Raw genomic sequence first — 114045 nt, 5'->3', positions numbered from 1 at the left:
CAGGGTCAAATGGGAGTTCCATTTTCAGTTTTTTAAGGAAACTCCATACTGTCTTCCATAGTGGCTGCACCAGTCTGCATTCCCACCAGCAGTGCACGAGTGTTCCTTTTTCTCCACATCCTCTCCAGCACTTGTCGTTTGTTGATTTGTTGATGATAGCCAGTCTGACAGGTGTGAGATGGTACCTCATTGTTGTTTTGATTTGCATCTCTCGGATGATTAGTGACTTTGAGCATGTTTTCATATGTCTCTTGGCTTTCTGAATGTCCTCTTTTGAAAGGTGTCTATTTAGGTCCTTTGCCCATTTTTTGATTGGATTGTTTATCTTCCTTTTGTTAAGTTGTATGAGTTCCCTATAAATTTTGGAGATTAGGCCCTTATCAGATATGACATTGGCAAATATGTTTTCCCACACAGTGGGTTTTCTCGTTGTTTTGTTGATGGTTTCTTTTGCTGTGCAGAAGCTTTTTATTTTGATGTAGTCCCATTTGTTCATTTTCTCTTTCGTTTCAAGTGCCCTAGGAGCTGTATCAGTGAAGAAATTGCTTCGGCATATGTCTGAGATTTTGTTGCCTTTGGATTCTTCTAGAATTTTTATGGTTTCCTGTCGTACATTTAAGTCCTTTATCCATTTTGAGTTTATTTTTGTGTATGGTGTAAGTTGGTGGTCTAGTTTCATTTTCTTGCATATATCTGTCCAATTTTCCCAGCACCATTTATTGAAGAGACTATCTTGGAGAATAGCCAATGTTAACAGAGATGCTAAAGGTACGACAGTACAAAATTGAGGTGATCTAATCATACAAATTGAGAATTAATGAAATTTGGATAACTTTCTATATGAGTCAATATTATTTTTGCTGGATGAATGTCAACACAGGTCATCTCACAGGGTGGGATACTCTACCCTATATCATCTATTAACTTTCCCATAGAAAAGGTTTAAGGCACAATGAGCTGAGCCAGGGCTCGAACCTAGGCCCTTTGACTTTTAGTCCAGTAGTACACTTCTCTTATGATACAGAAGAACGTTCATTTTGAAATAATCTCATCTGGTCCTTAGGTATTGGACCAGAAAACAAACTGGGCCCAGCAGCCTTGTTGGGGGATGGTCAGCAGTGAGGTATTTTGAGGTGAATAATAGAGAAAGAAGAACCTGTTGGATTTCTGAGTTTCCAGGGGTCAGGTATGGAGATTTGGAACAGAAATAAAGTGCCAAAGAGAGAGATAGTGATCAGGACATCTCTATTGTATCATTACAATGTGACTGAGGAGGAAATGTGAAGATCCATACTTGAGCCTGGCTGATGTGCTCAGTAGTTGATTATTGACCTATGAACCAGGAGGTCACAGTTTGATTCCTGGTCAGGGCCCAAACCTGGTTTTGGGCTCGATCCTGAGTGTGGGGCATGCAGTAGGCAGCTGATCAGTGATTCTCTCTCTTCATTAATGTTTCTCTCACTCCCTCTCTGAAATCAATAAAAAAAAAAAAAAATTAAAAAAAGTATTAGATTTTAAAGAGCAGCTCCAAACTTAAAAAAAAAAAAAATCCACACTTGAAAGTTGCAAACCATAGGCCTCTTGGGAAATGGAAGTTATTTGATAGTTGTCTATGTTATTCCTACTTTATTTGATTATTCTGGGGGCCTTGGAGCATGAGCAGTTAGTTACTCAGTGATAGCTGGAGACAGATGCTTAGAGGCATTTAATCTAGGTTAGAAGCAAGAAAGGTTGGGGGTAGTTTTGGTAAGTGTGAATGAGAATAGTTTTCTAAACCAAATATTATTTGAAACACTATGTTTGTTTATGCTTGGACTAGAAGACACATTTCATTATTTTTATTTATTTTTTTTAGAAGACACATTTTAAATATGGGTTTAAAATTAATTTGGGAATTGTCTTTAAGCAGAAATTGTATAATTTATTTGAAAGCTGGGCCTGATTAAAAATGCATTAGGAACAATCAGAGCCTGTGAGCTGCTAATGTGAATGAAGCATGAGGCCCAAAGCACCACATAGGAGCTTTTCGCCAGCAAAGGGGAGCTGGAATCCAAACAGGCCCCCAGAGGTAACGCCTATTTACAGGAAGTGGGGGTGAGAGGAGGGAACAAGAGGTTAAATGATAACATTTGAGCTGATATTTGCTTTAAAATATTTCAGCAAGAAAAAAGAAGTGAAAAGAATATGCATTAGTTTCCTGTGGCTGCCAAAACAAATTACAACAAATTTGGTGGCTTAAAACAGCAAAAATATATTCTCTTTTAGTTGTGAAGGCCGAAAGTCCAAAATCAACATGTTGGTAAAGCTACACTTCCTCCAAAGACTCTAGGGGGGAATTCATTCCTTGCTCCTTCCAGCTTCCATGGACTCGAGGCATCCTTGACTTGTGGCTGTGTCACTCCAGTCTCTGCCTCCGTGGTCACACTGCCTCTTCCTCTTCTGTGTCAAAACTCTCTGCCTCTTTCTAACAAGGATACATAGGATTGCATTTACAGTCCGTCTGGGTAATTTAGAGTAAGTGCCTCCTCTCAATCTCTTTAACTTAATCACATTTTTTGCCATATAAGATAATAGTCTGTTTTGTCATATATCACAGGTTCTAGGAATTAGGGGGTGGACATATCTTTCGGACCACCATTCAGTCCACTACAAAATGAAATGCAAAATCTTGATAACTGATTAATTCAATTAATTAATTAATCTTTCCAACTTTATTAAGGATTATTTGACAAATATAATTGTATGTATTTAAAGTGTGGAACATGTATTTAAAGAGTTGATATAAATATACATCGTGGAATGATTAACAAGATCAAGATAATTCACTCATCTCTCATCTCACATAGTTAACTCTGTGAGTGTGTGAGGGAGGCTAAGAATGCTTAAGATCTACTCTCAGCAACTTTTAAGTATACAATATTGTATTATTAACTATTAGATTCTCAGAACTTATTTGCCATGATAATTGATAAACTTATGTAATGGGCCTATACAGGTTTCAATTTGGATAAATTTGTAAATTTTCAAAAAAAGAAAAAAAGGATTTCTATGTTAGGCAATGATGGAGTAACTGAAACCAGATTTAACCTTCTACTGTAAACAGGTAGAAAACTGGATGAATAGATGAAATAACTGTCTTCTAAAACTGGACAGAAAACAATGCAGATCTGTGGTCACTGACAGAAGGAACATAGATGAGATGAGCCCTATCGCCTTAGCTCTCTGCATTAAGGTTATCTCCGACCACTTCACAGGGAAGGAAGACTCAAAGAGGGAGCAGCAGTGCCACTGAACTGAGAAGACTGAGGTTGGAGTTTGGGAAAGCTGCACTGATTGAAGTTAGTCATAGAGCAACATGTGTGCATCTCCAAAAACATTTCACTGAACAAAAGAAGCCAGACCCAAAGGATTAATTCTGCATGATTCCATTTATATGAAATTCAAGGAACAAGAAATCTAAAGTGTTAAAAAAGCAGACAAAGGTTAGAATGGGAGGGACTAGAGATCCAAGAAACCTATGAAAATTTGTGGAAGAGTAGGCCGTCTTTGCCCCTGCTGCCGGCACTGGCTTCCCTCCGGCCGCAGGTAGGCACCCAGGACCTGGGCTTTGCTCCAGCCTTGGCTTCATCCAGAAGGACATCCTGAATGACATCTGGAAGGACATCTGGTCTAATTAGCATATTACCCTTTTATTATTATAGACTACAGGCCCGGTGCATGAATTTGTGCAGGAGTGGGGTCCCTTGGGGTGGCCTGTGGGGATCGAGCCGAAACACGCAGTTCAACGCTGCATACCGCTCCTGCCTGCTGCTCCCCTTCATCCTGGCCCTGCTGTGCCTGCTGTGGGCTCATGCCACTGCAGCATCATTTGCCAGCCATGAGCCCTGTGTCTGGCACCTCTCCTGAAGGTGGGTGGGTCCCTGGACACAATCGGCCCTCTGGGTGGGTGGTGGGACACCCTTTCTGGCCAGGGATCCGGATCCATCCCACTGTCTTCACACCAGTTGTCGGGAGCCACCTGGTGGCTGCTTTTATATTATTTCTTCCTTGCCCAGCGTCTAGGGAGGGGAAGTGGCCGTGGTGCCTGAGGCCGACTTCCAGGAGGCTGGTGGCACTGTCAGGATCATACCGGTGGCACTGGTCCGTCAGTGCCTGGCCTGTTCTCCAGAGATTGGACCTGCAGGACTACTGAGGGAGTGAGTGGCTGCCGCTGGGCTGGTGGGCCACTGGGACAGGTCAGTCAGCTGAGCGGCGCTCCCACTATGGGAGTGCACTGACCACCAGGGGGCAGCTCCTGCGTTGAGAGTCTGTGCCCTGGTGGTCGGTGTGCTATCAACTGAGCCAAACTGGCTAGGGGTTATATATACTATTTTGATGTGTAATTTTTTGCAGTAACATAATTACCACATGAATCCTTTTTTTGATTAATTTCCTTTCAATGTGCATGAATACGTGCACTGAGCCACTAGTCTTATATAATAAAAAGGCTAATAAGCAAATCAACCAAACGGAGGAACGACTGGTCTCTGTGACATGCACTGACCACCAGGGGGCAGATGCTCAACGCAGGAGCTACCCCCTGGTGGTCAGTGCACTCCCACAGGGGGAGAACCGCTCAGCCAGAAACCGGGCTCATGGCTGACAAGCGCAGTGACGCAGTGATGGTGGCAGAAGCCTCTCCCGCCTCCACGGCAGCACTAAGGATGTCTGACTGGCGGCTTAGGCCTGCTCCCTGTCAATCGGACATCTCCCAAGGGCTCCTGGACTACAAGAGGGCGGCGGCCATGCTGAGGGACCCACCCGAGTGCATGATTTTTATGCACCGAGCCTCTAGTATTACAATAAGAGGCTATTTTAAATTGTGTTTCAATGAGTCTTCTGGGAGTACCATTTTTGCTTTTTTATTCACTCAGTTTTTCTTGGATGCAAGCATTTGTGTAGCTAAGAGGGAAGAAGGGGGACAAGGGGTTCAAGTAACATGCTTTTTGACATGTTATCATTAGAATATCAATTTATTTGGAGGACAAAGGGAAACTGAGTTTGGAACTAGGGAACTGATTACTTATCTGCTCTAATTAGTTATCAAAAAACTATGGCTTGACCCTTTATGAGCCTTAGTTCCTTACTGTTTTACAGTGAAATGATCTTATACCCATGGCTCAGCCATCCTCTTGTCTTTTAACATTTTTTTTATTCATTTAACTTTAATAAAATTAAAGTAAGGGGAATAAGAGGTATAAACCTCCACTATAAAAAAAAGTAAGTCATGGGGATGTAATCTACAGCCATCTGTTTGTCTTATGAACATGATATAAAGGCAAAGGATTCAAGAAATGTTGGCTAATGCTATTATTGTGAAAAAATTCTCATGCAACTGGACAAAGATATGTAGGGAAACAATTCTGGTTATAGAAAAATGAGTGCCATCTAAGTGTCCATTAGTAGGGTTATGCAGGCCCTAGCTAGTTTGGCTCAGTGGATAGAGCGTTGGCCCATGAACTAAAGGATCCTGGGTTTGATTCCAGTCAAGGGCACATACCTGGATTGCAGGCTCCATCCCCAGCCCTGGTTGGGCATGTACAGGGTGCAGGAGGTAACCAATTGATGTGTTTCTGTCACATCAATGTTTCTCTCTCTCTGTCTCTCCCCCTCCTTTCCACTCTCTCTAAAAGTCAATAGGAAAAATATCCTCAGATGAGGATTAACTACTACAATAAAAAAAGTAGGGGCATGCATGCCATCATATGGCTTATTATACAATACTATGCAAACATTTAAAAGAATAAAGATGATCTCTGTGCTGTTATGGAAGGATGTCCATTACTGTTGACTTGTAGAAAGCAAATTGAAGAAAAATATATTTACTATAATCCCATTCATGTTAAAAAACACACACGTATATGTGTGTGTATCTCAATTATATGCAGAGAAAACTCTGACTGCAGAGTGGGGTTGAAGATGAGTAGGAAGGAGATGTTTTGCCTTTAAAAAAAACTTAGAATGTTTCAGCAAGCATGTGCTACTTATTAAGAAAATACACATTTCTAACAAATAAACAGTTAGTACTCCTCTCTTGCACTGAGGCTGCAGATCTTGGAGCTATCAGTAAACTGATTACAATCTGTTTGGTATTCTGTGGATAGAAACTTACCTTTCTTTATTCCAAAGAGGATATATTTTCATATATTGTTCTTATTTTGTCTATCCCAGTTACCTTTTGAATCATTGAGCTGCCTCAATGAAATCAAATAGATGAATCAATGATTAGGAATAATTTGTGTACAGTTTCATTATAATTTGTTCCAGAAATGGAGTTATTTTTCCCTGTGACCTCTAACCCATTTGAATATAACAGGGAGAAAAACATAGGCTGTGGTGTCCAACAGCCTGGAATCTAGTTCTATCGCTAACCAGGTCTGGATCTCGGGCAGGTTATAGTACATGCTTCTGGATTCCATGGACCTGTCTGTCAAATGAGTAAAATGCTTGCTTTCCTGAGACTAACTATGGCAGTTGTGAGGATCTAATGAGATAAAGAGGGGAAAAAGATTTTGAAGAAGGTGATTTAACTTATTTAGGTCACCTGAATTATCATAGGTGCCATTCCCAGGACCTAAAAATCACCCAGTCTTTCCCTAGAGCAGTGGTTTTCAATAGTTCCTGTGTGACATAAATGTGAACCCTCATCCATCCATCCATCCATCCATCCATCCATCCATCCATCCATCCATCCACTTAATAATAGTACTAGGTATCAGGAATGCAACTGTGAATAAAAAAGTAGATGTTCCTGCTCTCACAGATCTTACTTTCAAGGCAACCTGGTTTGAGGTTTCCCAGCTATCAAAGGGCAAAGGGGAATCTCATTCAGTTTTACGCCACTCAGCTTCTGGCTTTAGCACTGGCACCCTCCCACCCCACGCTTCCTACACTGTTCACTTTAAGTCCCTCGTGTAGCTCCCAGAACTCTGATGCCCTTTCTCCTCCTCCCCTGAGACTCATCACTCTGTGTCAACACGCGTGAATATTCAGGAGTAAAAGACTGTATTAACCAGTTTTTCCTCACAGGGTGGTTATCTGAGCAAAGGAAACTTCCAGGAAAGCTGCATTTCTGTGTGAGTCAGCTGTCATCACAGCCATTACCTAATACTGAACCCGGCGAGTTCGGGAAGCTGACGTCAGTGAAAAAGCAAAGCCTCACAGGTTTGGAACTCAGCTTGCAGCCACTGGCCTTGTCTCTGCAGCCACGCCAAGTCTTTGCTTGTTCTTTCTTTCTGGAGAGAGGATAGTGTAGCTTTTAAGAATCCCATTTTAAAAAGAGAGTGATGTTCCTGGGAAGGGAGGGCTCCTTTTTAATCTCTCTCAATGAGTGTTTAACAAGGACAGTCAACTGGGGCAGGATGGGCTGGGGAGAAGAAAGGGAGAGAATGTGGGCTGGAGAAAGGTGGGTTTGAGAGGTGGCTATTGTAAGGTCCACAGAGACTGAGGTTCTTGCGCAAGACATCTGGGTTTAAAGCGGATGTCCCAGTACTGAAACCTCTTCTTGTGTCCAGGGCAAGACCATAGGAAGAAACCCATCCTCACAGAGTCAAGGCCTGACTAACAAAGGCAGTAGTAGTACACATGCTAACTGTGCTGCTGGTCTTTATGACCTTGCTTAGAAGTAAAGCTGCATAAGCCAAATTGTTACCCATGCCCTGCTGGCTTCTTAGAAAACTTCCTGGCTTGTCAGCTTGTAAGGAGAATATCTCATCTCCATTTGACAGAAATTAAGCACACAAAAAGGATGCTCATTTGTATAACTCTTCACTACCTGGATACTCAGGGCATCCTGGCCTGCTTTTTGGGGGCTGCTTCTGAACTAGCCTCCACTTTGCCCAGATGTGGATTTCCTACCCTCAAGGTACTCTTGACTCAGAAGTTACTCCCAGACTCAGCACTAAACACAAGTCTTCATGATGCCATCTCCTGTCATTAACTTTTTAGGAGTTATAATTTCCTGGCATCTTTCCAATAACATCTGAAATATAGCATCCTAAATCAACTTGCTTTATTCTCTTTCTCATTCTCAGAATAAAATATTAAAGTTTTCTTCAATTGCTCCTTATTTATTTTTATTCCATTTTAGCTACTTAACTCAGAAATAAATTAAAAATAAAAGGAAAGGATTAAGACTTGCCTTCCTTATAGGAACTGTAGCTCAAGGTAACTGAGCAGTTGATAAAGGCAAGTTTCTCTTTAGAGAAGTATTTCACTAGTGACTAAGAAGGAATGATAGAATTAATAGGCTAATGTGTCTAGGCAATGATTATGAATGCTGCCAAAATCACAAAATTGAGATAATTGGACATTATGTGATGGAAGCATACACCATTACTTATGAATTAATATTGACAAAATATAAACCCAAATCTGATTAAGCTTCTAGATCTAAGTAATTTACAGAAAATACAGCCCAGCTGATGTGGCTCAGTGGTTAAATATTTATCTATGAACCAGGAGGTCAGGGTTCGATTCCCAGTCAGGGCACATGACCAGGTTTCAGGCTCGATCCCCAGGAGGCAGCCTATCAGTGATTCTCTCTCATCATTGATGTTTCTGCCTCTCTATCCCTCTCTCTTCCTCTCTCTCTCTCTAAAAAAAAAAATCAATAAAAATGTATTAAAAAAGTAAAGATGATGATCATCCTTTAAAAAATAAAAATAAAGAGGCTTTAAAAAATAAAAGAATATCTTTTAGAGGTATATACTGAAATATAATATAGTATATATATGGATGGAATATTATGATATCTTGAATTACTTTTGAAATAATCCAGAGGATAGTGAGGTAAAATGGGTATGAGTGTAAATAATACAAGACTGGCCATGACTAGGTAATCATTTTTGTTTGTTTTTTTAATATATAAATACTAGAGGCCTGGTGCACAAAAATTTGTGCACTCGGGGGAGGGGGTCCCACAGCCCGGCCTGTGCCCTCTCTCAGTCTGGGACCCCTCGGGGGATGACCACCTGCTGGCTGAGGCCTGCTCCCCGGGGGATTGGGCCTAAGATGGTAATCAGACACCCCTCTGGCAGCCTGGCAGCCCTTGGGGGATGTCCACTTGCCAGCGGGGAGCAGACCTTAGCTGCAGTCGAACATCCTTAGCGCTGCTGAGGAGGCAGGAGAGGCTCCCACCACCACCGCTGTACTGGCAGCCATCAGCCTGGCTTGTGGCTGAGCAGAGCTCCCCCATGTGGGAGCACACTGACCACCAGAGGGCAGCTCCTGCATTGAGCATCTGCCCTCTGGTGGTCAATGTGTGTCATAGTGACCAGTCATTCCCAGTCTTTCTGCTGTAAGGGTCAGTTTGCATATTACCCTTTTACTATATAGGATAGAGGCCTGGTGCACGGGTGGGGGCTGGCTGGTTTGCCCTGAATGGTGTCCCGGATCAGGGTGGGAGTCCCACTTGGGTGCCTGGCCAGCCTGGGTGAAGGGCTGATGGCTGTTTTCAGGCTGCTCACACCCCCTTTAGGGTGGGGGTTCCCACCGGGGTGCCTGGCCAGCCTGGATGAGGGGCTGATGGCTGTTTTCAGGCTGCTCACACCCCCTTCAGGGTGGGGGTCCCCACTGGGGTGCCTGGCCAGCCTGGGTGAGGGGCTGATGGCTGTTTTCAGGCTGCTCACACCCCCTTCAGGGTGTGGGTCCCCACTGGGGTGCCTGGCCAGCCTGGATGAGGGGCTGAGGGCTGTTTTCAGGCGGGCCAAGCCTGCAACTGAAGCTCCCAGTCTCTCCTTTTTTTCTTTTTCTTTTTTTTTAATTCTAGGATTTATTTACCTTCTGTAATTGCAACTTTGTTGCAGCTCCAGCTCTGAGGCTGGCTGGCTGAAAGCAGGTATCTGGGGTCTGTTTAGCTTCTATAATTGCAACATTGTTGCTTAGACTGGAGCTCAGAGCCCGGCTGCAGCAGGCGGGGAACCTTGGCTTCCTCCATCACTGGAGCAAGCAAGCCTCATGTTCGCTTCAGCTGCCTGGCTGCCGGCCGCCATCTTTGTTGGCAGTTAATTTGCATATCGCCCTGATTAGCCAATGGGAAGTGTAGCGGAGGTATGGTTAATTACCGTTTGTCTATTATTAGACAGGATATGTATTTATATAAAAATATATATATATATACATACATACACATATACACACACACATAGATACATACATACACTAGAGGCCCAGTGAACAAAAATTTGTGCACTCGGGGGAGTCCCTCAGCCTGGTCTGTGCCCTCTCACAGTCTGGGACCCCTCGGGGGAAGTCCACCTGCTGGCTTAGGCCCGCTCCCCGGGGGATCAGGCCTAAGCTGGCAGTCAGACATCCATCTGGCAGCCCAGGAGCTCTCGGGGGATGTCCACTTGCCAGAAGGGAGAAGGCCTAAGCTGCAGTTGGACTGCTGAGGAGGCGGGAGAGGCTCCCGCCACCACCACTGTGCTGGCAGCTGGCAGCCTGGCTTGTGGCTAAGCAGAGGTCCCCCTGTGGGAGCGCACTGACCACCAGGGGGAAGCTCCTGCATCGAGTGCCTGCCTCCTGGTGGTCAGTGTGTGTCATAGTGACCAGTTATTCCCAGTTGTTCTGCTGTTAGGGTCAATTTGCATAATACCCTTTTATTATATAGGATATATATATATTGATTTCAGAGAGGAAGGGAAAGGGAGAAATAGAAACATCAATGATGAAAGAGAATCACCCATTGGCTGCTTCCTGCATGCCCTCTACTGGAGGCTGAACCTGAAACCTGGGCATGTGCCCTGACTAGGAACAGAACTGTGACCTCCTAGTTCATTGATCAACAATCAACTGCTGAGCTACACTGGCTGGGCTAGGTAATCAGTCAAGCTGGTTTATAGGTACATAGGAGTTTATTATACTACTAGGGGCCCAGTGCATGAATTCGTGGACCTTGAAAGGAACTGTGGGCCCCAAGGCTGCAGTGGGCACAGGGGCGGGTTTCAGCCCATCCTCCACGCCCCCTCATGGCCCTTCCTGTCCTCTGTCTGCTGGCAGTACCGCTCCTGCCGCTGCTGCTCCCACACGCTGATGGCGCTGGCCCACTCGTACCCGCTGAAGACACATTGTGATTGGGGCCAGCGCTGTCAGTGGACACGAGTGGCAGCTGCTGCCCTGATCGCCCCTCAGGAGCAGGGAGAGGTGGAGAAGCCCTCAGGGGCGATCGGAGCCAGCAGCTGCTATTCACACCCGCTGAGGGCGCTGAGTGATCAGGACCGGTGCCGGGCACTGGCAGCAGGTGTGAGCTGCCCCTCTGGTGACGGCTGTGGGTGCAAACGGGGCTGGTGCTGATAGTGGGTGTGAGCGGTGGCTCCAGCACTGGCAGCAGGTGCAAGCGGGGCCGTTGCCAGCATGAATCACCCCTCAGGAGCAGGGGGAGGTGGAGAAACCCTGAGGGGTGATTGGGGCCAGCAGCCACGGCTAGCACTCGCTGACGGCGCTGGCAGCAGGTGCAAGCACCAGGTGGGACTGCAGCACACGGGAGCAAAGAATTTTCAGTAACCACCAGAGGCTCGCCCTGATGACAGCGACTGGTGCCCTGCCTTGATCTGGCACTTCTGCTCACCTGCTCCACCATCCTGCCATGGCCAACGCCTGCCATGTTTTGTGCATGCCCCCTGGTGGTCAGTGCACATCATAGTGACTGGTTGTTCAGTTCGGTTGTCCTGCCGTTTGGTCTATTTGCATATTAGCCTTTTATTATATAGGATTTACTTTTGTATATGATTGAAAATTTCCACAAAATGATACATCGTAAGATTAAACCACTGGGAGAATGGACATGGAATGTATAATTCCCCAACCATTAGAGGGGTAAAAAAGTGAATAAGGAAACAAATTGAATAAAAGCCAAGAAAAAGGGAAAAAATATCACAGCATTTTGAGGAGAAAACACAAAATAAAATGACAAAAATACATCCAAATATGCCAGTAATGTTAATAAATGGGAACAGATTAATCTATTAAAAGACAGTTTGGGTTGAAAATTTCAGCTATATATATTTATTTTTTTTACAAAAGAAAACGCTAAAAAATGAAAAGGAGGAATATGAGAGAAAAAAATGATTAGACTAAACAAATGATAAATAGAAATTAGGTAAAACAGTAAATACGATAAGAATGGAAACATATCAGATGAAATTAGCACAAGGTTTGGTGGCATAGTGGGAGCCCAACCAGAATGTGCGTGACAAGCAGAGTGGAAGCAGAAGTGGAAGGGAAGAAACGGTAACAGAAAAAGCAAGCAGAGGGAGCACATTCTCAGTTAGGAGAGGAGGGTTATTTATTTGTCTTTATGTACTTATTGAGGCTGTATAAATGCCAATGTGGTGAAGCCAAAGGAGGTGGCAAAGTAGAAGAAACAGGAGAAAGGGGAAAATATCTTGGGGAATGGAGAGGGCTGAAGATGACGAGGCCCAGAGCACCAGGGGAAACATCAGCGCATATAAGAAGAAAACATCTTCTATTTTATTTTATTTCTAATTTATTAATTTTGTCATTACACAAACAATACATGAATGCATATTCAAACACATCAATGTTACAGTTAAAGCTAATGCACTCCATCAAACTACTGTTAGCTGTTTGGGTTTATCCTTCCAGACCTTCTCTATACATTTTGATAATACACAAATAGGTACTGAAGAAGTATACTCTACAGTATCTGTGTGTGTGAATATGTGCAGTATGTGTTTTAACATCAACGGTGTGATAAATAGTACATGTATTGCCCTTCAATTTTCCCCCCAAACTTAAAAAAAAAATTAACATTGTATCTTAGGGATCTTTCCATGTTAGTACAAGTAGGATCTCATTCTTTTTTATTGATGTCTAGTATTTTATAATGTATACCATGCTCCCTCTTCTTGGTGAGTATTTTGGTTTTTCCAATTTTATACTATTACAAAGATGTAATTGACATCATTGTACAAGCTACCTTGTGAACACAAGTGAGTAAAGTGTGTTTCATTAAAAATTGGAATTGTTGAGTCAAAGGGAATGTGAATTTAAAATTTTAATGGATACCACTTAATTGCATTTAAAAGTGGTTGTGCCAATTTATACACTCACCAGCAATGTCAGACCCTATGTTTCCACAACCTGACCAGCTCTTGATTTATACATATTTGAAATATTTTCCAATTGGGGTTTGAGATAGTTTTTTTTTTTTATTGCGTTTTAATGTGAAGATCCTTTATTTTGCTGAGATTGGACATCTCTTCATAACTTCTTTGTAAAACATTTTTGCCCGACGGGCATGGCTCAGTGATTGAGGGACCTTGAACCGGGAGGTCATGGTTCGATTCCGGTCAGGGTACTTGCCTAGGTTTCAGGCTCGATTCCCAGTGGGGGGCATGGAGGTAGCCAATCAATGACTCTCTCTCATCATTGATGTTTCTATCTCTCTCTCCTTCTCTCTTCCTCTCTGAAATTAATTGAAAGAAAAGAAAAATGAATGAGCTTCTTAAAAAAGCCCCACAAACTTTTTATGTGCATTTCACAGGGAGATTTCTAAAAGGGATATGTGACTGAAAAGCATAAGACACACTGCTAATCTAGCTGGAATTAATTTTTATGAGTTAGAGAACTAAATTCATTTTCCTCCCAAGTGGTTGTTTCAATACTATTTGTCAAATATATTATTCTTCTGCCATTGCTTTGACATGTCACTTTTATCATTTACTCAATGTATATTTGTTATTATTTCCAGATTTCTAGCTCTATCAGATTTATTTTTGGCATCAGGCACCTGAGTTTTTCTTAACTTGGTTCATTGAATGGTAACTGATTTTGTCAGCCAAGAAAATGTGTTGCTTATGAGACAATAGATGATATAATTCATGACACAAATTCTGTTCTAGTTAAGTTTGATTTAAATCAGTTCCATTCTCTACAAACTTGGAGTATTAAAAAAATGTGTAAACTTTTCTCTGATTGGTTCCTTTTTTTTTTTTTAGAGGACACCTCATAGGTTCAAAGCAGAGATGGGGGAGGCTTTTCACCAGGAACCCTCTTTTAAAAGCATCTTTTAAAAAATATATATTTTTTATTGATTTTTTACAGAGAGGAAGGGAGAAGGATAGAGAGTTAGAGACATCGATGAGAGAGAAACATCGATCAGCTGCCTCCTGCACACTCCCCACTGGGGATGTGCCCGCAACCAAGGTACATGCCCTTGACTGGAATCGAATCTGGGACCCTTGAGTCTGCAGGCCAATGCTCTATCCACTGAGCCAAACCGGTTAGGGCAAAAGCATCTTTTGATATTAAAGCTTTTTGGTGAGTTAAAGTTACTTCCTCACAATGTCAGAGTTTCACTTGGCATGTTGAACCTTCCATTCAATGAGTGATATGAAGTTCACAAACTATGACTTAGACTTTGAATAAACAATATGGCACTTTAACTTTTACTTTCATATTGGACTGCAAGCTCCTGAAGTGCACAAATCATGTCCCGTTCATCTTTCTGTCCCCAAATATGAACAGAAATAGGATTCTATTGCATTTCAACAGTGTTTCTACAAAGTAAAATATAAAACTCAAATTTCTAAAAAACAAACCCTGCATTTTTTTTTAGTAGGAACACTAGAATTATACACTGACCTGATATTTCATGGCCAAATGTGGGGAAATGTCCCTTTGCTGTCCGTGAACTTCTCAGGTACAATTTATCGATAGATGTGTCACATGCTTGTGAAATGACAGCAACAACTGATCTGGAAAACATTTTAGATTTCAGGGGGCAAGAATGCTTTACATATGTTATGTAGAAATATCTCAGGCATGCAAAAGAATGAAATGAATAGGGAAACTGAGCTTTTTTTATGGGAAAGAAGTGTGGCATTTGCCTCAGTTATTTTTATGGATTCACTTGGCACACCTTTTCCTTCCCTTTTGCAAAGGGATACCTTTGGCTTCTGTGGTCTTAGTCCATAAACTTAGTTGCTGTGTTTTATGACATCAGACTATGGGAAAATTCCTCAAACTGCCTTACCTATCAGTTTCCTCAGTGAGGAGAAGGAAAAATAAAGCTAATTTACCATCTAAGCATGTTGAACAAATGCTATAACCAAATAGACTATGCCAGTGCAGAATACCAGCTTCTTACTTTACCATTGTCAGTTTTGAAAGGCTATCTTTATGATGATTCTGTTAAGAAAAAAAATGTCTGTGACCTTTAGCTTGCTGTGTAGCCTCACTTAGCCTTTTTCATATGTGACACAGCATGTCATACCAACTATAGCCCACTAAGAAAATTATAAAATAGCTCTTTCTCCACTTACAAAGGAAATACACACACACACACACACACACACACACACACACACACTCAGAGAGCAGATCTTGCTATAGAAATTCTGTGACCTGGTATAGAAATATATGGAACAGGTGTATTCTGGAATGTTGAAAAGGAGAAAATAGTATTCAAATATACGTGGCTAAATAATAAACTATTAGTATTGTTAGAAAATAGAAACATGGATTACTAGGCTTGAGGTAGGAGGAGGTGGGAAAAAAGGTCCAGTCTCACATCGGTGAGGGAATTGAAGGAAAGAAAGCAGCTTTCTGAATCAAACTATGGCAAAGGAGGAGAGGTTGGAGCCTAGCAAAACCGAGTTGGACTTGGCTGCCAATACCTGCAATGGGGCCAGAGCCCATATTATCCTTTCTGGGGAGGAAGGGATAGCTCTGAGGGACAAGCTTTGGACTAATGCTTCTGGGCCACTCTAACGCCAGTCACCGTAAAAGTACTACATTTGGTTTACCTTTATGGCTGAATTTATGCAGAGGCATAAAGTGACAGCCAAGACTCATCTAGTCCTCACCCCCACTCCCCTTTTGCTAAATTCTGGAAATTTATTTAATAGGAAACAAAGATTTTCATTTCCTAGAGATATATGACTGTTGGAAGGAAAAATCTGACACAAACTTTCTAAGACTTACAGCTCTCTGATTTTTCCTTGGAGCAATAAAGAACAGGAACCTGATGCTGGGAATGGAATGTTCATTGTGGAGGAAAAAATGGTACTGAAAGACCCAAGACAGACTTCCTTCATGAGCATCATGAGATTGCCTATGTAATTTCACTTAACTCATCATTTTTGGATCATTGTCCCTCCTCAATTAGTTCTCAGCTTCCAGTTTCAGCCTTCAATCTACCTTCCATTTGTCACTGGAGTGATTAATTTTTCTAAAATGCAAATCTGATCACAATCCCACTTCTTAAAATCATTCTTACTTTCTGAATGACTAGAAGCCAAACTACTGAGGTGGGGAGGCAGTCATTGCCAGTCTGCCTCCAGTGAAACAAATCTGTGGCCAACCAGGGAGCTCTATGTTCTCCAGTAAAACTTTGAGCAGTTTTCTTACTCTTGTGATCTTCAAGTGTCAATCAGGTGTCACCTCTTGAGGAAACCTTTCCTGACAGCCATCTTTGACTGTGTATGTCTTTATTATTATTGCATTGTATCTGATGATTTGCCTATATTCCCGATTAAACTGTGAATCTTGAGGGCCAGGTTTTGTCCTTTTAGCAGGATTATTTAAGAAAATGGAGTCATCAAAGTACCTGCCATTCAACTACAAAGCTGCCATTAAAAAAAATCCACAAAAACATGACTTCAGATCTCGACAATTTGTTTCCAGAAAATTAGCTATTTCTGGGTCCACAGATATATTTCCATGAAGAACAGGTATTTTGATTATTCTAATCTTAAGGCATCTCCTCCCCCCCCCCCCCCAACACCCCCACGCCCCTCCCCCAGCTTAAAGGTCCAGGAGTGACTAGAGTTTGGAGGTTGGAGAAATACCACAATCTCTGACCTGTGACAATTCTTAAATGATGACATCTGTGATTATCCATCACTGGGGCTAGATGATAAAGCATTCTTGTCTTAATACTTCTACTTAGCTTAGAACTTTGGAAAATATCCAGCTATTTGGGAGATATGAGTTAAAACAACTGCATACTTAATACCTAAAGGGGGGAAGGGGTGTGGCAAGCTGTAATATCATTGTAACTAGCTGAAACGAATTTTCTTTGGGGAAAGTTAGGTTTGTATTACAGACACACTGCCATATCAGAAACAAAATTTTCTACCTATGATTTTCTGGTTGGCTAAAGTAATAGCAATATATGGCACCCTGGCCTATGCACCCTACACAAAGAATTATTTAAGAGATGGCACTCCTGTAAGAATATGCCCCCCAAACTGGCATCTCAATAAATTAATATTCCAGCTATATGGAGCAGAAGACCCTAAACCTCTCAAGTAAAACTAAAATTTACTTCAGATCCTAAACAAACTAATCAATTGGGAGAATGCCTGATATTTCCAAATACACTATATCTGATGCTGAAAAGTACAATAGTTTTCCCATCCTTAAGTTTGGCTCTGACTTTGGAGTGGGGACGTGCCTTATGACTAGGTTTGGATGTAAAGGCTTCCTTTCAGTTACTTTCGGTGGTGTATGTGGGAGAAGGTTGGATTCAAAGGGAAGGGAGGGATAAGAGTAGAGGACTATCATAGTTTTGCAATTTTTGAACAATGAACCATGAGTTGAGAAACTTTTCATGTCATTAAACTGAAAAGTGTATTAATATTTAAGACTCTTGATACATGTTGCCAAATTACTTTCTACAAGTACACAGGAAAATCTGTCTTTCTACAATGGGTCCTGCTATCTAACAATTTGCTAAATATTAATTTGCATGTCTTAGGTTATTAGAAACTGCCATTTCTTCTGTGAACTATCCATGTTTGTTTCTTTTCTATTGTTATTTTTTAAAATGTAAAAGTGGTAATAATTGCTTCTAATTACCATTTTAAACTAACATTAATCATTTCCTTTGTGACTATTACTTTTATGTTTATAAAGTGTTTTTCTATCCCCTGAATCAAAAGCTGTATTTTCACAAATTCCTACCTTTCTAATACTAGTTTTCCTCCACCTGTATTAAATATCACACTGTTTGCACTCGAGGGGCACAACTAGTGAGCCTTTTGGTTAACATTACAACATGGAAGTTCCACTTTCTATCTCACCGTATTCCACTCACATCTTCAAGGCTGCTTTTTCAAGCCTGTGTACTTAGTTCCTTTAGTTATTTTTAATGTTATCCATTAACTTTAAAATTTGTTTATACTGAATATATCCTGCAACACAACTAGAATATAAAATATTTGGTAACCCGATGTATACCCAATTTTATGCATTTAGTTTGTGGCTAACCTGATTAAGTTTTTATTCTGAATAGATAAAGAACATTAACTCCTGATTAGCTAGCTGGCTATAGATACAGAGCATGTTAATTTTTATAGGCACCTTTCTGAATTCAAGTAAAAGTTTTGGTAGACAAGGATTTCCTATTTAAAGTCATTGACATAATATGAATATTAAGTACAAATATTGCTCAACATTCTTGCATTCTTTAAACTATTTTACTTTGAAAACTTAAAAACTATCATGAAGTCATTAATAACATAGATTTTCATTTAAGGAATATTTTGAACTGTGAAAATACAAATTGAATCAAATTAAATTTTGAACACATATAGAGCCAAATATTTCAACAAAACTGCAGTTTAATTTCAGAAAATGTGTTAAAATATATATTTATACATCAATTTCTGACATACACTTAATGTGTTAGTATACACAAAATGATGTTTTCTCTTGAAACTGTATTTATGAAATGTACATTTTAATTTAAATACTCAGTATACACTGCACTTTATCTGCATGTTGCATTTATTAAATACATTAAAATCTGCAATGTAACAAAACGTCTTCTGCATACGAAATTCAAAACACCATTTTAAATGAACAAAAGATGGCTCACTTCATTTTATTTTGTACTTTACAACTAGTGTATAATACACTAGCTCAGCTCCACCATACTACCTGTTCTTTCTTTTTTATTTGACATTGTTCACAGACTAGTACATATTACAATAAGAGTGCTGAATAAAAACATGAGGTACGAAAGTGGTTCAAAGAGTATAGGTCATGCAGATCATGCTAGACAGCAAAGAAAATTGTGACCAAGAAAACACTAAATAAAAATACATAAAGAATGTGCATTATAAAAAAAAAACAAAAACAACCCCCTCCCCCCCCCAAACTCCATTACACAGCTTTGCTTCTTTGGTTACAAAGTAGGTTGAACAATTTCACAGCTTTTTTTTCCCACCCCCCACCCCCAAAAAAGTCATACGAAATGTTGAAAAGCAGAGGAATCGTGGCAATTTCTCTATTAGAAAGTAGAAACAAATGAACAAAGTTTTCTTCATCAAAATAGCCCAATTATTTATTATATCACAATAATTGGTTACTACCTGTACAGTTGCACTATGTTCTTCATACTTACACTATACAAAATTTACATTCAAGCTGGGTCTTTACTACTAAAAATAAATACCGAAGGTAAATTGCCATTAGTGTTAGAAATATGCCAGGATTCTTTTGTTCAATTATTGCCTAAACGTTTAATCTGCTAAATGCAATCCTGTCTTTCAATTCCTTTACTGATACTTATAATTATTCAAAAATTAAAAAAGTTCTGTGACATTGTTCATGTACATTATGAAAATAGCAGCCCTGTAATAAATAAAACACAAATAAATGAAAACTTATGTAGGCAAATGTTACTGATACTGAAAGAAAAGTGGCTCTTTAGGTGAACTGTTATTTATAATATGATAGGAAGGCTCAGGGTAAATCCATGGATGACAGACACATGGAAGAGCCACTAAAGCTCTTAAAGGACCTCATACGCACCAGGTAAAATGCAGACTTTGCTTGCTTTAATAAACCCCATCTATTATTCTCCTTGTGTATTGATGACATAAAACTGGACATCAACAGCACTGCATGACATCTCAAAGAGAGGAAAAGCTCTTGTAGAATGATTGTCTAATACTGAAAAGGCCAAACACATAACCGAAGCATGGCTACTTGCTTTCATATAAAGTGGAAAGAACACCAGTGGCACACAGGATAGATTGCTTTCAGTTTTTTTTCTTAATGAGGCAAGAAAGCTTTATGCTGAGGAGACATTCGGCTGCTGTGGAGGTTGCGTTGGCTGCGGAGGCTGTGCTATCACTGCTTGCTGTTGAGAAGTGCTACCAGGATTGGCCTGTTGGGCTGGGAGTTGGGATAATTGATCATTGTTTGAAAGAGACTTTAACAGTGCATTTTCTCGTTCAAGTAAAGAGTTTCTTTCAACTAATTCTTTTATTTGTTCCTTTAGAACTTCCACTTCTTCTCTTACTGCATACATCAAATGGCTTTTCACCAGATCCTGTGAAAAACAAAATTAGGAATGTCAAAAAGAGAGAAAGGAAAAGGTGTTGCTATTTGATTCTAGCCTACCTGGTGCCTTATAAATGTAAGGTGTTTTTATATTAGTTTTCCTGCTCTTGTTTTTAATGTTTCTACTATATCATGACTGGCCCTAAGGAAGATGGGGTAGAAAAAATCCCAGTTTCCAAGTAGGGCAGCAAGCCCAGGATTTTTTCCCCAAAGTTTGGAGAGATTTCCAAAGATACTAGCTCCTTAAATTGTCAATTACAAGCTTAGAATTAACAAAACAAAAAAGTTTGAAAACCACATGCTTAGATGTTGGGCTAACAGTGGTCAGCAAACTGCGGCTCGCGAGCCACATGCGGCTCTTTGGCCCCTTGAGTGTTGCTCTTCCTAAGCCTTAGGAGTACCCTAATTAAGTTAATAACAATGTACCTACCTATATAGTTTAAGTTTAAAAAATTTGGCTCTCAAAAGAAATTTCAATTGTTGTACTATTGATATTTGGCTCTGTTGACTAATGAGTTTGCCGACCACTGGGCTAAGAGAACAAAAGATATTAAACTGTCTGTTATTAAACTGGTATACAGTACTACTTTAAGAGATATAGTGGTCTGCAATTTCCAACTTTAAAACCCTGTTTTTTTAAAAAAGTTTGAGACTAATGGTCCTTATTTTAGCTTTATATAAAATATGTAAGAATATTTTACATAATATAAACAGACTATCTTTAAGGAAACAAAAAACTTTAATAGTAATAGAAATCAGAACCAGAATCAATAGAAACAAGTCTATCTATTAAGACAGTGGTTCTCAACCTTCCTAATGCCACGACCCTTTAATACAGTTCCTCATGTTGTGGTGTCCCCCAATTTCATTGTTACAAATTGAACATATTTAAAGCATAGTGATTAATCACAAAAACAATATGTAATTATATATGTGTTTTCCGATGGTCTTAGGCGACCCCTGTGAAAGGGTTGTTCGACCCCCAAAGGGGTCGCGACCCACAGGTTGAGAACCGCTGTATTAAGAGTACAAACAATGCCTGTAAATGACCAAAGGATGCCAAAACTTTCCAGCTGAAGTTTTCATTTTAATGCTCTTTTGTCTCTAAACTATTTTTGATGCTGAAATATTTTGGGGGAACATAATGCATTTTGATTATGTATACCCCCCAAGATGGTCTTTTATCAATGGTAATGCATGAAATGTGAGATGTTGAAATGGGGAAAATATTTACTTCATTGGTATTTTTAGGCTAAAAATTTTCAATATTCTAACAACTTCAACTAAATCTCATTATAAAAAAAATATACTTTGGTCATCTTGGTTTAAATAAATTAGGTGTTTGTTTGTTAGAATTGATAACCAAGTGCTTCAATAGAACCAACAATCTATAAAATGAGAGGACTATAAACTTCTACTTACCATTGCTTGTTCTATTTTGTTGTCAATGGCTACACCACCTGCCCCAGATGCACTGGAAAAAATTACAATATTTCATTAAATTATTCTAAAAAATGCAATTTCCCTTCCACCTCTTAAAAACATCTATCTGTGTTTTACTTAAAATAAAAAATAGTAATTTAAGTCTATTCTCAAATTTCAGTACTCAGAGCTCTCATTTTGAAAATGAGGATCTCAGTAAATAGATGACTTCTAAAAATCCTTTGTAGTTCCAACTTTTCTAATTTGCCTATGACAATATATGCTACTTTAAAAGTAACTCCCAATTTTATTCAGTTCTCAATTCAGTGAATTTAAAAAGATAAATTTTGAATGAATTGTACCCTCTCCACACCTCTTAAACTTCATTTACCAAGTATATATCTTAAATTGCCTTTCAGGTGGAAATCCCAGTAGTTGCTTATTGCATTAAACATCAGATGATGACTTTTCTTCTATATATTTGATATTTTAACGTCTGGTTTAAAAATTTTTTAAACTGACTTATAGAAATGATTCAAAGGGCTTTAGGGCAAACAGTACTTGCAGTGTTGATTAACAAGGAACTCAACATTCTGGCAGATCTACAAGCTTTGATTGCAGGTTACTAGCTGGCAAAATCACCTACTAAGGTATGTGGTTTGGACTAGTTTTTTCTGGAAATAATTGGAAATAGTCTAGCAGGTAAGTACATCTCAAGTTCAAATATCGGCATGTATGACAGTGACAAAGAAGGCTGAATAACTGTCATCTTTGGCAGTAGTGAGGATCTATATCCTTTCTTAGGTGTTTTTGTAAATTTTGAAGAACAGTGATTAGGTTTTCTTATAAAGACAAACATGATATTTTAGCCCACTGTATCAATAAAAAAAAGACCTTTAAACAACTTTTATATAAAACCTCACTAAATATTCTTTATAAAGTATACCCCACCCAAGAAAATCTAAATGGTAACATATCTTAAGACTACTATACTTTAGATCAGCGGTTCTCCACCCGTGGGTTGCGACCCCTTTGGGGGTCGCCTAAGACCATCGGAAAACACGTATACAATTACATATTGTTTTTATGATTAATCACTATGTTTTAATTATGTTCAATTTGTAACAATGAAATTGGGGGTCACCACAACATGAGGAACTGTATTAAAGGGTCGTGGCATTAGGAAGGTTGAGAACCACTGCTTTAGATGATAAGGACCCTCAATGTTATAACAAACTGGGGCTCAGAAATATGTCTGATGTAGCAGTGCCTTTTACATTATAATCCAAGTAGATCTGGTCATAATCCTGGTTCTGCTACTCACTACCCACATGACCACTACCAAATCAATATTTAACTTCCCTACACCTCAGTTTCCTCATCTGTAAAATGAAGGGATTGGTGTCAATTCCTCACTAGGAATAATAAAACCTAATTCTATTTTAAAAACTTCTTAGCCTGGTGAGAACTCTGAATCAAAACATGGAAAACACTAAGCTTTTTTTTTTTTTTAATATATTTTATTTATTTTTTACAGAGAGGAAGGGAGAGAGATAGAGAGTTAGAAACATCGATGAGAGAGAAACATCGATCAGCTGCCTCCTGCACACCCCCCACTGGGGATGTGCCCACAACCCAGGTACATGCCCTTGACCGGAATCGAACCTGGGACCCCTCAGTCCGCAGGCCGACGCTCTATCCACTGAGCCAAACCGGTCTCGGCAACACTAAGCTTTTTTATCTGATCATTAACCACATTAATTGCAGCATACTACTTCACCTTTTGCTGCTATTTTTTTCTAAGATGAAAAAAGGCTTCTGTATACCTAAAGTGGTATCTATCTATCTATCTATAGATATAATTAATAAATATTTATATTGGCCACAACTTGGTAAAAAAGATAGTGAGAGACATTTAAAGTTTGCCTGAGAATCTTAGATTATACTTGCTATATTTTTTATTTCTATGTCAAGGGAAAACTGAATTAGTTTTAGTCATTTCATGACTTAAATACATTCAATTCTTTTAACACATGTCTTAATTAATACACCTTAAATGCTAATTTTAACTTCAATTTTATATATTAACAAATCTAAAACAAAAAAAGCTCAAACCCTCAAAAGAAGGGTTCATTGCTCCTCTTTCTTAAATTAAAATCAGTAAGTTTCCAAACCATTCCTTTAGTTAAGGAACAATAATTAGCATGCTATTCTTTGCTGATTTAGTAAACTGTAGTCCTGGCTCAGCCCTCTTTTAACAGATACAGAGGAACAGGTTTTTAAACATAAATAAATCATGCTGAAAATGTGTGTCCCTTAAAAATTATTAATATTTCAATTTTGTTAAGCATTGTACTTTAACAAGAATTAAATCAGTCACAGATACAACTACTATCACTGTAGTGACCTTTAGCTATTTTGACGCCTGTTATTTGTGAATTCTAGAACCTACTGCAGTGGTTTTCAAACTTTAGCAGCAGAATCATCTGGTGGTCTTGTTAAAATCCAGATTGCTGAGCTCCACCTTAGTTTCTGATACAGATTTGGATGGGGCCCAGGATTTTCATTTCTAACAAGTGTCCAGGTGATGCCCCTGCTGCCGGACAGACCATATCACATGCACTTTGAGAACCACTGGCTTACCGAGATGAAAGTGGTAAGAATAATAATAATAAAACCTAATTCTATTTTAAAAACTTCTTAGCCCGGTAAACAAAACTCTTCATGACCCTGAACCCTGCCTTCTATAGTCTCCTTTCCTCTCATACTCCATCTGGCCTATTGTGTTATGGTCTTACATAACTATTTTTGGTCTGTGGAACACATATTCTCTCAGGTTTCCATGCCTTTGCAGAAACTGCTCCCTCAACTGGAAATGCTGACAGTTCTAATTCACCTGGTTCACTTTCACTTGTTCCTTTCAGGGGTGGGGAACCTTTTTACTGACAAGGGCCATTTCGATATTCATAACATCATTCAAGGGCCATACACAAAATTATCAACTTCAAAGTTAGCCTGCTATATTTAGTCAAACATTTAATTACCTCACCCCTAATGCCTTGACAGGGCCAGTCCAAATGATTTCTCAGGCCTTATACGTTCCCCACCCCTGCTTTAGATGCTCCAGTGCCATCTTTTCTGGGCTGCCTTTTCATTTCCTAAGGTAGAACTCATTACTCCATCCCTCCTGTGGTCCACAAGTCTTTACTCACTCTGTGAATTCTGGGAAATTATTAAACCTTTCTAGACCATATTTTTTTTCCATCTAAAATAAGGGATTACATGCCCTAACTCATAAATTCCTGTGACAATGAAGTGGGCTTAAACAATACTACCACTGTTAACTGTGCTCGTGGAGGGATGTTGCTTATCTTCTTCACCTGTGGGAAGAGTGAGCACAGTGCTCGGCACATAGAAGCTTAAATGCATGCTGAAAGAGTCAATATGATAGTAATTTGACTTGAAACAATTACTGACTCATACTAGAGAGCCATTAAAATTTTTTGAGTTTGACTAAATCAGTATTCTCAAAGTACGGTCCCTGGACCAGCAGCACCAGTATTACCTGGACCTTGGAAATGTAAATATTTGGGTCTATCCCAGACCAACTGAATTAGATACTCTTGAGGTAGGACCCAGGAAGTCTAATCATTCCTCCAGGTGATTCTGATAAAAACTAAAGTTTGAGAACCACTGCTTTAAATAGCCTGACTTATAATAAAGATACTATTATGATAGGTAGTCTTAAATAAGCAGATAAGAGGTATTCTAAGATCCCAGAAAGTGGTTTAAGAATATTGTTTCAATGAGGGCAACAAGTTTTCTATTGTGTTCAAAGCCAACACAGTGGTTTGAGCTTCATGTTCTCTAAGATCAACTGAAGCAGAATGATGAATAATCTTCCTTCATTTACTTCTTTGACCTAACACTAAATATTATACTTATTTTATTTTCTCTTGTTGCACTCACTACACTATAACTTGATGGTTAACTAGTTTCTGAACTTAAATTCCTTAAGGGAAGGCGTCCTAAGACTTTATAGCTATTCTCGTAAACTTTAAGTGCTATATAAAGGCAAGGGATAATTTTTTTTTTTAAAGAAGCTTCCTGTTTACTATGGGTCGCTCTTTTAGAATAAAATCATACCTCGATTAGCATTTACTAGGTGAATTAAAAACTGGGTATGGAACCTGGTCAGTGTGGTTCGGTGGTTGAGCGTTGACCCATGAACCAAGAGGTCCCTTAATTGAATGCTGGTGGGGGCACATGCCTGGTTGCTGGCTCAATCTTCGCTAGGGGGCGTGCAGGAGGCATCCCAATAGATGTTTCTCATCCATGTTTCTATCTCTACTAGAGGCCCGGCACATGAAAATTCATGCACTGGAGGGGGGGGTCTCTCAGCTCGGCTTACCCCCTCTCACAGTCTGGGAGCCCTCAGAGGAGGGAGGAGACCTGGCGATGAGGGGAAGGTGATGTCCCCATCACACCTCTGCTGCTGCCATGGCCGGCAGCACAAGCCTCAGCTGGCCCTGGTTATCTGAGCCTTGGGCGGCACTGGGTAGCTGGGCAGCCGCCATTCAAGGCTTGCCTGCGCCTTAGGCTGGCCCTGGGCAGCTGGGGGCTGAGGGGACTGAGGGACTCCAGAGGCAGGTGCCCAGCCTTGCTGCATGCCTGCCGCCCCAGTGGGGCTGAAGGGACTGGGCGCCACCATCTTGTGGCTGTGGGTGCTGCCATCTTTGAGGGTGGGGCAGTCAATTAGCATATTCCCTCCTTATTGGCCATGGGCACCGTCATCTCTGTGACAGCATGAGGGTCAATTAGCATATTCCATCTTTATTAGATAGGATATCCTTCTCCCTTTCTCTCTCACACTGAAATCAATAAAAAACATATAAAAAAATAGTGGCTATGGAGAAAATGGACAGAAATATAGAATTGTGTGTGTGTGTGGGGGGGAAATAAGAATGCTATTTTTTGTATATTGGATTTTTATTTACTGGAAATGCAGCCCCCAAAGAATCAAATGAGCTTGAATTAAGTGTTTTAAAAATGTTAATTACAATCACATTCAAAGGAGAAGTAAAACTCAAAAGAATCAATGCTACTGCAAGATAGCTTGGCTTTCCATACTTCTGTTCATGTTTTAATTCATCCCAACTGGCTCCTGACCACAGCTTGTCTTCCCAAGCTGCCTTACTTTTACCACAACAGATCACTTACAACTTCACTGAGAAGAGGAGGCCAGATATAAACCTCCAGCTTCACAAGTTCCCCATATTTTCATATTTTTTTTTAATCCATTGCTTTTTAGAAAGAGTGGAAGGGGGAGGGAGAGACAAAAACACACTGATTGGTTGCCTTCCGCATGCCCCCGACCAGGGCCGGGCGCCTGTAACCTAGATACATGCCCTTGACCGGAAAACCCGGGACCCTTCAGTGTGCATGCTGAGGCTCTATCCACTAAGCAAACTGGCTAGGGCCATCCTTCTTAATAGGACCAACTGCTTCATTCATACTGTCAGCTCAACAACTTTGTACAAACCATCTCCATTCTTTCCTTTCTAAAAAGTAAAACCAGAGAGTCATGTTAATTTGATCTCACATAAAAAAAAAAAATAAACATGAAAAAAACCACACAGAAAAATTCAAAACAAAACAACTATGAGGAACCCACTTTTTTTCTTTATTAATGTGAACAAAGACATCATGGCTACTTGTTTAAAAATGCTGCAAATTTCTTCTTTTACATTTTGACTACTTTGTCTTTCTTCTATTCTTCCCTGAACACAGAAGCTAATTAACAAAGCAATAAGGTAGAGAAAAAGAACACTTAAATGACTGCCTACTTTATAGCAGGCACACATCACTTTAGTGAGTCCTTCTTACAAACATGAGCAACATTCTCATTTTATAGTTGAGAAAACGGAGGTCAAGTAGTTTACTCAAAGACACAATGCTAGGGATAGGATTCAAACCTAGACCTAACTAATGTCAAAACACAGGCTTTTTCTACCATAACAGTAAGACTGCGGAAGAAAGCAAGTATCTACAATGACCTGAAATAAAGAATTGTGTATGAACAGTGCTTTGACTAAGCACCACATGCTAGTTGTGAAACCATAGCATGGATCCATAGACTAAAACTGTTCATAACTGCCATTTATCTTATCTAGCACATTCCTAGAAGAGGTTCTGCTCTGAGAACAAGGGAGGTAACTTCTTGGAAAAGGCACTTGCTCAGTGATCTTTCGACAGCCAGTATAGTTTACCTAGTCGCTAAGAACTAATGTTCTTTTGGTTTGTTAGAAAGCTGAAGATATCTTCATAATATATGTCTATATGCAGAATATTGCAGAAAAAAATTACCTTGCTTTACCCAAAGACGCTTCTGACTTCCACAATCACAAAATCCACTATAGGAATTTCCCAAATTATAAAATCAAATCTTTTGTATTAAGAACTTCTTACACTGAGCTGGCAAATCTGATATACTTATGGTCAAGCTTCACCCAAACCAGGTAAAAATGATTCATTATAAATTTTCAAGTAGAAGCTACAATCATTCTTGGAGGCCAGGCTCAGGAATCACCTACTGTTACATTTCATGATTTTAAAAACTCACAAAAATGCCCCAGGGAGATTTTTATGATTGGTAACATAAATTGAGTGATTTTTGTGAATGATGAAGGCTAAACATAGCAGGTAAAATGAATACTCACAAAACTAAAGACTATTATTTTCTCCAGTAACCAGTCTTACAATGGTGTGAAAAAAGCTCTTACCAAAGAACTATTAAAAACCCAGGTAAATATTTATATAAAGATTGATACTTATTTTTATTTTGGACAGTTATACAAAAACCTTGTTCACCAATACCTCAACGTATTTTTATATTCATCTAATTAATTTTAGGTCAAAATCCTACCAGAAAAGAATGCTTAGAGAGGAAAAAGGGATCCACATCAATTTTTTGGCTTTGGATGTTATATTTTGGTCATGTAGGACATCATCATTGGGGGGACTTGGTGAAGGGATATATGAGACCTCCCTGTACTTTTATTTTGCAACTTCTTATGACTCTCTAATTATAATTTATAATTATTTCAAAATAAGAGTTAAATAAAGATACATGCACATGGTAAAAAATAATTCAAAGAGTATACACAAGAAGGGTATACAACCAATAAAGTCCCTCTCCTACCTCAGGGTGCCTTTGTATTCTCTATATTAATGACCTTTTAAAAAGCCCATTTATGGCCCTAGCCGGTTGGCTCAATGGATAGAGCATCGGCCTGTGGACCAAAGGGTCCCAGGTTAGATTCCGGTCAAGGGCCCTGGGCCCTGGTTCATGCAGGAGGCAACCAATCGATGTGTTTCTCTCACATCGATGTTTCTCTGTCTTTCCCTCTCTTTTCCAACTCTCCCTAAAAATCAATGGAAAAATATCCTCAGGTGAGGATTAACAACAAGAACAAGAAAAAAGCCCATTAATGCCCTGGCTGGTTTGGCTCAGTGGATAGAGCCTTGGCCTGTGGACTGAAGGGTTCAATTCCAGTTAAGGGCACATGCCTGGGTTGCGGTCTCAATCTCCAGTAGGGGGCGCACAGGAGGCAACTGACCAATGATTCTCTCTCATCATTGATGTTTCTCTCTCTCTCCCTCTACCATCTTTCTCTCTGAAGTCAATACATATATATTAAAAGAAAAAGAGAAAAAAAACCATGTAGGAAAAAGTCTTTAATACTTTGGAGTAGGAGAGATCTTTCTCATTATGTCTCAAAATAAAAAACTTCAATAATTTCCCTAAAATATAAAATACTTCTATAAATCTATGAGAAAAATGGGTAGAATTCACATGTACAGTTCATAAGAAATAATACTCAACATTCCATTCATAATAAAAATACAGAGTAAAACTATAATGTAATACCATTTGCCTACCCAGATTGGCAAATATATTAAAATTTAATACACTGCTAGTGAGGCAATAGGAAAATGGGCCTTCTCATGCAGCACTGTTGCAAGTGTTATAACCTGTATAGAGAGCAATTTGGCTTTATTTAATTTTACACACACACACACACACACACACACACACACACATTTTATTTACTTTTTGAGCCAGCAATCCTACATCTGGGTTTACCCTATAGATATTTATACATACACAGGAGATAATGTATTTAAAAGGCTACTTATTACATCACTGTTTATAACAGCAATGCTCTATTAATAGGGAACTGGTTAAAGAAACCATGGTAGAACATCCATTCAACTGAATACTACCCCATTTATAAAAAAACAAATACCCACAAAAATGCTTTTCTGTGTACTGAAATAGAAACAGTGTGCCTTGGAGATCTTTAAAAGTAAAGATACAGATGTGTGTATATTAGCATTTGTCAAAGGGGGAGATAATATTGTATATTGTATTTGTTGTATATGCATAAAGAAATGGCAAGGATACACACATACACTTTATGGAAGTGGTTATATATTTGGGAAGGCAGGCAGATAGGGGACAAGGACAGAAGTAAGACTATTTTCATTGAATTTTGGAGAATAATGAAAACTATTCCAAAATGAAAATGACTCATGGAGTTATTATCCTGTACAGTGTGAACTCAAGACATGAACAAATGGCAAACAGGAAAAGGGGAAAGGAGGGAAGAGGAGCCAACAACTCCACTTTCTTTAGCAAATGTTTCATTCTAGAAGATAAAGTACTATGGTCAACATAAGAAACAATAATAAATGTTAAATTATATTTGTGATTTGTAAAATTTATTTTCTTGGCTTAGGGTGAATTATAGTCACTTAAAAATATGGTGTAGCCCTAACAGTTTGGCTCAGTGGAAAGAGCGTCAGCCTGCGGACTCAAGGGTCCCAGGTTCAATTCCGGTCAAGGGCATGTACCTTGGTTGCGGGCACATCCCCAGTAGGGATTGTGTAGGAGGCAGCTGATCGTTGTTTCTCTCTCATTGATGTTTCTAACTCTCTATCTCTCTCCCTTCCTCTCTGTAAAAAAAAAAATCAATAAAATATATTTTTTTAAAAATGTTGTAAATAATGTTCATAATTCCCAGTATAGTTATTTCTGTTTATAGTGATTCTGGTAAGTAAACAGTAAAAGTTTATAATAAATGTCTATAATACAACAGGCTACATAAAACTTACATAATAAAAATGTTACATTAAAAATGCATTTCAAAGAAGGTGTAGATAAGATTAATATTAACTTTACCTTCTGTGTGTGTGTGTGTGTGTGTTTTGTTGTTAATCCTCATCCAAGGATATTTTTCTATTGACTTTTAGAGAGAGTGGAAGGGAGGGGGAGAGACACAGACAGAGAAACATAGATGTGAGAGACACATCGATTGGTTGCCTCCTGCTCTTAGCCTGACCAAGGCTGGGAATTGAGGAGCTTGCAACTGAGGCATGTGGCTTCGACCAGAATCAAACCCAGAACTATTTAGTCGGTGGGCCAACACTCTATTCACTGAGCCAAACCGGCTAGGGCATAACTTTACCTTCTTTTTCCAAATCTCTTTAGATTTCTAAGTTATGATCTCTGGGGGAAATTATTTTAATATTTGGTAGTAAAATTCTGATATAATTATAGCTTTTTCTTGTAGAGCCACTCTAAGTAAACAATTAAAAAACAAACTGAACTAAAATTCTATTAAAACATTCAAGATGAGAGATAATAAAAATTTAGTCTGGAAAAACTAGAAACTGACACAAAAGTGAAATACACATAGCAATTTTAGCATTACAACTCAAATATTCCAAATAAATTAATAAAGTTTAACTAATATATTATTTCAAGTTAAATACTAAAATGGTATAAGAACATAAAATCATATCTACTTAAGATTAATGAACATATACACTAGCTAGTTATTTCTTATTAGACTAACATTAAGCAAGGTTTGACTGGATGAAAAATTTATTTCCTTCCTCTGAGTCAGAATGAAATAAGAAAGGGTGTGAGAAAGGGGTGGGAGGAGGGTGGCATTTCCTCAATGTTGGAATGCTTACATTTAGATCAGGCTCTCTCGACAGAGATTTCATTGTACTGTTTACATAACCGCAGCAACAGATAATTTGATGATAGCACAATTCATTACTAGGGAATGAAGGATACATGCTAAGAGGCTTAAGTTCAAATTAAAAATTTGACACTATAGTTCTGGCTACTTTAAATTATTTCCTGGAGACTGGGAAAACAGTATATGACTGATAATTATCTAGACTGAAATGTATACTGGTACCTATGAGTAAAAAATGGGGAGAAGGATTAGAAAGGATTTCCAATTTTGCCAGTTGATGTCTAGCTCAGAATACTGAACTAAAATCTGAATAACCTAGTTATACTGAAAAGGAATGAAGTGGATATAGTTCCATATATTCATTCTAGATATTTTAAAAATATTCCTTTAGTCTTTTGGGATAGAAGTTGATGGCACCCAACTCCTATAAACATCAGAATTTAGCAATTAAAGTACAGCTTAATATAGAAAAAGATCTATGTTTTCCTTTTAAAGATACTTTTATTTTTTAAGAGAGAAACATCGATGTGAGAGCAACACATCAATCAGTCTATCAACTGCTGCCTCCTGCACACTCCCTACTGGGGATTGAGCCCACAACCTGGGTATGTGCCCTCACCAGGAATCTAACCAGCAACCTTTTGGGATGACACCCAACCAACTGAGCCACACATAACAGGGCAAGATCTACATTTTTCAATACTGATATTAGGAACCATCTTTCCTAGAAAATACAAAATTTATGTAGGAAAAAATTCAATAAAAATTCTCAACATAAATTAAGACATTAAAAACCTAAATAGGAATTCAAATTACTTCAGCTGTGTTAGGGAAAAAATAAAGATTTAGAAAAGACTATCCAGGGAAAGGACTATGTTTAATATATATATATATATATATGTATATATATACACATTATGCAAATTAGCCCAGACCCAGTAATGCATCACTACCGAACAGCAGGGACCCAAGCAGCCGCAGGCTCCCAGCACTGCCAGCCCCCGAGCAGCCAGCACACCCTTGGGCCTAGAATAATGATGCATTCACAACGAGCCCAGAGTCACTGCACAGGGGACTGTGGACCAGGGAGCTGCAGATCAGGGGGGCTGTGGATCGGGGGAGAGGGGGGCTGCAGCTTGGAGGGAGCTGCAGATCAGGTGGGCTGCAGATCAGGGGGGTTATGCACCAGGGGGACTGCGGACCAGGGGGTTGTGGCACTGGGGACCCCAGCTCCGAGCCCAGAGCCTGGCCTCAGGGCTGCAGCTGTGACTGGGTTGCCCAGCGGAGAGCCTCACAATCTGCCCCCACAGACTCAGGAGAGCCAACGGGTCCGTGGGGACGGTCTCGCCTGGTGCCCTTTACTCCCTGAGGAGGGCCCTGTGGATGGGGGTTGGGGGCAAGACCGTGACCAGCGATCAGTGTTTGAAGAGGGAACCTTCAGCCCTGTGAACTTTCTCTCTCAACAAAGCTCTGGCTCCTCCCTGCACTTGGGCCCTGCCAGAGGGCCATGCCTGGCCTGCCTGGCCGCTGCTCACACCCACTGGTGTCTGCAGTTCCATGTGGGACCGTGAACCATGTCTGAGCCACTCCGAGGTGGAGCCCACGTCATCTCTTTAAAGTTTTCATTTTTGCTGATCAGACCTTTGCCTTCTGAGGCGGCGTAGAAGCCAGGACAGTGGGAGCAGTGGAGCTTGCAGATGGGCACCCAGGAGCTCCCTGTCTCCGACGGCCTCATTCAGAGAAGGCGCCCCCTGCGCACCGCTCACCTCGGCCTGAGGGGAACAGCACAGTCACCATGACAGGCATGTCCCCAAAGCTGTTCCTGAACCTCGCTCTTCCTCCCTCGTCTCCCAAAGTCCAACGCAGCCTGTGGCCAGACCCGCAGAAGGTTGGCTGGTGCCGCCAGCGCCCTCCCCAGGGCCCTCCACAGTACCAGACAGGACCAGGCAGCAGGGGGGTGAGGCTGGCTTGGGGCAGACTTAGCCCCTGCAAGCTGTGTCACAGCAGATCCTGAGCAGCAAGAACTTACCAATAGGGATGTTTGTGCAGGTATTTTAAACAACTTCCACTTTTAAAACTGAATTGAAAAGCATAGATTGTTGCTCTAGAGAGCAATGCTTCGGCTCACGAGTTCAATTCATTCTGGTCAAGGGCACATGCACAGGTTGCGGGCTCGATCCCCAGTAGGGGGAGTGCAGGAGGCAGCCAATTCATAATTCTCTATTGTTGATGTTTCTCTCTCCCCGCCTCTCTGAAATACACACACACACACACACACACACACACACACACACACACACACACATTAGAGGCCCGGTGCATGAAAATTCATGCACTAGAGGGGGGGGTCCCTCAGCCAAGTCTGTCCCCCTCACAGTCCAGGAGCCCTCAGGGGTGGGAGGTGACCCGGCAATCAGGGGAAGGCGACGCCCCCATCACACCTCTGCTGCTGCCACTGCCGGCAGCACAAGCCTCGGCTGGCCCTGGTCACCTGAGCCTCGGGCGGCCCTGGGTGGCTGGGGGGCTGAGGTGACTGGGGAACTCTGGCGGCAGGCACACGGAGCAGCCAGACCCACCTGCTACCCCGGCGGGGCTAAGGGGACTGGGTGCTGCCATCTTGTGGCTGTGGGTGCTGCCATCTTTGAGGGTGGGGCAGTCAATTAGCATATTTCCTCCTTATTGGCTGTGGGTGCAGCCATCTTTGCAACAGTGTGAGTGGGGGTCAATTAGCATATTCCCTCTTTATTAGATAGGAGATATATATATATATATATATACACACTAATAAAAGGGTAAAATGCTTATTAGACCAGATAGACCTGATGTCTTCCTGACATCATTCTGGACATCCTTCCTGACAAAGCCGGGGCCCAGCCTAGGGGAAGCTGCCCAGGGTCCCGGTGCCTGTGGCTGGCCAGAGAGAGGGAAGCCCTGGTCCTGGGTGCCGGAGGGAAGCCGGTGCCGGCAGCCTGGGGAAGGAAGGCCTACTCTTGCACGAATTTTCATGCAACGGGCCTCCAGTTTTATCATAAAGATTAATTCTCCTTCAAAAGGTTGATAATAGCATTCCCTCTGTCTGACTACAAGCAAATAAACAGCACTTTCACTACTAAAGTAGTGTAAGTATAGAGAAATGAACAAAACTAGAGAAAGGACATGATAGAAAAGAATATCAAGGGAAATAAAAATAAAACTTCTAAGATTTGACTCATTTCAGAGATCAATAAATACTAATAAATATTCACCCAGCAATAGGTATAAAAACTTTTTAATGGAAGCTTAAATCCATCTATCATTTCTAAAAGTAATTCAGAATTCTTCAGCAATGACATAATGGGCCAAGTGGGTAGGGAATCAGAAACTATTTTATTAATTGATGTCTTTCCCCCATTCCAAATGCCAGCTCAACTTTTAACACATTGTATGCGGGAAACATATTTATACGTTTTATGTTGACTGGTAGTAGGGCGTGGGACACGTATTAATACATTTTTTATAGACTAGCGGTAGAATGCGGTAACGTATAAATATGTAAACTAAAGTTATCGTAATTTTACTGAACGTTGCCATTTGCACAAAAAATTAGCAAAAATGGCCCGCACCACCTGTTAGTGCGCGATAAAAACTACCCGCAAACAATGTGTTAAATTGGATATCCTAAACTCATTGAGATCCTCCATGGTTTACTTGCACTCTCTTTGCTCATACTCTTTCTTACTACCTGAATACTTCAGTGGATATTCTATCATTCTTTTATAGCTTTAGCTAAAATATTTTCTGTAAAAGCTTTTCTAACTCCTTCAGAAGTAGTATAGTGAGTCATGTCCCATACTACGTCTAACCATATAAGGCTGTGTTTTATTTTTTTATTTATTTATCATATATATATATATATATATATATTTATTTATTGATTGATTTCAGAAAGGAAGGGAGAGGGAGAGACAGAAACATCAATGATAAGAGAGAATCACTGATTGGCTGCCTCCTGCACACCCCCTTACTGGGTATCAAGCCCGCCCACAACCTGGGCATGTGCCCTTGACTGGAATTGAACCCGGGATCCTGCAGTCCACAGGCTGATGCTCTATCCACTGAGCTAAACCAGCTATGGCAAGGCAGTGTTTCAATAGTTGCTTCTATCTCTTACTAGACAAAGGCCTATGTGCCATATAAAATCCTCCTACCTAATAAAAGAGAAACATGGTAATTAGCCGTACCTCCGCTACCCTTCCCATTGGCTAATCAGGGCGATATGCAAATTAACTACCAGCCAAGATGGCGGCCGACAGCCAGGCAGCTTGAAGCGAACATGAGGCTTGCTTGCTTCAGTGACGGAGGACTCCAACGTTCCCCGCCTGTCGCTGCCGGCCTCTGAGCTTGCAGTCTGAAACATTGTTACAACTATAGAAGCTAAACAAAACCCCAGAAACCTGCTTTCAGCCAGCCGGGATCTCAGAGCTGGAATTGAAACAGTGTTTCGATTACAGAACCCAAACAAAACAGATACCTGCTTTCAGCAGCCGAGGCCTAAGAGCTGGAGCCAAGCCTCAGAGCTAAAGCTGGCCCAGAATAAAAAAAAAAAAAGAAAAAAAGGAGCGGTTGGGAGCTTCAGTCACCTGCCAGCCTGAAAACAGCCCTCAGCCCCCCACCCAGACTGGCCAGGCACCCCAGTGGGGACTCCCACCCTGAAGGGTGTGTGACTAGCTGCAAACAGCCATCATCCCCTCACCGAGGCTGGCCAGGCACCCCAGTGGGGACCCCCACCCTGATCCAGGACACCCTTCAGGGCAAACCAGCCGGCCCCCATCCATGCACCAGGCCTCTATCCTATATAGTAAAAGGGTAATATGCCTCCCAGCACCCGGATCAGCGGAGCCTGTGAGGCCTCCCGGCACCAGGATCAGTGTGACAGGGGGCAGCGCCCAAACCCCCTGATCGCCCTGTGGCTCTGTGTGTGACAGGGGGCGGGGCCACAACCTCCCTATCCTCCCTGCTCTGTTCATGACAGGGGAAGGCACCCCAACCCCCTGATCAGCCCTGCTCTGTGCCTGATAGGTGGGAGCTCCCCAACCCCCTGATTGGCCCTGCTCTGTGTGACAGAGTGCGGCACACCAACCCCCCACCACGGGCCCTGCTCTGTGTGTGACGTGGTAGAGCCATAACCTCCCCATCGGCCCTTCCCTGAGTGTGACAGGGTGCGGCGCCCCAACCCCCTGATCCGCCCTGCTCTGTGGGTGATAGAGGGCGGCGCCCCAACCGCCCCCCATGGGCCCTGCTCTGTGTGTGACGGGGTAGAGCCATAACCTCCCCATTGGCCCTGCCCTGAGTGTGACAGGGTGTGGCGCCCCAACCCCCTGATCTGCCCTGCTCTGTGTGTGACAGGAGGCAGTGCCCCAACTCCCCTATTGGCCCTACTCTGTGAGTGACAGGGGGGAGCTCCTCAACCTCGATTGGCCGTGCTCTGTGTGTGACAGGGGGGAGCTCCCCAACCCCCTGATCGACCCTGCTCTGTGCGTGACGGGGTGGCGCCGCAACCTCCCCATCGACCCTGCCTTGAGTGTGACAGGGGGTGGTGCCCCAACTCCCAATCGACCCTACCCTGAGTGTGACTGAGGGTGGCATCGCAACCTCCCGATCCGCCCTGCTCTGTGCATGACAGGGGGCGGCGCCCCAACTCCCCAATCAGCCCTGCTCTGAGCCCGCCCAGGGGCTGTACCTAGGGATTGGGCCTGCCTTCTGCCACCTGGGAGCAGGCCTAAACCAGCAGGTCGTTATCTCCCGAGGGGTCCCAGACTGCAAGAGGGCACAGGCTGGGCTGAGGGATGCCCCTTCCCCCCCGAGTGCACAAATTTTTGTGCACCGGGCCTCTAGTATATAATAAAAGGCAAATATACAAATTGACTGACCGGTGGAACGACCAGTCACTATGACACATACTGACCACCAGCGGGCAGACACTCAACGCAGGAGCTGCCCCCAGGTAGTAAGCACAGCGGCGGTAGTGGGAGCCTCTCCTTCCTCTGCCGCAGCACTAAGGATGTCTGACTGATGGCTTAGGCCCACTCCCCGCCTAAGCCATCAGTCAGACATCCCCTGAGGGCTCCTGGACTGCGTGAGCATGCAGGCCGGGCTGAGGGACCCCCTTGAGTGCATAAATTTCATGCACCAGCCTCTAGTTTACTATAAGGCTGGCAGCCATCTACTAAAGGATTGATATGCTATAGAAGCCTGGACTCGCAAATCGTATACCTGGAATTTGAATCCTAAATATATTACAACTAGAGGCCCGGTGCACAAAAATTTGTGCACTTGCGGGGGTCCCTCAGCCCGGCCTGTGCCCTCTTGCAGTCTGGGACCCCTTGGGGGATGTCCACCTGCTGGCTTAGGCCCGCTCCCTAGGGGGATTGGGCCTAAGATGGCAGTCAGACATCCCTCTGGCAGCCTGGGAGCCCTTGGGTGATGTCCACTTGCCATTGAGGAGCAGGCCTAAGCTGCAGTCAGACATTCTAAGAGCTGCTGAGGAGTTGGGAGAGGCTCCCGCCACCACCGCTGTGCTGGCAGCCATCAGCCTGGCTTGTGGCTGAGCAGAGGTCCCCCTGTGGGAGCACACTGACCACCAGGGGGCAGCTCCTGCATTGAGCGTCTGCCCACTGGTTGTCAATGTGTTTCATAGTGAACAGTCATTCTCAATCGTTCTGCTATTAGGGTCAATTTGCATATTACCCTTTTATTATATAGGATTAGAGATAGCTGTATTGGATTACCCCCAAAGCTATTTCCTACACTTAACAGCAAAATTATTTTTTCCAAGGAGTTCTTGGATATGAGTAATGTTATCTTTTTTCTTTTTTTTTTAATGTATTTTCCTTGATTTAAGAGAAGAAGGGAGAGGGAGAGAGAGATAGAAACATCAATGATGAAAGGGAATCATTGATTGACTGCCTCCTGCATGCACCTATAGGGGATGAAGCCTGCAACGCGGGCATGTTCCCTTGCCCGGAATTGAACCTGGGACCCTTAAGTCCGCAGGCCGACGCTCTATCCACTGAGCCAAACTGGCTAGGGTGGTAATGCTATCATTTTAACTAAAAACAAATAATTAACAAAAAAGTATTTAATCTCATTCCTCATTTTCAGTCTGAAACGAAACTTGGCACTTATTTTTGCTGCCTAATATGTAATTCATATATCTAGGTAATCTAAATTCCTTTGGAGGCAATGGGTCATAAATGCTGAACTGAACTTTGCCTCCTATTTCCTATAGAGCCAAGTGTCAGTAACACTTTTTTTCTAGATGACACTTCTGTGAAAAATGATAAATCACAGTCTGCCTCCTCTGCACAATGCCCAACATTTGTTGAATATTGGTTAGAATAATATGAAGTTGGACAGTGTCCACCAGTGGGAAGATCACCGGATGTGGAATTCAGGTTACTCTCATTGGGCTTTTTTCCTTCAACATTAGTTTCAAAACTTTTTATAGAATTTAGAGTAACTAACCACTCAAATGTGATCTCTTTTTGTCTTGGGAGGGGGGAGAGTGAAAGATAGTACATTCAAGATAGATATTGAAAAGAAGTTACCTAAGTAAGGGGAAAGAGGTATGACTGCAAAATGCTTGGTCATGGGACTTAAGCAAGGTAAAATGATACAGTTTTTACAACTAAGCACTGAGAATCTGTGAGAGATCAGAGGGATGATAATGGAAAAAAATTAACAAAAACAAAAGCCAAGGATGACTGGAGTGTTTAGCTTAGAGCCACTAGGAGTTGGGGAGATGGCTAATGTGTCACAGGAAGAAAGCTAGATTTTGTTGGGCGTAAAGAGTGAGTAGCAGAGGAACTTGGGAATAAAGATGAGAAAATGAGAAATACAAGTTTCACTTGGGATTGAATTTTGAGACTTCTGAATTATAGATCCTGGAAATATAAAAAGAAGGTTGCTGGAAATAGGTTATCTAGAATTCAGGAGTAATTTCTGACCTAGAAGTCTAGAGTTGAGAGTTGTCCAAATGTGGTGGGTAGCTCAAACTGCGAGAGGTGAGCTTGCTTTAAACAGTGAGAAGTCAAATGGGTTCAAAACACTAACATATAAATAGTTATGGAAGAGTTACGGAAACTAACCTTCGTGGGAAACCTCTTTTTTTATTTCACTGACTGGCTTCATATTTCCCTCTTTTTTCTCAAGCATTCTACTACTTTTTTCAATTAAACAGCTATTCTTAACAAATCCTTTCAATCCCATTTCCACAATGAGGCTTAACCAAATGTGTGGAAATAAGACCATCCCCTGTAATACCAAATGCCAAATATCAGGGAGGAGCACATAGCTAATTTTGCTCACATCATAACTAATCTTTTTTCATTTATGCCCATTTTTTTTGAAGGTGCAAAGGTGTTATTTAAAATAGTGTTATAGAAAAAGCATAATTCTACGGGCAACATATTTGACAAAGTAAAAATTATATTAGGTTAGCCATTAGGATTATCTAATCCAAACCCAGCTTTTGTTCCTAAGTTGTTAACTAATCTTTCTTTGCTTCCTTACATTTCCTTCCTAATTTGTCCCCAAAGTCCAGGGATAGTAATGAATAAAAATAGAGGTTACTGAGGAACTGTTTGAAAACAGATAAACACAGAAGAATAAGAGTACCATGAGGTTTTTAAAGAGATAGTTGTTTCATTCAGATTTAGACCAAAGGGACAGCACCAAGCATGGTCATCACCCCTTAATAAAAAGAAGAAAATTTATATATATATTTTATTGATTTTTTTTACAGAGAGGAAGAGAGAGGGATAGAGAGTTAGAAACATCTACGAGAGAGAAACATCGATCAGCTGCCTCCTGCACACCTCCTACTGGGGATGTGCCTGCAACCAAGGTACATGTCCTTGACCGGAATCGAACCTGGGACCTTTCAGTCCGCAGGCCGATGCTCTATCCAGTGAGCCAAACCGGTTAGGGCTGTTCTACTTTACTTTTAATCAATCAATGAATGTTTTGCATTTGGGATGTTTAAAGATTTAGATTGGCTTGGGTTTGAGCAAAAAAAAAAAAAATACACTGCTTATCTTCAATAAACGTAAAGACAATGCTGGGAATATATGCCCCAAAGAATTAGTTTTCTAGTTTATCAATTTACTACCACTGGCTAAACTCTCTTTTGCACTTTACTTCATTTTGGGGGTAAGAGAGCTTACCTCTTTAGAATCTGTCTAAGCAAAAGGCTGGATTATCAAGGAATAATAAGTGGCTTAAGAAGACAGGCTTTAGCATTATATTTACTAGTGGGGTGATCCTACCAAATTTGAGGTGTACTCAAATAGGTACACATTCAGTGACAAAAAGTTTTTAACAGCTAACAACTTTTTCTCATTTCAATATAGACCCATATCCTTGAATTCTAAGGAATACTGGTAATTCTATAATATGCAGGCTCCACCTCTTGGATTCTTCCACAGATAATTTTGTTTTTGGTGTCTTTATTGAATATTCTTCTCCTTGAATTAAACCTTAAAGGTAGGACTTTGTCTATCTCAAGGGTCTATTAATTACAACACGCTGTATATAACATATTAAACATTTAATTGAAGACAAAGATGGAATAAAACATATAGTACTTAATATATTAGCTAATTATATTTGTAAGTTCAGTATGAACTTATGTTAAGCTTATTATGCTAGTAAAAAGAACTAAGAAACAGGACACATATGTAATACCTTAATCAATAAAGGAAAAAAAAAGGCAAAAAAAAAAAAAAAAAAAAAAAGAAATAACCAGCTCAATAACCAGCTCTTTCAACTATTAGAAACTAATTAGAGGGTATCACTGGAATACAGTAAAAAACAGGTAGATCTCCTGAGTTTTTTTTGTTCCTGACAAAGATAGCATAAATACAAAAGTAATAAACCTTTTTGTGACATTCCCTGCATCTGACTGTTACTGAGGAGGAAGGCAGTGTAGCAATTTCAATATATTACAGGTAATTGTAGTAAGGAGAAAAACTGTTTAGGTTTGAGGAATAGAAAAGCTAAAGCTCTATGGATTTTCAGGTTACCTTCGACAAAATTATGCCAGTGAAATTTAGCAGTCTTACATACTTATAGCAGTGATGACAAAGTCATGGAAGACTTTGTGGAAAATAAAGTGGTCTTTCAAACCTCTTAATGATCTTTTAAATAAAAACCTTGAAAAATATTTTTTTACATTAGAATCATGAATTCAGTGAGAAATCATATTGTAAACTTAGTGAAAGGCTTAAATGTATAATCATACCTCATAAATATCCATCTGTGGGTTTTCTCAATTGCCTAATATCATATTCTATAGACAATTAGAACTGAATCTAAAGGGGAGAAATAGAAGAAACTATCAGCTATCCATGAAGGTGGAAAAAGGAGGCCAAAAGATTGCTGGTTTGATCAGGTCAGATACAGAAGACAATTCAAACTGCCATGTCTTTAAACATGCCTCATGAAAAAACAGAAGTTCTAGATCCCGGACTCTGAAGAAATTCAGATGCACTTTACTCTTTTTACACGAGTGGATCAAAGCACATCTAAAGGAGTCCCATGAAATCCTTGCATCATCAGCATAACCAATAATTACGCAGTGGGAAAACATCCTTGTGATCTCTAATATGTTAAACAATGTCTCCTTATCCATTTTGAAAAAAACCAACAAAACAAAACACCTTTAGAGCTACCTTTGTATTAATACCAATAACTTATGGCCATGAACAGGGACCCATTTTCTTAAATATGGCAGCTATGAAACCAAAGAACGAATTAGAGAATGTTCTCAGCTCAGCGTTTCCACAGATTTTGTAGTGCAGCTTATATTTTCACACAAACCTAATCCCTTTCCTAAATGCTTTTAGTAATGGCAATCATCTGGTTTTTCTGCTTTACATTTTAGATTACCTGTTGTAGAGGAAGGGTTTATAAAAGGTTTGAACATAAAATGGGAAAAGAAAGAAGACCAGGATGCCAAGATAAACATCACTTGAAGTGTTCAAAAGACAACTTTGAAGATGTATTGTAGACATGGTTCAAGTATAAGAAAAGTGGCTGCAATAAATGCTACTAAATTCCCTCCCAAGTCAGATTTATAATCTAGACCCAGAAGATAACCTTAGAGATGGTCCGGACTTTATCACTTTTTTATAAAGTATATTTTATTGATTTTTTACAGAGAGGAAAGGAGAGGGATAGAGAGTTAGAAACATCGATGAGAGAGAAACATGGATCAGCTGCCTCCTGCACACCCCCTACTGGGGATGTGCCCGCAACCAAGGTACATGCCTTTGACCGGAATCGAACCTGGGACCCTTCAGTCCGCAGGCCGACGCTCTATCCAGTGAGCCAAACCGGTTATGGCCGAACTTTATCACTTTTACAATATGACTTCACCAAGTTACTTAGCTTCTCCAAAGGATAATAATAGGGCCAGATACAGGGATTCAGTGAAATAATGCATTAGTTTAGTGTTTGGAACATGGCAAGCACTCAATATGTTAACTATATAATTTGTATTAGTAAAGCTCATGGTAAAACTCTAAATATAATGAAATACACAAAGAATATTGACTTAGGAGTCAGGTGATCTGGCTCATTGCTTTAACTGTATGTAATAATTTCTAACATTCTTTCCAGATACCCCATTGCAAAGGATTTTAATGTACTTAAATGCTGATTACAGGGTTACAATATCAAATAAACAATATCCCAGAGTTCAACTTTACAGTCTAGTGCAGGAGATAGACAAGATAGAGATGTGAGAAATGCTAAGACAGAAAAAGATTTACAGGGTATTTTGGGGCACATATCAAGATTTAGGGTCAGGAAGGAATGTTTAGTAGAGGAAATGCCACAGTTGGGCAGAGATGAAAAGAGTACAAACAAAAATATCCCAAGTAAAAGCAGTAGGTACAGCTGACCATGTTAGAAAATTCAAATAATGAAGACCAGTTAGAAGGCTTTTGAATTTCCTCATAAGAAAGGACTGTGCCCTGAACTGGAATGAGAAAAGTGAAAAGGCTAAAGAAATACTCAGGAGACAAGCATGGCAGTACTACTTGATTAACTGGCTATGAGAAATCAGGGAAGTTTGAATGTAAGGAGAGATGCCTAGGAAGAATGTGAAAAGAAGGTCTAGACAGCATCCTGAGGACACCAAAAATACTGAAAAGGACAAATAGAAAGGAAAAGTCTGCTAAGAGTACTGAGGAGAAATAACCAAAGGTAGGAAAAAAACACACAAAACTGGAAGGGATTTCAAAGATATCAAAATATCAGTCCAAAATTCAAAACCCATGACATACCACTATTACCTGTGTACAAATAGACAAATAGTTGGAACACTAAAAACTACTTAAGAGCTACTTAACCATGACTGCAACTATTAGTGTCCATGCAAATATACTCAAGGTCAGGAAAGGAATATGTGAACATAACAATAATAGTATTGAAAATTTGGATTAGGTTTGATTTTTTTAAAAATTTTCTTTATTGATTAAGGTATTACATGCTAAGCGAAATAAGTCAGTCAGAGAAAGAATTAGGTTTGATTTTATTTCTCAAACCTTCCATAATTTCAATTCTGAAAAGGCAACTATATTGCTACTAAAGAACTGATGCACAAATATCTAAAAGACTTTTAAGATAGAATTCTCATTTTCTGATGACGTATCAAGTTGTATATTTTGAACCATGGACCTGAAGAAATTAAGCTTATACTTGATCTGCAGACTGTTTCAATTTAACTGAAAAATAAACAAATTCTTATGGTTTCACTTTTTTTAAAGCAGTACTATTATTGTGTACTTAACTTTAAGCCATATTTAGACAAAGGAATTTTATTAAAAACACTTAAAAGCAGGCAAATGGTTATATAGTTTGGAGCTCATTTGAGAATAAAATTAAACTAACCTAAAGAATTCACATAAAGTAGGTACTCAATAAAAAATTCCACATATTCAAAAAAATAAATTTTGCTGCATAACTATTTTAAAAGTAGACATAAAAGATGATTTTAATAGAATTATTCACAACTAAGGACAAATGGGAAACTAATTCAGCACTTAGTAAAGGGTTTTACCTGGGATTTATTCCTCTACCAAGAAATATTTGTAGCCTAAAGTAGGTTTTTAAACCCCTCCCCAGTGTTTGCTATTAATAAACCTTAAATATTAAAGGGTGAGTTCCTTAGTGGTTAGTACTACAAAACCATTCTGGTCAGTTCTAAAACTTTTATAATAATACATAATAAATATGCTTAAAATTATAAGCACTAAATAGGTTATTTTCTAATGCAATAGATACTTAATTTTAGATAGTAAGCAACTTACCAAATTTATTTTTGGCAAGTGCTTTAAAAGATGGTTTTACAATAGAGACTGAGCAATCACCACTTAAGTTCAAAGGAAATCAAATTCATGTATTTACATCAACACACACTAAAATTCTCTCTTAGATTATCCTTCAAATTTTCCAGGGTTACTCTGCATACTGCCATACCAACTGAAAGCCCAAGATCCAGTTAGGAAGCTAGATTTGTATCATAGCTAACAGCTATGTGACCTGAGCAAGTTACTTAATTTCTCTAAAACTTTCAATTTCCTTCTCTGTAAATTGAGGATATTGATAGTATCTGTATAACATGGCTATTGTGAAAATTAAATAACATGCCAAAAACACTCAGCTATTTCTGACTGTAGTAACCACTCAGTACCAAAAACAACTACTCTGCGGAGAAATCCAATCCCACACTTGGGCACAGAGATTGACAGTACACTAAAAGCTGGTAGGATCTATTTGTTCCATCAGTCTAATGGTCATTTATAATAAACCAGTCTTGGATAAATATCAGTAACAGTTACAATCAGTGTATTCATTAAAAATATCTTTCATAAGTTACACATTGAGGTGTCTAACAAGGCTTTGGCCGTTAGACACAAACATTCAACAGCAAGTTACTCAACTGTTTTTGAAAATCTGACAAATACTTGGAACCTTTCACTAAAAACTGAACATACATAACATTCAATCCAAGGGGTCGTGATCCCTTGAAGCTCACTCACTGAGTACTAAATATGGACATGCTACACTAAAAGTTAGACATTATTTTCTTAATTACCAAAGTTATGCAATTTATGGTAGAAAGTTAAAAAAAAAGTATATAAAATAAGGGACAACTGTTGTTACTTTATTGTATTTCCTCTAGACTACCATTGACTACAATGACTGGTTTAAGAAATCTAAGTTTATAGAATATGATCCATATAAAGTCATGAAATACCATATCAGAAATCATGTAGAACATTATTTAAAAATAAGGATGGGTGTGAGTGAGTGATTGAGAGCGTGAGCGAGCGAGTGAGTGTGTGTGGGTGTGTGTAAGGGAGAGAATAACCTATCTCTGGTTAAGAATAAAGTCAGAAATAGATAAAGAAGGCTGTTTATATGATAATGTCAAATAATCTTTAAGAGACTTGCAGGATCTGTGCACCGTACTGTAATAAAAATATTAATTCTTCAACAATATAACCGTGACACATAACTTAACCCAAATTTTCACTTCATCTGCAAAATACGATTATCTTCAGATTGCAGATTAAGATTTCCTAATCTAAACTGTATTATTTCAAGAAACCCCCTGTAAAATATAGCTGTGTAAAAAACAAAGCAAAATAAGTAGGCACACAAAACAGTTTAAAAATTTGTTTTCTAAGCTGAATATAATTCTGAAAGGAAATGGTTTAATTTTCAGGGCATACAAAAATGTATACTGACTTCTAACATATTTTCAGTTGATAATAGCATCTTAGGTGTTCTCAATGCAAGAAATGAGAAAATTTTCTTGGCTTTATTTTTAGAGACATCAAGAAGAAAGATGGCTTTTATTAAGAAAAATAAAATCCCCAAAGCAATAAACTAATTTAAATTGGTTTATGAAGAAAATAAATATAAGTTTTAAAAAAATCAATATATTATTTCTCAAATATCTCCTGCGATAACTAGAAAGTATTCGGGGCTCTTACCTATATAGTAAGCATCCATAGCAGATGCAAAAGCAATATTTACATAATCATACTATAATACAGGATGCCATTTTATTTTAAAACCTGATTATTTATTAAACACCACTGCAAACATATGGCCTTTAGCTTCATGAGACTTTGAAAGGATTACATCAAGTATTTAAAATTCTAAGTTTTAACTTATAGTTAATACTATATTCTTAGTTATACAATGTGCTCATTTTGTTCATAAATAGTCATCTCAATACAATAACATCAGGTATAACACATAAAATCTAATCCATATGTCTTACCAATTTATGACCTGATGAGACACTCTTGTGGACAACATTCAGTCCTTAGAAGCTAGAATTACCCTCCAACCATGTGAGGGCATCACAACTTTTAAACTTTCGGCTTTCATCATTATTATGTCACATTCCTCCTCCGATGCTGAATTCTAAAAAAAATTCTAGCAAAGAGTTTAAGTAAATAAATGTTTTAATCAAATAGCCTTTAAAAATCTTTTATAGCAAAGTTTTTTATGTTTTACCATGATTACACAACTGATATTTTGCACTTAAATATTTTTTTTAATGTAAAGTAAGTTCATATTTAATCTGGATACTTCAAACTTTAAATTTCAGCATGGACTTTGAGGCTATCAGGAATCCTTGTTAGTAAAGAGTCAATAGAAATGGAATCAATTATAGGTTTAAGATCATGATCCAGAAATTATGATTTAACACCATAACTTCCTATAGACAGCTTTGTAGTCCTGTAGAATGGCACTGGAATCCTATTGTTTGGCCCACATCCATCTATGAGTCTCTAGACCAGGGGTGGGCAAACTTTTTGACTCGAGGGCCACAATGGGTTCTTAAACTGGACCGGAGGGCCGGAACAAAAGCATGGATGGAGTGTTTGTGTGAACTAATATAAATTCAAAGTAAACATCATTACATAAAGGGGTACGGTCTTTTATTTTTTTAGTTTTATTCATTTCAAATGGGCCGGATCCGGCCCGCGGGCCGTAGTTTGCCCACGGCTGCTCTAGACTTATAGAACAGGTGACTGGATTAGTTATGATTTATATTGATCATTTAAATGCTCAAGACAGCAATTTTTATACTTAAATCCTAGTCTGTCTCTACCACCCCCAATTTAAAATTAGACATGATGGAAAGAATAAAACGTTATATGTTTCATATAATAGCTATAACAATGTGTCCTATTCAGAAGTAGTCCTACTGTTCATCTGTGTATAGCACATTAAGAAAATTGGGAGTAGGGAGAGTTAATAATGGCATCATTAAGAATATAATCTTATTAAATTTTTACAAGAAAGCTTTAAATTGGGCATCTGTTTTAATCACTGAAGGATAATATTAATAAAATTATCTTCCTGATAAGAATGCTAATTTATATTTTCAGTTGCCAGTAATCCACAGAAAAGGCAAACCACATATTTATGGGCATATTTTTGCCTAAATTAACTGCCTAATGACATCATGGGGTTGAGGGGTGGAGGGAGGCCATTGTTAAGGAAGATCAATACGTGCAAAGTTATAGAAGACTCAAAGACAGCATTGTAAAGAAAACTCTGCAGCCATCTCCAGAGATATTTGACCCAAATGTAGGGGTTGGAGTTAGGTTATTATAAGTTTTAAACTTCCAAATTATGAATATCTTTCCAAATGTAATCTCACAACACATTTGACTTCAATAAAATCATACAACTTTACTGTCATTTGTCAAAGCACAGCCTTATAATGTAATCACCTGGTGAAGGCAAAAATCCATGTTTATGAAGATAAATAATAATTTAAAGTTGTGGTCATTTCATCATCATATTACCGAAATGGTTTTTGAAAGTTTAATGCAACTCTTGTCTCCTATCAACCAAAATATTACCATTTAAAGTACTACATTTTAAAAAGTGTTATTTTGATAATTTACTCTTTTGTGAAACAAGTCTCATGAGAAGATACAAAACCTAGCCATATTAAGCAAAGTAAATTTTTCCTGAAATATATGTATGCTAGTAATTTGCTTGTCTGTAAAGCTTTGATGAGCCGGTCACTTAAAGGGCAAACTACCTGACACTTGGTTAAAAGGCCTACCAACAACAAGCATTGTTATGATAAATGCCTGGAAAGCCTTGGAAACCAGAATAGAAACCATCCATAAAAAGCAAATTTAGCTATTTCACTATGCAGCTTACAGAAAATTTTTTTAAAGTGTGTGTGTATTATACAAATGCATGGTAAAATTTGACTTTAAGAGCTACATACATTTAAAAAAAATAAAACTTCTGTATCAAAATTTTCCTGAGCATGCATTTTCACAATTAGTTGCTACTAAGAACAGGGGTCACACTTTGAGTTCTGATCACTAAATTCCAACATGTAAAAAATCCTTATTAAAATCTAAAATAAACTTAGGTAACTGAAGGGCTTGTGGATGAATTAAGATTAACTAGTGATCATCTAAAAATTAATTTGAAATTGAAGTCTCCTAAAAATGAGTATTTACTTAGAAATCTATTCTAATATATCAATAATAATCTTGAATCTGTCTCAAGATTGTGATAAAAAACAAATCCTGATCATTTTGATAGTTATCATTCTCCTTTATTAAAAGTTCTGATACTACAGTCCAGCAAGAACTAGGCTTACATTCACCATTATTTAGATAGTTTTATGGCAAATTGATATTAATAGAACAAAATAGCACAGCGGCAAAAAGGTAGATGATTTTAATTTTCAAGTCATTATGTCAAAACTGTTAAGTGAAATCAAACAAACTTAAAAGTGTTCCTAAAGGAACTTATTATTTGAATAAATATGCTTAGCTTCGTCTGATACAAAATTTCATTTTCAGTATAAACCACATTCTTTGAAAAGTTCACTACACACTGTTTTAAGGAATCCTGGACATAAGTTAATGCTTGCTCTAAAGGTCAGAAATGCTTATTTTTGAATGGAGAAATGGGAAAATGGAGCAACCCTGTATGCCTCCAATAAATTACATACAGTCTTTCCATACATTATATATTAGGGAAATAATGCTAGAAATATCAAAGATAAACTTATGGAAAAAAAACAGTCCAAAGGTACCTATTAGAATGAAAACACTAGAAAGACTGTGTTCTAAGAAATTCACATATAAAAAGACATACACAATTATAGGAAACCTCATGTATCTGTGGTTGAGCTAAGATACTAAATATAAAAAGTAGTTGTTTAGCAAGTTATGCATTATATCAAATGCATCTATTGGTGGAAGATATACAACATAAGGCTTAAAAATTTCAATAATACAGTTTTGAAAAGCTCTAATAATATAAGTTATCAATATTTTTAATAGACCATGTTTATTCGCAAATGACTTCTACTACTCATTCTTTCAAAAGTAAAAAGTTTATAGAGATACAAAAAAAGAAAGAAAATGGGGGTGGGAAAAGAAGATAAAAATGGAAAAGTAAGTGGAAGCCAGTTATATATTACTCAATATATGCAATAAGGACCTGCAGGCTTTGCTAACAGAAAGCTGAACCCTTGACTCTGAGCTTTTATTAGTAACAGCTAACATAACGGAAATATAACTGTTCTTAAAATTTAAGGTATCACCACATATTATGTTTTTAAGAACTGATATCTCATTTCTTAAAACAAAGTATGTTTAGGATTATCCCAGACATACAACTTTTTTTCCCCCGAAAAACTAAGTAATATCTAAAATAGAAACAGTTCTTATTTGACCCAGTAATCCCACCTCTAGGAATATACCCCAAGAAAGCAGAAACACCAAGCAGAAAGGATACATGCACCGCTATGTTCCTAGCAGCACAATTTACAATAGCTAAGATTTGGAAACAGCCTAAGTGCCCATCAGGAGTTGAGTAGATTAAAAAACTGTGGTGTATCTACACAATGGAATACTACACTGCTGTAAAAAAGAAGGAATTTTTACCATTTGCAACAGCATGGATGGACCTGGAGAGCATTATGCTAAGCAAAATAAGCCAGTTGGAGAAAGATAAATACCACATGATCTCACTTAGTTGTGGAATATAATGAACAACATAAACCGATGAACAAAAATAGATCCAGAGACAAAGAAACACTGAACAGACTGTCAAACCTCAGAGGGAAGGCAGGGGAGGGTGAAGGAAGGGGGGTAAGAACTCAACCAAAGGACTTGTATGCATTCATATTAGCATAACCAATGGACATGCACACTGGAGCTTGTCCTGGGGAGTGGGAGTGGCCAGGTAGAGGTCAATGGGGGAAAAAGGGAAGACATGTAATACTTTAAACAATAAAAAAATAAAATAATAAAAATAAAACAGAAGCAGCGGCTCCAAATAAACAGAATTTTCTGAAGCTCAATGGTTAATAGTCATGTGAATAGAAGGAGTGGGATTAGTCAGATCAACTCTTTTCCTTCCTTGTTCCCCTTCTAATAGTGTGTGGATTTTGGGAGAGACTACCTTATTTATCTTGATTCTAGAGACCCTTTGCACGAAATTCGTGCAAAGGGCTTGGACCTCACAGCTGTGGTGGCTTGCCTCAGCCCTTGCAGCCCCAGCTTCGTCCAGAAGGACGTCTGGAAGGTCATTTGGCTGTCCAGTCTAATTAGCATATTATGCTTTTATTGTTTTAGACTGGAGGCCCAGTGCACGAATTCGTGCACTGGTGGAGTCCCTCAGCCTGGCCAGCGATAGGGGCTGGCCAGGGGGAGGGACCGCGGGAAGTTGGCTGTGGGAGCGCACTGACCACCAGGGGGCAGCTCCTGCATTGAGCGTCTGCCCCCTGGTGGTCAGTGTGTGTCATAGCGGCCAATTGGTCGTAATGGTCGCTTAGGCTTTTATATATATAGATTACCAATTAAATACAGTAGGTCATTGGGTTACATCGGAAATCCATTCCTACGGCACGACATAATGCGACTTTCGCCGTAAGTTGGAACCCACCTACATAAGCACCTACATCACTCACATGGAGCACATACACAGCAGTACTGAAGTGAAACAGTAAAAAAAATTAAAAGATAACAATTCCTGACCTTTACTGGAGGTAAATAAATAATAAAAAGCATAAAGCACATATGTACATACGTTGAAATTACAGGACTTTTTTTTTTTTAATAAATACTGTAAATGGGAAATGGCGACGTAACCACGAAATGACGTATGTCTAGTCAGACGTAACCTGAGGACTGCCTGTATGTAGAAAGATATATTTTTGGATTCCAGGACACAGGTTATATATACATTACTATTTCTGGGCCAATTATCACAACTGAAAACTTAAAACAAAGATTACAATGAGCACCTTCTGAATTGTTAAATATTTATAATGATATTCAATATTAGAAACAATCAGGAAACAAAATGGTATAGAAATGCTGGCTCTTAAGGATGTTAATCAATGAATACACATTTAAATTATCACATTTAAATGAATTTGTCAAATATGAAAAATATTTTAGAAGTAGTCAACTGATACCTAAACACAAAGGTAATTTTTGGCAAGCTAACACATTTACATGCTCTAATCAATCACAAGATCTAATTAATATATTTCCTGACTTAAGTGATTTAGAATATTAATGTGTGCATGCACACACACACAAATGTCAGCTAGAATACAGTATCAGCCATTTCTCTTCTAACTGCTATCAACTCAAATTTTAATAAAAAGCGCACAAGTTTCTGTTCTTTTCAAAGCCTTGGTTTACTTAAAACCCATTTGGTGAAAAATAAAAACAAAATAAACAACACCTTACCAACTATTTCCACCTTTTTCAATTGTTTCTCAGATTTCATTCTGAAAATAATTACCATGACCTGTCAAGAGTAGGCTGTGGTGACTTACGTTAAGAAAATTACTAAGTAAAGAGGAAAGTGGTAAACATATGTGCAAAAGCATATAATAATGGATGAGCAATTAATAATTTCTCATCATCAATTCTGAAGTTCTGTCATGTGCTGAAAATAAAGTCAGCATGTCAGGTGTCCCATTTCAGCTAGCCATAGCAAAGCTCAGAGAGAAGAAATGCTATATATAAATATATCAATCAATCTTCAATCTTTTCTAGTCTTAATTTCTCTACCAAGCTGCAGATCTGCATCTCCGGCTATATTCCAAGTATTTCCACCTTGACTTTCCATCAGCCCTTCAAATCATCCAAAAGTAGCTAAAAACAGAATCTCATCACTGTTTTCTTCTTTCCAAACCAATTCTTTCACTAGTGCCATCATTCCCGCGTTCAATTAGGTTTGACATTAAGCAGACAAATTTGACTGCTTCCCCTATCATATCATATCCAATCTGTTGCAAAATTGTGTAATTCCTAACTTCTGATAACCACTCTCCTTATCTTCATTGCCTAATCAACACCTTCATTAGCTTTCTGGTATCTATCCAATCCAAGATCTCTTCTCTGTTGTCTTTAATTATTTTATGCACCAATCAAATCTAACCATCCTTATCACATTAGCCCTGTACTTTCACAGTGGTTCACAGTATTTTCTCTAACTGGAATGAATGCTCCCTCTTTCCCTCAGTTCTTTAACTCTTTCTGACAAAATTCTACTCACCTTTCAGGTTTCAACTCAAAAACCCACCTCCTAATGAACAAGCCTTGACCAATCCCTCCAGCTATACTGAGGTATAAAATGCTTGAATTCTAAAATATAGCTATCACTTTCAATCATATGATGATGTTTTTACCTATTTTTTTCCATCTTAAGACATAGCTCATTGGTTTCCCTATTTGGGACCACCACTTAATTGTCTATGATATGGGATTCTTTCCGAACAGAAAATAGTTTGCTAGCCTTCCATTCCTAAGCAAACATGTAACTTTCTGAGGTTTTCTGACAACCATGGCCAATAATGACAAAAAAGAAGTAAAGAAACTCAATTCTAATGCTTTTCTTGCCTCTTTTCCATTTAGCACTAAGGGAAATAAAACTCTACAGAGTAGGGATTTAAAAAGTAATTGGCGCTAAATCTTGCTCAAAGTTAACATTCCTAATTAACAGCCAGTAAGACAGCTTTATTATTTCTAGTGATGGCAAAACTATTTTCCAGGGGGCCCATCCACTTTCAGAAAGTTAGCTCCAGCCTGCCTGCTGAAACACCCACTTGGTTGTCCAGATAGAGTATGCTAACTAGACTGTCTAGTTAGCTTTGCATTAGAGCTTAATAGGTCTGTCACCATCTTTTCCTGTTTATTCTAGTTACAAAAACACTAGCTAAAATTTCATTAGCTTTTGTGGCAGGCCTGTCACTTGCTAACTAAAACTATAAATGCCATCAACTAATACACTCTACATATTCAACCTTCCCAAATTTATATACAAGTTCTTTCAATTTCTCATGCTTCAGATTATTAAATTTATAAATGCTATCATCCAGTAATAGCTATGACTTCCTGCTTTAATGTCATCTGGACATTTTATAAGCATGTCCGTAGGTTTTCATCGAAATCTGAGATCCAGTACTAAAAGGTGACAGGTTATTTAAATTTTGTCCTCTAATTTTTAGTGTCTTTGATTATCCTCTATTAGATATCCTTAACTGGAATAGGTAAAAATGTAATCAGATAATAAATTATTTAAGTACTAGATACAAATTATTAGGGAATATATTTGGGGTGGTTATAAAACAGCTCAGATTCATTTACTCAAGGGAAAGGAAAGAGAATCTCTAAATACAGCTGAAGCAGATTTGTGAAAAGCTTCTCAACTTGGTAATTCTAATTTAAATAGAGAAGAAAACAGAGGTGCTACAAGAGAACTAATATAACCACTAGGAGAGGACATTAAACAATTAACAATCTCAAACAAGTGATCCACTATTGGTGATTCTTTAAAAGTATGTAGCTCAGACCTACAATTATGCTGAATCATATAGATGACATATAATACTGGATTCAAAGGGCACAAACAAAATATATAGTGAATTATTCCATTTATTAGAATTTAGTTTGAAGTGGGAAGTGATAGGAAGGGGTCATGAAGAAGCTTATACTATTTTGTATCTTGAGCTGGGTGCTGGTTGCACAGGTGTGTTCAGTTTGAACTGTACATTTATGAATGGTGTACTTTTCTGATACAAATTATATTTCCATAAAATGATTTTTACAAAGACATATCACTGAGCATTCAAAATATAGATTAGATTAGCCAAATTCTGAAACCTGAGTTTTACCATTTGGGTTAATAAGTACTGGTGGGTTTTAATAATGAATCAAAGCTTCATGGAGGATGAGTAAAACAACACAAATAGTCTCATACAAGCAGCTTAGTTTTGATTTACTCCTAATTTCAAAAATAAAATCTCATACAGAAAAGTGATAGGAAATACTGGAAGCCTTTTCTACCATAAAATACTTTAAGTTTTTCCTAATCTAATAATTTTAAAAAACTAGCTAAAAATAATTACTGTATAAAATTTAAGCAAAATCATCAAGTATCTAGTAAAAGACATACCAGACATTAACTTTAAGTTAGTAACCCATGTGTACTACTCTCTTTATTTCTCTTAAAATATTGGTGCTATCATAAAGAAGGACAAGCTGATTCAAGGGGACGGTGCAACTAACAACTGTAACTCTCATCTGTTAACCACATTTACGCCTTTTCTTCACTAAGGCAGAAATATTGCAAGTTGTTTATCAATTAGGTTAAATCCTTACAAGTTACCTGATTTCCTGTTTAATCTACCTGAGCTTAAGTTTCTTCCTTCTAGTACTCTCTACCTTACTGACCTGATATTTACAAGAGAATAAAATTGTTTATTGTAAATTCTTACTCTGAGCCTTTGCATTCAAAAGACTCACAATTGGCGCCTGCTCCCTAGTGATCAAGTTTCAAAAACAATTCTATTGATTTAACAAAGCAATGCCAATATTTAGATTTGGAAAGCAGTTCTTTAAAGCAGGAAAATGGAAAGTCAAAATTTAAAGCTACTATAATGAAATGCTAATAGGCTATGCTATCACTAAAAATGAAACTTCTTCATGGTAAAATAATCCCCATAAAGCTAACTATGGAAGCTACATTATTCATTTTAATAAATAGTCCACACAAACATTTGGGCTTCCTAAGAAAGGCCTGTATTATTTTTGACATATCAGTATCTACTGTCCTTATACACATTTAGTGATGGTTTCAGCTGAATGATTATCTGAGGACTCTGCAAATGACAAATGGGGAGCCAGAAAACAATGATGACACCTACAGTAAAAGGGAAAGGAAAGAGAATATCTAAATACAGACAGAAGCAGACTGATTGGTGAAAAGCTTCTCAACTTGCTAATTCTAATTAAAATAGAGAAGAAAACAGAGGGGCTATGAGAGAACTCTAAGTCAATGTGAGAAAGGTATATTAGTTACTTATATATTGATTAAAAGATACTCTATGAAAAGAATCCTAGAAAAAGATTCTAGTCTTTCAAGTAGGCAAAATTAGGGTTCTTCAGATTTCTAGGGCAGGCTTAATGAAAACTGGCACAGGACTTAAAAGCTTCCCCTACCGAAAATGATTTCCAAGACTTTATAAATAGGAGACTTACATAGGCAAATTTATACCTCAAAGCAAGTAGAAGATAAATACTGAATGATTCTATTAAATACTTACTTGCCAAATTAGTTGTAAAATTTTTTAAAATTCAAAATTTATAATAGTAAAAAATGAACAAGACACTTTGGTGAGATCTAATACAAACAAGGTTAGGAAAAGTTATATATAATATTTTTTAAAGCTTAACACATACAAATCTTCAACCCCTGTCTGCAATGAAAAAGAATAAATAGTCCCACAATACTTTTTTAGCTAATTCAAAAGTCTAGATATCTGCCAAGTGAAGTGGTAGATGTTTTGGAACTAATAAAGCTAGCTGCTACTATTCTTCTCAACTGAAAATTTAGTAAGTTGGATAAAAAGTTAAAAGGAAACCACTGGTCAGTTTCTACCAGGTAGGACTTGTAGCCTCAGTACCAACAGGCCAATTTACATTGAATATAGCTGATCTAGAATATGAATTCTGATTATATTTTGGTTTTAACATACTATAGACAAGTATCCGTTAACTTTGTTGGCTCTGGACAACAGGCTCCAAGGAGAAGAGAATATATTTTAACCCATGAGAAACTACAGATATAGTAACTTGCCTCATTTCTGATACCTTAAATGTTTCTGGTATCTAAAATCAAAACTAGATAAGGAGCATTTAGCCATGATAACAAATGAAAAGCAGGCAATTTCTATGGTTGTTTTATAATGAAACAAAAGAAATCTTTTAGTATTACATACAAATTATATTTAAAAAAAGCTCAAACCTTTCTACATTGATTTGATGAAAATAGATATCTTTCATATTGATGTCATGGCAGCTCACAAAAGTCAGTTATTTGAAATAAATTATCATACATGTGAAAACCATTCTTACATTTCTATATAGAGTGCTATTCTTCCTTTTTCTAAGAGAAAAGTATAAAATATACACCAAAGTACTCACCCTGGCTGGCTACATCTTGCAAGCCATTCGAATGATTAAACCTTCATGCTGTTTCATGCCACAATTTACATTTATGCCTTAACTTATTGCTAGAGTGGAACAATTTTACTTATTTATTTTAGCTGAACAATTTAAAAATGAAATTTATAAACATGGTACTATAAATTTTAAAATGTCTTGTTCTACAAGTAACTATTTTAAAAACATTTTTAGTAAAGTAAGGAACACATCACAAAAAAGACAGTTTGTTAGAAAATTTCTCTCAAGTGACACACAAAGCAAATCAAGCCAAATAATTAGAAGACTGTTACCATTTCTAGGCAATGTAGACCATGTCTTAACATGACATGTTAAGCATGACATGCACTTAGCAATACTCTTTTCAAATGAAAGAGATGGAGTTAAGTCCATGAGTGTTATCCAAACTATGCCAGAGGACACAAATGCGTTGCCAGGCAGAATTGAAAGAACTTTACAAAGCTTTGTGAGAATTTTAAAAACATTTGCGCTCAACTTCTTTTAATTAGACACAAAATGATGGAGTGCTAATAAACATTTAGCAAAATAACTCAACAGAGCATATACTACTTAAAATGTGTATTACGCAGAAAGATAAACCAAAGTAACTTTTACCATAAATGAACTTGACTTCATTCAATATTTTTAAAAGTTAAAAGTAAAATGTACACATTTCTGTAAGAAAACCGTTTTAGGGATTTACAAAACAGTAATGCAGATCTAATGAATTCTAGCCAACAAGCTTGATGGTAAAGTTTCTAGCCAAGAGTTAAACAATGACTACTATTTTGATTCCTTGGTTTTGTCCCTCCTCCAATTTCTTAATATAAGATAACATTTTGCTTTGAGTCACTAAGGCTTTTACAGAGAAATAAAAGTAGCACAAAATTAAAATAACTGTAGGCACTTTATTTTATAGAATATATTTTAACATTAAAATACACAAGGGTAAGTAAATATTTCATATAATAAAATTCAATAGAAAATGTAAATCCTTCCAAAAATAAATATAATTAAAAGTTCAGTAAGAAGAAATGTTTATATCCTATATAAAATATAGACTGTCCTTTTGGTTTATTTTGCTGCTTTGTCCCATGCTAAATACATGAGTCGCCCTCTAAAATAACAAAGATCAGTTTTAGTGATGAGAAACCAGTTCAGTGCAAAGCAATTCATGCATACACCTTTGCATGTACACATTCCATATGTGAGTATTCATACCTATCCCAGAGGTTCTTTGATTCCTGAAACGTGTTCAAATGGAACGCTTGGTAGAAAGCAGTTGAAGGATTCCTGTGAGATCCAAGAATTGGAGATGAGGTTGAGAAAATATAGTAAATTCACTACTTTTAAAAAAAAGATGGAAGATTTTAGATTTTTAATACAGTGTAACCGCTTCAAGAGAGAAAGGGAGGGAGAATGAGAGCCACAATAAGGTCGCTTAAAAGCATTCTGAGCCCTAGCTGGTTCAGCCTGTGGACTGAAGGGTCCTGTGTTCAATTCCAGTCAAGGTCACATCCCGGGTTGCAGGATCGATACCCAGTAGGGGCGCGCAGGAGGCAGCTGACCAATGATTCTCTCTCATCACTGATGTTTCTATCTCTCTCTTCCTCTCAAATCAATAAAATTTTTTAAAAAAAGCATTCTGAAAGAAATTAAAACTGCACAAAAATCCAGCAGACCCAGACAATTCAGGATCACAGTTCTAAAAGAAAAGGGTAATAAAAAGTCAAATCAAATATTAGCTAGTGCTCAATTATGTTTGTGGATATATATATAACCAGTTCATTGCCTAATCAACACAACCCTTTATCAGATACCTTCATAAATCTCTATATGTTTAGCAGTTTAATAAAGCTGTTGTGATGTACATGTAAAATAAGTTGTACCTTCATAATACAAAATTCTTCATAGGATCTATTTGATAGGGTTTGATGATGAATGAGTCCTTTTCTAGGTTGGACTTAACAAAATTTTCACCTTCAGAGTCTATTTATTTATGTGTGGTTTCTCTCAGGTAGGGCAAAAAATGGTGCTGAATTGTATGATAGCTTTCTAACTTCTAGCATTTAAGGGGTAATAGTTTGTGCATCTCAATTACCTTCCATCTTTACTATTCCCTAGGGACACTTTCCCTAGCAGTGGTCGGCAAACTCATTAGTCAACAGAGCCAAATATCAACAGTACAACAATTGAAATTTCTTTTGAGAGCCACATATTTTAAACTTAAACTATATAGGTAGGTACATTGTTATTAACTTAATTAGGGTACTCCTAAGGCTTAGGAAGAGCCACACTCAAGGGGCCAAAGAGCCGCATGTGGCTCTCAAGCCGCAGTTTGCCGACCACGGCTAGGGCTATTAACTACAGAGTCTTAACTGATAGGCTCATCTGGGCAAGCTCCCAGCAAGCATGATCCACCTCACATCTCAGGAACGGCTTTTCCAGAGACTAAACTTTAATTTTTATTGATTTCAGAGAAGAAGGGAGAGGGAGAGAAAGATATCGAAATATCAATGAGGAGAATCATTGATCAGCTGCCTCCTGCATGCCCCACACTGGGGATCAAGCCCACAACCTGGGCATGTGCACTGACCAGGAATCAAACCGTGACCTCTTGGTTCATAGGTAGGTACTCAACCACTGAGCCACCGTGGCCTGGCATGAGACTAAACTTTTGACAAAACTGCTCTTACAGTTCCCCCCCAGCTCAGCATATTTCTAAAGTCTCTCCCATCCCCAACCTGTACTTTAGGGAACAAAAACTTGAGACATCACTTCTAAAATTCTTGATCCATGCTGTAGCAGAATAACAGCAGCATGCTAAGAATATGAGTGATTATATACTTGACACTAACTGTTCTACATTTATTAATTCAATTCTACAACAGCCCTAAGAGTAGGTGCTATTACTATTCCCATCTCACAGATAAGAAAACTGGGTCAGATAGAAGTAACTTGTCTTATGTCACAGAGTTAGTTAGGTGGCAATCTGGTTCCAGAGTTCATACTCTTAAATCACTATGCTAAATATATAGCAGAATTAAATTTTAACCTCTCTAGGTCTGTTGCTTTATCAGTTAAATAATGCAGTGATTCATATGTAAAGACTATATAGAAAGCTCCTGGTAGACAGTCAATGCTTAATAAATGACAGCTATTATTTTGTCATAAAAATGAGGTTCAGATACAATATGACATTTCTGAGACCCTAACAATTACCTTAAGAGAGTCTCTGCAGTAGTAGTACAATAAGAAAACTATTTCCAAGTTCTACTAGAATAGCAATCAAATATCAATGATCATCAAACAAAATAATAGAATTCCATGACTTCAAAAATCAGATTAAGACCCATTGTGTTATCTACTGAATTAAAAACACACACCGCACCACCATTTTTAAAAGGCATTTAAAAAAATTTAAACGGTAGGGTACCTCTTAAGATGATCTAAAACTAGGAAAGGTAGACACACACCAGTTGCCAGAGTGTCACCAAAGCAACTATTTGATTAATTAGGAGTCTTCAGTATGTGCACTTCTTTTTGCTTGTCCTACTTCAACTCCTTTCTATCCTTTCAACCTTTTATTTTTCTCTTGACTAGGTCTAAGGCAATCAAAGGCACTGATTAGATATCAAGAAATGATTAAGAGGCTGCTAACTACTGTTTATTTAATAGCTTGTATCCTCTCAAGATATATTTGCCAGGCCTCTTTTTTCCACTGTACTTAGAATTGGTCTGCCAAATTAAATGAAAGCCAACTGAATCAATTGAAAACTCAATTTGGCTTTTTCACAAGGCTTACCCAGGACTTGTGAGCAAGTATACATGGGAGCAAGTATGCTATTCATACAGGTTTGTTTGGGAGACCTTGGGTTTAAAATAAACAGGTTGACTTAAAAAAGGAAAGTAGTAAATACAAGAGAATAACAAAGAGTAAACTTGGAAGTTTATTCTGCAAGTCTGAAATTTAAAATTCATTAAAGAGTATTTACAATATATTTATAAGGATAACATTCTTTAAAAGAAATTCAGATACTGACTTTGGAAAAACATACATGTATTTAATTTAAATAAAATTCACATGCCAAATAAATTGGTTTTAAATAGTCATATGATTTAAGTTATGAAATTCCAGTATTTTTACAACATAAACTAATAATGAAATGTTCTCATAAGTCAAATGTAGAAGTGAAAAAAGATCTTATCTGTCATTAGTCTTGGGGTGAGAAAAGAACCTGTGAAATAAAATACTATAAATCTGGGGTGGGGAATGTCTGGATTGCGGGCTGTATAAGGCCCGAGAAATTACTTGGTCTGGCCCTGCCAAGGCATTAGGGGTGAATTAATTAAATGTTTGGCCAAATATAGCAGGCTAATTTTTTAAAAAATAATTCTTTATTGTTGAAAGTATTACATCTGACCCCCTTCTCCCCCATTAACCCCCTCCAGTCCGCTAGCAAGCTAATTTTTAAGGTGATAATTTTTGTATGGCCTGTGAATAATGTTATAAATATCCAAATGGCCATTGGCAAAAAAAAAAAAAGTTCCCCACCCCTACTATAAATGAACCTAAGTGTCAGAACGAATACAGTGAGGTTGCTAAAGTGTGCAGTTAACAATCACCTTCTACATATATTCAAAATGAAAAAACTATATGAAGTCATACAATCTATGTACACCAGAAAAACTTAGTATATTCCAAGGATAAAGACAGTAGTATAACATGAAATTTTGGGTTTGTGGAATATTTTAGCTGGAGTGTTACCCATTATCTGAGGGATTTTTAGCAAATTTAACAAGAATTAGTCTCAAAACATTGATTAACAGGCACAGATTAAAGGAGTCAAGTTTGTGAAACCTTAGTTGACCAAGAATTTCAAAAGAGCCATTTGTAAATAGACAGGCCTGATCATTTTTCAAAACCAATGAACAAAGTATATTCTTTTCTCTCTTACTTTATATACTAAATAGTCTGTCATGTTAATTTCCAAGTTTACAAAAAGTAATACATCAGAAAGCTGACTCAAATGTGACATTTGTCTACTTGCTTTACTAAGGTACTACCTTTGTAGGGTAATTAATTATAACACAGAGAAAAAAAAATACATATATACTATACCTCAAAACTAAGCTACAAAAATTGTAGAAGTTTAAAGGATGAAGTACATACATGAGCCCAGAACTCAGCAAATTTCTTCTTCTCTTATGTCAAAACTCAACTTTAGAGATCTCTAAATAGAAACCAGGGAAATAAAATAAGCAGAGGACCACCTCCAACATTATCATCTAGGGATTTTAAATGATTAAATACATCCTTCAGGTGAAGGGTTACAATACAACAGATCAGTGGCTACAGGTTTTTCCTTCCTCCTTACAGTCAGCAAAGCAACAACAACAACGACGACAACAACAACAATAATAATAATAAACTAACTCTGGGAATATCCAAGAGCACTGGCTTTGGAGTCAGAGGCCCGAGTCTGAATCTATGCTTTGTCACTTAATATCTATGAGACTCAAATCCTCAGAGCCTCAGTTTTTTTAATTCATAAAAAAAGGGGTAGAAACACTTCCTTAGAGTTGCTTAACAGATCAAATCACATAGGGCCTAAAACAAGCTTGGTTTGTGTTTTAATATAGAGTTAGTTTCCAAGGCATGATGTAATAAAAATACTTTTTTGGTAGACTATCTTAACATATACCAAAATATTTCATCATTAAGGTAATACTGAGGTAAACAAACTACTTAAGGTAAACAGAATACTTAAGCTAGAGCTAGGTATACCAAGCTATTTAGTATTTTCTAATGAATGAGAATCTTGACTTCTGGGACTCAGAGCTCCCCTAGGATTTCCTTATACACAATTTTATTACAAGATTTTAATTAAAAATAGAATACTCACTGAAAAGTGTACTGCAATGGGTTCAAGATACATACTACTTTAATAATAAAAGCTTTAAGAAACATCTTCAACAGCAACCATACACTTATGACAAAAATCTCAATTTCTTACCATGACATTTTAGCCCATCACTCTGGTTCCTGTCAAATTAATCACATCATTTCCCAAATCTGACATAGTCTCACTCGTCCACACTATTATACAAACTGCTTTTTCCCTCTACTTGGAAAATCATCCCCTTCTTTTATCAGTGGCCTAATATAAATGACCCTTTTAAGATTTAGTTCAAGAGTTAGCTTCAGAAGAATGCACAGGTAATAATAGGTTGCTTCTGAGGGCAGAAACTGGGTAGCTAGAGGAGAGAGATGTCGGAGACGCTTTCAATTTATACTCCTGTACATTTTGACTTTTAAACTGTATAAATATATTTATTACCTATGCAGAGAGTAAATTAAACTGTAAGTCAGTCTAATTACTTCCTCCCCACACCAAATTGACATACGGATATCCTAAATTGTTTCTATTAGCACCTTATATTTACTATTTTCAGACAGCCTGATATCTTTAAGAACAGAATAGTCCTATTTCTGTATCCCAGTACGCAGACTCAGAGAGCACAAAGATAGTTGAATGACTGATATATCTATCATTGCTTTAAATGTCTTCTTGGGTATTCAACCTACTTACTATTTGTAAATTTCATTTTTTTAAAAAATTCTCTTTTTAATTCTCACCCAAGGATATGTCTTGATTGATTTTTAGAGAGAGGAAGGGAGAGAAACATTGATGTAAGAAACATCTATCGTGTGCCTCTGGTACACACCCTCACCAGGGGTCAATGCCCTGCCTGGGAATCAAAACCGAGACACTTCCTTATACAGGACGACACTCCAACCAACTGAGCCACAACACCAGGGCTGCAAATGTCATTTTTTGGTCATACAGTAATCTGGTAGTAGGGAAAGGGTTTGACAAGGGGAAGGCTTAAGTAGGCAGCTCTATTATGAAATATGTCTAAATGTATGAACTCACACATAGAGAACTTAAAAAAACCTGACCAAGTCTCAAATTCTAATTTTACCAATGAGGAAAACTGAGAGATATTAAATGACCTGACCAAAGAAACCAGCTAAGTGGTAGAAGAGCCAAGATTACAACATAATTAGCCATACTTCTGGCCTAAAACATTATCTCCTCTTCTGATTACATCCATACCATGCAATTACACTTTCAGATTAAAACAGAAGACTCTTGGTATGATTTGTAGATGTCAGAGGTGATCTGGGAGGGCAGTTAGGACACTGAAATATTGACATTTCTATAATGTATGCTTGCCATGCATACCGACTTAATGTTATGAACAGATTGTTCACAAATTGCATAACTTATTTAATTCTCCCAAACTCTCAAAGGGGGAAACAAGAAGCTTAGAGGGCTATAGCTCAAGGACAGATGCCTCAAGTATGAAGGAAGTTGGATTTTGTCCCAGGCATATCTGACTCCATTTTCTGTAATGGTCAGTCATATAATATGCTAATGCTATAATTAAACACACCATTGATTTTCTTTGAACAACAGCTTCCCTCTCCTTTTTTGTTTTGTTTTCAAAGTCTAGGTAGACCATATACCAAGTAAGGATTTGTTCTGGTTTACACCTTACAAAACCATTAAGTAAAACTCAATTTAAAGTCTACTTTCTAGTTAGCTTTAAACTTTGCTTTGGGTAGCCCTCATTCACAAATTACATAATCTACGTGTGTGATAACGAAGAGGGATAGCCTAAAATATTAAAAATAACATTTAAAATCCACCAACAGCATTTATAATAATCGACATATTAATCAATTTCTCTTCTATCTATCAATAAACAGTCAAATTTTAGTGAAAGATGGGAAAGGAGGCTTTACGCAACTTAACATTCAAACTTCACTTATGTGTCTTGCCTACTCTGATTAATATATATTAGCAAGGCATTTACTAATAATCTGTGTCCTAGGTGATTAAAATTAACTCAATGACCTGCAGAATTTTCACATAACCATCATATGTAAATGTACAAATTAATGGATGAGAGTTCATTTTTTTTTAAAATAGATGTTAGCTTGAGTACAAAGAAAACTAAAAACTTGTATCTGATTCTGGGCATTAAATTTGAAAGGTAAGCAATCCAAGTGGCATAGGTGAAATTTAATTCACCTGACTTAGAAGTAGAAATTATACACATACCTTTTACAGGTAAAGCAGATAATCAATATACCTTTAATATTATCAGTCAAATCTAAAGTGTATACATTACCATATATAATAAAAGTCAGGCAATGATTGGTTACTATTGGTTACTATTCCTAAATCTTTATGAAAGAGTCCCAATTTTTGTCTTAAGAATTAAGATTAAGAATATAACAAATAGGAGTGGATCCAGAAACATGGAAGCATGGAACAGAGTACAGAATCTCAGCAGGAAGGTGGGGGTGGGTGGGTGGGAGGTAATTAACCAAAGACCTTGTATGAATATATGCATAACCCATGGACACAGACAATAGGGTGCTGAAGGCCTTGGGGGGATGGGGGGAGGGAGGAGGTACTGGAGGGGGTCAATGGGGGGAAAAAGAATATAATAAATATTGAGTAATTTGGTATGTTCAAGAATTGCTGTGGAAAGACCTAAATTCTAACAATTCAGGTATGCATATTCTTTGTGGATGTAGTAATTCATATTATACCATCTAATCACAAGTCCACCGGTTTAGTATTTAAAACAAACTTGAATGATTTATTCCAATTCAAGAACTGTGTTACATATACTCCTTTAATACTGTCCCTCAATTACTTAGGGTACATATTCATTCAGGCTACATTTAACCAGACCTGTTAAGCCTCTCTTCCTCATACTCAAGAGTAATGAAATTAGGAAATAAACAGTTTCTGTTCAGAAAAGGAAATGCATACTGGTTAAACAATTATTAGAAGGAATTAGATCATGGTTCCTCAGTAGAAACAAGTGTTCCTATTCCTTCTGAGATCACATTTCATGTCATTTCACTATATTTTCTGTCTTGGTTATCTGCAGTCACTCTCTACCCTCACATCCCCACCCCCCCTCCCCACTGCCACCCTTTCCCCCAAGTTTCCCATTTTAGGAAAGAAAAGTCAAGATCCTTTTATACTTCCCTAGCAACCATTCCTCAAGAAAGAGATTCATTTTGGTTTCTTTACCACAGGTGGGGCTGCTCTTTGCTACTGGAGGGCACTAGAGAGCAGGACTGCTTTCAATCTCCTTTGGTAAGGAGAAAGACTAAACGCCACTCCAAATTAGCAAGTACCATATCCATAAATCCAGTACCATGTTTTACTATTTCCAAATTAGTGCTATCAAAAGATTGGTAGTAAATTTATTTTCAGGAATAAGAGAACATATATACCCCACTTCCAGTACTATAAAAAATGACTTCTCATAAAAGCAATTAAGTTCACGATACACTCCTTCCCCTGCAAGGAAAAAACAGGGGTAACTAAAATAGTTACTTCGAGTATGTCTTATCCTCACACATACAAGCCCATGTTTTCTCAAGAGTTAATCAATGTTCAGCCTATATGATTTAGTCCACACAAACTTTTAAACAATGTATGTATCACTGTGAATTAAAAAGGCCATATTCCTTCTCATACAACTCTTGGTTTTGTGATCATCAGCCTTTCTGGAAATCAATGATAATTTCCTTAATTTTAGTCATCAACATGGCACTCTGATGAAGGCATCATCAGTTCTTAGTAAATAATATGTCACTCATCACATGATTTTACGCTTGGATTACAAAATCCTTGGTAAGAGTACTTCGATACTTAGATAAATATAGATGGCATCTACTATGTGATTTAAATATCAACCGAAAAGCTGGAAGGGCAAAATTACCTCCACAATTTAATATAGATAAAGAAAAATAAGCTCTAAGTATCTATAGAGTTATAGTTCTGCCTCCTAATATACATTTACATATATATGTCTAAAACTGTACAAACAAAATTTCTATTTATAATACATACCAGGACACATCACTAACCAATTACAATTTATAATACTTTACCAGTAATACATAACTAACTACACAAATAAAACCATGAACAAGATATAGAGATATTTGCCACTAAGGAATCCTTACAATCATGTTTTTGTTGTTGTTTTTTTTTTTAAATAAATATGTAGAAGTTTATTGGAAGCATATACAAACTCCGTCTGGGCAGGGGTGCCCCCAAAGGGGACCCCTTGGGGAGGGGCCCCAATGGGAAAAGCCTGTTCTCTCTTTCTAATAGGAAAACCAATCTAAAAAAATGTGTTTTGTGTCCCTTTGTCTCTGGTTTATATATTCTGCAGTTCTTTGTCTGAACCTGACCCTTCTAATTGGACCCTTCCTTGATTGAAGACTTACAATCATGTTTTCAACAGTGTTTTGGTTGCAGGTGACAGTTCACAATTGCAGCCATTCATAAGAGTTCCTGGAATGTGGCCTACAGAGTTCACATTGGTCAGCTATCTATGGAAAATTATCTGTACTGTATTCGTTTTCAAAAAAGGCCAGTAATATTCTGTACCTCCCCCATTTACTAAAAAGGAGCCTGTTAAGTGTACAGGTAGTTTAAACAAATTTTATAACTTTCACTGTAAAAATGGCTACACATTTTTCTATGATTATTTTCAACCATCATTATATCCTCTAGTTTATACAAAATCAATTTGATGCATCTCAACAAATGATCATATGCCTAATGAGAAAAGCTAAAATAATAGATTAACTTTATGGTAATAAGTAATATATGGCCAATGGGCAACGTTAACCAAGAACTTTAAGGTATTTTCTTACTTTGCATAAACAAACATCAGCTCTTTTAAAGGTATGATAATATTATGATGTAATAACATAAGGTCTTTTCTGATTCGTTAAAATAAATAGTCTCAAAATGAGCCAATACGGAGAGCTTTGTATTAGTAATGGAACCAAAATGACAACATAGAGTTTTCAATATATCAACCAAATCACCTCAAACATTTTTGTTAATCTTCCATTTTCCTTCAACATTTTTTTAAAGCAAACACCTTACAAATACTTTCTTATGATTTGAAATTTGTTTCAACCTATTCATAAAATTTAAGTCATAATTACTCAAGACTTCTCACTCCATTTTATTTTACATTTGAATGACTGTAAATAAAATTGTATATAATCTATACAGTTTTATTAACCAGTCACCCCAATAAATTCAACACAACTTTTTAAAAACTGTATGCAGATTTTAATTTAGTAAGGCAACCCAAAATCACCATATTAAATTATGATTGTGCTGGTACTTTATCCTCAAAACATACTCCTAGAAAAACTGTGTTATTTAATTTCAAGCACAGAACTTTAAAATGCCTCTTTTCCAAAGGCTTCCCATTAAAAAACACACAACTATTTCTAGTTAATGGATTTATTCCTTCACCAGGTATGTTGGTTGCAGTGACAAAATAGTCAAATGTGTAACATTACATCTTGGAAACTAGCTTGTTAAACTGAAAACCAATGAAAGACTATAACAAAAATTAGAAATGAACATTTGATAAGCAACAGATTTTAAAAGACTGGGTTGGGGAGGGAAGTGCCATATTTAAAATAGGACTGCACACACATCAAAATTCCTACACTGGATTAACTGTTGCAATTGATTAACACTGATAGAGTAGTATCTGTAGTTCAAACATTCACATGTTTAGAAATGAGATGAGATTATCAACTCTTAATAAGGGGAGGAGAAATAAATGCACCTTAGAGGTATACTCTAAAAATACATCCCAGAGTTTCCATTTGTCAACAGATCTCTCTGCTTCATGCCATATCATCATATTAAAGTTATGAGGAATGTAATTACATATTCTGTAAACTGAAAGAGGTGTGAAGAGAATAGAAAATACATTCTTCATTCACAGGTGTGCAGGTGTTTTGGGAGTGGGTTAGAAAACCAGTCACTATTTCTTGAAGAATACGGGGGCAGTGTAAAACAGGTTCAGGGAGGTAAGCAAATGCTTATTTACTAGCCCACTAGAAAAAAATAGTTTCTGGCAGCTAGAAAAGGGAAGGTCACCTGTTGACTATTACCAAAGGTGAATAATTAAAACTCAATCTGCATTTTAGGTGTGTGCTCCTATGTGTGAAAATATGGGAGCAAAAGAGGGATTTTTCTGAGTGGCTTGTGGAATCAGTTTCTTTACTTGGTAGTTCCATCCACATAAAATTTCTCAATGACTAGCTAGCTGAGCTCACTTATGGACACGTGGAATTCTCTAAGAGTTCTCAAATGGAAGAAAGACTCCCCACAAGCAAGTCACCTACAAAAAAAGATGAACTTTGAATTACAAAAAGCAGAGAAGATGAATTTCAGTAAGCATTTTTCACACCAACCAACAGAAGTATATAAAATACAAGGCTAAACAGAAATGAAAAGTTAAGAATATGAAGGAACCCAGGGGAAACATAAGAAAAAGCTTTAACAGATCTCATTGTATTCTACATACCAATTATTCCATAAAAACAGCTTTGATCTTTTAACACATCTAAAATTAACCTTTCTGAAAACAAAACCTCCAGCAAATAAAGGTCTACTTGTGAAGTACCTGAAACTTTCTCTGTAGTTTTAAAATATAATTTTAAAGCTGTGACAAATCCGTTTTTAAAACTTGCGTTAGGTATATTATGTCAAGTTTTCATGTGAATTTTCTCAAAACCATTTAAAATCCCCATTAAGCAATAACCAAACATCAACTGTTGTAGGATTTATATGGCAAATACACCAATTTTCACTTAAACAATTAAAGAAGCTTCCCTTAAATAGAGGGAGGCAATTGCTGACATTTACCCCTTTACTATAAAATTACTCTAATTTCAAGAACTACAGATTTTTACTACAGCTCATACATATCACCCTTTCCTATAGTACAAAGACTGATGATGGAAGCATTTTCAGATACACTTTTACTTTAAAAAAAAAAAGTATCTAAAGAAGTAAGTCTCTGGGAAGCCTCTTGACTTTCTATTCTCTTTCATTAAAAGGCTGATCGAAGATATGATCTTCAAAGCCGGATTTGACATTTCAAGATTATCTCTCCAGTCTTTCCAGATACACTGGAGGAGATAGAGATCTTACATGGATCTTTCTGTACTAAGGGGCCTTCTGGTTTTCCAGAATGGCAAACTTCTAATTGTTTAATCTCAAAACTCACACTGACAAAAGTCTGCCATAAGTGTTCAAGTGTGATTGACATCTAAAAAAGGGACAATCCTACTAGCTACATCTCTAAATTGAGAGGACTAAGATAAAATCCACCCTTATGAATAAACAATGTTGCATTCCTATCCATTTTAGTATGTTTGAGCAACTGCGACAAGACTAATTCTCTCATTAGCCACCTTTACATGAGCAATCTTTAAAACTAAAGGTTTTTTTAAGAATTGATAAACCAACTTTACTAAACACTAATTGTTATATTTAAAACTGCTAACAGCCTCAAATTGAAAAAGAACTCTTCCAAAGTTGCACCCTAAACTACGTTTGGCCAAACATTCCTATAAAATATTTTATGTAAGATTTTCATACCTGTCTTCATCACCATCAACAGGAATAGCTATGCTGAATACAGAGGTGGCCAGACTGTTCATAGGTGTTAACTGAAGGGGGTTTGCCAGGGCATCGGCAACAGGAGGCTTCACAACAGGCTTATTTTCAGCAATGAGAGAAAGTGGTGGTTGAGGTAGGGGTTCTGATTTTCTTCTAGTATCGTCAGCTCGTCCGACTGAAGGCTGGGTCTGAGTCTGAAACTGGCTTAGGTCAGACTGTGGTAGACTTGTTGGTGCACTGGGTGTGCCTTGCGCTAAAGGCAGCCCGACTTGCTGGATTATGCTACCGCTCCTGCTGACTGGCGCATGGCTGCTCAGCTGCTGCGACTGGACCAGGGCCGTGGGTACATGTGGCATAGTAACAGATGTGGTAGACACACTGGACACGCTTGGAGCGGGCACGGCGGCAGGCACGTTTGGAACTCCGGGCACCATGGTGTGAGGGCCACCAGACGCGGCTGACGGCGCACCGCTGCCTCCCACCTGCGGTGGAGGCGCGGGCTGGGGCTGCCCGGCCCCGGTAGGAACCAGGCCCGGTTGCACCGTGCCTCCCACAGGAGCTGGGGGAACTCCAGCCGGCTGACTAGGCGCGGCCTGTCCGCCTGGCGCGGGTCCCGGCCCCGGAGCCACGGCTTCGTTGGGCAGAGAAGAGGGGCCCATGATCTGCGCGGTTCCCGAGGGGGCATTCTGGCCGGTGCCCACCGGAAGGCTGGCCGCTGCGCCTGTGGCTGAGGGCTGCGCGGGGCACGGCGGCTGCAGGCCGGCCACGTGCTGCTGCAGATACTCACTCGGGCCCGAGGGCTGGACGGGCAGCAAATGCCCCGGCGGAATCTGAGGCTGGGGATATGCGAACTGCTGGGGCTGCTGCGTCGCAGAAGCGCCGGCGGCCGGGCCAGGCTGCTGAGGCAGAGACATGCCGGGCTGTGCCAGGGTTACATTCGTTAGCGGAAGACCCTGTACACTGGGCCCCGGAGGGACGACGCCTGGCCCTGTTCCCTGGGGCTGGATGGGCTGCGGAACCGCCGTCACTTGCTGCGGCCCGGCTGCGGCTCCCGGGAACGACGGCCTCGGAGCCAAGCTTGGAGCCACAGCCCCACCTACGGGCGGCGGCGGCGGCTGGAGCTGCCCAACGCCAAAACTCAGTGGCGGGGCCGGAGCGGGCAGGCTCATTTTCTCCGACGGGGGTAGCTGTGACACAGCAGTCAGGGAGCTGTCAGTTCCCGAGTCGGGCCCGTGTGCCCCCTGCATGGAGGCCACCACCACTACCACCGACCCTCCGGTGGCGCCCAGGCCGCTGTCTCGTTCCGCAGTCTGGTCAAAAGTATTGCTGTGCCTAATGCAATCCCCGGACCTGGTCAGGACGCTGCTGTCCGAATCCCGCTCATAGTATTCCATACACGTCCATCGACCGCGTCTATAGGGCTCCCCGCTCCCGTGGTCCAGCTTGATCACGCGAAAACGGGAACTACAAGTGGTGGGGGGCTGCGATGGAGCTGGCCCCGCAGATGAGCCCGCGGCCGGGGGGGCGCCGGGTGCCCCCGAGGAGGGGGCTGGGGTGGCAGCTGTCGCCAGAGTATTGGCCAGCGCCCCAATCACGCTCCGGGCCGAAGCGGCTCCTCCTCCGTTGGCGGGAGCAGTAGCCGCGGCCGCTAGCTGCCCGTCCAGAAGGAGGTTTGGGGAGACCGTCCCGGGAGTCTCCGCATCCCCAACATTGTTGAGAGTCTCTTCGGAGGAGCTACGCTCGCAGACCTCCTCAGGGCCATAATCCGTGGCCCGAGACACGTCAAATATCTCAGAGGAGACGTCCTCGGTGCGTGACTCGTCCGGGTCGTCCAGGCTCTCGGTGTCCTCGGTGATGCTAGTGGCCACCTGGGCCGTGGTGACACTGGTGATCTGGAAGCAGCTCTTCTTCTTGGCCGGCATCTTGGACATGGTGAGGAAGGCTGGGGGGCAGAGGCACTGCGGCTCCTCTGCGAACTTGCTGGAAACCAGGAAGGGCAGAGCACGGGCCCCCAAAGACAAAGTCCGAGTCCGCGCTGGGGTCTGAGGCCCGCCGCCGAGTCACGGGCTGATCCGGGCGCTCGTTCTGTGAGACATCCTCCTCTCCCTTTCCTTCTCTGTGTCGGTCTCCTGCTCTGCCCCCGTCTCACTTGCGCGGCAGCTGCTCCTCCTCCTTTTTCGCCTCCCGCAGCCGAGGCGCCTCAATTCAATCCCCTCAGTGGTGGCGAGAGCGCGATCCCAGGGGCGGGCCGGCGGCTTCCTCCTCCCGTCTCCGGGCCGCCGTGGTCAGTCCAGCGCCGCGCGGTCCGCAGGCCTTGGCTGGGGGTGGGAGTGGGAGGGCGAAGGGGAGGAGGCGGCGGAGGCGGCGGCGTGAGGGGCGGTGCTGCCCCGCTCGGGCTCCTCAGGCTGGTGCCGGCGTCCGCTCCGGACTCGGGCGCTGAGAGCGGGCGAGGAGCGGCGGGTCCGGAGCCGGGGTTTCTGATTCAGCCAGGAGCCGCGGGCTGGGGCTGGCTGAAGGTCCGCGGGCGGGCGGGCAGCAGAGCTTCGGCGCGGGCGGGCGGCCCTCCCTCCCCGGCACTAGCCGGAGCTCAGCCCCAGGGACATGTCGAGCGTCTCAGGCGGAAACCCTCTCCAGGGGAGGGAGGGGAAAGCCGGCTCGGTCCTCCCCTTACAGGGGAGCCACCCCCGTGGGCGGCGGCGGCGGCGGCAGTCCCGGCCTCCCCTCACAGCTCTTCAGAGTGAGGGGCGGCGGCCGGCTGGCCGATGAGCGGAGGCGCTCCGGTTGTGTGAGGTAGCGGCGGTAGCTTCTTCGGCTGCTCCTCGGTGCGCCCGGTTCGAAGAGCCTTGAGAAACTGAAATTCAAACTGCTGAAGCGGCGGCTGCAGCTCCCTCCCCTCGGCCAAGATGGGGCTGAAATGGCCGCGCCAGGGATGCTGGGAGGAGCAGCAGCCCCGCTGCCGCCGCCGCTGTCGACTAAAATGCCGCCGCTGCCGCAGCCACCGCCAGCGCCGCAGCCGCCGGCGTTCCTTGACGCAAGGGCGTCATGACGTAACCGTCCCGCCCCCTCCGGTTTCCTGCAGTTTCGCGTGGAGGCTGGAGGGAGGCAGTGGGCGTGGCTAAAGGTTAAAAAAAGGGAGCGGTTTTTTATTTAAATTTTTTTAAATTTAAATTTTGCCTTGCAGGTCTTTAAGAATAGAATAGAAGAGCCAATGACTCTTAAATTCCTAGCATAGAGAAGCTTGCAACCGCACCAATCGAATGTTTTTATGTCTGTTCCGAGACAGTGAAAGACTGGATGGAGGTCATGTGCTGTGTCTAATAATGTTTAGCAAAATCTTAGTGAAACGAGGGCGATCGGAATGGGGCCTGGGGGGATTTAGCTAGGATAAAGAGGGAGACCAAATCTGGAAGCACCAAATCACTTAAAAAGTCTTTCCTGAAAGGAAATGTTATAGTCTGCGGAGTGAAATGATAAGAGAAATGGGGATGATTAACCAAGAATAGCAAGTCAGATTGAGTCAGAAAAATGATCTTTCGGCCAGAAATTGTCTCCAACAATGGCATCAGGAGATGGTTACTTGCCCAGGATGAGGTCAGTTTAAAAAAAGACTAGAGGTTACCAACATATTCCTAATTTTCCTGTATTTGCTGTGATTCCAGCATCCAAGAGTTCATTTAAAGTCCTGAGACTGTTTTCACTTTCCCCAGGAAATGAGCTTATAGGCTCCATAAATGTAGAACCTACTGCGTTAAATAGTTACAGTTCTTTCTTTTGTTGATTTTAAAATTCTTAGTTGGAGCCAGAGTATTATATGGTTTGGATTGGGTCATGAAAACCAGAACAATTCAGCAAGCACCCTTTCCTATCCCAGTACAGGGAGCAACTATGAAAGTACTGGCGAATTTATTATCTTTTAGCTACTTTCTGGCAAATGAAAATGGTAAGGCCATTTAAATTGTTTTTTAAAAATGAGAAAGGAGGCTCTTGAACTTTGACATTCTAATGCATCTTTTAGGTAAAGTTTAAGAAGTCTTGCTAGAAATCAAAATGTCATTTCTATTACAGGTTTAACAGTCATATGATCACTTACATAAATCAGTTAGTCATTATACTCAGTTCTTTAATCTTTGAAGAACAGAAATACTTTTTAACCCAAAGGATGTTTTGATAATTAAAATTTACAGAGAATTTTTTAGGTCCTTAGTGTGAATAATATACAGAAATATGCCTTATACCTTAGTAGAAACCATGTCTTCCAAACCCATCCTGAGGTCAGGATGTGAAATAAGACCACATAATATTCCTGTTTCTTAAGAGGGTGGGAGAAAAAAAGGAACAAAGTGTAACATTATGCTGCTTTTGTGGCAGATAGCTAATGGAATGTTTCATTTCTAATTCTGTAATTTCATTAATTATTAGAGACACTTTTCATCAGTAAGTTATATCAACTGGTTAAATCAAATATGAATTTATAAATGCTTAATGTAATTTTGTATTGATTTACCAGATTGTTAAAAGTAGTGATAAATGCATTCAGCTTTTGGAAAAATAAGTATCATTTGCCTGCTTGTCCCATTACCTTCTTATTACATAAACTTCTTGATTTCTTGTTATGGTACTTCTAAATCACAGTTTAAGGAAAAATCTTAATATGAAAGACCATTTCTCCTTGATGAACATGTAAAGGATTTATTATGAAATTAAAGTGATGACAAAGATAATTTAGAAGAGATCATCAGTTAGTGAGCTATATTTCTGGTAAGATGGGGTTAGAAATGTCAAAAGACATCTTAGCAAAAATAAGATTTATAAAGTTAAATGTTTTATTTATATGTTTAAATTAATAAAATAGTTCTCTTAAAGGTAAGTTTTACAAGGGGTTTAAAGGTTCTAGTTTCTTTTATACATTTGCTCTTTAAAAATTTAGAGTATTTATTGCATAAAGCTCCTATGAAGAATGGTAAGAATTTTGGTTGTTGTAAATAGGTTTGAAATCATTTTACAGAGGACAAAAAATTGTATAACTATCAAACTACAAAAAGCTATGTGATTCTTGTTTGACCCACAAAGGATTAAAAGCCTTCACATAAATAATTAAAATGATAGAAAGCAGGATTTATGTGCAGGTATGTATGCTCTGTGTGTGGAGAACTGATAGCAAATAATCATGGTAGCCTAACTCACTGGAAATGGGGAGATCCCTGGAGTCCCAAACCTCAAAACCAGGGGTCTTATGCAATTCTAGCTCCATGCCTGCACCAAGAAATCATAGGTGAAAACTTTGATTACTGATCTAGAGTCCCCAATTTGTCCTATACCTGGTATTTCCCTCAAAGACTTAATTTGAGGCAATGTAAGTACATTTAGGAAGAATAAAATGGGTGGAGATGGGGGTGGGGGAAGGACTTAGAAACTAAGGACTTTCCATCGATGGGAAAAAAACTATTGCAGCAAGATCTTTTCATCAGTTGAGAGTACTATGCCCCCAAATTCTACTAGGTTATCTAACCACTAGAGGCCCAGCACACAAAATTCGTGCACGGGTACAGTCCCTAGGCCTGGCCTGTGATTAGGGCCATCTTCCCCAGCTGCCTGCAGCCAGCCCTGCCCCTGCCCCCTATTGCCCCGTTCACCATCGGGCAATCGGAGCCTGCCTGCCAGGGAGAGGAACCGAGAGGTCAGCCATTCCTGCCCACTCGCCAGCCCTGCCCCCGCCGTGGGTCGCCCTTTGTGTGTGGGGCAACTGGTGGGGTGGGGGCCTTGGCTTAGCACCACTCGCGTACCCCGCCACCCACCCCCAGTTCCCCATTCACCATCGGGTGATGGGAGCCTGCCAGCCGGGGAAAGGAACCGAGAGGTGGTCAGTGTGCCTCATAGTGACTGATTGAATGGTCGTTCTGGTTGTTCCATCATTAGGGTCAATTTGCATATTACCCTTTTATTATATAGGATATTAGTACCAGATGGTAAATTGTTACATAGTCACAAGATCCTGGAATGTGATCTGCTGATACTCAAGAAAAACTGTTTTTAAAAATAAATGCATTAAAGTAGTAATGGTATATTAATTTAAAATAGTAATGGTATATTAACCTAAACATGCTGGGATAGAGAAAAGAAAATCAGACTTTCAGTACAAATTAAGCAACTGCTTGGGTTAAGAGAAGAAAACCTTAAGAAATAATACTATCAGTCAGACAGTAACATTTATTGAGCACTCCCTGTGTGCATTAGGAATTGGATAGCCTGTATCCCAGCCAACAAGTTTTTCTGGGATTTAGACATAGATTATATTTATTTTCTATGTTTTTATCACCAAATTGTTAGAAAAATAAAAAATGAAAGACAGTTTTCAGGTCCCAAAAAGCATTTACTTGAAATAAATATGAGTTGTCTAAACAAGTAGTACTTGATTTATTACTATGATCTGGGTTCCATTTCTGGAATAATATCTTATTAATAACCCCTTGCAGTGAGGCCATTGTGTAATATTATCCAAAAAGGGAAAGAAATGCAATGAAAGAAGGACTAAGGCTAATGAAATTCCATGAATACTTTTATAAAGGAAAACATAATCTGCTTGGCGGGTGTGGTTCAATGGTTGAGTGTCAACTCATGAACCAGGAGATTGCCGGTTCTATTCCTGGTCAGGGCACATGACCTGGTTATGGGCTCAATCCTCATGTGGGGGTGTACAAGACACAGCCCAATGTTTCTATCTTTCTATCCTTATCCTTTCCTCTCTCTCTAAAATCAATAAAATATATATACATATAACTTATTTAAAAATACTTAAAAAGTCAGTTCTTCAAAAAAGAAAACCATCTGATTGAGATGCACAAATTTTACTTGAGAATGAAGTGTGTAAAAATTTCACATTTAAGGTAATTTCTATAAGATACTCTTCTAGAGTTTGCTATACTATGAAATAATGATGTACTCTTTAAATAGTGAAGATGTCCTTGAGTCCCAAAGTCCTTTGAAAGTCAGGCAAATCATAGCAATTTGGGGGGCAGGGGAGTGCATTTTGAACTAATCCTATCTAATAAAGAGGGAATATGCTAATTGACTGCCCTGCACTCAAAGATGGCAGCACCCACAGCCAATAAGGAGGGAATATGCTAATTGACTGCCCCACCCTCAAAGATGGCAGTGCCCACAGCCACAAGATGGCAGCGCCCAGTCCCCTTAGTCCCGCTGGGGCGGCAGGTGCATGGCAAGGCCGGGCCCACCCGCGCGCCTGCTCCAGAATCCCCCAGTCCCCTCAGCCACCCAAGGCCGGCCAAGTCGCAGGCAAGCTTCGGATGGTGGCTGCCCAGCTGCCCAGGGCCGCTAGAGGCTCAGGTAACCAGGGCTGGCTGAGGCTTGTGCTGCCGGCAATGGCAGCAGCAGAGGTGTGATGAGGTGTCACCTTCCCCTGATCGCTGGGTCGCCTCCCGCCCCTGAGGGCTCCCGGACTGTGAGTGGGCAGGCCGGGCTGAGGGACACCCCCTCCAGTGCATGAATTTTCATGCACCGGGCCTCTAGTAATAAATATAATCCTATATAATAAATAGGTAATATGCAAATTGACCATCACTCCACCACAAAGATGGTGGCACCCACAGCGGAGGGGGGGTTGCCGTAACACAAGATGTCTGCACCCACAGCGGAGGCCAAGTTCCCATAACAAGCCTTAACAAGCAATCAGCAGGGACCTGAGGCTGCGCCCCCCCTGTCCCCGTGGGGCTTGACAGGGGACCTCAGGCTGCGCCTCCCACACTGGCGCTAGCTGGGGGACCTCAGGCCATGTCCCTTACCTGGCAGGGCTTGACAGGGTACCTCAGGTCACACTCCCTGCCCAACGGGGCTTGATGGGGGACCTGAGGCTGCGCCCCCCCTCCTGGTGGGGCTTAACAGGGGACCTGAGGATGCGTCCCCCTCCCAGCGCTGGGCCGGGGGACCTGAGGCTGCGTCCCCACCACATGGGGCTTGACGGGGGACCTTAAGGTGTGCCTCCTGCCCAGCAGGGCTTGACGGGGGACCTCAGGCCATGCACCCCAACCAGCGGAGCTTGACAGGGGATCTCAAGCTGCATCTCCCACCAGGCAGGACTTGATGGGGGACCTCAAGGCACGCCCCCCCCCCACCCCGGCACTGGGCAAGGGACCTGAGGCTGCGCCCCCCGCCCAGTGGGGCTTGACAAGGGTGGGACCAGCCGGGTCTGGATCTAGCCCAATGTGTGTGTGTGGGGGGCAGCCAGGTCTGGGTCTTGCGTGATATTGAGGCGCACATGGGTGTGCGGGGACTTAACTCTGGGTCCTATGGTGTGCCCCAGACTCTGACAGGAGGAAGATTTTCATATACATTTTACTAATTTTCTTTCATCTCTGACACTGCTATTATAGAGAAAGGGCAAATAGCAATATTAAAATATTTCCTCTAATTAATCCCCTTTTAATGTGCAAAAATTTTGTGCACCAGGCCACTAGTGTTCCATAAAAGCCTGTTTTCTTTTATTATGGAACTTAATTTTGGATCCAAAATATTAGTTCTGTGGTTCTGAAATCTAGTTTAGTTGCTGTATGGCAACTTCAATAGAAAAATCTGTTAATGACTATATTTCTTCTTTTTTATATTACACTAGAGGCCCGATGCACGAAATTCATACAAGGGGCTCGGTCCTCACAGCCGCAGCAGCTTGCCTCGGCCCTCACAGCCCGGCTTCGTCCGGAAGGTTGTTCAGCTGTCAGGTCTAATTAGCAAATTACTCTTTTATTATTATAGATGTAACCACTTGGGATAAAATTAAAGATATCTACTTTGCCTAATTAGAAAAATACTTGAGATCAAGACTCCACTCCAGTTTTGCTATAAACTTGTTTTGTGACTCCTCATAAGTCTATTAATCATTTAGTTTCCCATTACTAAAATGAAGCAACATGGTGCCAATAAGGTCTTAAACTACCAATCCCATTGAAAGAGTGCATGGGAAAAGATAACACATGTGGTAGTGTTTTGGCATCTTTGGGAGAAAAGAGTACAACTCAATGTGATACTATTGGTAATAATATTTTCAATGTCATTTGTTAGTAAAAAAGGAAACAGTTGCTAGGTGTACATGATTTTATGAAGAAGCCATATTCTATCATAGATGAAGAAATTATTTATAGATATTTATTAGTATATTCTTTGGTAAGGTGGGTCATCACCATCTATTTTGTCTTTCTTGTGTATATGAATTTGGTGTATTAGCAGGCATGATTTTTGTTTCTCTTTACATGGTGGGTAATGTATTTGTAATTTTAAGTTGTAACTTTAACACAAAAGAACATTGAAAGAAATTGCCAATTTCTAGACTTCTGGGTCATAGTTCTTTCTGAATGTGCTATTATCAGCTTAAAAAGATTTTTTTATGGCCTAGCTGGTATAGCTCAGTGGTTGAGCATCAACCTATGTATGAACCAAGAGGTCATTGTGTGATTTCCAGTCAGGACACATGCCTGGGTTGCGGACTCGATCCCCAGTGTGGGGCATGCAGGAGGCAATCGATCAATGATTCTCTCTCATCATTGATTTTTTTCTCTCTCTCTTTCTCTCTCCCTGAAGTCAATAAAAATATATTTTAAAAAGTTTTTTATGGTACATATATATAATGGAATATTACTTGGCCACAAAAAGGAATGAAATTTGATCATTTGTGATAGCATGGATGGACACAGAATAGTGATTTTCAACCTTTTTCATCTTGTGGCACACGTAAACTAATTACTAAAATTCTGTAGCACACCAAAAAAATATTTTTTTTTGCCAGTCTGACAAAAAATAGGTATAATTTTAGTGCTTTACCAAAATAAATAAATAAATAAATAAATAAATAATAGTAATTACCTACCCTTTTTCCTCCAAAGTGACTTTTAAAAAATCAGGTGCTGCCCTAGCCAGTTGGCTCAGTGGTTAGAGTGTCAGCCTACAGACTGAAGGGTCTCAGGTTTGATTCCGGTCAAGGGCATGTACCTTGGTGCAGGGTGGATCCCTGGCCCCAGGTGGGACACGTGCAGGAGGCAACCAATTGATGTCTCTCTCACATTGATGTTTCTCTCTGTGTCTCTCCCTCCCTTCTCTCTCTAAAAATCAATGGAAAAAAAATCCTTGGGTGAGGATTAACAAACAACGACAACAAACAAACAAAAAAATCAGTTGCCTATACTTGTATGTAAGGATTTATGGTACCAAGAATTAACCAATCAGATGCAACCTTATTATGTGACATGACCAATAAGATGTTTATGGTTCAAGACAGGGCATTCACACCAGATGGCTGGCTATGGTTGTGTTGACTGTTGTCATTTTTTAATTTATTTTTATTTTTTTGGCAATCTAAAGAAAAAGAAAGAGGTCAGTGCCCTGACTAAATAGTCAGGAATTGCATGTTTTAAAAATTCTTGTGTCACACTGATTGAAAATTGGTGACCTAAAGGGTATTATGCTAAGTGAAATGAGCCAGAGAGAGAAAGACAAATACTATATGATATCACTTATATGTTGCCAGGGTCCAACCCCAGCAGGTCCAGGGGTTCCCAAAGGCGTAGACGGAGTCGGCGAAGAAGGAAGGACACGGAGACAGTGTTCAGTTGATCAGCAGCCTAGCCAGGATCTCCAGCCAGGATCTCCAACCAAGTTCTGGTCTGGATCTCCAGAGAGGTTCTGCTGTTTATTGTCTTGTTACATCCATATTTATACCAGTTGATTTTAATCCTGTCAATTTCTATTACAAAGGTTAGGGCGTTTCTTATCTCCATTCCAGGGAGTAAAGATTATGTAGCTTAAGCATGATTGTTTGTAGTTAAAGTGATTAACTACCTGCCTGGCACTTAGTTAAGGAGTTTCATCCCCTCCCTAACTTCAGGGAAAAATCCCTACCTGGGAAAACAACCTTTCTCGGAGAGGTGACCTTGGTTAAAACACACAGCGCTAAGGGGAGCAAACATATTAAGAACATATGCTGTGCAGATGTTTCTTTCCTGCAGCGACTGTGTCAAGCAGCAAGGATGGGCCGGCTTCCGGCAATATGTGGAATCTAAAGAACAAAATAAACAATCCAATAGAAATAACTTACAAATACAAAGAACATACTGATGGAGGCCTGAGGGGAGGGGTATTTAGGGATGGGGTAAAAAAAAGGTGAAGGGATTAAGAAGTACTAATTGGTAGTTAAAAAATAGGGGAATGTAAGGTAAAGCATAGGGAATATAGTTAACAATCTATAATAATAAAAGAGCAATATGCTAATTAGACTGGATGTCCTTCCAGATGACCTTCCAGACTACAAGGGAAGCCCGGGTCCCAAGTGCCAGAGGGAAGCCAGTGCCAGCAGCCGGGGAAAGGAAGGCCTATTATTGCACAAATTTCGTGCATCGGGCCTCTAGTACTGTAATAACTATCTTAGGCACTTGAATTAATGGAGGGAACACTTTGTAATTTGAATGTGTACCCGCTGTGCTGTACATCTGAAACTAACACAAAAAAGTTTAATGCAAACTGTAATTAAAAAACAAAATTTAAAAAAGGGAAAATGTATTTTAGTGTAGAAACTTGTATAAACTGATTTTAGGTATGAATAATGGTCTAAGTGTTCTTTTTTGTTATATATATATATATATATATATATATATATATATATATATATACACATAGCGCTCGTATTGTGCAGGAGTGGTTTCAAGAACATGAGGGAGACTTTACCTTGCTTAGGTGGCCCCCATAATCACCAGATCTCAATCCAATTGAGCATGTGTGGGACGAAGTTAAAAGAGCCATCAGGAGCTCATTCCACAACCATCAAATCTCACAGAACTGGACAGTGCTATTCATTAGGCATGGTGTCAGATTCCTCGCATCACCTTTTAACATCTCCTGGAGTCAATGCCAAGAAGAATCGCCGCAGTATTGAATGCAAAAGGTGGCCCAACGAAGTACTGATGGGGTGGTCATAACATCTGGCCACTCATGTTCAAATATATCCCACATTCAAAGGCTGTTAAATCGCGTTGTTTACCCATATCTTCAGAAAAAAATCACTTCTATTGTCGTGGTAAACAACCTGCTTCCCTATTTATAATGGTCTGGCCCTCTAGCAACTTCAGTGTGAAATTATAGTTAATTTGCCTACAAACGTCAGGTGATCATAAAAATCTGGCCACTCAGTATATATATATAACTTATTTAATTTATTAGGGTAACATTGGTTAATACAATTATATAGGTCTCATGTGTACAATTCTATAATACATCATCCATATATTGTACTGTGTGTTCACCACCCCGAGTCAAATTTCTTTCCATCACCATTTATCCCCCTTGTACCTTCTTTTACCTCTCCCATCCCTCCACCCACCTTTCCTTCTGGTAATCACCACACTGTTATCTGTGTCTATGAGGTGTTTTTTTTTTTTTTTTCTTAATCCCTTCACCTTTTTCACCAGCCCCCCAACCTCCCTCCCCTCTAATAGCTGTCTGTCTGTTTTTTTTGTATTTATGAGTCTGTTTCTATTTTGTTTATTTATTTTGTTCATTAGATTCTACATAAAAGTGAAATCATATGGTGTTTTTCTTTCTCTGACTGGCTTATTTCACTTAACATAATAATTTCCAGATCCATCTATGCTGTCCCAAAAGGTAAGATTTCCTTTTTTACAGCAGAGTAGTATTTCATTGTGTAAATGTACCATAGCTTTTTATGTACACTCATTTACTGATGGGCACTTTGGCTGCTTCCAAATAGTGGCTATTATATTCTTTCAAATCAGTGTTTTGAGCTTCTTCTGATATATTCCCAGAACTAGAATTGCTGGATTGTAAGGCAGATCCTTTTTTAATTTTTTGAGGAAACTACATACTGCTTTCCACAGTGACTGCACCAATCTGTATTCCCACCAATAGTGCATGAGGGTTCCCTTTTCTCCACATTCATGTCAACATTTATTGTTTGTTGATTTAGTGATGCTAGCTAGCCATTTTGAAAGGTGATATCTCAATTGTGGCTTTAATTTGCATTTCTCTGATGGTTAGTGACATTGAGCATCTTTTCATATGTCTATTAGCCATTAGTATGTCCTCCTTGGAGAAGTCTATTTAGGTCCTTTGCCCATTTTTTAATTGGATTGTTTTTTTGTGTGTGTGTTGAGTTTTATATGTTCTTTATAAATTTTGGATATTAACCTCTTATCAGGTGTATTATTGGTAAATATGGTTCCCCATTCAGTGGTTTGTCTTTTCATTTTGTTGATAGTTTCCTTTGTTGTGAAAAAACTTTTAGTTTGATATAGGCCCATTTGTCTAGTTTTATTTTTGTTTCCCTTGCAGGAAGGTGATATATATATATATATATATATATATATATATATATATATATATATATATATATAAATATAAATATTGCTATAAGAAATGTCTGAGATTTTACTGTTTATGTTTTATGGTTTCAAGTCTAACGTTTAAGTCTTTAATGCATTTCAAGTTTATTCTTGTGCATTGTGTAAGAAGGTGGTCTAATTTCATTTTTTTTGCGTGCATCTTTCCAATTTTCCCAATACCATTTATTGAATAGATTATTGTTACCCTATTGTATGGTTTTGCTTCCTTTGTTGAATATTACTTGACCATGAAGGCATAGATTTATTTCTGGGCTTTCTATTCGGTTTCATTGATCTTTATGTCTTTTTATATATGCCAGCACAATTTTCTTTTGATTAGTATGGCCTTGTAGTATAGTTTGATATCAGGTAGCATGATTCCTCCAACTTTGTTCTTCTTTCTCAAGATTTCTGTGACTATTTGGGGTCTTTTGTGGTTGCATATATATATTAAAATATTTGTTCTAGTCTGTGAAATACAACATTGTTATCTTGATAGGAATTGCTTGAATATATAGATTGCTTTGGATAGCATGGACATTTTAATGTTAATTCTTCCTATCCATGAATATGATATGCTTTTACTTATTTGTACCTTCTTCAATTTCTTACCATTTTCTGAGAACAGGTCTTTTACATCTTTGGTTAAATTTATTCTAGGTATTTTATTTCTTTTTTTTTTAATGCAATTGAAAATGGAATTGTTTTCTTAGTTTCCCTTTCTGATAGTTCATTATTGATGGATAAAAATGCAACGGGTTCTTGATATTTATTTTATATCCTGCAACATTACTGAATTCATTTATCAGTTCTAGTAGTTTTTTTGTGGAATCTTTAGGGTTTTCTATATACAGTATCATGTCAACTGCAAATAATGATACTTTTATTTCTTCCTTTCCAATTTGCATGTCTTTTATTCCTTCTTTTTGTTTTCTTGCTGTGGCTAGAACTTCTGGTACTATGTTGAATAAGAGTGAAAGCAATATCCCTGTCTTATTTCCTATCTTAAGGGAAACTCTTTTAGTTTTTGCCCATTGAGTATGATGTTGGCTGTGGATTTGTCATATATGGCCTTTATTACATTGAAGTATATTCCCTCTATTCCAATGTTGCTGAGAGTTTTTAATCATAAATGGGTGCTAGATTTTATCAAATGCTTTTCTGTATATATTAAAATGATCATGTGATTTTTATCTTTCATTTTGTATGTGGTATATAACATTTATTGATTTATAGATATTGTACCAACCTTGCATCCCTGGAATAAACCCCACCTGATCATGTTGTATGATCTTTTTTATGTATTGCTAGGTCTGGTTTGCTAACATTTAGCATCTATGTTCATCAGGGATATTGGCCTATAATTTTCTTTCTTTGTAATGCCTTTATCTGATTTTGGAATTAGGATCATGCTGGCCTTGTAAAATGAACCTTTGGAGTCTTCCCTCATCTTGTATTATTTGGAATAGTTTGAGTAGGATTAGTTGTTTTTAAAATGTTTGATAAAATTCACCTGTAAGTCATCCTGTCTATGAATTTTGTTTGTTGGGAGTTTTTTGAGTACTGCTTCAATTTCACAAGTTGTAATCTGCCTATCCAGATTTTCTAACCCTTTCTGATACAGTTTTGGAAGATAGTATGTTTCTAGGAATATCCATTTTGACCAGATAGTCCAATTTATTGGCATATAGTTGTTCATAATATTTTCTTACAGTCCTTTGTATTTCTGTGGAGTCAGTTATTACTCTTTTCTTCCATTTCTAATTTTATTTGTTTTGGTTCTTTCTCTTTTTTTCTCAATTGATAATCTATCTGAAGGTCATTCATAGGAACTAAGGGTTGAAAGGCACAGATAGAATATTGACTAACTTGTATTCCCAGTTATGTTTTAATTCCAAAATAACTAGTTCTTTTGTCACTGGAAGTAAAACACTTAGCATTTAACTTTAGAATAGTTGAAATCCTACTTTGACAGCATTCATATTCACTAAAGGCTCAATACAAGATCTATGTTTGCGCAAGGATTTGCGTGTTACTTAAAATGGCTATATAATAAGCTGCTTCACTGCAAATTAATACTCTGCTTCCCCATCTGTAACATGGGATCTTTGGAGAAGAAGCTAGCTATAAATAGGGAGAAAATGCAAAATTCAGGTAAAATATTAACCATAGGTTCATTCCAGTTGTGGTCATCAAAGTCCTAATGAATAATTAGAACTGCATTACTATGATATCCATATTGTGACACGAATCTATTTTTGAACCAAATTGACTATATAAAAATATATTTTCATCTTCAAATATTTAGAATATTTTTCTATCTTCACCCTATTTTTTCTGGATTTTTATACTAATCTTTCTTTTTTTGCATATTGCGTATATTTATTCAGAAACTGATCTAATTCTAGATTTTTAGTTTATAAATTTTACATCCTTGCCTATTTTATAGGTATGCCATTAACACAATACTTCTCTCTAAGAAAAAAAAATCAACCTATCCCACAAAAATGCATCTTTTCAAGAAAGATAGATTATGTAGTGATGATTCATATTAGTCAAGTACTCTCCACTGATTTTCTTTAAGCGTAACTACTGTGTTTAAAATAACTTTGCTTATTACTGTTTCATTTGAAATATTTTATTTTGGTGTAAGAAAAAATAAGAAAAAATTTCAGTCAACAAACAGCTCCAATTATCTGTGTGTTCATTCATTCAGCATATATTTAGAAAACTCCTATGTGCAGGCCTCTTTGCTAGACTTGGGGAAAATAGTTATGAACTAGACGAGAAAAGGAAAGCCCTTGTTTTAATAGGTCTTATATTTTAATACAGCAACAGATACCAAAGAAATAAACAACTAAATGTGGTAATTTCAAATACTTATAAGTGTTAAGAAGAAACAAAATAACAGTGGAAAGTGAGGGCAAGGGCACCTTAGGCATCTGGCAAGTGGACCTGAGGGGAAAGGCTCTTTGAACCAAGAGCAAGTTCGTTGATAGCCAGTATTTAAGGAAGAGAGAGATGGGGACAGTGGTCATGTGGTAGAAACGAGTGTGCGGTGGGAGGAAGCTCAGGCATCCGAGAGGAAGCAGGGCATTTAAGAGGGTATCTGGAGGGATCAAGAGCCAGACAATATGGACCTTGTGGCCAAATAAAGGAACTTGCATTTTATTTTAAACTAGAGGCCTGTTGCATGAAGAGATTCATGCAATAGGCCTTCCCTTCCCTTGGCTGCTGGCACTGGTTTGCCTCTGGCACCCGGGACCCAGGCCTTCGCTCTGGCCAAGGGGCCGTCCGGCGTTGCTGCTCCGGCCCAGGAACCATCCGGCTTCGCTCTGCTGGCCCTGGGACCGCCTGGCTTTGCTACTCTGGCCCCGAGGCCCTTCGGCATCACTGCTCCGGCCCCTGAACTGTCCGGCTTCACTGCTCTGGCCCCAGGGCCGTCTGGCTTCGCTGCTCCGCTCCGTTGGCCCCCGGGCCCTCCGGCTTCGCTCCGCTGCTTGGAGCCTACATATGCAAATTAACCGCCATCTTTGTTGATGGTTAATTTGCATATCACTCTGATTAGCCAATGGGAGGCATAGCGAAGGTATGGTCAAGTACCATGTTTGTCTATTATTAGATTAGATGTAATGAGAAGCCAAGAGAGAATTTACATTGAAAAAATAACCTTTTTTATTTTCTTTACCTCTCATAGTTTAGAATTTATTGAGTATTATGTTTAGAAAGGTCTAAGAAAAACTTCTCTTACATTGTCAAAGATAAGTTTATCTTTATAGGGCTGTAATATTGTATCATACCAAAATGGTAGAAATATTTAAGAATTTATATGACATTTCTTATACAGAGATTTAATAACTATGCAGCAAAACAACTAATTAAATACCTGTAAGAGAGAAATCTTTTTTCCAATGAAATCCTAAGTAACTTAAGGCAGTGATTTTGATTACTCAAGAAGAACTTGAAATGTACCACTTAAAAAACAACAAGCAACTCTGAACAACAGGTAAAAAGGGAACAATTTTGTTTAAACATAATTAGTAGATAATTACGTGCTAGACCGCCTGATAAGGATAACTTCTAACAAGTAGAGCTAATTTTAGGGAGGCTCAAGGCTGAGCCTCATTTTTCCAATAGATAAACATATACATAGATAAATCTAGGGATGCTTTGAAGCATTCAGCAAATCATAAAAGAGCCACAGAGGAGGTAACTTTATGGAAGAGGTAGGAGGCAAGGTCAAACATTTTGTTATTGGTGGGTTGCCTTTCTTTTAGAGGGATTCACATGTTCTAGTGTTGCATTTTTATTAAATATCATTCTAAAACTTTTAAATTATCTTACAACTAAATTATGATGTTTATGACCATTGATCATATATTACTTTACAATAGCACCTTGTTATGGGTTGAAAAATATTACCCGAGCTTATATAGCCCACCTTATTAATAAACTTTATTTCTAGCTGATTTCTATTTTCAAAAATCAAAACTATTTTGAAGGTGAATGTTTGTTATTATTTGATGATATTTTTAAAAATGGTAGAATATCCAATTTAAAAACATTAAAATTATACCTCATCTTTGAAAAAAGTTGCATGCATAGAAAAGAATTTTGGGGAAAATACATCATAATTTAAATAGTGGCTATCTCTGGGTGATGAAATTATAGACTTTTTTTTGCCTGATTTTTAAATATTTTCCACATTTTCTGCAATAATCACATATGATTTGCATGTAAAAAAATGTACTTACATATATCACCTAAACCAAAAGTAAAGTTATAAAAATAGAGAAGACTACAATTTTAGTTATGTGATAGATGTCACTTCATAATTGCTTTCCAAAGATAAATTGTTCCTCAGGAATAGTATATTTTCAAATGCTATCAAAAGATAATATTTAGGAATAATTAATGCTTTTTTCAGTTGAGTTAAATTAATGCAAAGACACTTTAATTTATGAAATTAAAAAGGAATTAATTTCTTCTTGACCTTTTGGCTAAGATCAAGTATAAAAAGGAATTAATAGGACACAAAGGACAGAAAAATAATTAAGACATGAGAAGGAAAGTTGAAAAAATGGGGTATCAGGAAACTTTGATCTGTTTGTAGGCTTTCCAACATTCCAGCTAGCTATGTGTTTTTGTAGAGGTCATAACCTTTCTGGGCCTCATATCTTTATCTGTAAAATAAAGAGGTTAAGAAGACTATTTTTAGTTCTACAATTTTATGAATCTAGACTATCAAAGGACAAATTTAGAGTCTTAGTTTTGCATGAAACAGCCAGCATACAAACATTTTTTGCTTCAGCTTTGGTAACCCTCACCACATTTGCTAGTTAATAACTGATTCTCCAAAGTACTCTTCTGCCTCAGGACCTTTGCACTCACTGTACTTACTGCCTATTCCCTGAAATATTCTATGCCTAATTCATTCACCTCCTTAAAGTCTTTGCTTAAATGTCACCTTTTCATTGAGACCTACCTTGACTACATTATTTAAAACTGCAAGCCTTGCCCTGGCTGGTGTTGCTCAGTAGTTAGAGCATCAGCCATGTACTGAGGGGTTGCAGGTTCAATTCCCAGTCAAGGTCACGTACCTGGGTTGCAGGTTTGATCCCTGCCCTGGTTGGGGAGGGAACCAATTAATGTGCTTATTTCACATCAATGTTTCTACCTCGCTCTCCTCTGTCCCTCCCTTTCTCCCTTCCTCTCTTCCATGCTCTCTGAAACTCAATGGAAAAAATATCCTCAGGTAAGGATTAACAAAAAATAAACCAAACAAAACTACACGACTCTCATTCCCATTCCTTTTTCCTGATACATTTTTTTCCTATAGCACTTACTACCTTCCAATATATTGTTATTTACTTATTTTGTTTGTTGTCTATCTTCCCACACTAAAATAGATTATTTACTCCAAGGAGGGCAAAGGCTTTCATCTGTTTTGTTCATTTTTATATTCCCAATGCCTATAATAGACCTGGCATATATTAGATTATCAATAAATATTGTATAAATACATTTTCTATTTTTACAACATCCTACATTTTCATTCAATAGTATGAAAACAAAGCAGTAAACATTCCCAAAATCATGTAACATTTGGTACAGTCCAGGAAAAGAGGAAAAAATAATTTTAATTGTTAAACGAAGATTTAAAAATTTATTGAAGCAATTTTATTCTTTGCAGACATTTCAGATAATATGAAAACTGTATATTAGGTCATATGCAAAAGTTTTTGTAGAAAATATCTTTAGTATGCTGAGAATATAGCACTTCGGTATTCTGTAGAAGCATAAGATGGAAATTTTGATCAAGATACACGTTCCTTTGACACAAGCCATTTTTATTCATATGTAATTCATGGTGATTAAAATATTTTTATTTGGTATACTAGTCTAGTTTAAATAAAATTTTTACAATAAAATTTAATAAATAGAGCTACTCTAGATAAAAAGTTCTTATTTAGTTTTTTAAAATGTAAGTCTATAGATATGTCACTATAGTAACAAACTATTGGGAAAAAAGACTCTACTTTGAATTCGGAGTCTAAATGCTGTGGATTAATGAATACCTTGACTAAAAAAATGTCTTTTATAGACTCCTTTGGCTTTGATTTTCATCTGTTTGGTTTGGCTGCTCTCATTTACATACTTGTTCTCATTAGGGTTTGAATTTCAGAGCTGGCCCACTCTGCAATGGAAACAAATATCTTACCATGTGATACTAATTTTCCATTACATCCTGAAGCATTTGAAGTCCCAAAGGCAAAGAATTTATGGTTGGTACATGAGAGATGAAACTATCACATAAAAGAAGCCAAATATGAAAATATTTTTTTTTTCTTGTGGCCAATATAGTTTCAAGAGAATGAGAACTCCAAATAATCAGCTGATGACCAAAAGTGAATCATTGTTAAAACACTGGGTTGTTTTTTTGGGGGGGATAAAATAGCTAATGTTTCTAGTTGGTTGATAATTTTCATAGCAACCATGGCATGTCCTAAACACCTTTGAAGAAGATAATTATACTCTGAAAAGTTCTGAGAATAAAGGAGAATAATACACAAGTCTTGCTGGTATTCTGTAGCTGTGTAGAGAGCATCATGTAGTAAGTACTTAAAAAGCACTACAGGATTTTTCAAGAATTCTCCAACCAAGTAGGAAATTGAGTAGGAGCAGGAGATTCAAAAGTACTGAAAGTCAATCACCAAATTAGAGTTTGACTAGGATTCCAAACTTAATTGTCTTATTCTTAAATACATAAATAAATGAGTTGTGGAGGTTATTTCAATAGCAGGGTCACTATTAATATCCATAAAAAATAACATGGCACCATATTTCCAAGGAGTTCTGTATACATCTCAACTTCTTCTTTCTCATTATGTTCCATGAGATTTTTTTGTGGTGGCAAGTATTATTTTCGTTCTGGCCAGAAGGTCCGGGGGAACAACTATTATGAATAGCAGTCAATAATTATAAGAACTCGCTACAGACATGTTTATATCTCTGATCATATCTTGCATTTCTGAAACACTTTATGGTTGTCATACTTCATATAATTTGATCCTTATAACCCTATATCTGTGTGACCTTGGGCAAGTCGCTCAGCCCATGGGCATGGCTTCCATTTAGTAAGCTGCATTTAATAGATGTCCTCTACAAGGTCTACAGAAATGCTTCAGAATTAATAACAGAGTAGTCCAATGCATTATGAACTCTTTAAAACAAATGTATTATTATAAATGTTAAGATATTATTATTCCTCTAACTTGGGAAATAAAATTAGAGAGCCTATGTGAGTTGACTTTAAGTATTTAACCATATTGATCCCAAGAAACACATAGAACCATGGATTAAAATATTTATACTTAACTAGGGGCCCGGTGCATGAAAATTCATGCTCTGGAGGGGGGTCCCTCAGCTCGGCCTGCCCCTCTCACAGTCCAGGAACTGTCAGGGGTGGGAGGCTAGCCAGTGATCAGGGGAAGGCAATGCTCCCATCACACCTCTGCTGCTGCCACTGCCAGCAGTGCAAGCCTTGGCTGGCCCTGGGCGGCTGGGCAGCCGACATCCGAGGCTTACCTGCATCTTGGGTGTTGGGTGGGCATCTGCCATTCAAGGCTTGCCTGTATCTTGGGCAGGCCCTGGGCGGCTGATGGGCTGAGGGCGGGTGGCAAGTGCAAGGAGCGGCCGGACCCAACTGAGGGCACCTGCCACCCCCCTGGTGGGGCAGAAAGGACTGGGGGACTCCGGCGGGGCTGAGGGGACTGGGCAAAGCCATCTCGTGGCTATGAGTGCCACCATCTCTGTTCTGTTCCATTGATCTATATACCTGTTCTTGTGCCAGTACCAGGCTCTTTTGATTACAGTGGCTTTGTAATATAACTTGATATCTGGTCTTGTGATTCCTCCAGCTTTGTTTTCTTAAGATTGCTGCAGATATTTGGGGTCTTTTTTGGTTCCATATAAATTTTTGGAGCTGTCTTGTAATTCCTTCCCACAGATCTAACACACAGTTCTGTGAATAAAGGAAATAACATATTTATTCTATGAGGCGTTTCCAACACTTTCTCAAATATTAATTGAGCATAATGGCTTGGATTGATTTCTGGAGTCTCTGAAGTGAGAGAGAAAGCTGCTTCCTGCATGATCCCTACCGGGGATTGAGCCCACAACCCAGGCATGTGCCCTGACCGGAATTGAACTGGTAACCTTTCAGTGCACGGAATGATGCCCAACCAATTGAACCACATGAGCCAGGGCAAATTATTGTTTTTTAAAAAATATATTGTTACCCAAATCCACGTGATTGCTAGATTATTTGTACTTACTAAATATTGCTAACATCAGAAATGATCATTTTAAATTATTTTATTAAAAATTTTTTTATAATAGAAATTTCAATACTACATATAGAAATAGAAAGAATTGTATAATAGTGACAATACTTACATATTCAGCTGGGTTCATAGAAAATGGAGAAAAAGGTGAGCAGCAGGGAGAGATAGAAAAGAATGAGTGTTTAGTATGTGCCATTCAGTGTGGAAGACATTTAAATTGTATTCATTTAATCTCTACAACAACTCTCTGGGGTAAGTATTATCATCTCTAGTTTGGAGATAAAGAAATTGAACCTCAAAGATGTTGAGTACTTCCTCAAGAGTTTGGATCAGAGCCATATTTGAACTGGTCTTGAATGCTCCCCAGGTCCATGTTCCCCCATTTACTCCATTTTATAATTTATGAACCACCAGATTAGATGTTCCAAAACTTGTGAATAGGAACTACTTTGCGTGTTTTGTCTTGAAATCTTATGGTCCTGGAAGAAGAGACCAAAAGAAAGGGATTGAAACTCTTACAGATGAATTCAAAGAGATGGGCTGCTGAAGTAGGTTCTTGAGTGGGGAAGGAAGTGGGCAGGAGATAGTTGCTTGCCATGTGAAAGCAGGAATGAACCAGTGCAGTCTTTGGGATGCACCAAGTAATTAGGCTGGTAGTTGGAACTGTTTCTGTGGTTGGATGAGACTCTCTGGAAGACTGTCTGTGCACTTATATTAAGGAGTAGAACTTAATATGAGATAACTTTATTTTTCTAGTTCTAAAAGGACCACAGAACAATTGGAGGTATTGGTCTGCCATTCTCTTTCAAGTAAAATAAAAATGCATCTTTAGCTGGAATGTATGTGTACTTGTCTTGGAATTAGACACTCCAGGGTCAAACTATCTCTACACAGCAGACAAGCAAATTCCCAGGATACCAGGCAAAGTTTTCAGCAGGCTGCTGCTGCTTCTTGTCCCAGAGAAGAGGAATCTTTGGTTCTAGGCCCAGCTCTGCAACTGGCAAATCATCTTACCAATTCCTAGACCTCCTTCCAGGCCTTCCGTTTTGTGATTCCCAGAGAACAGTAATCACAGCTTACCCCTTAGACCAGCGGTTCTCAACCTGTGGGTCGCGACCCCTTTGGGGGTCGAACGACCCTTTCAAAGGGGTCGCCTAAGACCATCGGAAAACACATATATAATTAAATATTGTTTTTGTGATTAACCACTATGCTTTAATTATGTTTAATTTGTAAAAATGAAATTGGGGGTCATCACAACATGAGGAACTGTATTAAAGGGTCGTGGCATTAGGAAGGTTGAGAACAACTGCCTTAGACACTCTAGGGCAGTGGTCGGCAAACTGCGGCTCGCGAGCCACATGCGGCTCTTTGACCCCTTGAGTGTGGCTCTTCCACAAAATACCGACTTCTGGGCATGGGCCATGAAGTTTCAATCGCACTGTACGTGCGCGCCCGCACGTGGTATTTTGTGGAAGAGCCACACTCAAGGGGCCAAAGAGCCGCATGTGGCTCGAGAGCCGCAGTTTGCTGACCACTGCGGGGAATAAAACCAAAACATGTACCTTCCATGGTAAACCTCTCTGTCTGCTATTCAAATTTTAGTGTCCAAAACTTTAAAGTCCATTAATCCTGCAGACCTGCCAGGAAGCAGGTCATTGATATTTCCATACACATATGAATGTATTTTAGCATTGTTAGACAGTTGTTTGTAGGCTGAAACCTTGCTGAAAGTTAATTTAAAAGATATTTTTACATCTCATTTTGAAATTTCAAGTAATTGACTTATTTGTATTATCTTACATTGGTGCTTTTTAAGCTCATATGATTTTGCCAAACACTCCAAAAATTATACTCTGCCCTTGGAAATTATTTTAGGGACAATTGCTTGCTATATGAAAGGGAATAAATGAAAATTTAAATGTTATAATATTTTTGTTATTGAAACATATAGTTTAGTGATGATTACATGCTAAATGGAAATGTTTTACTGTAGTATCAGTTTATGCTTTTCTACTGCATAAGGCTCATTAGTTCACAAATTGCCGGGGTCCAACGCCAGCGGTTCCAGGGGTCCCCAAAGGTGTGGATGGAGTCAACGAAGAAGGAATGACACGGAGACAGCGTTCAGTTGATCAGCAGCCTAGCCAGGATCTCCAGCCAGGATCTCCAGCCAAGTTCTGGTCTGGATCTCCAGCGAAGTTCTGGTTAGGATCTCCAGCCAGGTTCTGTGTCCATGTTCTCTTGCTAGGTTCTCCAGCCAGGTTCTGTAGCCATGTTCCCTTGCTAGGTTCTCCAGCCAGGTTCTGTCCAGGCTCTCCAGCCAGGTTCAGTTACCAGGTTCTAGTCAGGTTCTCTTGCCAATTTCTGTAGTCAGGTTCAGTCCAGGATCTTTTGCCATGTTCTCTCCAGCGAAGTTCTTCTGTCTCTAGGTTCTGTGTAGGTTCTGTCTTCTTAGTTCTGTGTTCTAAGTTCTGAGTCCTGCTGTCTTGTTGCATCTGTATTTATACCAGTTGATTCAATCCTATCAATCTCTATTACAAAGGTTAGGGCGTTTCTTATCTTCATTCCAGGGAGTAAAGATTATGTAGCTTAAGCACGATTGTTCGTAGTTAAAGTGATTAATTACCCGCCTGGCACTTAGTTAAGAGGTTTTATTCCCTCCCTAACTTCAGGGGAAAATCCCTACCTGGGGAAACCACCTTTCTCAGAGAGGAGACCTTGGTTAAAACACATAGTGCCAAGAAGGTGAGCAAACATATTAAGAACAATATGCCATATATGCCAGGTCCCTTGAAACAGCAAGGATGGACCGGCTCCCGGCAACAAATGGGAGGATAATCTTGGTAAGAAAACAAAAAGACTTTTAATTGTGTGAAAATATGGATGTACCTTTTAGAGTTGCATTTGCTCAGCACACCTGTGTTGAGTTCTTGCTAACTTAACGAACACTGCTTACTTGCTGAGGTTACACAGATGAGCTTGATATGTCTCTGCCCCGGGAAACTCAAAGCTAGCAGAAGATGCTTGTTGCTCGTCTGGAAAAAGTTTTTCTACTATATTACCTCATTTGAACCAATGAGGTGATATTATTTTCTTTATTTTACTCATGAGGAAACTGAGTCTCATAGAGGTTAAGGTATTATAATAATCAACTTGTTATTACTTGATCAGTAATTGTCCTATTGAACAAAGTCTGGGACTTTTTCTTGTCTATCCTTTTTAGTCTGTAGGCCCCAGTGCCTACCTAGCACAGTAACTGGAACACAATAGATTCTCAATACACATATGATGGGTTAATAAGTATTGGATTATTAGTAAATCCAACAAATACTGGATTACAGACAAGCATTAGTAGCATTAATCTTCTCACTCTTCAGGCAAGTGCTCTTTCACCATATCTTGCTGCTTCTTTAATTATATCTGTTTAAAAAAGTAACAGAATGGATACTTAAGGTCTTGAAAAAGAATTATGTGCAACCTAATTTTTTAAATAAGGAAAGAGATTGTTTTGAAAACCAGAAACTGAACACCCTTGCAAAAATACTCAGACCTTGAAACTCAGCTGTCAAAGTAGTCTTTTCTTTATGAAGAAACAATTGTCATATGTATCAAGCCTTCCCATTGTTTAATGGTCTGAAATATTGGCCATTAGAAGAGATGGAAGCAAGTTTGAAAGTCTAGAAGTACTTTGTATGCCATATATATATATATATATATATATATATATATATATATATATTTTGATAGGGATCGAGCCCACAACTCAGGCATGGAATAGAACCTGAGACCCTTCAGTCTGCAGGCCAATGCTCTAGCCACTGAGCCAAACCAGTCAGGGCTAAATTGGATTTTTTAAACGATGTGCATGTACTATATTACTTTGATTAAAATAAGTGGGGAAAAAAGAAGTCAAATTATATAACTACATAAAAATATAGTTAAGAGATGACCTAATAATATCCAAATGTGGGGAAATTTGTCTTTTCTCAGGGTGATAACTGCTGGTTATTTGTGAAGTCAGGATTTTGGCTCATGCTGTGTTGTGGTAAGGTTTGTTCTATAGGTGTTTCTGAATAGATGAGGCATTTTCTTTCCTGAAGATGTGTGGACTAATGATCTGTGCTTAACAGGCTGGCAGGCTTCATATGCAGTTATGGGGTAAGGCCTGAGTGCATTGCCCTGGCTCCTCTTCTGGGTTCCGTATAACTCTGTGTGCCACTGGCAGAGATGAGGTGTGAAGGACAGAGCACTGGCTTTGTAGACACACCGACCTAAGGTTAAACTCCAGCTCAATCATATGTTATTTGTGTGACCTCAGAAAAGTTACCTAACTGCTCTGAACCATAATTCCCTTATCTGTAAAATGGGGCTATGTGATACTCTCCTCACAGCAGTGCTGAGCAAATAAAATTATGTTTATACAGTACTTGGCAGAAGCTCAAAAAAATATTAGTTCCTTCCCCTCACAGGTTCAGAGCAGTAATCAGTTGAATCCTATTATGATGGTGTCTATTCAACTCTAATACAATCAGGTAGAGCATTAAGATATACGTTTAAATACATGCTTGTTTTACCTTTTACATGATGCAAAACAACTAGTTCTCCCATGCTAGATGAATATGCTTTAAAAATAATTGATTTGCTCACTCTGGCCTGTTTTTCTCAGTGGTTAGAGCAGTAGCCTGCAGATCGAAGGGTCTTTGGTTCGATTCCTGGTCAAAGGAACGTATCTCGGTTGCAAGATCGGTCCTGGACTCTGGTCAGGGCACAATCTCTCTCTCTCTCTCTCTCTCTCTCCCCCCCCCCCGTTCCTCCCTCCCCCCTCTTCCCCTCCCTCCCCTCCTCCCTCTACCCTCCCTTACACCCTCTCTAAAAAAAAAAGTCATTGGAAAAATATCCTCGGGTAGTGATAAAAAAAATTGATTTGTTCAAATTAAATAACTATTTTGATGTTTGGTAGACACAACCTAAAGACTTCAGAAATGCTCAAGGCATGTAGGTGATGAAATAGTTAAAACATGCTCTATCCAGCCAGTCTCCCAAGTTGCTATATAACCCCTGAGACCTTGTGGATCATGGTTTATAAACAACTATTTATAAATACAGGTATTTCCCTTAGGGTATTATTTATGTGAGGCTGTTAAAGAGCAATTTCTTTCTTTCTTTCTTTTTGCCTTGCTGAGTATTAACTCTAGCACCTGGCTCACAAAGGCAGAGAGGTGGGAGGGTGAAGAAAAATCCACTTAGGGAAAGAAGCTGAAGAGGCCCCTTGCAAGAGAGATGAGCCTTTGAAGAAAAGTCTTTCTAGGGAACAGGAACCATGGTCTTCCGTAGTGCAGATGCCAAGAATAAAAGATCCTGGTTGATGAAGAACAACCTGCCACTTACTCAAGTTTTGTGATTCTGCCCAAAATGGATTTCCAGATGAAAGGTAGAAAAAAAAAATCTCTATGTTCCTGCCTCTCAAATCTGCTCAGATATAAATAGTTCAGTGCCTATTTTCACATTGATTTTTTTCATTCAATAAAAATATCTTCATTTTATATATTTTTATTAAGGCAGACAGTAACCATTTTTATTTTTCCAGAATCAGCTCAGAGTAAAATAGATTTCTCACTTTCGATCTATGTGAAAGAGCATTGAGTTTCTACTTAAAATAAAAGTTTTTATTGATTTTTTAGAGAGAGAGGAAGGGAGAGGGGGAGAGAGAAACATCAATGTGAAAAAGAAACATCAATCAGTTGCCTCCAACACACACTTGACTGAGGATCAAACCTGCAACCTAGATATGTGCCCTGGACCAGAAACCGAACCAGCAACTTTTCGGAGCAGAGGAGGATGCTTAATCCACTGAGCCACAATGGCCAGGGCTGAGTTCCTAGTTTGTATTATTCCCTTTTCTTTATCTAAAACAGAAATGAAAGTCCTTTCAATCAGCTTTTTCAAGATATTGGCAAGCCTGTATACCTATGGATTGATATTTAATTCAGAATCTATTTAGTTTGATTGTCTTTACCTGTCTGCTGATGATATTAATCATTATAATACTTGTTCTTTGAGTTTTTCTATGTAGTCCAAGTGTTTATGGTTACTGAATATGTATAAGATAACTCTTAATACCCTTTTTATTGCTTATGTAAATTTTATCTAACACACCAAACACGAAAAAAAAGACGAATGGCAAAACTTGGATCATGATAGTTCAAAGGATAGAAATGACCTGGAGTGTGTGTGTTTTTTCCTTTTACATTTTTACTCATTGATTTTAGAGAGACAGAAAAAGGGAGAGAGAGGGAGGGAGAGAAATATTGATTTGTTGTTCCACTATTTATGCATTCATTGGTGGATTCTTGTATGTGCTCTGAGTTGGGATTGAACCTGCAGCCTTGGCTTATTGGGACGATGCTCTAACCAATGGAGCTACCCAGCTGGGGCCCAGAGTGTTTTTTCTTGATGAAGGCCAAAAGATATGGCTTCCTTCCATTTACCTGTTCTTCCATTTTTGGGAAAAATTTGGCCTCAACTCAGATCTTATGGTTATGGTATTGCCTCTAACCCAATGGTCATTAAGATGATGTCAATACTGAGACTTCTGAGGAATGAGTCTTCCTAGCCACGAGACCATACCATCTGATTAAAAGGTTGGTTATCAATGTATCTTTCAGAGTGACTTATGATCAAAAGGGGGAACTGTGGACCAAGAAAGGGGGTTCTATGGAAAGTAACCTCACAGGGTGATTTTATTATAAATTCTTAACTGGGCAGGTTATGGTGAGTAGTTATGCTCTAGGTATATAACTTTTTAGTAAAAGATTTATCTTTGACTTAAGCAAGTCCTGTCCACACCTTTGAAATAGTTAACCACCCTCAAGAAAGCACATAATTGTGTTAACTGTTTTATAATCTAATCCCTGCTTTGCTTTCTACCGCCTTTATGTATGTTCCCTCTTTAATGCCAAATGCATAAAAGAAGCTGCATAACTGTTGTTCTCAGGAGCATTTATTTATTTATTTATTTATTTATTTTATTTATTTTTTATTTTTATTTTTTTTTAATTAAATCTTTATTGTTCAGATTATTACATTTGTTCCTCTTTTCCCCCCCCATAACTCCCCTCCTCCCAGTTTCTGCCCCACCCTCCGCCCTCACTCCCCACCCACTGTCCTCATCCATAGGTGCACGATTTTTGTTCAGTCGCTTCCCGCATCTCCCACACCCCTTTCCCCCCCAAGAATAGTCAGTCCATTCCCTTTCTATGTCCCTGATTCTATGATAACCAAGAGTTCATTCTGTTCATCAGATTATTTATTCACTTGATTCTTAGATTCACTTGTTGATAGATGCATATTTGTTGTTCATAATTTGTATCTTTACCTTTTTCTTCCTCTTCCTCTTCTTAAAGGATACCTTTCAGCATTTCATATAATCCTGGTTTGGTGGTGATGAACTCCTTTAGCTTTTCCTTATCTGTGAAGCTCTTTATCTGACCTTCAATTCTGAATGATAGCTTTGCTGGATAAAGTAATCTTGGTTGTAGGTTCTTGGCATTCATCACTTTGAATATTTCTTGCCACTCCCTTCTGGCCTGCAAAGTTTCTGTTGAGAAATCAGCTGACAGTCATATGGGTATTCCCTTGTTGGTAACTGAGCTTCTTTCTCTTGCTGTTTTTAAGATTCTCTCTTTGTCTTTTGCTCTTGGCATTTTAATTATGATGTGTCTTGGTGTGGTCCTCTGTTCTCAGGAGCATTTGAGATCTTGCTCCCCAGCATGTGTCATCAGTTTGGCTCAAATAAATTCATAAAGATAAAAATTATTCTAATTTTTTATCAGTTGAATTCATCAGCTCCCTGAATCGAGCACCTCATGGACTCTGGGGATACCAAATGACTGTGACAGAGTAGTCACTGGCTTGGAGGAACTCATTTTATATTTAGGGATAATAGTGAAGGGAGAGGAACCTAGATTTGGAAATGGACCATGATGATAAAAATGACAATAAAAGTAGGTACAAATGTTAAACTTGCACAAAAAACAGTAAGGCCAACCCTAGGGCTTTCCAGAAAGGCTCCCACAGATGAGGTGAAGTTTTGGCTTGGTCTCAAAAGCCTTGCAAAACAGGGCATTGAGAACCTTTGTGAAGGACAGCAAAGGAACAGCATAAGGTAAGAAATCAAGTTTAGAACCAAGCAGTGTGTTGAGGCAATGGCATGAGAACCCATGTGCTAGGGTAAAGAGTACATAAGGGAAGGTGTGAGAGGTGAGAAACAAGAGGTAGAACATCCCTTAGATAAGTAACAGAAATGGTAGGCTCCAAAATATATTGAGGTGAGAGAGTAGCTAGGAGTAGCCCAAGTGAGATATAGGAAGGTCCTAAAGTATGATAATAAGCATGTCAAGGAGGGGATGATAAGTAATTAAAATTATTTTAAAATGTAAAGTACTATGTAAAATCATAAAAATATGTTTATTATTGGCATTATTATCTGTCCTAACTGGAGTCTGTTGTGGCACCCATCTTCAGTTTAATAAATATTTTGTTTGACCAATCTAATGCACTATGCCATCTACCATAGGTATACGCTACAATCAGTCTCCTCATGACTTCTCAGAATTGATTATGAAGGCTGTTTGTGGGACAAGCTCATTTTAATATCTTTAAACATCATGAAGTAAACTTATATTGACCATTTGGTGTTCTTTAACTGTCCTGCAGAAGCCAATTAACTGCTATTAGCACAAAAGAAAATGTCAATACATCTTTGGTGGAATTGGTAAAATGGTGAAATTTAAAGATGTGGCTAAAGATTCTGTGATTTTACAGGCTTTGACACAACATTTTCAGCATCCAGGCTTGTGATAAAATGGAATCAAGTTTGAGTTTCTTTTAACCTTCATTTTAAGGAACCAATGATTAGATATGAAAACATTTGTAAACAGACATGTTTAGATTTGATAGGGATTTAACAAAATACCTATGCTAAATCCATCAATGACACAGCTGAGGAAATAATTTCTGGAATAATTTTTATTGTTCTTCAGTGTTCCTCAGGCCGGAAGCCTATTGTAGTGCACATTTCCCTGCAGGATTTGGTGTGTCATTCACTGTACAGAATCTTGCTTTCCAGCTGCCTATAATTCACATTTTTGTACTTGCTTTTCCCTCCAGGATAATTTGATGAAATCAGTTCCTCAGAGATGGAAAATGTCTTTTATTTTTTAAGGTCAGTTTTTTTTTTTTTTTTTTTTTTTTTTCCAATTGAGAGGTAAACTGATTAACAGAAAAGATTTAAGTAGCTGGAATTAATTATTTTGACAGAGGAAATAACCATACTTGCAATATGAAATAGTCATTAGATAGTTTTAATAATATAATAGGATCTGTGTTTTTGGTTAAATGAAAATAAGGTCTATCAAAATTGGAACAGTTTAAGATACAGTAAATTGGAATCTGGAATATAAAGTGAAAACCTTCCTTTTTCTGAACCTCACTATTATTAGGTATGGTTTTTACTTTAAAGTTTCTTTGCATTTCTTTCTTCTTACTTCCCAGTATCCCTTATTGGAGAGTGAAACATTTTCCCCAGTCGTTTTTTTGTTTGTTTTTGTTTTGTTAATCCTCAACTAAGGATATTTTCCCATTGATTTTTTAGAGAAAGTGGAAGAGAGGGGAGAGACAGAAACATTGATGTGAGAAAGACAGAAACATTGATATGAGAGAGACAGAAACATTGATGTGAAAGAGACAGAAACATTGATGTGAAAGAGACACATCAATTGCCTCCTGCACGAATCCCAACTAGGGCCGGGGGAATTGAGTCTGCAACTGAGGTATATGCTCTTGACTGGAATAGAACCTGGAACCCTTCAGTCCATGGGCCAACGCTCTATCCATTGAGCAAAACTGGCTAGGCCTCCCCAATCTTAAATGGGAAAGTAGTCGAATGGAATGCTTTCAAGCCACAAATAATATTCTCACGTTAAGCAATTGTGTTTTTAAATACGTATACCAGTGGTTCTTCAACCTCTCCTGTGCTTTATAATCACGTGGAGTACTTTTAAAAACAACAACAATGCAGACTCCACCCCCAGAATGACTGATTTGATTGGTATGGGGTGGGGAATGGGTGTTCACATGTCTTAAAACTTCCCCAGACTGACTCTAATGAGCAGCAGAGTTGAGACCACTGACCTCTATTGTCCTTTGTACAGTTATTCCCAGGGTCATTTTTAACATGCCAAGCTTGATTTCCCTACCATCCACTTAGGACTGCTCAGGATCACTGTGACAATCAAGTGTAGTGGTCTCAAAGGGAGGGACTCAAGATGCTTTATTAAGGTATGGGGAATGTATGAGAATGTCTGTCTCTATTTTTTATTCTCATTCTCTGACACTATCTTTGTTTAGAATACTTTATGGTGCACATACTGTCCTATATAATAAAAGGCTAATATGCAAATTGACCAAATGGTGGAACAACTGGTTGCTATGACGCACTTTGACCACCAGGGGGAAGATGCTCAACTCAGGACCTGCCCCCTGGTCGTCAGTGCACTCCCATAGGGGAACGTTGCTCAGCCAGAAGCTGGGCTCATGGCTGGTGAGCGCAGTGGCTGTGGCAGGAGCTTCCCCCCCCTCCACAACAGTGCTAAGGACCCCTCAGGGGATGTCCGACTGCTGGCTTAGGCTCGCTCCCTAGTTGGCAGTTGGACATCCTGGAGGGGTCTCGGACTGTGAGATGGTGCAGGTCAGGCTGAGGGGACTCCCCACCCCCAACAGTGCACGAATGTCGTGTACTGGGCCTCTAGTATTATTATCATAGCACCCCCTTTTTTTCAGATGAGGATACACCATTAAAATGTTCACAACCTTTGAGATAGGCAGAACATAGAACATACTTGTCCCATCACCTAGATCTCAATTCTTGCCGTCACCAAAGGCAGCTCAAATGTTGGCTTTTGTGCCAACTGATAGTTGCAGTCTTCTATGTATGGAGCCATAAGATGTTTGTTCTTCACTCTGAAGCCCCAGAAGGAGCAGTATTATATGAGACGCTGTAGAATATAGATTCCCTTGCTGGACCTCTGCCCTTCCCCAAGTTTCTGATACAGGTCCCTGTCCTGGCCCCTGCTTGCAGTAACATTTTCTCTCACCCTCTAAGCTACTCTCAAAGCACAAGCACTTTTGGGTACAGCAATGGGAGAAGCTTTAATGTGAAAATTTCTTCAAAATATCTCCTGATATTGAGGAATATAATAATATATAATAACTTTTAAATACAATAATGATATGATGATTTAAAAAGATAAAAGAAATTCTTATTTTTAAAAGAATTTATACTGTAATATTTATGAATGGAATGAAACAGTATATAGAATATGTTTAAACTAATATGAAACTATATTTAACCACAATAATTTAAAGACACTCATATGAGAGGGGGGAAATGGATAGAGGTTGGATGATGCATAACTAACTGGGATTTGACAATTATTGATTCAGTATAATGGGTACATGAAAGTCATTACTATGTTCTGCTTGCTTTTTTGTATGTTCAATTTTCTGTAATAAAAAGTTATTTTTTTTAATCTTTGGATCATTTGTGGCTAATTTACTTAAAAAGAAAACCCTCAGATCAATATAAGGCTATCCCAAACCACAGCTCTTGGGCCTGAACAGTTTCATATGTGGGCCTCAATTATGTACTGCCGTGAATTCTGCTCCTTCTGGGGCTATTTTCCTCATTCCCTCTATCTTACCCACTTCCCCTCCCATGTCTGTCATCTGTCTCTCAACCTACTGACCATCATTTTCTCACAGTTAGTATCCCCTCTTCTATCTTGTCTCCTTCATCTGCCTACATAGTTTTCCTATCAAATCATTTTGTTCTCTGCTTCACCCTCAGACATCAAATACTCAAACCTTGCAGTGCCCTGAGGCTGTTTTCTTACCCCAACCTGGTTTAGCAGGATGGCTAGGCCAGACATAGTCCTCCTCTGCTGTGTTGTGTTGTGGGGCTGGTGTGTCAACAGGGCCAAGAGAGCAACTTCCTTCACTGATTCTTGAGCTCTTGGTTCTGGCCTGGAGTCTCACCTGCATGAGGGGATTTTAGACTTTTGCAGATTTGGGGAGGTGACCTTTCTGCTCCCTCGGCTAGGCTCAGTGTCCTTGTCTCTGTGAAATGGAAAGTCTAGATCAGCCGTGGGCAAACTACGGCCCGCGGGCCGGATCCGGCCCATTTGAAATGAATAAAACTAAAAAAATAAAAGACCGTACCCCTTTTATGTAATGATGTTTACTTTGAATTTATATTAGTTCACACAAACACTCCATCCATGCTTTTGTTCCGGCCCTCCGGTCCAGTTTAAGAACCCATTGTGGCCCTCGAGTCAAAAAGTTTGCCCACCCCTGGTAGATGCAGGTTTCAGAGTTTCTGTTGAGGGAATGTCTAGGATGCCTGTTAATTTTCCTGAGTTTTTATTTATTTATTTATTTATTTATTTATTTATTTATTTATTTATTTATATCTTTTTAAATATATGAGTTGCCCCGAAAGTCCCTAAAGCATTTATCTTCATAGTTGTAATTAATCCCTCATATTTGGAGAATTTCTGGGTTTTCAAATAACTTGCATACATGTAAGCTCATTTGTATCATCATTTATTGTTTCTCTGTAACATGCACAGCACCTGCTTTGCACATTCTATGACTATAGGTGAGAAGGTATCCTCTCTACCCCTCCAGTGTCTTGTTTTTTTCCTAACAATTTTCTGGTCCCCCAGCATGGCTATTAGATATTACATCAGCACTTCCCTTTGCCCTACTGCTCTGTAACCTACCATGTGAAAAGCATTAGTCAGTGTGAACAAGCTAGCATCACAGTGTTGGCAGCTGCCTTCATTTTGACCTATAGCTGGGCCTGGGTTGGGGAACTGAGCGGGAGGTGCTCAAGCAGGGATGGAGAGAAGAAACTGATCGCTAGGTATTGTTCACTTTCTCTTCTCTGCACTTCCAATTTTAGAGTGACTAGAGGCAAATCTCCCTCTGTAAGTGAAGGCTCCACTTCAACTTGTGTTTCAAGGACAGTAGGAGAACTAAGCTTAGGACCTTCTAGCCCCACCTGCACCCCCAGGACAGAGACCAAATAAAGAAAGGAAGGAAAAAGAAGAGGCATCAGGGAAGTGCAAGGCAGTCGTAGGAAGAGGGGTAAGAAGGAGAGAGGTGAGAGAAGAGATAAGCAAAGAGTGAGAGGAGGAGGAAAACATTTACTCTTTCATCTATTTCTCATGTTAGAAGAATGCTGGATTATCCTGTGCCTTACTTCATTCAAATTCATTCACAGACTTCTGATGAGATATTTAAAATGTCCAAATGATAGGTAACCTATTGATATGCTAGGATTTTATGGGTTAAATGAGGCAATTTTTCAGGTACGTGCTAAGCAAGAAGTACCTGAAGAAATAGTCATTTGTTGACCATAGTTATCCAAGTTTACTTCACAGCTCTTCAATAATATATTTCATGTAATATGTATTTCACACCAGGTTGATGTTTTGACTCAATTTTCCAGGCCATTGAAGGTAATTGCTTGAAGCTCTTTCTTTTGCCTATACAGACAACGCCTATGTATTGATACATTTGATTTATTCTTTTTGCATGAATCCTGGCAGGGCCATATAGATGACATTTATCTTTCTTATTGCAATGGTGATACATTCACTTACAGAAATCCAGGAAACACAGAAAAAGTACAAAAGATAAAAATAAAAGGGCTGACCCTCAGAGAAAACTGCTATTAATATTTGGTAGGTATCCATTCCAGACAGCCTTCTATATACACTTCCATTTCTCCCTTTCTCTCTCCAATAGGAATCATGGTGTTCCACTCTGCACCCTTCCTTGTATTTAACACCATAGACTTGTTCCTATGGATACAACATTTTTAAAGTATAAATTTGATTGCAGTATAACATATGGAAAATTGTACAAATTGTAAATGTGCAGCTTAATGACTCTTCACACATTGAACATACCCATGTAACCAATGGAATACAATAGATACCCCAGAACAAAATATACCAGCACCCTAAAGCTTCCCTCACCCCCTTTCAGGTACAGTGGGGCCTTGACTTACGAGTGTCCCGACTAACGAGTTTTTCGAGATACGAGCTGTCTCTCGGCCAATTTTTTGCTTTGAGTTGTGAGCTAAAATTCGGGTTACGAGCCAACTTCAGATACCCCACCGCTAGTTGGTGCAGCGAACGTCACAGTGAACGCCACAACATCAGCCCAGCATCACATGTCTCACTCATTCACTTTAAGCGGTTAGCTCTTAGTTGAAGCATCAGTGTTGTGCTCGCATTTGTGCTTGCAGTTATTTTGCAAAACTTCGTTTTTTCAACCATGGATCTGAAGAAAGTAAGTGCGAAGGACAGTGCTGAGAAGAAGAAGCGGATGATGTGCATTGAATTAAAGAAAGAAATTATCGAAAAACATGACCAAGTTGTGCGTATAATTGACTTGGCGAAGCAGTACGAGCATAGCACTTCTACGATCTGCACCATACTGAAGCAGAAAGAGTCGATACAGGCTACAACTCCAGCCAAGGGTGTTAAAATAATTTCTAAACAGCGGACATCTATCCATGAAAATATGGAGAAGCTGCTAATGGTGTGGTTAACGGAGAAGCAGCTCGCAGGAGATACCGTGACGAAGGCTACAATCTGCGAGAAGGCACGAGCTATGTACGCTGATTTGCTGCAGCAGACCCTAGGCACTTCAATGGACGAGGCATCGGGCGAGCCGTTTAAAGCCAGTCGGGCCTGGTTCGAAAATTTTAAAAAGAGGAACTGCATTCACTCCGTTGTCAGACATGGTGAGGCAGCGAGCGCGGATATAAAGGAAGGTGACATCAAGGAGCTCATCGAGGAGCACTCTGAGGAGCTGACAATGCAGGAGCTAAAGGAGCTACAGACGCAGCAGCACACGGAGTTTTGCAGGAAATAGATGACATGGAGGAGGAGGAGGTTATCTCTATAAGTGAGATAAAGGACATGTTGGGAATGTGGGAGAAACTTTCAGACTTTATTCAAAAGAAACACCTAGAAAAAATTGCAACTGGGCATGCGATGGAGCTATTTAATGACACTTGCCTAACTCATTTCAGAAATATTCTGAAAGGGAGGGTGAAACGGATCTCATTGGACAGGTTTTTATCGAAAACTCCTGTAGATGAAAGTGATGAAAGCGTGGCGAAAAGGGCAAAAATCAGCAAATAAGATTCAGTTTTTCAGTTGTTCAGTTCAGCCTTTCTCCTCCAACTCCTCAGTATCTTTAAGTCGTTTGATCTCCAAGGTAAATGCTGTACATTAAACTTAATAAAACAAGTTTATTGCACTACATTCTACAATATTTTTTTATACAATATTCGTTATTTTTAAATACATTTTTCTTATTTAAAAACATTTAACAAAACAATTGCAGGGTTTTTTGGGTGTCCGGAATGGATTAATGGCATTTCAATTCATTGTAATGGTGAAAATTGATTTGACATACGAGTAATTTGAGTTATGAGCTCCGTCACGGAACGAATTAAACTCGTAAGTCAAGGCCCCACTGTACTATGTTCAATAGATCCTGACTTTTAAAGCATGGATTCCACCTGTTTTGAACTTTCTATTAAAGGTATATTTATAAAACAAATGATATATTATAAAATATTTATAAAACCTATAGTTGTAAGGTGGTGTTCTGTGTTTTTTTTTTTCTAGTTTCTCTCATCATGCATGCACCCTGATTTACTTTAACCATTCTATTTCTGATGAACATCATTTGTGTTGTTTGCCCGTCCTGAGCTATGACGAATAGTTCTGCTATAAACATCATTGAACATATCTGCTGGAGGACATATGTCAGGGGTGGGCAAACTTTTTGACTCGAGGGCCATAATGGGTTCTTAAACTGGACCGGAGGGCCGGAACAAAAGCATGGATGGAGTGTTTGTGTGAACTAATATAAATTCAAAGTAAACATCATTACATAAAGGGGTACGGTCTTTTATTTTTTTAGTTTTATTCATTTCAAATGGGCCGGATCCGGCCCGCGGGCTGTAGTTTGCCCACGGCTGAGCCATATGCATTTCTTTCTCTCATTGAAAATGGACTGTTGTGTTATATTGTAGGCATGGATTTAGCTTTACTAGATAATGCCACGCAGTTGTTCTAAGCGGCTCACTAATTTCTTTTTTTTATTTTTTGAAAAAATGTCATTAATATTATTTCTATTTATTTTTTTAAATATATTTTATTGATTCTTTACAGAGAGGAAGGGAGAGGGATAGAGAGTTAGAAACATTGATGAGAGAGAAACATTGATCAGCTGCCTCCTGCACACCTCCTACTGGGGATGTGCCTGCAACCAAGGTACACGCCCTTGACCGGAATCGAACCTGGGATCTTTCAGGCTATAGGCCGACACTCTAGCCACTGAGCCAAACCAGTTAGGGTGTGGCTTACCAATTTCACCAGAAATGTATAAGAAGGCAACTGTTCCACATTCTTTCCAACACTTGGTACTTTCAATTAAAAAAGGCAGGCCATTGAAGGTAGCTGCTTTTAACTCTTCTTTACCTGCACAAATAAGGCCCATATATTTATTCTTTGTGTGTGTGTGTTTACTTTTTAAAAAATTTATCTTGATTGTTGAAAGTTACAGATGTCGCTTTGTTTTTGTTGTTGTTGCTTTCTCCCCCACTCTCCAGTAACTCCATCATCCCCTCAACTGCACTTCCCAAGCCTTTGCCACATTATTGTCTGTGTCCATTGTCTATGCATATATACATACTAGAGGCCCGGTGCATGAAATTTGTGCACTGGGCAGGGGGGTGTCCCTCAGCCCAGCCTGCACCCTCTCCAATCTGGGACCCCTCGGGGGATGTCCGACTGCTCGTTTAGGCCCGATCCCTGTGGATCAGACATTCCTCTCACAATCCAGGACTGCTGGCTCCAACCGCTCACCTGCCTGCCTGCCTGATTGCCCCCAACTGCCCTTCCCTGCAGGCCTGGTTGCCCACAACTTCCCTCTCCTGCTGACCATCTTGTGGTGGCCATCTTGTGACCACATGGGGGCAGCCATTTTGTATCCAGGTGGGGGCGGCCATCTTATGTGAGGGCATGATGGTCAATTTGCTTATTACCTCTTTATAATATAGGATAACTTCACTGGCTAATCTCTTTGCACCCACACCCTCCATGCCAACTTTCCTCTGAAATTCATCAGTCTGTTCATGGATCTCTGTCTCTGGATCTATTTTGTTTATTTTGTTCATTAGATTCCACATATGAGTGAGATCATGTGATACTTGTCTTTCTCTGACTGGCTTATTTTGCTTAGCATAATACTTTCCAGGTCCCTTTGTACTGTCTCAAATGGTAAGAGATCTTTCTTTTTACTGCTGCATACTATTCCATTGTGTAAATGTAGTAGTTTTTTTTTTTTATCCACTCATCTAATGTTGAGCACTTGGGCTATTTCCACATCTTAACTATTGTAAATTGTGCAGCTATGAACATAGGGGTACATATATTCTTTCTGATTGGTATTTTGGGTTTCTTAGGATATATTCCTAGAAATGGGATCACTGGGACAAATGGAAGTTCCATTTTTATTTTTTTTAGGAAATTCCATACTGTTTTCCATAGTGGCTGCACCAGTCTGCATTCCCACCAGCAGTGTACTAGGGTCCCCTTTTCTCCACATCCTCACCAGTACTTGTTGTTTATTGATCTGTTGATGATAGCCATTCTGACATGTGTGAGGTGATATCTCATTGTCATTTTAATTTGCATGTCTCGAATGATTAGTGATTTTGAACATTTTTTATGTCTCTTGGCTCTCTGTATGTCCACTTTGGAGAAATGTCTACTTAGGTCCTTTGCCCATTTTTTAATTGAATTTTTTGTCTTTCTTTTGTTAAGTTGTATAAGTTCCTTATATATTTTGGAAAGTAATCCCTTATTGGATGTATCATTGGCAAATATGTTCTCCCCCACAATGGGCTCTCTTTTCACTTTGTTGGTGGTTTCTTTTGCTGTACAAACCCTTTTTATTTTGATGTAATCTCATTTGTTTATTTTCTCCTGAGTTTCCTTTGCCATGGGAGATGTATTGGTAAACATATTACTATGAGAGATGCCTGAGATTTTGCTGCCTATGATTTCTTCTAAGATTTTTATGGTTTCATAATTTACATTTAGGTCTTTTATCCATTTGAGTTTATTCTTGTGTATGGTATAAGTTGGTGGTCTAGTTTCATTTTTTTTTTTTTGCATGTACCTGTCCAGTTTTCCAAACACCATTTATTCAAGAGACTGTCTTGACTCCATTGTATACTCTTGCTTCCTTTCTCAAATATTAATTGAGCATAATGACTTGGGTTGATTGCTGGGATCTCTGGTCTGTTCTATTGATCTACATGCCTTTTCTTGTGCCAGTACCAGGCTGTTTTGATTACAGTGGCTTTGTAATTTAACTTGGTATATAGTATTGTGATTCCTCCAACTTTATTCTTCTGAAGATTTCTGTGCATATTCAGGGTCTTTTTGGTTCCATATAAATTTTTGGAGTGTTTATTCTAGCTCTGTGAAATATGCCATTGGTAATTTAATAGGAATTGCACTGAATCTATAGATTGCTTTGAGTAGTATGGACATTTTAATCATGTTAAGTCTACCAAGCCATGAACACAGTATTTTCTTCCACTTGTTTATGTCTTACTCTATCTCTTTTTTTTCAACATCCTGCCATTTTCCAAGTACAGGTCTTTTATCTCCTTGGATAAGTTTATTTCTAAGTATCTTAATTTTTTGTTGTTGTTGTAGTGGTAGATGGGATTGTTTTTTTTTAGTTTCTCTTTCTGAGAATTCAGAATTATTGGTATATAAAAATGCCATGGATTTCTGGATGTTAATTTTGTATCCCTCTATGTTGCTGAATTCATTTATTAAATCTAGTAGTTTTTTGGTGGAGTCTTTAGGGTTTTCTATGTACAGTCAGTCCTCGGGTTATGTTGGACTCGACATATGTCATTTCGTGGTTATGTCACTATCTCCCATTTACAGTATTTATAAAAAAAGTTCCATCATTACATCATATGTACATATGTGCTTTATGTTTTTTATTATTTATTTACCACAAATAAAGGTCAGGAATTGTTATCTTTCTTTTAAATTTTTTTTTCACTCTTTCATTTCATTACTGCTGTGTATGTGCTCTGTGTAAGTGATGTAGGTGCTTATGTAGGTGGGTTCCGACTTACGGTGAAAATCTCAGTTACGTTGTGCCATAGGAATGGATCTCCGACATAACCTGAGGATCTACTGTACAATATCACATCATTTGTAAATAATGATAGTTTTACTTTTTCCTTTCCAGTTTGATTGCCTTTTATTATTCTTCTTGTCTGATCACTGAGGCTAGTACTTCCAGTACTATCTACGTATAATAATAAAAGCATAATATGCTAATTAGATCAGATAGCCAAACAACTTCCAGATGTCATTCCAGATGAAGCCACTGTGGCGGGGGCCGAGGCAGAGGCAGTTAGGGGTGATTAGGCAGGCAGACAGAGGCAGGGGAAGGCAAACTTTTTGACTTGAGAGCCACAATGGGTTCTTAAACTGGACTGGAGGGCCAGAACAAAAGCATGGATGGAGTGTTTGTGTGAACTAATATAAATTCAAAGTAAATATCATTACATAAAAGGGTACGGTCTTTTTTTTTATTTTATTAGTTTTATTCATTTCAAATGGGCCAGATCCAGCCCGCGGGCTGTAGTTTGCCCACGGCTGGGTTAGGGGCAATCAGGCAGTCAGGCAGAGGGGTTAGGGATGATCAGACAGGCAGACGGAGATGTTAGGGGCGATCAGGCAGGCCGGCAGAGGGGTTGGGGCCATCAGGCAGGCAGGCAGAGACAGTTAGGAGCGATCAGGCAGGCAAGCAGAGGCGGTTAGGAGTGATCAGGCAGGGGGGCCAGCAGTTAGGAGCAATCAGGCAGGCAGGCAAGTGGTTAGGGACTATCAGGCAGGCAGGGGTGATAAGGCAGGCATGCAGAGTGGTTAGAGGCCATCAGGCAGGCAGGCAGATGAGTGGTAAAGAGCCAGCAGTACCAGATTGTGAGGGTGCAAGTTGGGCTGAGGGACCTCCCCCCAACCCCCGTGCACTAATTTCGTGCACTGGGCTGCTAGTGTTGAATAATAGTGGTGAAAGTGGACATCCTTGTCTTCTTTTCATAGGGGAAATGGTTTTAGTTTTTGCCCAATGAATATGATGTTGTCTGTAAGTTTGTCATATATGGCCTTTATTATGTTGCAGTATGATCCCCCTATTTCCACTTTGCTGAGAGTTTTTATCAAAAAAGGTGTTGGATTTTGTCAAATGCTTTTTCTGGGTAAATTGATATGATTATGTGATTTTTGTCTTCTAATTTGTTTATGTGATGTATCACATTCATTGTTTTGTGATTATTGTACCAGTCTTGTATCCATGGAATAAATCCCACTTGCTCACAATGTATGATCTTTTGAAATGTATTGCTGGATGTGATTTGCTAATATTTTGTTGAGGATTTTAGCATCTATGTTCATCAGGGATAGTGGCCTGTAATCCTCTTTCTTTGTAGTGTCTTTATTTCATTTTGGAATTAGGGAAATGCTAGCCTTGTAAAAGGAGGCTGGAAGTGTTCCTTCCCCTTGGTCTTTTTGGAATAGTTTGAGGAGGATAGGCATTAGTTCTTTGAAGGTTTGGTAAAACTCCCCTGTGAAGTCATCCAGACCAGGGTTTCATTT

General features: G+C 39.0%; 1 protein-coding gene across 8 annotated transcripts; it reads right to left on the bottom strand.

Moving 5' to 3' along the window:
• Window positions 1-13165: 13165 nt before the first annotated feature.
• On the bottom strand, window positions 13166-73954 carry TSC22D2 (TSC22 domain family member 2). Of its 8 annotated transcripts, XR_004974359.1 has the most exons (5): window positions 70939-73954; window positions 58628-58699; window positions 47167-47324; window positions 21778-21829; window positions 20265-20344 (listed from the first exon to the last, which is right to left on the bottom strand). XR_004974359.1 is itself a non-coding variant. In XM_036352275.1 (4 exons), the coding sequence occupies exons 1-4, from the start codon at window positions 72888-72890 to the stop codon at window positions 20084-20086; spliced, it is 2337 nt and encodes a 778-aa protein (XP_036208168.1). In that variant the 5' UTR covers window positions 72891-73951; the 3' UTR covers window positions 18609-20083. The 8 variants fall into 8 exon arrangements, 6 of the variants coding, with proteins under 6 accessions (XP_036208170.1, XP_036208168.1, XP_036208169.1 ...); XM_036352275.1 differs by lacking the exon at window positions 47167-47324 and having other exon boundaries at window positions 18609-20344; window positions 70939-73951; XR_004974360.1 differs by lacking the exon at window positions 58628-58699 and having other exon boundaries at window positions 70939-73953.
• Window positions 73955-114045: the final 40091 nt, after the last annotated feature.

The sequence above is a fragment of the Myotis myotis genome, unplaced genomic scaffold, assembly GCF_014108235.1.
Source record: "Myotis myotis isolate mMyoMyo1 unplaced genomic scaffold, mMyoMyo1.p scaffold_m19_p_2, whole genome shotgun sequence".
In the NCBI taxonomy this organism is placed as follows: Eukaryota; Metazoa; Chordata; class Mammalia; order Chiroptera; family Vespertilionidae; genus Myotis; species Myotis myotis.
This window is presented reverse-complemented; position numbering and strand designations above follow the sequence as displayed.

Excerpts from the sequence above, each read along its gene's own strand:
- TSC22D2 (XM_036352275.1), bottom strand. The coding sequence starts at position 72,890 with ATGTCCAAGATGCCGGCCAAGAAGAAGAGCTGCTTCCAGATCACCAGT. Across the intron at positions 21,830-58,627 it reads TCAAAGAACCTCTGGGATAG|TGCATCTGGGGCAGGTGGTG; the intron begins GTATGAATACTC and ends AATTTTTTCCAG. Across the intron at positions 20,345-21,777 it reads ACAAAATAGAACAAGCAATG|GATCTGGTGAAAAGCCATTT; the intron begins GTAAGTAGAAGT and ends TGTTTTTCACAG.